Source organism: Rhopalosiphum maidis, chromosome 4, assembly GCF_003676215.2.
Source record: "Rhopalosiphum maidis isolate BTI-1 chromosome 4, ASM367621v3, whole genome shotgun sequence".
NCBI classification, from domain to species: Eukaryota; Metazoa; Arthropoda; class Insecta; order Hemiptera; family Aphididae; genus Rhopalosiphum; species Rhopalosiphum maidis.
Window position 1 is genome coordinate 33005825 of NC_040880.1, and position 144179 is coordinate 33150003.

General features: G+C 29.7%; 12 protein-coding genes and 1 pseudogene across 16 annotated transcripts; 8 read left to right on the plus strand and 5 right to left on the minus strand.

Moving 5' to 3' along the window:
• The first annotated feature begins 7753 nt into the window (after positions 1–7753).
• On the plus strand, positions 7754–20470 carry LOC113555286. Its single transcript, XM_028188679.1, has 12 exons — positions 7754–8184; positions 11681–11881; positions 11944–12102; positions 12332–12451; positions 12537–12744; positions 12829–12976; positions 16228–16360; positions 18623–18823; positions 18919–19077; positions 19612–19731; positions 19867–20074; positions 20199–20470. The coding sequence occupies exons 1-12, from the start codon at positions 8073–8075 to the stop codon at positions 20350–20352; spliced, it is 1923 nt and encodes a 640-aa protein (XP_028044480.1). The 5' UTR covers positions 7754–8072; the 3' UTR covers positions 20353–20470.
• A 3657-nt stretch (positions 20471–24127) lies between these two features.
• On the plus strand, positions 24128–28858 carry LOC113550682 (retinol dehydrogenase 12-like). Of its 2 annotated transcripts, XM_026952679.1 has the most exons (7): positions 24128–24198; positions 24280–24428; positions 27108–27308; positions 27690–27848; positions 27916–28035; positions 28367–28574; positions 28641–28858. In XM_026952679.1, exons 2-7 carry the CDS (start codon positions 24317–24319, stop codon positions 28792–28794), a joined length of 954 nt encoding a protein of 317 aa, XP_026808480.1. In that variant the 5' UTR covers positions 24128–24198; positions 24280–24316; the 3' UTR covers positions 28795–28858. The 2 variants fall into 2 exon arrangements, with proteins under 2 accessions (XP_026808480.1, XP_026808478.1); XM_026952677.1 differs by having other exon boundaries at positions 24175–24428.
• A 478-nt stretch (positions 28859–29336) lies between these two features.
• Positions 29337–30119, plus strand: LOC113550683 (V-type proton ATPase subunit E-like). The gene is made up of 3 exons (XM_026952680.1): positions 29337–29511; positions 29576–29744; positions 29811–30119. The coding sequence occupies exons 1-3, from the start codon at positions 29345–29347 to the stop codon at positions 30117–30119; spliced, it is 645 nt and encodes a 214-aa protein (XP_026808481.1). The 5' UTR covers positions 29337–29344.
• LOC113550681 (palmitoyltransferase ZDHHC15-like) lies at positions 30120–35953 on the minus strand. 3 transcript variants are annotated; one of them, XM_026952674.1, is made up of 9 exons: positions 35430–35953; positions 35196–35317; positions 34987–35110; positions 34657–34910; positions 33351–33480; positions 32370–32496; positions 30494–30588; positions 30362–30407; positions 30120–30292 (listed from the first exon to the last, which is right to left on the minus strand). In XM_026952674.1, the coding sequence occupies exons 1-9, from the start codon at positions 35557–35559 to the stop codon at positions 30229–30231; spliced, it is 1092 nt and encodes a 363-aa protein (XP_026808475.1). In that variant the 5' UTR covers positions 35560–35953; the 3' UTR covers positions 30120–30228. The 3 variants fall into 3 exon arrangements, with proteins under 3 accessions (XP_026808475.1, XP_026808476.1, XP_026808477.1); XM_026952675.1 differs by having other exon boundaries at positions 34657–34895; positions 35430–35949; XM_026952676.1 differs by lacking the exons at positions 30120–30292; positions 30362–30407; positions 30494–30588 and adding an exon at positions 30813–31229 and having other exon boundaries at positions 35430–35946.
• A 4120-nt stretch (positions 35954–40073) lies between these two features.
• Positions 40074–42157, minus strand: LOC113548231 (cleavage stimulation factor subunit 1). Its single transcript, XM_026949005.1, has 9 exons — positions 41955–42157; positions 41687–41886; positions 41462–41616; positions 41176–41406; positions 40956–41116; positions 40732–40882; positions 40557–40650; positions 40369–40500; positions 40074–40301 (listed from the first exon to the last, which is right to left on the minus strand). Exons 1-9 carry the CDS (start codon positions 42029–42031, stop codon positions 40186–40188), a joined length of 1317 nt encoding a protein of 438 aa, XP_026804806.1. The 5' UTR covers positions 42032–42157; the 3' UTR covers positions 40074–40185.
• Positions 42158–46407: 4250 nt separating this feature from the next.
• LOC113560923 (inhibitor of growth protein 1-like) lies at positions 46408–47565 on the minus strand. The gene has a single exon (XM_026967050.1). It carries the CDS (start codon positions 47453–47455, stop codon positions 46469–46471), a length of 987 nt encoding a protein of 328 aa, XP_026822851.1. The 5' UTR covers positions 47456–47565; the 3' UTR covers positions 46408–46468.
• A 664-nt stretch (positions 47566–48229) lies between these two features.
• LOC113548732 lies at positions 48230–48526 on the plus strand. The gene has a single exon (XM_026949772.1). It carries the CDS (start codon positions 48269–48271, stop codon positions 48494–48496), a length of 228 nt encoding a protein of 75 aa, XP_026805573.1. The 5' UTR covers positions 48230–48268; the 3' UTR covers positions 48497–48526.
• Positions 48519–49250, plus strand: LOC113548731 (protein YIPF3-like). The gene has a single exon (XM_026949771.1). It carries the CDS (start codon positions 48552–48554, stop codon positions 49173–49175), a length of 624 nt encoding a protein of 207 aa, XP_026805572.1. The 5' UTR covers positions 48519–48551; the 3' UTR covers positions 49176–49250.
• Positions 49251–49886: 636 nt separating this feature from the next.
• Positions 49887–57145, minus strand: LOC113548730. The gene is made up of 13 exons (XM_026949770.1): positions 56985–57145; positions 55709–55778; positions 55260–55548; positions 55083–55134; positions 54790–54969; positions 54480–54647; positions 53481–53651; positions 52901–53160; positions 52455–52658; positions 52222–52350; positions 51819–52127; positions 50177–50306; positions 49887–50103 (listed from the first exon to the last, which is right to left on the minus strand). The coding sequence occupies exons 1-13, from the start codon at positions 57034–57036 to the stop codon at positions 49952–49954; spliced, it is 2166 nt and encodes a 721-aa protein (XP_026805571.1). The 5' UTR covers positions 57037–57145; the 3' UTR covers positions 49887–49951.
• Positions 57146–58095: 950 nt separating this feature from the next.
• Positions 58096–61144, plus strand: LOC113554569 (tRNA pseudouridine(38/39) synthase). 2 transcript variants are annotated; one of them, XM_026958471.1, is made up of 8 exons: positions 58096–58267; positions 58353–58450; positions 59104–59305; positions 59444–59638; positions 59720–60024; positions 60087–60230; positions 60384–60517; positions 61022–61144. In XM_026958471.1, the coding sequence occupies exons 1-8, from the start codon at positions 58205–58207 to the stop codon at positions 61090–61092; spliced, it is 1212 nt and encodes a 403-aa protein (XP_026814272.1). In that variant the 5' UTR covers positions 58096–58204; the 3' UTR covers positions 61093–61144. The 2 variants fall into 2 exon arrangements, with proteins under 2 accessions (XP_026814272.1, XP_026814280.1); XM_026958479.1 differs by having other exon boundaries at positions 58153–58267; positions 58338–58450.
• LOC113554562 (lethal(2)neighbour of Tid protein-like) lies at positions 61100–62624 on the minus strand. Its single transcript, XM_026958463.1, has one exon. The coding sequence runs from the start codon at positions 62413–62415 to the stop codon at positions 61138–61140; it is 1278 nt and encodes a 425-aa protein (XP_026814264.1). The 5' UTR covers positions 62416–62624; the 3' UTR covers positions 61100–61137.
• A 2087-nt stretch (positions 62625–64711) lies between these two features.
• On the plus strand, positions 64712–70738 carry LOC113548666 (fatty acyl-CoA reductase wat-like). Its single transcript, XM_026949665.1, has 8 exons — positions 64712–64900; positions 66354–66602; positions 67626–67753; positions 68225–68334; positions 69482–69671; positions 69798–70058; positions 70257–70514; positions 70589–70738. Exons 1-8 carry the CDS (start codon positions 64712–64714, stop codon positions 70674–70676), a joined length of 1473 nt encoding a protein of 490 aa, XP_026805466.1. The 3' UTR covers positions 70677–70738.
• A 58169-nt stretch (positions 70739–128907) lies between these two features.
• On the plus strand, positions 128908–131847 carry LOC113548817 (annotated as a pseudogene).
• The last annotated feature ends 12332 nt before the right edge of the window (positions 131848–144179 follow it).

Genomic DNA, 144179 nt, shown 5'->3' on the forward strand with positions numbered 1-144179 from the left:
TTGTAAACATTCGTATACGCATATAATAGTGTTTATACTGTTGTACCTGCAGCACACTCGACATTATAATATATATTTGAACTCTATACGGACGGCCAGAAGGTATTTTCGTTTTTCAAACAAGTTAAATCTTCATTTTTGCATAGCCACCAGTGTTATTTTTTCAATAACAACAGTGAACAATACAATACCGACTCCATAAGACATATTTTAAAGAAAAATTTAAAAGGTTCGGCTGATCCAATGTAAAAAGTATTCCATCGATATAGTACCTACATTCGTATATCATATAGTATTCCATGATTTATATAGTAATATATATATATATATATTTATAGCGCGATAAAACGGCTTATTACTATTGCGAAGGTAATATCAAGACGTAATTTTTATTAAAAGTGTTCTTCGTCGGTCCCATTAAACTACGAGTCTCCCGAAACTTACGACGCAATACTATGAAATTGTATATTTTTTGAATTCCGACACGTTCTTACGATGATTTATTGCATACATAAATGACACCAAGATATCCCTAAGGCCTAAATCGATTAACGTATAGTAGATGACGCAACCTTGAAGTCGAATCCCTTCTGTATAATAGCGGGTTAAAACTCGCACTGTAACCATTATTCGAAACCAAAAAATGTTGATGTATTTTATTATTCAAAATTCAAAATTCAAACCAGTAGTCTTTTAGTCATTAATATTATGTTTATATTAGGTTTAATAATCCTTAAAAATGGCTTTAAAAAAATATAAAGTACATAAGCTGTTATATCGGATCTAATATTTATTATACATGGACCTCATTTTTATAAATTATAGATATTGATAGAGTATTATAAATTAGAAACATTTTCAATTCACCGAATATCCTACATATTTTCTAACCCATTATTTTAGGACATAGTAGTGGCGTCCTCAGGGGGGGGGATGGGGCAGTCACTTCTCCCATGGGCTTATTTCCTTCAATTTTCCGTAATTTATATCACTACCTATTAATTTGTGTGTTCATATATACATATACATATTATATGTTATGTATAAAGTTCGTCCACTCTATAAAAGGATATAGAAACTCCACTGGAACATAGACCTATTATTCTTAGTGTATAAAGTTAAAAAATCAAAAACTACTCGTTCAAGTTTTAATCATGACGTATCAACGATTTCAGAAAAATTATCTACTAAATAATAAATTGTAGAAAAGTGGGTTGTAATTTTAAAAACATAAATGTATATATCCATAGGACACTTCTTAAATCTAAAAGACTAAAAAAAGTCTCAAAAATTTGAAAATACGGTCAGTAAGTATATTTAAAAATTCCAAAAATCAGATTTTGAATAATTGACTTATTAAAGAAAAAATGGGGGTGAGCATGTGTGATGAATCACTCTGTATACTTATCAATAATCATTAAAATCACGTATGCGCTCATACAATTTATCCTTTGTAATTTGTATAAACTATAAATACATTCACGATTCACATGACTATAATTAAGTCTTTAAGTGAGATAATAAACAATCAATAACTAGGTGTTCAAGGCTGAAATTTGAATTAATAATATTATTTTATAATTTGTTACCTATGAATATAATGTCATGATAATGTTATGATATGTTATTAAATTAAATAAAACTCTATAAAAATGATATACCTAATATAATTTATATAAATATCTAGTTTTATTCCATTTTATTTTTGAAAAAAAAAAAGGCTTAGTTATTTAAAAGTGGCGCAAATTACAATTTTTGAAGGTACGAAATGACGCAGATTACCAGCATAATGCCCTTTTATTTAGTTTTATGTGGCGCAAACTACAACCTTAAGAAGTGACGCAAATTACATACGCTCATCTTTTGAGTAAGCAGTAGTGATAAAATAAAATGATTACTTTGTAAACTGCCATAGATAATATTCTCAAAAAACAACGAAGTATATTACGGTGTATTATATTCGATTATTATTTAATATTTCGGATTGTTTAGTCCTTTGATAAAATAACATGCGTATTTTAATTAAATGTCTTAGCAATAAAAATGTTCTTAAGCTTAGACCATTTGATATACCTAATTATAATATTTTTGATGTAGGTACTTATATTTTATTATAATTTTGTTTTTATAAGTTACAGCATAACACTAATAAATATATAATATATTTTTGTTATTTTCTTAGTGACCTTAAAAAAACCTTGTACCAAAATTCAAAATTGTGTTACAATCCATAGGCTATATACTCACAGAAGCAGTTGTTGTTCAAATAAATTATTTCCCTATGTCCTTAAACTATATTTTTTATTAATATCATTATTGCAAGGCCATTCAAATTTGACACTATTTTGTTTTTGTGTAAAAGTCAATACCGTGTTATTTAAAATGTATAATTAATCAAATTTTACTCGGTTAAAAAAGAAATCGACATACTCGAACGCTGAATTATTATTATAGTAAATACATTTAAAAAACATAAAATCATACAAGTATGCTAAATGTTAACATTTACTTTTTAGTTTATTTAATATGTAGGTAGTGTTATAACTAGTAAGGCATTAATATAATTAAATTATAACAAATATAAATTCAATATTGATTTCATACCTATTGACATTCAATATCGCATTATATGTTTAAATGTGTTAGTTTATTACCTACCTTTGACTTATCGATTGAGTTGTTTTCAAATATTATATGTTTATTAATGGACTGTATTGTTAAGAATACAGATAATTTAACATAAACGTTGAAATTAGACGTTACATTATTAGGTTCAATTACAACGAAACCGAAGAAAAAAAAACAATAAAAAGCAAATAAACTCAATTATCAGTAAAATGTATAGGTAAAGTAGATGTACGTAATATATATAAAAAAAAAAATACTTTTATTTAATTGTAATCTGCGCAAAAATATAATGTATATAAGTATATCAAATCGATAAATAAGAATAACTAAGTTATAATTATTAAATGCACATTTTAAAATATTATCTTGATAAATGATTTCAAGTGTCGTCGAAATTATAGTAGCATGTCGTCGTGTTAAAAAAGCGGAACAAGATACGGATATTAGGCAGATACATACCAGACGTAAAGGGCAATAACCTCGGATCGTTATGACACTATATAGTTTTGCGGAGGATAGGATTTGACGTTTTCAAATTCATTAAACATTATGCAAAACTGATTTAAAAAAAATAATATGACCCGAAAATCTACTGCCTCTTTCCGTTAGTCTTACTCCGTTTATGATATTTGTGTTATAATTGTATTGTTTTTATATGTACTATACTCATATATACAGTCTTGTATCAATATATCTATAAACTTTGAATACTATTAGTCTAGTTTTCAATGGTTTAAATGCGAGTATTTCATATAAATGAGGCTTTACCGTCTCGCGTTGACTTTTGTTATTATAAATCTGAAAATCTGATTATTAGTTAAAATTAGGACTCCAATTGGGAATATATTTTTTCAGCGAATAAATCTATCGTTAATTCAATTTAAATAGCATACATTTTTAGTTTAAAACATAAATTTTAAATTAAAATACAAAAAATAAATTAATTTACAATAAACTTTTAAACTCTATTTATTTTTTTAATACTCAACATAGATATAATTGAATTTATATATACATGAGGTGTATATCGAAATACAAAGATATTAATTCGGCAATTTATGGCTAACAAGGAAATATCAAAGTAAACTATTGCTGCTATCTATACGTGTTCTACAGTTAACACATATCTTTTATTGGACATTATTATTATTATTACATCACTGTATTTTATATTTGAATACTTATTAACTATTACTACTACGAAGTAAGATAAATATCTTAATTCATGACTAATACAGACATATTTTTATAATATTAATATTATTATTATTATCATAGAAGTATAAAAGTAAAATATCGTAAACCATAGCTAATACAGACTGTTACAGACTATTTTTTTTCTAATGAGAAAAAGGGGCATAGTAACATAAAGTAAATTAATACTGATGTTAAATCTCAAGTATACCACTAATTTATAAAGTCTATAATACGCTCGATTAGTGCCTACGTCATACACGTTATTTGGATCCAAACAAACTAAGATGCGTATTTAAAGTGTATAAAAAATAAATTATTAAGTACATTTTGTATGTTAAAACAGTTTAAAACAGTTTAATGCATTTTTTTCTTTTGAATTTTTCTTTTGTGAATAGATTTAACAGATTTATAGCTGTTTTAAAAGACTATAACTTACGAACTTATTTTATTTTATATACATTTTAAATGTGTATTATGTTTTACTTGAATCCAAAATAAAATTTCTATAAGGATTGTTAACGAATGTGATGTCACACTCATCGCCCGTATTATTTTTTATCTCATGAATAATTTTTGATTTCCTATAGTTTGTGATTCGTTATCATTATCAATGACAAAATTGCCTATACTTAGTGTAAACATATTGAATTATCGAAGGCGCAACTAGTTAAATGTCGAGTTGTTCTCGTGCAGTATACTGCAGTCGTATCAATGAGATATTTACTTATCGCAGAATTATCCAGTCTATATTTTTTATTATCTTTAACATCATATGTCAGTTAATGAGTTATTTTACACATATTAATAAGTCCTCAACTCCTCACTTCCGCTTCATTATGCGTGATCAATGGTCGTACTTCTTCCATACGGAAGACTAAATTTTAAACACTTATGTGATAAGTATAAAATAAAATTTTTTAATCTTCAGATTTGGAATTTATTTGTAGCCTCGGTGGCTCCGTTCATCACTAACAAAAAAAATAATTTACGGCAATAATTGTTTTTAAGGGGTTTTATATAGGCAATTTTAATGAAAAATGTAAAACAGTAATCCGCTGTTGTAAAATGGTGGGTCGAGAAGATTTTGACTTTTAATGCAGCGTACACTTACTTCCTTGTCGCCTACTTATTAACTAGTTGAATTGGTACATATTTTTAGCTATACAGTTGTTTTTATACATGTATGCGATATAACATTTTTCATAAATAATTGATGTCCGCAAAACTATAGTTACTAAATATTATATAAATCGTAATTTGTGTTAGACATTTAACTAGGTAGTCAATAATAGGTAATATATTTAAAATTATACTTAACTTATGTTTTTACAATATCCGTGTGTTAAATTAAATTAATTGTGTACCGACTGTATCGTAAATAATAATAGGTCCTTCATCTCTGTTCTAGTCCAAAAAATAAATTGTACATCTATTTTCTATAGTTTTAAATTTGATCAATTTATTATAATACGCATAGATTAGTATCATTATAGAGTATAGAATATAGATAATGGTCATTAATAATCATAATAAAATCTTATTATGATAAAAGTCACTATGGTTTTGCCAAAATGAGGTTAGTCATAATTCATAATTAGGTTTATCAAGGAAAAAACCGAAATATGACATTTTTCCCAAATATCGCGATTAATTATCGTTTTTACCGGGCAAGCTTTGACCGATTTTGATTTTTTTTTTTAACACATATTATATTATGCAAAAAAAATAATATTTTTACAAAATAATATGTCGAAATGTATTGATATACATATTAAATTGATTAATCGAGAAACTATAAAAAACAGTTAGACCATTACACATTTTTTAAATTTCAAAATATTTCACACTTAGAATTTTGTACTACACATTTTTAATCTCTGATAGTAGGTTAAGTAAGTACATAAATATTGTTACTAAAAAGTAATACTGCTGTATACATAGTTACACCTGTCAACTGAAATTCACTCGAGTATATAATTTCAAAGCCTACTATAATATATAATATGTATTACCTACACTATTTAAATCCATATGTTATTCAAATAGGAACTCTATTTGTTTTTAAGTGAACGACTCTAATCAAGTAAAAACATTTGACCGTAAATACAGATTATACCCTTTAACTTAAAAAAAATAGCCCAATATTTGTATCCAAACTGCAAAAGTGAAACTAATTTTGTTAGATTCGACGACATGTTTTGAAGTATATTTTTAAACTAAATTTTTAGTTCATCTGGAATATTCAGGAATTATTCAAATTTTACCAGGTCATAAAAGAAAATGTTGGAAACTTCTGCAAAATCGTATAAAATACACCACTTCTCGGGTAGGAAATATTATTATTTCAAATTAACGTGCCTGAGACAATCTTCACAAAAATTCCCAAAGATAAACAGCTACACGATGATAGCCTGGTCGATATGACGTTGCATAGGTGGTGATCTGGAAAAGAGGTTTACGAGGGCATATCATATTAAAAATAATATTTTATTCTAAACAGAGCCAAGTAGAAATTTTCACGTTCTTTAGAATATAGTCTACCGATAAAATCATTTTAAACATTTTCAAACTATAGAAAGCAAATATTATTTTAAAGCAGCGATTGTATTGTGTTATAATTATATGCTAAATAATAAATATTACTTTAAATATTAATAATAATTTTAATTGGTTTTTAAGAAAGAATGTAGTTTTTCGGTTGAAATTATTTTATTGGTAAATTTATTGTAGAGCGCACCGAGCTCTAGGTATACGCTAGTGGATATTTATGCGTGATCCCTCATCCCTCCGCCTTTGGATATCTGATATATAGCAGTGTGTTTCGCACGAATTTTACTGTGGACTTCGTTTATTTTATTTTTTTATCACCTGAGCTCCAGGTACGCAAATTACCATTAATCTCCAGTTTCATAGGTACATGTTTATAACGCGCACGTTAATACATATTTCAATTGACTTAATTCTATGTCGAGGTACAGACGGTCAAGCATTAACCTGTATACACAATCCAGACCTTTATACTCGGACAAATGTGGTGACGTGTCGGGTTATTATTTTTTCTCTTTTACACGGTCTTTGCTGTATTCACTTGTATTCGTAGATCGTGTTTAGTGTCTACCTACACGCATACTTTGCCTACTCGTAATACAGTACAAAATACAATAATCAAAATAATATTATAAGCGACACGCGACGAAATGGCCGGGACAATACAATGCACGAGTATAATAATTATAATGACTATATAATAATATGACTAATACACGTATAGTGTATAGGAAATTGGTTCCCAAAATAGGACTCCATCGCCGTCGACGTCGACGTGGCACAACCGTGGCGCCGTGTTGTACAGGTGGGGTGCTTTTTCTTCGCACGATTCACACCGGAAAATCGTCTGTCGAGCGTGTACTACAGCAGTACAATAACATACTACGACTATGCAGAGGGAGGTATGTGGACTTAACTGCACCCGTAGACGTTATTCCGCTACCGTCTTGTGAGCGCGATGCGTATCGACATTATTGTATAGCCAAGGAAATGGTCGGTATACGTATTGTGTACCGACCATAATATTATGGTGTTCAGTTGCTTCGTTGACCGTAAAAAACGTAGGTACTCATGTTCGACCTGTAATTATTATTATATGATATCTCCTGCTGGCGGTGCTGCTGCTGTGATATAATTATGTCATAATCATTATTATTATTTCATTATTACTACAATAACAGTATGATAAATGTGTATATTTTTTAAGAAATCGAAACAATCGCAGATGCACCATGCACGCGGTATAATGATGGCGCAGTAACATGATAAAAAGACGACACACCTATCCGCCGGGCGTGGGGGGGCACCGGATAACCTTGGCGGAGGCGTCGTCGTGTGGACGATACACTTTGATGCACCTGGCCGAACTCGCGCACGCACTCGCGGCGATCGACGGGGCCCGGCCGACGTGAACGCGCGTATCGAACGATCGCCGCGGTTGTCCGCGGTAAGAGTAGTCGCCGGCAGTGTTGCTATAGTCAGGTACCCGACAGGAATAGATCGACGAACTCGGCTTCGTCACACATATCGTGCGGGTTCGATCGTCGCATTAAAAATAATATATAAGACATATTATATTGCCGTGTTTCGCAGCTGCACTGCATTCGGACGCTCGTCGTACACGGTAAATATCGCTATACGTACCATATCATAACAATTTTATTGTAACGTATACACCATCACACTCGCGCCCAGTCGAAATGTTCAGCGGCAAATGCACGAGTGCGGCCAGACTGGACGGCAAGACCGCCATCGTCACCGGTTCGAACACGGGAATCGGCAAAGTCACGGCCAAAGAATTCTACAGAATCGGTATGAATAGTTGTTATTACATGTTGTGCCGATAACAGTCGTTCAGACGCTATCGCGTTATCATTTATAGGTACAGTAGACCGCGACGCCTTCACCGCCACCAGTTGCCCCACCGGCAGTACTCTTTACCGCAATCGTTCTCGGACATTCACATATCTCGCCAATCGCAATTCCAATTACGCCGGGTCTGATGTGTTATTTCACTGTACACAGTGTCATTTACAGCGGCACCCCGCGCGATTACCGGTGATCGCTGCAAATTCGTTACGCGATTGTGTTGCTCCTCCTACCGTTCGTGTACCGTTCTGTTAAATCGACCGCACGCCGAAATGATGTTCCGTGTGGTCCGCGCTCGATTTATCATGATACGATATTGATTTTTCGAGGGTGGGTTTTACAGGGAATATAAAATAATATACGTTATATGACGTAGACACGTCACTAACAACACAAATGTGATATTCGCTACCGAAATAAAATCGCATACGAGCCCTCCTCGGGGACCACCGGACGTTTGGGACTCGCTGCACTGTATTCTCCCCTGTGTGCACGCGCGAGCGACGTCACCACAAGCACATGATTCTCGGACGAGATAACGTTGTGTTGTACGATCGAATATTCTATTTGACGACTTATTCATGCGCGCGGTGTGTAATTAATTTCAAATCTAATGTTACACCATAACGAAACGAATAAACGATAAAAGTCTTCCGACGATTTATTGCTCGTTTAAAACGCACCGTCGAAATTTAATAACACGTTAACGATACTCATTTAAATAATGTATAATAATAAAGGTACATGATACATTAATACATCTTAGGTATTGACATTTACGCTGGAATTCGGAAATTATACGTATTAGTCGTAGGGTATTACGGTATAACAGTGTAATACATCATTCAAAAGCGCATGTCGTACAAATGGACGGAAGAGCATCCTCTTCCCTTCCACTGAAAAAATTATGAATGTACTATTGATCGTAAACCATTACAACTCTTTTAAATTTAAATTCGATTCAAATGCAGTGACAACAGTTTTACAAAACTTAATTGTTATATTATAATATTATTACATTATATAATGTCGGACAGTAATAAAGCCGATATGGTATTTCTGATAAATTCGGTGGATTGTTTATCGCGATGACTGAAATAAGAGAAACAATTATAAAAACTACAATATCCGAGACGAAAATTACATAAATATTCGTTACTTTTATTTCTTATATCAATATTGGTAGACATGGCGATAAATAATAATTGATTTTTAAAGCTATTAATTTTGTTTTTATTTGTTATTGATGAATGTTTATATTAGGTAACTTATAATCGGAATTTCTATTTAACATAATGCTTTTTAATTAATAATATTATTTTTTACATGTATGAACTATATTTACTTAAATTAAGTGTCCCCTACAGTGCACCGACTTTTTTTAAATGGTTGCGGTAGAAACTTTTTCTCTTTACATTGTAAAGAAATAAGAAATGTGTACTATAGATATTAGAGTTAGATGTCAATACTTTATTTTGTATTTGATATAATTCATAATTTATTAAATTCCCCCTCCTCCTAATGAAATACCTTGGATCTGCGTTTGACATAGTTGAACGTTCAAGACTTTTACAACTCAATTCGTACTGAACATAATAACGCATTTTCTAGCCCATCGTTGTATTCGTAAAAATATATCCCACTATAAGTCATATCGCCATTGTCAAAACAGTATTATAAATTATTATAAGACTCTTATAGCAGTTGTATCTATACATTTTAATATGCATATCGTGGTATAAATAAACCACATTAAATATTTATAACGTACAATATCGATTTTTGTCTATATAATATGTACTGACCATATTATCAACCCTAAAAGTTATATAACGTATAATAATATGTTATTAGGTCCAAATCCAACGAAGACGATTAAAATAAAACACAGTGCCATTACATCATACGTATTACACCTATAAGTTTTAATAGGTATTTCATGTCATAAACAAATTAAATTCGTATTACACAGTTTATTGGCATGACTTAAGCCGTAAACTGATGTGCAACTTGTAAAAAGGATCAAAAATATATTTTACATATCTATGCTATAGTGCTATATAATTATTTTGTTTAAAAGTTACAACTGAAACATACGAGATACGAGTACACATATATTTTACAATCGTCCATTGTACAATTTTTTATTCTTTATTGTGCTTTAATAAATTAAATGTTTAATTTTTAAAATATAAATACAAGCCAAACAATTTGTTTAAACAGATAAGTTAATAATTAAAAGTTGAATTCATGGGAGTTTTCAAATGGTATGACTTTTTCAATTTCTGTCAGTGAGAAATAGCAATAAGACGAGTAGATGTGAGTACTGAGTTAAACTTTTGGATATTTCTTAGTTTTCATAAATAATCGACATTGATACATAATAATAATGCAGGTAAGTAAGTATTGAAAATGAATATGTATATATATATATATTACAAAAATTACACAATAGATGATTGTATTATGAAATGTTTACAATTAAATAATTATGTATGTACAATAATATTATATTATAATACCTATAATATTAATATTCCTATAACTTTAGAAATTCAAATATTTTTTTTTTAGTTTTATCTAGAGTCTAGATTCTAGACCAAGGCTTTGTAGAACATAATTAACAAATAATATAACATATTTTTTTATTTATAATATATATTATTCATAAATACATTATAATTGCATTATATAATAACGGATATCCTGGTTCCCGCAATAACCGGGGTGTGCGCGGTGTGTAATGCACATTCAATAGTTCACCGCATCATATTCGATAAGAGAAGCTGCTTGTTATAGCGAAGACGAGCCTAATTTACAATTATTTAGATATACTTATCAGTTAAATATATAAATATACATCACATATGTATGTTTATGTATATGATTAATAAATAATCTATAACAACTAGTTCAGTAAAATGTATAGTAAGTATTATAATATAAATTATAATACAACACAAATCAAAATACCATTTAACTTCCGATGAACTATATAATAACAGTTTATTTTTAATGTTCATGAATTAACTATTGATTTTAATTGTTACATTTTTTTAACGGCAAAATTTTCCCATGATAAAAGGTACTAGGTTAGGTTGGATCAAAATTAAAAAAAAAAATTCACATAAAATAATCAACTATAATTTATAAACTACAATGCACGTAACAGCATTTATATTTTATTATTAAGATATAATATTAAACAGTAGTACTTTACATAGGTACTATAAATTAAACAAGTTCAGCCATACCAATATATAACAATTAAAACAAATAATATCATAATATTATAAATTTACAATCAACCTATATTATATGAAAATATACTATGAGTACTTTATCCGAATGGAAGTCTATCAAAAGGACAATTTACTTTATTCTTTAATAAATATATATTTTTTAATTATTAAATTGATTAATGCAAAATTTATTTCAGGTGCTAAGGTTATTGTGGCGTGCCGGGATGTTAAAAAAGCGGAACAAGCTGTTACGGAGATAGTGGCCGATGTAAAAGGTGATAATCTCGGACAGCTGGTCGTAGAGGAATTGGATTTGGCATCTTTCGCTTCGATTAAACGCTGTGCAAAAAATATTTTGCAAAAAGAAAAAAATATTCATCTCTTAGTGAACAATGCTGGTCAGTGTGTATGTGTGTGAGATTAGATTTATAAGGGCCCAATGTAACATACGATATTGTAGGGGTAATGGCGTGCCCTAAGGGTAAAACCCAAGATGGTTTTGAAACACAATTTGGCGTGAATCACTTGGGACACTTTCTATTCACATCACTACTATTACCAAGAATCCGAAATTCAACGCCGGCTCGCATCGTTAACGTTTCATCAATGGCTCACACAAGTTAGTTTCAACGACTAATAAAAATATTGATATTGATATAGATACTAAGTGATTATTTTAGTATTGAATGCTCATTATAACGAAAAAAAATTTTTGAAAACATACTTTTCGAGATGATGAGTGTTCATTGTTAAATGAAGTACTCTTTAGGTATATATATATATATAATATAACTTATAAATTTGATGCACACATTATCTAAATTATTAATATTTTATTCTTTATGTAGGAGGTGTGATTAATTTTGAGGACATAAATTACGATGCAAATTACTCATCCTTGGTATCTTACAGTCAAAGTAAACTTGCCAATGTGCTATTTTCAAAAGAACTGTCTAAAAGGCTCGAAGGTAAAATACGCACAAATTTGTTTGGTTGATTTCGTGGGCAAACAGTAGACGTAATAATAATAATACTGACACTTATTACATGTAGGTACCGGAGTACATGTGTACAGTCTACACCCCGGCATTGTACAAACCGAATTAGGCAGGACGATCGACCAAGTGTACTTTCCTGGAATGCGATTCCTGGCCCGTTTGTTTCTCTATCCGTGGTTAAAGACCCCAGAACAAGGAGCTCAGACTACTTTACATTGTTCGATAGACGAAAAAGCTGGAGAAGAAAATGGTCTCTACTACAGGTTTGATATTATTATGATGCCCGGATTTGTATGATACTTATCATTGAATTTAAAAATAATACATATTATACTGTTACGTTTTAGCGATTGTAAGGTAAAAGAACCATCAGCTTTAGCCAAAGACCCAGAGTTGGCCAAAAAACTATGGGATAAAAGTATTGAGATGGTGGGCTTAAAGGATTACGACATGTTCAACTGCGAAGACACGTTGCCTGAACCCTTAAAAGACATCTGAACAAATATTTCTAATTTTTAATAATTTATATTTTATTTTTATATAATTATTTTTTATCTATACTTATAATTTTATACATATCCAAGCATAAATTTACATTTTTATAATAAATTAATTTTTTAACTACAAAATTTTTATTAATTTAACTGTTTTTATCATACATCTCAATTTTTAAATTCAGAATTGATTGATTAGTACAATATATTGGTTTTGCAATGATGTGTATGTTTATTTTAATTGTATTGTGTGAGTCATTAGGCATACATTATTGGAGCTGTATTATAAATACTTCAATCTTTAACTTTTAATTAATTTAAAAATTAATTGTAAGCTTTTTATTGTATGAACCTATTCACACATTGTAATTCATAAGTTTGTAGCAATTAATAGCTAGCGATATTTTATAAAATAATATTGTAATGTATAATGTGATTTATTTAGGCAAAAAATAGTTCAACCTACTGTGTCACTATAATAGAAAAATTAATTATTAATAGCAATATTAATATAGAATAGAATAAACAGTTAAAAAATATAAACAATATAAAAAGCATGTTTATGAGCTTGTCAATAATAATAATATAATATAAGTCATAGAAATGTTATATATTGAGTAATCTACTGATCTCGTTCGTTTAATTTCTTCTAACTTATTTATTGGAACATACTATTAACATTTTTTTGTAAATTTCATTTTTCTTAAAAGTTCAAAAAATTGCCTATACTTAACCCCTTTAATTAAACATTAAACTAAGAAATCTATCAGCTCATAAGTTAAGGAAGAGCCTGTATACTAGGTTTTATGTATTATACGGAAATGTATTTAACTATAACTCATTTTTACAAATTCTACAGTACACATCTAATCATCCAAACATCTTTATGGTTTTTGAAAAAAAAATATTATGCAATCAAGTACTTGTACAAGACTTATTAAGATTAAGAAGTACTCTTTCAAATAACCATTGACTTTTATAGAAAAATAAATATTCATTATAAATACAATGGTTAATTAAAAGAACCCTAAATTAATAATTTGAATTTATAAAAAAAATTAAAAAAAGTTTTTACCTGCACCATAATATGAAACGACATAACATAATCAGAAAAAAAACGCATTAAAAAAATAAAACACAATTTTTAAATTTCCTGTATTAACGATGCTACAAAATAGCAACAACAAATCCTAAAAATAAATCACTTATAACTCATGCAGTCATGCCTATATAAAAACGGAAAGACAAATTCTGTTTAGAATGATATCGAACTATAATACTATATATTATAAAATTTTATATTTTTATTTAGTATCTATGCGCCCGTAAAAAACCTGAGCTACAATTCGTATGTACTATAAAAAAATCTTGGTTGTACTTAGCATGAAAGTATGAACTAAACCCAAAAATGGTAGACACAAATATTGTGGAATTCTGATCTCTGAGCACAACCGAGCCATATATTCTATCATAAAACGATCTAAAAGACAAAAATACGTCACGTAATCTTCAATGTATTTTAAGAAATATACATAAGCAATTCAGCAGTTATTAAACAATGAATATATTATGCAACGGAAGTATTTAAGTGTATCAACTATAAATTATAATGTAATGTAAAATAAGTCTTATATTATGTTGTTATAACGTTTTTCTCATAATGGTGTTTTTAAACAACAATAACCAGTATCCGATGTTTATGTATTGTATTATGTTGTGTAAACGATAATTGTACGTACTGACTTATCTATTTTATACATACAACTTATTAATTAAAATCCATTTATAGATGTAGATACACGTCTTCAAATATTATAGTCATTAATTTCGCAAGAAATCAAAATCCATACTTGATTTACACTAAAAATCCTTCTTGCATTATTTATTTGTCGAATGAAAACCACTTCCACTATAAATTGTCACCTCACACGACAGTTGGTACTTGGTAGATATAAATAGATTAGGTTAGGTCATTATCAGTGGACTCGCGGGATAGGAGTTCATAGACATTAGCGTTATACGCTCATTATACGCAAATCATTTCAGCTTTTTGTCTGTTCAGAGTGAAGAGCACAAACTACATGCAATGGTATAGCGTAGATATTGCGTATTAATGTATCGCTATGAAAAACGCCGCGGCGACAACTGTCCAGCGGTGTCCGCGTACACCGCCTGTCGTAAAATTAAATGTTAAATAATAAGGATACCGCGTTCGCGAGGTCGTACACGTGTGACGAAATATTGATAAAAAAATAAATAATAATATTCTGGCAGTAACAACGCGACAGTGCAACTACAGAGCGTATAATAAAAACTCGGGGCGAGGTATGAGAACGAATACATAAAAAGAAAATACCGGTCGTCCGTGCGAAGAACCTAACCGACGAAACTATGCGGCGGCGCGCGCGCACTCGTACGCGCGTTCTGTGAGTGTAATACATTATGATATATTATCATCGCACAATATTAATTCATATTCATATTGGTGTATCGCGTATAACAATAATATGGTTATTAATATTTTACTGTGCGTCAATGACGATTCGGAACGATAACCGACGTGTATCTGCAGCGGCACGGTGTCCACCCGGTTCAGGTCGTGTTGGCATACCTCACAGCGTTATACCTGCAACCCGCTTTCTGCATCGTAGTGATGTCGTACGCAGTAGTAGTAGTTCTAATAAACCGTAACTGAGGCCGCTGACTATATCAGTTTATTAGCCGAGTGGACGGCGTACCTGCTACACGGCTGCGACTACGAACTACTGCTGCTGTTGCTGTCGAGTGTCGAGACCGTTATCCGGGGATACCTGTATAATAGCTAGCCGAGCTATACGTCCTGCATCGACGGTCGTCGTCAACAGTCGTGCGCTCACACACCGCGACGTTATTACTACTATTAGGTAATAATAATAATAATAATATAATATATATTATTAAATCGTATACATGCTTTGTGCGTATATTAAAATAATCGCGTAGAAAACCGCATACTATTGTACACACACACACACACACACACACACACACATATCTTGTACACACTACAGAGTAACATATCGGAATAATGTGATGATTTTATTCTAAAATCGCATTTAAACGACTCATATTTATGATACACTCTGTGCGCACATACACACATACATATTATATATAATTTAGAACGTATATAACTTATAACAATCATAGTCACGCAGTTGCCTGTGTGTAAATGTGTTTGGACGTTTATTAAAATATAATATCTACGTATAGGCACACCGTGACTTGGGCGTAATGTTCAGCAGTAAATGCAAGAGCAAGGCCAGGCTGGACGGCAAGACGGCCATCGTCACCGGTTCGAACACGGGCATCGGCAAAGTAACCGCAGGAGAATTTTATAGACTAGGTGAGCACACTTATAACGTTATATTGACTTATAACTATGGGTACACTTATGTGATGATTATATACATAGCTACATGAAGGTGACCGGCACTCATCGTGGTCACAAATCAGCGTTTCAAATTTTAGGGGGAGGGTAGAACGCTTTCGGTCGGAAACATCCGCATTATCCATATAGTGTGCACATTAGCCGTCGATGGATGATGTAATAACTATCGAAAGAATAACACGTATAAAAAACGTCCATTGATTTTTTACAATCATGCGTATAATAGTATATTAGTATGGTTTTTTTTTTTTTTTTGATATAATAACTAGGGCTAGGTTCATGTTCTGTTGTTAACTTGAATATATAATAAAAATATATCCTCTTGAGATGTGGTCGGGGTCATAAAATTGTTATTTCACTAGAAACAAATGTAAATGTTTGTGAGCTCCAGAGTCCAGGTACCAGGTGTATTATGTTACTCGAAATATTCTGTATCAAATCTATAAACAAAACACCGGGAAAATACGTAAATGCTCTGCTTTAGAGTAGGTGTTGGGTGTACCTCAACATTGAGTAAATCACTGTGACGGATGAGTAATTTTTCGATTAAATGATAAATGATTGTAGGTATTAGACGAAAAACGATTTTGAGCAGTTAATCGCCTTATACGTATGTCAACAAAATTAATCGTGATTTCTACGAATTTCATTAGAATTTTAAATTCAAACCCTTACACAATATTAATGTGATATTATGCTTAACTTTTCATTTAATTAATGTAATGAAAACTTATGAGGAATCTTATACTAAATTTTCAAATGTATTTACTTACAAACTAAAATGTTATTATATATCAGCTTAATAAAAAATAAAATGTCTATAAATAGTTGAAAAAGAATTAAAATATTTATAAAACTGCATTAAGCATTGAAAATGTATTCATAAATATTTTTTGGAAATTTTAAATCCCTATTATTCATTTTTAAGCTACAACAACAAATCAAAGTCAATTTTGTAAAAATGCGTTTTATTTTAAAAAATAATTTTGAATTTTGATCTCCCAAAGTACAAAATAAATCAAATTAACTATACCACCTCTCTTTAATTTCATGATTAGAACAATTTTTTCTAGAAAAAGTATCTTTGCGCAAAAAGAAACATATTAGACTTTCATCATTAAAATTCAATACATTTATTGTTTCCATAAGAATCGAATTATTATACTGTGAAGTTATTAATTTTTTTGTATTATGGTTATATTATTTATATTAACCATAAGAGTAGCTAAAATTACTATAACTGTAATAAACTGGGTAATATAAACATTTATCACTTCATGCCTTCATAGAAGTTTTTTTCCACGACTCATGTCCAAAGTTGTCGAATAATGGAATGTGAACATTATCCGGATAACGGTCGATAAAGCATTTTCCTTCGGCCAAAAAGCTTAACAATTCAGTATAAGAACACTTTTTGAAAAAAAATGTAAAAAAACAAGTTAAAAATACAATTTTTTTTGTACACATTTTAAGTTTAAATTTGGATTAAATTATTAATTTAAACGATTAAACGAAAAATAACAGTTTTAATTATTTTGTTATAGTTCATAAGTATTATTCGCGGAGACTTGAACTTTTACGCTAATACGCTATTATTATGTTATATACATAATATAATAACATGTTTAAATGTTTTCCATCTTCTAATTACATTATTAATAGTTAAATAAACTCCTTTTAATAGCAAATATATATGTCATAAAATTACTTAGTATAGTATAAGCTAACAGAACGTCTTCACTCAGAATTGTAAATAAATAAATTAAATTAATTCAAATTTAATGTACAAATGACAGACTACTATGACTTACTAAATTACAAAGTACACCAATATATACTATAAAATACAACGTTTGCTGATTTTTAATATTCAATAATGTATACTTAAAGCCGTTAAAGGTACAATTTGCAACCAAAAAATATGCTGTACATATTAAACGATTTAATTTTTTCTCTTATAAAAAAATGTTGACCGGAAAAATTACTTATGATAGAAAAATCATATAATTTGTTAATATATATTAATACATTAAACGTATACACAAAGGACAAAAGAATTACATGAATAGGTAAAAATGTAGATACTTACTACCATAATATTAAAATGAAAAGTTGTATATAATATGACAATAATTTAAAATAAAATAATTATAATTATATAAAGTTTAATTTATAAGTAAATATTATATTATAAAATATCTAAAATGATGGTTTCAGGTGCAAAGGTCATATTGGCGTGCCGGGACGTTAAAAAAGCGGAACAGGCCGTGACGGAAATTGTAGCTGAAGTACAGGGCGACGGTCTCGGGCAATTGATCATAGAGGAATTGGATTTGGCATCATTCGCTTCAATTAAACGCTGTACTAAAAGTATTTTACAAAAAGAAAAACAAATTCACCTGCTAGTGAACAATGCCGGTCAGTTCGATGCACGATACGTGTTTGAGAGTTTAATACTTTTATATATAAGTTGTAGGACTTACGATGAAATGTAACTTAAACGAATATTATAGGCGTCATGACGTGCCCTAAGGGTAAAACCGAAGATGGTTTCGAACTTCAGTTTGGCATTAATCATTTGGGACACTTACTATTCACATTGCTTCTGTTACCAAGAATCCGAAGTTCAGCACCAGCTCGCATTGTAATCGTGTCGTCTCTGGCACATATATGTAAGTACAGTTGAAGTAGATAAAATATCGCATAATAATCTTAAAAAATTCATAGGATATGACTTACGATAATTTTAAAGGCAGAGGTGTCAAATGTCAATGTGTCTATCTTTATATTGTTTCAATTCAGTTAAAATTTAAAAAAATCAAACAAATTCACATAACCACACTCTTATCAATGTTTTAAACATTTATTTTTCTTTTTAACATACTTATATATTGCTTATTGCTGTGCAATGAAAAATAATACTTATATAAAACATGCAAACGATGGCAATAAACAAACTTATGAATAGTTCAACGAAAAATCAAAAATTATATTCAGCTTAAATAAATGTCGCTTTAAAAAATAACATATTTTTGTATCTCAGATGTGACGGGTTAGCATCCATTATCTCCGAGAATATCTTCCAAAGTAGAATACAATTTTAAATTCATAACAAAATAATTGCAATATCTCATATATAAAATAATAATATATTCGTAAAAACGTGCAAAAAATTTCTCTAAAAAAACTAATTTTTTTTTTTCTAGTCGGTTCAATTAATTTCAAGGACATCAACCACGACTCAAATTATTCACCCGCTATTGCTTACAGCCAAAGTAAACTGGCTAACGTGTTGTTTTCGAAAGAACTATCGCGAAAACTTGAAGGTAATTATATATTAAACTTATGAAATCTCTTACCACGTATTATTATGTCCTACTACAGTGGTTGAGTGATTGCTATATAGCATATACGAATACAATATAATACGTGATGTGACGATGGTAAATAAATTTATTCAGGGACCGGAGTTCATGTGTACAGCTTGCATCCCGGTATTGTACGCACCGAATTAACCAGAACACTCGACCAAGTATACTTTCCGGGTATGTGGTTCTTGGGTCGTATCTTCCTTTATCCGTGGGTCAAGAATCCGAAGCAAGGAGCTCAGACCACTTTATACTGTTCGATAGACGAAAAATCTGGAGCAGAGACCGGACTGTATTACAGGTATTTGATAGAAGTTATTACTTATTACTTATTACTAAGTGCTGAATTTTAATGGCATTTAAATCTCTGTATTTATATAATGGACATTTATGAATATATACTACCTAATCTGTGTGTTTTGTAGCGATTGTAAGGTAAAAGAACCGTCAGCGTCAGCCAGAGACCCGGAGTTAGCGAAGAAACTTTGGGAAACTAGTATAGAAATGGTCGGCTTAAAGGATTATGACATGTTCAACTGCAGTGGAGACACGCTCCCCGAACCTTTAAAAGACGTTTGAACGGAAAATTTTGCTCGTTTTTTATTAATAATATAAATGGTTTTGTTTTATTTTTTTTTAAACATAACTTTTAATCTATTTTTATTTTTATAATAAAGGAATTTTTTTTTATCGAACATATTATAATTATATTTTATATTACTTCAATAACAGATGGAGTTATGTTTGTAAACAAGTTCATAATATATAGCTTACAACAGAGGTCATCAATTAATTTTTATTGAAATCTGGAAAATTAAAAATGACTAAAAAATATTCTTGTCAAAACTTTATAATAAATTAATTACACAATCTAATTGACATATTTTGACGATCCTAGTGCTTTCGACTAGTTTTCGACTGTTGGTTTACAATACAGTTGTCAGTTATCCTTATTTGTTTTGACAGATTCTTCAAGTGGCTTTCCCTGCCACCGCAATCGTTTATTTTGAAAACAAAATAATTTTAACATGTATGCCTTGAAGCACATATCTGGCCTTCGGCCCATAGATAATATAATTATTTTACAATAAACAAATAATTAATCATCGTCGTCGTCTTCTTCGTTTATTCTTTTAAGTAGTTATCTATTTAATTATTGGTATCTGTATGAATATTAAACATAAATACGTTCATCACGCTAACCGGCCTAGCGGCCTAATATAATTAATTTATTACTTGTATATATTTCTTACAAAAATATGGTTTACTGAAATTAATAATTATTGTAAAAGTATTAAAATAACCTATTCGATGCGTTGACCCCGCTCGTCCAGTTCGATTTTTTGTTCTCTCAGTGGTTACTGGTTACTCAAAACCACAGTGCCGCAACTACTAAGATTTATAATAATTATACTAGTTGACAACTAGTAAATAAATAAAGTACTGTTCGAACGTAACTAACTAAACATTTTTTTAGTAAGTGGGTCTAACACCAGCATTTTTCCGCATAACATGAAATATAGATCGGCGCCACTGCTAGTTGTATCACTCAGCCTGTCAGCCCTCGGAGATAACTAAAACCGAAATGGACAATCCTTCTACGGCGGATAGTACTAAGTAACTTATCTATAACCTAGTCCTTTGCAAATAGAAATAAACGAAAATAGTATGTGGTTATGGTTTTAATATTATTAATATCGGATAAACCATTCTAAACTCTGTTGCTGTTTCAATTTACTATCCAAACCTTCCTTGAATCGTTAATTTTAATTGAGTATTGTTTTAGTAAATAAACACTTTGTCACTTAGATAATATAATTTAGCTTTTATTTAATTTAACATTGATAAAGAATAGCTTTATTAGCCTGAATAACAAAACATAATACAATACAGAAAATTATAATTATCATTTTAACTCACGAAATGTCTTTATAGGTACGCCCAAAATGAATTGTAAATAACAGTTTTGTACTAGAATTTAGACTCTCTTAGTACGATGAGGAACATGTGAGTTCACATTAATGAATAATGATACATAAATATCAAATCCTCGGAGAGACGAGTTTCATTGAACCAAAAGTGAGACTATCAAATATTATACGTACCTATAAAAATACTTGTTTGGTTGAGATGTAGTCGTATTACACAACATTATACGAACGATTTGATTAGACCTTTCTAGTGGGAGTTGGGATCATGGCTTTTTCAATTTTAAAAACAATTTAAGCTGCTCCCATGCGAATAATGATAATAAAATTAACAAATTTAAATTATCTACTACAGACGCGGCTGTCTTGAATAATAACCAGCGAGACTGGATAGAGCGATGAAATAAAAAAATGTTGGATTGTCGTTAATATTTGGCTCACCTTCTGAGCTATAGTGACCGTTGATCGTCAATTGCCCTCAAGTTTCTTTTATACTGACAGCGACCTCTTTTAAAGGACAAATTTGAAAAATAAAAGTTTGTATCTCCACCCTTCGCGGGATAATTCTTGAATAGAAAGAAAAATCTCAATCATTTAAAAATATGATAATTTAAAATTTAAAAAAGATAGATTTTGAATAACTGCATTTTTGTAAAAAAAAAAAAGGATAAGCATACTTAGAAAATCATTCTATACATTGGATTCGATATTTAAATAAAATATATAGATATCTATAATTTTTCAATTACATTTTTTTTTTGCTCAGATGGTATAATTTTTTAAATTAACTTTTTTTTTATATAAGTTTTTAAAGTAGTCGACAGGCTATACTCTGGCTGTCCTGTACACACGCTTATATGTTGGCATAAATGAACGAATTATTTTTATTAAAATTCTTCTATTTATACATAATCTTTAATTGTGGAATGGTAGCAATACGTGTGATTGCAGACATTTCGGTCACTTTTTGAAATTCGAAATAACACAGCAATAGTACAGTATAATCACATTTATTAATAGTATCGTTTCTAATTCGCCAACCAAGAGCTATCACAAACAACAAAATTATATGTTTCCAGTCGGGTTAATAAAACCTATAGGTAGTGGACAGCGGTACGGCGTAAAAAACACGCATCTGAGTGCTATTAAACTTTATTAATCTACCAATCTACAGCTAATTTTTGACTTAAAAGTGTATATAAAATGTTATTTTTTGATATTAAATCAGTTCATTCAGATATTAAGAGGATATACCTAAAAATTGTTTAAACCATTTACCGTGAAAAAGGACTTGGAAAAAATCGAATAAATAAAAAGTTCGACACAGACTATATTTTCCTTTATTACTTAATAGCTACTTCGAGTGATTCTCATTCACTCACGATTTTTCAACATTATAATCTCGTGATAATCACGCTTAATAACCCATAGGACGTACATATACCCGGTTTTTCAGGGGTATAATATAGGCAATTTTAATGAATATAGATAACTATAAAATCTTATGGGTTGCGTGGACAATCACTAAACATTTAATGAATAAATAGTGAGCTAATGGCTCCTCAAACATGATTCAGTAGCCGATGAATGGATCATTAAATTCTATTGGGCTATTAAATTAATCAATTCTTCGTGCAACCCGGCATAAATTTATTGAAATACTAGTTCAAAGTAACTTACAATTTATTATACATTAGTTTAATGTCAGTACCATTGTTAGTTGTTGCGTGATTATTAAATGATAATTAAACTATTTATGGGTGTGTAATGGCCGTTCTCTTAAAGCTAACCACACAAAATTGGTACTTCCGGACGCAAATTCACATTATTGTTCGTTTTTAAGACGGATCACGGATACATCCACGGGTGTGACATAGTGTTGTATGCATAGAGTATAGACCTTATATTAGAAATTTAGAAGGTCTATGCCGTCTATGGTCGTATGTAATCAAACGTCGTTCATGATGCGACCCACAGAGTTTTTATTAAACAATTAATTCCTCTAAATGGCATTATCTATATCCGTAAGACCGTAACTATTATACTCTCTTGTCGGCGTATCGTCAAGCGTGGTGGCTTAAAGTTCATGTATTTTTCTTCATTTAGGACAAAAAAAAACAACAACATTTTTGTTTAAAAATATGTTGCGACTAAATATATTTATAAAACTATAAAAACTGTTTTACATAATATAATATTTTAATTTAGTTGTAAAATATTTTGATATGTACTCTTTTTAGTATTGGTTGTACCTACAGAGTACAGGTAGGTCCTGGGTATATACTATAATAATGTATTGTGTTATTTAATAATGTATTATATTTGATTAAATATAAGCGATGACAGATGTGACATATTGCTATTATCATTACATTTATCTGCTTTATTATTATTACTACTATTGAGTCAGCTGTTGACTATTTCGACGAAGGGCACGCGTAAACGCGTAGTTTAATATAGTTATGCAGTGTTCTTACAGATGTTTACGCACCTACACGTGCGTGTATAATAATTATAATATATTTACGATTTAACTGTTCATAATATTGTTATTATCTAATTCTATTTTCTATACTAGATAGTTTATTGTCAGTCGCGGGGTTCACGACATAAAAATGTTTAGCGGCAAATGTACCAGCTCAGTCAGGCTGGACGGCAAGACCACCATCATTACAGGTGCGAACACGGGCATCGGCAAAGTCACAGCCAAGCAGTTTTACACACTCGGTGAGTTTTTTTATAATTTATTCTTACCTATAACTTATAAGATAACAATATTATACTAGTACCCATATATTATGAAAAGGTAGTGCAGCTTAGATACATGTCGTAGGTTAGGCTTAGGTTTAAAGCTGGCAAAAATTTTCATAGAGCCATGCAAATTGTGGTGGAACGCGAATACTTCAATTATACCATTACCATTAGATATTGGTCATACTTTCAGAATACCTTTTTAAATGTTTAACAGTTACTGAATCGTCGTGTACTATAACTTAATGCTCACCGGGTTAGATAAGGTAAAAACTAAAAAGTACATAAGAGCGTATAGCGAGTAGATGCAATTAACAAAATTAGTTGAGTTTCACTAGCGAGTTAAAAACAAACAACAGCAATTTTACAATTTTAAATTTTAAAATCTTATTTGTATAAATGATTTACTTTAACTAGTTTAACCTTTAACCTATAACAATTTCAAATTATTCATTCTACTTGCAAATGCATGTACTCTGCTACACCTTTAACCTGTGATCTTAAAACACTACCCTTAACTCTTAGTTATTAGTTTTGAATCAAAACGTTTAGACGCATTTCATAAGCTTCTAAAATATAACTTAGAATATTGTATTTACATCAGTTCAACCGGTCAACGACCCGATTCGTGTAGTAGGTATAGGAATTTCCCAAGGTAAATTAACTACTCAGATTCTACTCTAAAATACCTATAACAAGACAGATCCAAAGCGATAATATTGAGGAAGATGGCTTTACTTGAATGTACACGTGACACATACATTATACCTTATATATTTTACCTTTTGGAACCCGTAAAAATGTTTCAATTTTAATTTAGAACATGATCCCTGGAAACAAATTGGATCTAATCAATATTTCGTGAGGTCAAAAGAAAAAAATACCCCGTACTATTTAAAATAACCAGGAAAACAAAAAAGTAAGAGAAAACCAAAATATTTATGATTTTTTTTTTTATTAAAAATTAATTATTTTATACTTGAATTTTTTACCATATATTTATATTATAATTTTCTTGAAATAATATTATTTTCAACATACTTTATGCAGTTACCTATACTCTATAGACATTTGAAATTTTTTATCGTTTTTCAATTTATGTACTTCATTTTTGTTATAGACTATAAACTATATTAATACAACTCGTAAAACATAAATCAGGAATATTTTCTTGTACAATGGTTTATTATTGGATTCAAATTGAAGTTCTAACATACCCATCACAGTTACTTACTAAACGATAAAGTACACGCTTAACACTTATGTACAGCAAAGCGATTTCCACCATTTTTTTTTATTACAACATTAATTATTATTTTAACAGAAAACTGTAAAAAATGAAATGCTATAGTCCGATTGCGTTTCTTCTAGTTGAATTGACTATTGAACACACATTTAGGTGCATATAAAACATTTAATATTTACGAAATATAGATAATACGTGTTAATGTATATTGTACGCTACATTCTAAAATCTGCCATCCACGGGTAATACCCCCATCACTGTAATATTTTCCAAATATCAACGATGTCCAAAATTTAAAATTTATATCTATAAATCTATAAAATATTCAATATCGATAACCGTTGGTAACATCAACCCCTTTAACGAGCTTTATCATTTTTTACCTAAACAATGTCGAAATCATTTATATTTAGCCGGAGAAGGGCCGGATTATTCGAGAGGTACGTATTTAAATCGGTTAACTAACATTTTACTTTAAATTTTATTAAATAAATCGAGTAGCATATTGTATATTAGTAATAATCTAAAATTGTATAACATTAAATAAAAGCATTTAGGTAGGTATGAAATAGAAGAAACAAAATATTTTATATTAAATGGTATCCGAATTAAGTCCCATACTCAACATCGTAATTTTAATTCATTTTTACTGTGATTGTTTTATGAAATTAATTTCTGGGTTTATTTTTGTTTATATTATATTAAATTAAAATATACAAAAAAAACCAAGTCCTAGATAAATGTGACTAATAGTTATAATAAATGATTAACAACATTTACATTGATATTAAATATTATAAATAGATCAATTACAAATATGTCTATAAGTAATATAATATTTTGAGTAAAAGTATTAACATTTTTACTAGAAACTTATACTTAATTTGTATTTGTGTGTTAATTACAATAATTCAAAATTGTATGTTCTAACCAATTTTTTATAAGGCCATATTATAAATTATAATATTTAAGTAATAATTTATTGTAATTGTGAAACAATACAGTCATACCCTGCGAAACAATCCGAGACTTAATTTGGAACTACGCCGTACAGAACAAATAGAACAATAATATAGCCATATATAGATACCTAATAATAAACATAAACAGCTATAACGCGAACAAATCGAACAATAGTATAATAAATTATAATATACATTATAAATAATTAAAATACATATTTTTTCATAAAAGCATTAAGTACCTAGACACTGTATGATCAACAAATCTTAATAACAAATAATACAATACAATCAGATATAGTTGATAATCGCGTAGGTAAGTTTAAGTCTTATTAAAATCTGATAACACATTTTTTTTTCATCGCGAATGTCGAATGATTTGAATGTAATTAGTACAAGTTTCGAATGAATTACCTATTATATCTATCACTATATACAAAATTGCAGGTGCAAAGGTCATATTGGCATGCCGGAACGTCGGAAAAGCAGAACAGGCCGTATCGGATATCATGGCTGAAGTAAAAGGCGACGGCCTAGGACAACTGGTTGTGGAGGAATTGGATTTAGCGTCTTTCGTGTCGATCAAACGTTGCGCAAAAAGAATTTTACAAAATGAAAAACAAATTCACGTGCTGGTGAATAACGCCGGTCAGTACCTAGTACACGCCTATTCAAATCTGCTTCTTGTGCAATTACGGGGCCTCAATGCAAGCTTAGGTTAAGGGATTAGCCATGTAGTCGTTCATATACACTTGCTCCTATCAGTATAAACATTGTTAATAGTTTTCATAATTTCATTATTATTTATTTTTATTTATTGTATTTACATATGCCAATAATGAAACCTAAATTATCCTAATTATGACGATTTTTATTTAAAATTACCTTTTTAAAGAGGGATACGTAGTGGAATTAGCCAATTGTACAGCTCTTCTCTATAGCGTATAAGTGTAGTTAGAGTACCTACTTAGCCTAACAAGTAATAAGTAATACTTAGTTACCTATACAGATATTATTTTTCTATTGCAGGCGTAATGACTTGTCCTAAAGGGAAAACCCAAGACGGTTTCGAAACTCAATTTGGCGTAAATCACTTGGGACACTTTCTATTCACGTCTCTCCTTTTGCCAAGAATCCGAAACTCGACACCCAGCCGCATCATTAACGTGTCGTCAATGGCGCATGCGAGTCAGTTTCAAAAATCGAGTTCGTCTCGTCTATAAAAAAAAAACGTTCAGCATTTTTTTATTTTAAGGAGGTTCGATCAATTTTGAAGACATCAACTCCGATAAAAATTACTCGGCTATTGCGGCTTACAGTCAAAGTAAACTAGCTAATGTGCTTTTCTCGAAAGAACTAGCGCGTAGACTTGAAGGTACGTACAACACTACAACGTATACATCATAGTACATATATATACATTCGTAGAATCTAACACGTTTAAGTCACTGATAAAGTGACAACAATAATAAAGATTACAAAATACACATATAAAATGTCGATTCTTTTAAAATCATTTCTCGGTAATTATATGCGTTCATAAAATATAATTTTTATATAGAGCATGAAAAAATTACAATTTTTTTTTCAAAATGCATTAATGCTTCAAATTTATGTATGTAAAAAAATAATTTAAAAAACATTAATTTACCGTTAAAAAGGCTGTATGCAATTATTATCATGTACCTTTAACATATGTTATTAAGGGACCGGAGTTCACGTATATAGTCTACATCCAGGAATCGTGAACACCGAATTGGCCAGAACAGTAGATCAAGTGTACTTCCCAGGTATGTGGTTGTTGGGTCGAGTTATTCTCTTTCCATGGGTAAAGACTCCAGAACAAGGAGCTCAGACCACTTTGCACTGTTCAATAGACGAAAAAGCCGGGGAGGAAACTGGACTTTATTACAGGTATGTTGTTTCTAGAACTAATGTATTTTTTTTAAATATTTATTTCTACAAAACTGTGTGTTTTAGCGATTGCAAGGTAAAAGAACCATCGGCATCAGCGAAAGACCCGGAGCTAGCGAAAAAACTTTGGGTAAAAAGCATGGAAATGGTCGGCTTAAATAATTACGACATGTTCAACTGCAGCGGAAACACGCTCCCCGAACCATTGAAAAATGTTTGAATCGTGAACGCTAACGTGTATTTTTTAAATTGTTATTTTTTTAATATAATATTTTTTATTTCTATTGCCGTGGTTTTACATTAGTATAATTATTGTATAACAACTGAGTGTTGACTGACGAAAGTATTTATCGCAGTTTTAGTAGTCAAAAATAATTTAATATCGATATAAAACGAATTTTTGTTAATAATTATTACTGTTTTATAATATTAAAACATGAACGAGTTACAAAAAAACCAACAAGTGAGCCCCAAAACTGTTTTTATCTGGTGACGACTTTTGTGTTCATGCTATAGTAACAGTCGTTTTAGAAATATCTAAAAATAATTTTTTTTAATGAGGTTGTTTATTTTTTACTTGTATGTCTGTCTAACATATTTGTGTGGCGAAAAAATAATGCATAGGTATACCCACTGTTAAATGTTTTGATTTATCTCTTGACTCGTGAGACATAATTGCCTGAGATGAACTAGTTACAAATGCCTACTGCCGCGATTGTGGGTCATGCACATATGGCATAACTTATTTAATATTATTTTAGTTGGATAAGATGGTCAAGTTCATGGAGTTTGAAGCAAATGAAATTGAACAAAATATTGACACTCAATCAGAAGATGAATATAATAATAAAAAAAACGAAATTATACTCAAAGGAAAAATGGAGATTAATCAATTATACAACAAAAAGACAAAACTTATGAAAAGAACAACAGCGACGTAAGTATTAAAAAGTGTAAAGGTATTTTTGGGAATAAAAAATTCTTTTTGGTCTGCATCATAGAATGATAACCACGTTAATGACTAATGCCAAGTTAGAAATATTGAATATTAGAGATAAATTCATTAAATGTGTGTTAGCCGACGTAAACAAAGAACTGTTAAAATTGCGTGACCGTAAATCTTATTATACGGAAATTCTCAAAAAGTTAATACTTCAAGCAATGTATCAAGTAGTACTGTTATAACGGTAAATCATTTAACAACAAATGAACAGTTTTACTTCTGTATATTTCAAGGTTTTAGAGCAAAAAATAAGCTTAATTCTGATATCAGATGATGTAGAATGCGTGAACTCAATGATTCCTGAATTGAAACAAATATATTTGGCCAACACAGGAACAAACGTTGAAATAAACATTGATAATAGTATCAAATTACCAGCTAAAGAAATAGGAGGCGTAATGGTCACTGCAAAAGGTCGAAGGCTACTTGTTGAAAATACGCTAGTAGTGAGATTGCTCTATCTCACCCAACAAGCTATACCAATAATATGTACTGGACTGTTTGGACCAAATCCCACTAGAACTTACTTAAGAGATAAATAATTACAAAATAAGAACTTAATTTATTATTCAATATTTATAATTAAAAGTAGGATATGATATCACAGAAATAAGATTTTTTAAGGTCTAACTTATGTTAGTGCAAGTCATACTAAATTTGAATAAGATCTTGATATTTAGGGGCGTTTGAATCTGTTGAGTTCATGTTATCATCACTGAAACATTGATAAAATTTAATAAAAGTCAAATTATAATAATTCCAATTAATTTTGAATCTAATTCACCTTATTAAGAATGATGTAAACAACGACGTATCATAATGTTCAAAATCTAGAAAAAAAAATATTGTGTTCGATAGTCAATGAGAGACTCTTATAAATCTAATGAAATTCAATCAACTATAATATATTATATACCAATTGATGTTTTCTGGTCGTTCACATCTGAGAATAACAGACTTTGAGCTTCAGGTACAGTTTTATTGATTGGAAATGACACACCCTCACCAAGGCTGTAGGAGAATCATTAGTATTAATACATGCAGTTAGATGACATACAAAGATTGAATTACCATGTTAATAAACTGTGGACAATTTTAATACTATCAAAAATATTAAATATCAATAATACTAATATTTATGGTTTAAACAAAAGATTTTACCTAATTATTATAATAAAATAAAAACAACGCTCTTTTAGTATATTTTGTTAGATAAAAAAAACTCATGATATTATTTTATACTGTGTTATTTGTACAGGTTCAAAATTATTTAGAGTAAACAAACATTACCAAAAATATACAAAATGTCAAAAATATAAAATTGCTCACCTTATTAAACAAATTAAAATATAATATATCTTAATAGATTAACATCAATATAATTAAAAGTAATAATATATCTATATGAATATTGCATTTTTTATGTAATAAGATTAAATAAACAATAAGAGAGAACACAACACAATACTGATTTGAGCCTTATGTGCACATGTTTTTTTTTATATTGTGCATAGAATAAGTACTAATCGTGTTTTGGTAAAAAAAAAATTATCTAAACGGTAAATGGTGTCCTGGATTTGTTTGATGATTGCCTAACACTATCATTAGACTTCAGGTCGCTCGCCAATGGATAAATTACACCATCCCCCAAACTAAAACAGAAAAATTAAAATCAGGCAATGCATTACGAATATCAAGATGTATTCCCGGGAATATATTTATAGTACTCATATGGAAAGTTGGTAAGATAACGTTAAGAACGGCTGTTAAAATACAATTTTACAACAACCAAAATGATTGATTTATAATATAGCAAATAATTTAAAATACACATTTAAAAATAAATAAATATATAGACTGATCAAAATATAGCCTTTCTATACGTTTTCAAAACCATTTCATAATAGTTAAATGCACTTTACCAACTCATAAAAACATAGTTTAATACTATAAATAATATTATGCCTTAGAACAATTAAATAAGTTGTAATTACCAAAAAAACCATTGTTACAGTAGATTTATAGCGAAAAATTAAAATAGAATTCAGAGAAATAATTAGACTCCTAAGGAATATTTTATAATTAACTTCTTATGCATTCTGCCAATTTAGCAATGTCATGTTAGTTATAAGTATACGGATTTAATAAATGTACTAAAACTATAATCTATTTAACATATATGGATGCACATATTATTAACAATTATTATAACCATAAAAAAACATGTTTCATTTTTCACTTAAATGGATGATTCAAATTGTATTAGTACCTGATATACACTAAATAATTAATTAATATTGTGTAACTTAAAATTTCTTAAATTTTACATAAAAATTTAATTTTCAAAACCAACAAATTTTTACAATTACAATTTCCTAAATTTATTCTGTTATTTATATATATTTTATCATGTACGATGTACCTATAACAATAACCATCAATATTTTGAAATAAACTTATTAATCACAAATCATTTTTCTTAAACTTGTGAACAATTCTATTAAACTATAGTAAAAATCAACAATAATTATAGTTGGAATTACTAAATAATAACCTCTATAAGCATGATAAATAAAATATATTAAAAAATAAATAATATGTTTGTTAGCTCAACTTTAAATTTTAATTATACTGCAATTATAATTAAAATTGTATCATTAAGAAATTTTAGAATGTGATGAATATGTTGTAAATGAAATAAATGAGAATAATATTTATTTGTTTATCAATGACTAACACGTTTCCATAATTGGTAAGTGCATTTAAAATTTGAATACCCTTTTTTTACTCACCGAGTGTCTATAGGAAAAGGCCACAAAAGAATTTCTTTACCAAACACTTCTTGTATATTTCTACAGCATCCCAAGTTGAATCCATTTTTATCACTACCTTCCAAAAATTTAGGAGGACGGAAAGACTCTAAAAAAATAAAAATAAAAATGAATACTTGACATATTTAATACATATAGAATTAATAAAACATATTTAATGTAATAGTCAAATTGGAGAAGCTGGAACTATGAACAGGGTCAATTGTATAATTAAAATATGAATTAAATAAAATCTTGAAACATATTCGGTATATAACCAAATATTTATTATGTTAAAAATAAATCAAATTTATAAATAATTATTTATTAATAATAATAATGTTAAGCCTAATACAGCTATTTCATTTTTTTGTCTTATAAAAATTATGTATATTGTATACAATAAATTTCTGTAAAATAATTTCCAGATTTTAAAAACGATCACTTAAAATTTAATAAAACAATAGTGAGCTAAAGGTCCCTTAAATATGATTTAAAGACTTGTAATAGGTTTATTAAATTTTTATGAACCACTGTTCACTAAATTAATATATTTTTAATGTAACTTAGCATAAGAACACTTTAGTAGTTAACATAATGGTAAAAAATTACTAATAAAAAAAAAAAAAAATAAATACAATTTATTCTACTTTAACCATAGCAATAAACAACAGAATATTCATAAGTGATTATTATTTATTTTTATTAAGCTTTGACAACTCGGACCATTAGGTGTGAGATTTTATATTTATTACTTATGGAATATGGTAAGTTAGGTTTTTAGAACACATATTTCCATATTTGGGACATGGCTTCGTTGCTAAGAACTCAGGTGGTCACTCATCCAAGAGCTAGCAATATCAGTTAGTATTTGACCACAATACTATTTATACACTTTGGTTAAACACCAAGTCCCAAAAAATGATTAATATTTATTATAAGACTGTAATATTATTTTAATACCTAATGTTGTTCTGTTTTTTGAAACCAGGTAGATATGATACGCAAGCAATGAGAATAAGCTTAATGAAAACATTGAAGCAATAAAAAACAAGAATATTATATGAATTTTATATGATCCTTCTTGAATTCTCTGAAAGCAAAGACAATAATTATTATTATTAATTTACAATCATAAAGATTAAAAATACATTCTTAAATTTATTCATATAACTGCATTATACGAGGTGATTCTTTTATAATCATATTAAAATTCATTATAATCAATTCTTTTATATCATTATTTCAAAAAGTATTCATGTTTTTGAAAATATTTTTTTACATAGTTTCAAGTTGTTAAAAAATTATATTTTTAAATATTTTTTATCCTTATAATTTTTTAAGTTTTTTACTTTTTTGAATGACAACAGAGTTTCAATTTTATATTCCAAAGCAGAATGATTTTTTGAGTATTTTGATACATAAAAATTGAATTTAGGGTGAGTAGTTTATGAGTTATACATATTTAAAGTTTAGACAAGCGGAATAGTGGACAAATATTTTACGGGGTAACAGTTATAACTTATATAAACTACTCGCCCTAAATTCGATTTTTATGTATCAAAAAAACGTTGATTTTTTAACAACTTGAAACAATGTAAAAAATATTATCAAAAAAATGAATACTTTTTGAAATAATGAGTGGTTCATGATAAAAGAATCACCCTGTATTTAATATGAATAATAATAAACACATAAATATATGTACAATAAAAAAAATCTTTAACACTATCAAAAGTTATTTATTGTTACTCAAGCAACATTAACATTTAAAACAGCCTGTACACTCATCAGTTTTATGATGTCATTAAGCTATTTATCAAATTAATATTTTGATGAATACTCATTTTTTTAACTTAAAACATTTTTCATTATTTTGACTACATCAATTAACAATTAAACTTAAAATTTAAGTATTGAATAATATCGCTATTTAAAGTTAAATAATAAATAATTTATAAAAAAAAATGTAAATTTCTTGATTGGTAAAATAAAAAAAAAATATTAAAGAAACTAAGATCAATATTTATTTAATGATTAATAACATTTTACTGAATACTTAATAGTTTTTTTTTTATCATTGTTAGATAATTTAAATATATTATTCATTATTTTTGTAACCAAGTGTCAATTTTACTTTCAATAAATTATAATAATAAATTTTTAATATAATTTAAGTATTTTATTTTCTAATAAAGCTGAATGGTATTAGTTCATAAATAATAATCAATAATTTTAAGACTAATATAATAAAGTATTAAAATATTACCATATCTGTAGTAATATCCCAGAATTTGATAACATATTCAACTGTTGTAGCTGCCACATAAATGCACATTAAAAGACCATAGGCCAAAAATAATATAAAATACTTGTAGTTAGAATATGAGACGCAATTATTCACCCACGGACAATGGTGATCCATCTTTAACACACATTTACGACACACGCTGCAATGGTGTGATCTGTCTGGCTTGACTATTTTACATTTATCACAGAACCGAATATCTGAAAAAAAATGTTCTACAATCCTTAAGTTATACATAGTCTACAATAAAATGAATGGGCAAATTGACAAGATAAAAATCAATTGTATTACCATTGGTATTTGTGAAAGTCATGATAGGCAAATTCTCAGCAAAATCGCGTAAAATAGCGCTTTGCCTACTCAAGTCTATAGGATTTTTATTGAACTCTTCAAATACTTCATCTGGCAGTCTGAACTATAATAAAATAAATACCGTGCATTAGTAAACCAATGAAACGATCACTATTAAATATTAATAATAATAAATCATCTGTCAATACATTTGGTGGTGCGCCACTCGGCTCTGTGAAAATCGTTTTGAAGTACGACCATAGGAACAACACTAGTATGATGTGGTACACCAAAAGATATGGTACTGACAGTTCGACAGATGTGACCCGACCTGTAGACAAGAAGGATAGAGAATAGACATTATAATAGATTATTTATGGCACTAAATTGTGTGTATGCATTATTATTATTAATGTAACTTCTGTCCAGACGACAAGACTTACTGAGGCACAGATGACAGACGTACGCATAATACGACCATGCGAGTATACACAAAATGAATATCACCGGGATGCTCTTGACTGTGTGGACGCAAACGGAGCAACAAAATCTTTTCGATGACGGTGCCTCCATTGTTGATTACGGTGGATCGTAAGCACCATTTATTTACGATTTCAGCGGCGCGAGCACGGGGCGATCGCTAAACTATTCTATACTATCAGCTATCGACCAGCATTATTCGACAATGACGGTACGTGACTACAGATTGTTATATATTATATCAAACGACTATAACAATCGCATTGCCTCAAATCAACGCAATAGTAATCAGTCGATAGGCACAAGGCGCACGCCGTAAGCTGAGTGCGAATGGTGTGACTAAATAAATTAGAAAAATGTAATAAAACGAAAACACGTAAGTAACAAGAGGGTGTCAAGTTTTATAAGTACTCAGTACTCGAACGGGGACAGCGAGCGTTTAGTGCAATATAGTGCGTTTATTGTTTATTATCTTTTATGTGGGTGACCAAATGTGTGAGGCAGTCTGGGCAGACGGGCAGCGACCAGTAAGCTGTGTTTGCGAGCTGCAAGACATGTAGCGATTGTGTTATCTTAAATGCGTAAAACCAGTGTTACCAAAATTCGTTGTTCTATGATGCGATAGCCCACAAATTGCTACGCGAGATCGCCAATTTCTGTTTGACCGATTTAAATTCACCACCAAATTAATTTCATATTGAATTAAGCCGCCGTATGAGTGTTGTCTTATTCTGTGGTATGAGACTATGCCGATTATGGCCATTATTATATAAATGTTTAATTTCAATACGGAGTACAGACTCGTTTTGATCGATTATTAACAAATTACAAATTTGTTTTAGTCTAGTTGTGAAAATGTAAGCCTAAAGCCTTACTAATTAGCAATTTAATCCCCACATAAAATTTTACTAAATTATAATAATTGTATTTTTGCGCTTAAACCCAGGCACTGCTTACTAATAATTACCCTAAATTATTAATGTCTTATATTATTCATTACCTAGTTATTCGGAAAGTAGGCTGAACCCCGGTACCTACTTAATAATATTGTCACGCATTCGCACTTATACTATAAAAAAATAGATACCTACACAGAATAAATTAAATGGATATTAAATGTGGATAGATATCACCTGTACGGCACAGATAATACGACTATATAATATGTATTATATTTTGGTACATAGCTGTTTAATGTATTTTACAACAATAGGTATACAGTGAATTCCGCTGTGGGCACGTCGGGACCAGCCCTGTTTACTCACATTAAGCGGTTGTCCATAAAAACCGAAATTGATTAAAAAAAAAAATTATGATATCAAATAAAAGTCAACGAAATCTCTCTGTATGAATTTTTATTTTTTTCCGATTAAAATGTACTTATTGTAAAAAAAAAACACCAGAATGATGGGAAAAATATTTAAGTGAAACTACCCCTAAAAGTTGATCAAGGGACAATTTAGACACAAAATTAGTTTATAATACATTTCAATAAATATTATACTTAAAAATCTATACTTATTTATAAAATATTCCGGACAAAAAGTACTACAAAATAGTATTTTTTTTACATAAGATCGGTAGTATCATTAGTATCGAATTGTTATTGTTGTAAGTGGGGGTAGATTTTTTATTTTAAACAACAATAATATTTTCAGTCGTTTATTTTTCATCTGAAGTCATATTCACCGTTGCTCACATTAGGCGGAATCCACTGTATTTGTACAGCTTAATGAATACACATATAATGATTTGCTGATAAAGCGAGACTGCCGAGAGCCTAGAGGTATACGTCCTGGAGTAACTATAAATTGTAATATCAATATTAACACGCGTGGTTTTTTTGGAACTAGGTAAATTGGGTCCATGATAACTTTTGTCCATCTTGAAAGCGGTAAGTTGAGTCCCGGATATAAAAAGGTAGTAGGTAAATTGGGTCCCAGCAAACCATTTGATGCAACAAGGTCTAAAATATTAAAAACTTAAAACTTTAATATAATTCTGTTACAATACGTCATATTGCATATTATAATGGTACACCGTCCGGACATTGATTAATTCTAGTAATATAATTATTAATTAATCTTTTAGAATTTTTGAAATTTGTATCATTTAATTTTTTTCACAGGACACATTTTTTTGATTATTTATAGTTTATACCATTATTATTTATTTAAAACATGTTATTATAAAAACCACATATACTTTAATTTATATATTTTTTCCGGGACTCAACTTACCAAGATAAGGTCATTTGGGACCCAATATACCAATTCCGGTTTTTTTTATAAAAGACAAATACAATAGACACGTCCTACCTTCACTTATGTGGTATGGCGCTATGCCATATCTATATTATACATATAATAAATAATATATGACTATTATTTGACCACACTTTATCTACACTTAAAATTTAAACAAGTATGTATAAAGTTGCGTTTTCGATAGGTAGGTACTCAGTGTTCGGAACGTGTACGCATTCATAAATCGTTCATTTAATTTTTAAAATTTTTTTTATGAATTGATAACCTGCAGTAAATATAGAAACTTATAAACATATACGACTTAACTCAAAAATAAAAATACAATTTAGACTAGAGCATATACATTATACAATTTATAAAGTATCTGAGTTATATTTTTAATATCTGACATGTTATTTGAGTTGTAATCAAAAAAATATCATAGGAATAATGGGAAAACACATATTTTATACATATATTTATTAAATGATAAATAAATATCATATTATTGTAAATTTTTTTATAAAAATGTTACTAATAAAAATCGAAAAAAACACTTTAAAAATGTTTAAAAATCGTAATATTCATAAATGTCTCAAAAAGAGCTAAAATGTCCTGAATAATGTTAAATTGTATCATGTCCAAAAATATTAACAATTAAACAATTTAATAAAAAACTTATTTTGTATAAAAATATCTTGTATCCACTAAAATGTATTTTTTTGGCTTGGCTTGGCTTGGTTAAGTACTGGTTTACTTTTAACTCTTCTCCTCCTATATTACCTACTAACTAGATCCTGTTTTTGACCCAAAACCACTCTCAAATTTGAATATTGAAGTATTTTTACTAGGTTCTCCAAAAGGTGACAGACATATAAAAACTAAAAAAGAACATTACTGTAAAATCAATACATTTGTTGTTTTGCTTAGAATCTGAATTCAAGAAAAAAAAACCAATATTGTATATAGCGATACCACGTAGCAACGAAAGTTTACAACCTGCGATGTGAAATAAGGCTTCGATATGTATTATATTTATTTTTATTTATTTTATTATTTTTGTATATTTATGTACACCTTAATTTGTTTTTCTTAATGTTTATATCAAATTACGGAGTGATCTTTCATAAATTATTTTTATTTTTAAGATCAATAGATAGCTAAAGCTATAAAAATATTTTATGAATTTATAAATTCCAATTCAAAGAACAAAACTATTTGTTAGTTTAAACAAAAATTAAAGTTTTTGCTCTTTGAATAATTTTTTTTGATAGATAGATATCATATTATAATACAAATATGTATTATCATTGAAAATAAATACTTATATACTTAAATATTTATAATCAATGGTATTATACATTATTATTATAATAAATGTATAAGTATGTAAATATCTGACCTATAATAATATATGCAATTACCATTAATTAAGAATATTATTATTATTAAGGAATATATGTGGGGCTTAGTCACTTAAGATTTAACATAATTTACATAATAATTATATACAATATTTAAATTATTAGGTAAATTATGAGCATTTTTAAATATAAATATTTTACATACTCACAAAGTCACAACTCACTTAAAAATTAAAATACTGTAAAATGCCTACGAGAGAACACAGACAATCTTCTTATCTTTGAGTTTGATTATAGACCTATTTAAAATTATTTCATTCTAATATTGATAATCACACAAAATTGGTCCTACTAATCGAACATTTGCCATGTTTTATATTTGTAAGATGAAGACAACACATGTGGGTGTGACTTCTTCTTAATATATGTTGTATAGACACAACATTAAACTGACATTGTTTAATAGTAGAAAGACCATACTTTGTTAGTTTATTTAATAAAATAGTTATTTAGTGACAAAAAAATGAATATATTCATTATTGCTGTGTTCATATTTAAATATTACAGTTAATTGATCTATTATCAAATTAAAACTCAAGGGAATGAAAATTAACTATGTTTTATCATGGGGATTTTATGATATTTTATTTCTAAGCAAGTTATAAGTATGTAAAATATTAAAATTTAAAAATTCATACAACTCAACTAAAAATTAAAATATTATAAAAAATCTATGAGAAAGCATAGAAAATGTTCTTACTTTTAAATTTAATATTAGGTCAATTCAATCTATAATTAGGGTTTATTACACAAAATTGATGCAACACATATGGTTGTAATGTTCTCTGACAATTAATTTTACTAAAAAATTAAGTTTGTTTTAATAATAATTAATAAATAATACCATTTTTTAAATTAATGATTACATTGAAAAGTTCAATAAACCATATAATTTGAAATTTAAGGAATATTATTTAATTAAAAATTTTCATCTCAATTAGTAAAATAGTTATATATTCCATATCATTCGTTATTTTTACCAATGTACATTAAGTTTATTCAAAATTATATAAATAAATAGTTTTTAAATAAAAACAAAAATATTCAATTTATGCTCCAATCAAGTGTTTTCTATACCAAAATCGTGCTCTAAAATCATCTGAACAAGTCAAAAACGCTGCTGAATTTGGTGAATGCACTATTGAACGAATAGGCCCATTATGACCTATAATATAATATACAATAAAATCATTATAATAAAATAAATGCATTTTAAGAAATGAATTAGGTACCTAGTGATAAAAGTTGTTGCCGTGAAGCATTTCGTGCATTCCATGCACACAAAGATGTAGTGGCTTCATCTGGAAACATGACATACTCTTCAGTATGATTAAACAATGCTTGTGTACGGTGTTCTTGTTTGCCTATTCAAAAACATAGATTATTTATACAATTTTAAACAAAATAAGTATTAATTTACCAGTGGTTCCAGCTCCAGTATATGCAATCAGACATCTGCTAGTGGACAATTCCCAAAGTTTTACTAAAGAATCTTTACCTGATGATAAGATGTACTACAAATGAGATAAAAAAAATTATTTAATATAATATTTATAAAAAATTATATAAATTAAACTAAAAACGTTGTCACCCACCTTTCCATTTCTTGAAAATGTCACAGAACATACTTGACTACCATCGTGTGCTTTTTCGAATGTGTTAACACATTTATTAGATACAGCGTCCCACAGCTTAATTGATCCATCTCGACTAGAAGACACAAAGTATCTGGCACTTGGTTCATACCTAATACATCATAATAAATAATAATACATTTACAAATAATTGAATAGGCATTATAAGATAATTTTTTGTATACTTTATTGATGTAACAGGGCCAGTATGTTGATGGCTAGGAAGTGAACAAACATAACATTGAACTGTATTTATATCATAAAGCCTTATGATAGGGCTGTTGGTGCCCATTACTATGAAGTCTCCAATGGGATGAAAACTTATACATGTTATAGGTTCAACATCCTGTAATGTAATTGTGTGTAGTTAAAAATTGTAAAATATAAAATTTGATTACGCCATACGTTTATTGTCTTAAAGGCTTTCTTCACAGATGTTTTAGAATAATCAAAAAGTTTAACATGACAATCTCGAGAGCCTGAAGCCAAAATTGGCTTATTTGGGTGGAACTCCAAGCACGTCACTTCTTCTAAATGATCATATAAGGTTCGAATTACTGGATGTCCCTGTCCTTCTTGGTTATCAGTACTACCAATATCATGTGCTTTAGCCAGCATTCTTTCAACATCTAAAATCTATAAATATTATTTTAATACATTATTCAATATAATGAATGTAAATTATAATTACTTTGATAGATGCATCACTGCTTCCTGTAGCGATTAACTGTCCGTCAGGACTGAAAGCACCAGCCCTACAGGCGCCTTTATGGGATGTTACATATACAGTTTCATAAAGTGACGGTTCAGGAGCAGTACAACTAACATTAGTCTCAAATTCCAAATCTAATAAGATTTAAGTAAAGAAATAAATACACAAATTGATGTTTTATATAAATAATGAAGTATAGTATACCAATGCCCGGTCCAATTAACATTTGTTGAATTGGATTTAAGTTTAATGCTTGTTCAGATTCTTTTTGTCTATCAGTTTCGTGTTGTAAACCTTTTGTCACTACACTCATGAGTCGATCTGATGGAGAACAAGGTGGATCAACGTTGACCTGGGCAGCTAAGCTGGATGCAATTGTGGAATGGCCATCATAAAATAGTTGACTAAACAAATCATAATTAGTATAAATCTAAATACTATGGATTAATATTAAATAGGATTTATATTTTACCTTATTATGAGTCTGTATAAATGATCTCTATTCTTAATGCACATTTCAGGTTTCGCATTATTTACTTCACTCCTCATCTTAAATACTAATTTGCACTCAATCTCATACAAAAATAATTAATAGGGATAGGGAAGTAACTCAAAAAATTAAATTATTATTTAAGTTTTTTTTAAATCATACTATGATGTAATATATTTTATACTGTAGAAATTTAGCGACATAAATCTAATATTAATATATTATGTTATTATTTACCTATATTTTTTATTTAATTATATTCAATGTAGGAACGGATAAAGTTTGAAATATGATAACACTATCAGTTTTGTACACGGACATCAAAAACTGAAAACACGAGTAAAAATTTAAAACACGTCAGTAACTTCATTCATTCGTCAAAGGACCTACACGACCTACACGCTGCTATAGAATAAACGAAATATTGAAATTGATGACACTGCTCAGTGCTTACTAGTCAGTAGTCAGTTCAGTTAGTCAATACAGGGTACAGTGTACACGGTTTCACGTGGTGTTGTTACACGTTACCTGTATTTTTACTTATATATTATTCTATGAAGAATTAGATTTTATTTATTTTTTTTTAATTAAGAACTTCTTATTAATGCTTAAAAACAAGCTGTACATTTATTCTCTTTTTTATGAGTACATTCTTACAGGAATAATATTCGCAGCCTTATTGAATGATTCGATTTTTTTTTTCTTTAAGGCGCTTTGAACTGATTTTTAAAATTTATATTTCTAAACCAACATTACGATTTTAAAGATCAATTTTTACAAGTTTTTATTTTTAACGAGCATAGCAGTGCTCCTTAATTATATTTAATTTCTGGAAATATTACATATATTATATAAATTATGTAGGTACCTACTAGATGTAAGTTACAACTTATAAGTTATAACTTTTTAATGCTCAAACAAATACCAATTGAGGTTAAAGCAAATCACTCTAGCATTTTGAAATTAATATTAAAATTATACATTATTTCTCACTAAAATATGTAGACTAATTGTTTGGCAAAATGTTTTAAAAATTTTTATTTTCTATTTTATAGCAAAATAGTTAAAACAATAATGTTAAGTACCTACTTGTGTATTTGTGTAGTATACTACGTGTACCTATCGTAAAATGCCATCTGCCAAAAAACCTATTCTATGTGATTCTACCCGCTAATTTAATACAATTTATTAAATTAATAAACTCTATAAAATTTGTATTTCTGACGATCATCATTGTCAAGTATTCTAAAATTATATATTATTGCAATACATTATAGTCATCATACTATGTTGTTTTCAGTGGCGGCTTTAAGGGGGTCCAGGTCTCCCCAAAATCCAAAAAAAATACAAGTGAATTTTTATTTTATTAACTTGTCTACTATTTTGTTTTAATAACTAATGTGGGTTATATGTAGCACTGATTTTTAAGCATATGAATAAATTTATCTTGAAATATTGAAAAAAAAAATATGATATTTATAACCCCCTCAAAATCGAACCCTCGAGCTGCCCCTCATTGTTTTTACGTCATCGACATAGACTTAATAGTAAAATTACTATAAAAAAAAAATAGTTATATCGACTACTGATATTAATGTAGGTATTATAGCTAGTATATTGACATATTGTATATTTATATTACCTACTTACATTAGTAGGTATTTAGTACTGAGTGTTGTTTTTGTTTACTTTTACCATTTACTATACGTGTTGATATACTTAGTTTAGTAGGTATACTCTATTTTTCATTTTTCTTGCTTTATTTTCGTTCCAATTGTTTATTTGTTTTCAGTTATTCTCCTAACTTTTATACAAATAAATACATTTCAGGTTTTTAGTCTTTATTTGATATATGTAGTAGCATTAGCATAAACTAGCTTCGTAAAGAGTAATTAAATTATTTTTGTGTTAATGAACGAAATACGCCACACGTGTAATACTTTTCAATTATAATATAGGTAGTAATTACAATTTTTTTTTATATATATATAATATAATACAATTAAAAAAAAAATGAGCACTTAGTTCTTTTATAAGTAAATAACTCCAGTTAATAAATACATATACAATACTACATTGATTTCGGTGTAAACCAAATTGGTACCTATATAAATAATACACTACGCCTAGCATGTGTAATAATTGCATAACTTAACACGTTAAGAGGACGTCTCACCCGCATAATGCGTTGTCTCCGTCTTACACACGTAAGAAATAGTAAATTTCCGTTAACCAGTTTCAATAGTGTATAGTGATATTAGTGTGCTTTTAGTTTTAATATTAGAGTGAATTGACCTATTATCAAACGTTTAGGTAAAAACATTAACTGTGGTCTCTCGTTGGTATTTTACGATATTTTAATTTTCAAATGAATTATGAGCATTTTCAAATATTTAATGATTTCATACTCATAACTTACATAAAAATTAAAATATCGTAAAAGGCCAACGAGAAAACAGCTAAATTTTTTACCTAAAAGTACACTATTGAAACTAGTGAACAAAAATTTACTATGTCGTATTTGTGTAAGACGGTGACAACACATGCGGGTGAGACGTCCCCTTAAGGGTTAATAACTAGTCACAGGTAGGTACTTTCCAATAAGACACTGAAATAAATGTATACGATTTAAGGATTATGACAGCTGATAGGTATGTCATTTTTTCTGTTTTTCCATTTTATATTACATCAGTCACCAATACTGTTTTCAAGTTGAGCCACTGAGATATACTAGGTGGAGTCTAGGCCACTAAAACCTTTTTTTTTTTAATTTAAATTTACGTCCAAGATTTTAAATAATTTTTTTTTCTTATAAAATGTACTAGAATTTATATATTATATGGTTACATAATCATTTTTGTTTATTCCAACTATAAGGATGCAAAATTAATTGTTTGTATAATAAATTTCTATTTTACTTTTACTTTTACATGTTTTTTTCATGATATGTATAAACATAGTATTGAAAAAATTCCCACTATCGAAATTGTATTGTTAAGTCCAATTAGTTTGGATGAATGAGTACCTACTGTACTTACTTTATAATTATAAAGTTTTTAATATTATAATATATATAATGGTTATAAAAAAATAACCTGTTGTAATTTTATAAATAAACAAAAATTACAATCTTAGTTTTTATTTATAAAAAATTATTTTTTTATATTTATATTTTCATAACTCAATAGTTTTTTTTCATTTAACATAAAATGTCAAGTGCAACAACATTTAATTCTATAAACTTAAATATACTACTTAAATATTTAAATAAATAAAAATTATTCTTACAATATTAAATGATATTACTATTTTTATACAAATTCAGAAATTAATCTTAATACATTTTACATTTATAATTAATGTATGGCGATCAGTTAAATATTGTCTTATTATTATGTTTCTATAAAATTGTCAACAAATGTTAAAAAAAAAAATAAACAAACTATACAGTTTTCATTTAGAACTAGTACTATTCATTGTCGTACCAGTTTTTTCGTGTCGACTTTTGTATTTGGCAATCTCACGACAAACTTTTCTGACGATTGACGGAGAATAACCTAAGTCTAATAATTCTAACATTGCACTGTAAACAAAACCATTAGAAAACATTAAGACATAGATAATTGCCATTTGATGAATATTATATAGTAACATATTTGAAGGGAAGACAGGATCCAGTGTTCCTTATCACATTTAAATTGTAGGATTAATAATAGTGGATAATAAATAAATGCTTAGCTACAACCAAAATATGAAGATAAACATGCATTTTGCAGAACATCCTCCATAAGTCAAAAATAATATAGCAAATACAACTAATAAATCAGTACCAACCTTGCAACATTAGGTGACATTTTGACACCAACCGATTGGGCCAGCTCAACAAAATCCAATATGGAACTGCACTCTGTTCTAATAAGAAGAAGTTAAAAAGGAGGGAGTTAAAAATTAGACAATTTGTATTAATGACAACAATAAAAGGTAGTAGCAATGAGTAATAAAAAAAAAATATTTTTATATAATATAATAACAAAACATTTGAGGCATTTATAACATGTAATTTTAATAGAAAATAAAATTGATATACATTTTATATACTTAATTTATTTAGTTAAATAGTTCAAATTGTATTATAATAGTCCAGGTTATATCATAATAAAATAAAAATATTATAATATTTATAAAATACAAAAAGTATCATAGTAGTATATAGTATAGAATTAATAAAGATGATATTATATGTTATCAAATAATATAAAATTATCTACCTAGGTCTAAATTGAAATTTGCATGCATTCAATGTTTAAATAATAATTAGTTAAAATAGTAAAATCCATAATTTTACTTTTAACTCATCTAATAATATATACATAAACTTTAATTTAGCTTGAATGAATAAATTGTAAAATAAAAATTAGAAAATATATTGTTTAATTAGATATCAGTAAACATCAAGTTAAATTAAGTAAATTTTTGTTTATGTTAAAAACAAAATCTTAAGCTTTATCTTCTTTTTCTTTATTGTATCGTTCAAGTTCCTTGAGAAACTGTGCTTTAGGCTTCATAATATTTGGACGATCTCCACGACACTTAGGACAAAACCATTTGCCTTTTGGTTTTGTTGATAATGAAACACATGAAAAATGAAACCATTCTATTGGACATAAATCATTATCACAACATATCATTTCTCCGTATGAAATCTGATCACAAAGACAATAGGTTGGTTCATCTGGATCAACAGCTATCTCATCATCATCATCCAATGACGGTGAATTATCCTTTTGTTGTTTCTTGTATTTTCCCTTCTTTTTGGTTTTTGTTTCTGTTTTTTGAGCTACTTTCTTCAACGTTACTTGAGATTGTACTTGCGCTGTTGCTGTGGCTCTCGGTAAAGGTGTGTTGGAATGTTGTAAGACTGATAATGCCACTACATCATCAGAAATTTCTTTGTAATCTGGCTCATCGGCTCTGTTACGTCGCGGCCGTTTTGCAAGTTTTGCATCATTATTAGATTCATTACTATCGTTATCAGTGTTGCGTTTTTTCAGTTCTTTAGAAACAGTACTAGTACTAGTGCTAGGTAAACATCGTTCTTTGGAACAATTACCACTCTCTAGTTTTTCTTTGATGCTAGGCTTGGGAGCATCAGGTTCTTTAGTAGAAGTCAAATATTTCCTACCATTTTCTAATCGTCTGACTTTATCATCCACTAAATCAGATATATGTTGAACTGTTTGCACCTTTTTATCCCCTATATTTAAACCAGTTACTAATAACTTTGTCAATTTTTCAGAATTTAATGTAGACATAGAACCATCAAAATTGTCTGTTAGTTCTTTGATCTTTGACAACATTTCTTGGTACTCCAAGTCACATTCACGCATCTGCGTTACATGCCGCTGTACGTCTAAAGGCAAGTTTTGTGTGCAGTCAATATAATCATTGTAATATTCCAAAGCTCTATTCGTTCGATTCGTCATTTTATCGAAAAATATTCAACCCAAGCACAGATTTTACACAATATATTCACTATCTGGATAGTTTTATAAAAAAACAGAAAATAATGATTTAAATCAAACTTACTTCTCAAGAACCATAATGTCGAACAGTTAGTCGTATCTTCGTAAACTGTGAATAAATTCAAACGCAGACATGTACTGCGACTTAATAATGGCAATAATAATGTTTGACAGATTATTTTTAACGGTCACCTAATAATTAACCATTACACGCGGGTGGGACTGTAGTCACTGACAAATAAATACTAACTATTAAGTAGTTACAAAACACTAAACAATGACATATTATGTTAACTACAGTCTACAAGTCACAACGGTCACAACAATTAGTACAACATGGCTGGCTATTGGTTTTTACCTTATGATATCAAAAAAACAAAAATACAATACATAATAGGCATGATGTAGAGAAGTTATCTTCGTGATTACAAGCAGTAGGTTGCTGCCGAATCGCTGATAGTTTGCTGGTGATCAGCAGCTGCTGTGGTCCCGTAACGAGTTATCTTTTGCTGTTGGTACTCTGTAATTGTGTCGTAGTAATGATGGTCAGCTGGAGTGTGTATAAGCACATAATACTGAACAAGCGAATAGAAGCGACACTCAATAATATAACTATATCATGAAAAAGGTTGGCAACGCTGGCTCGACATATGAGATTAGAGTCGAAAATCCGACGTTCTTATTTTTCTCTATTGCCGTCAATTGTGAAATTAAAAATGTTTTTAAAGTTATTAGTTAAGTTTCAAATTCAAACATTTTAGTACTTATTCATGAATGAAAATGGTGTTTAGAATTCTTCAATATTTCATGAACCACCAGAAATTGGTTGATAAATTAGCGGAATCTAATTTTATGAGAAGTATTGCACGATTCGTTGTTCATAAGGCAATTCGTGCGAAATCATTGACAGAAGATATGAAGTCTGAACAATTAGAAAAAACTCTGAAAAATATCGCCGAAAAACTAAAGGACACGAAGAATAAGCTTGACGGTAAACAGTGAATACGTTCATTGTAGACTATTGAATTCCTACTTACCTATTATATTTAGTTGTACAATGAAAGACCATTCGATAATATTTTTGGGGTCAGAGCCTTCGAAAGAAAAGGATTTCGTAACGCGCGCCCTATCTTATTTCACAATGCCCGCAGATGATCTGCCGAAAAGGATATTGCTATCATTTACACCACCGTTACGCTCTAGATTTGTGTATGTGGACTTCTTAGGACCGTGTTTGGCGTTCATACTGTTGGCTACAATACTCGGCTATGGACATGCATACAAAACACCATCCGCCATTTATCACAGATCGCCCACCGAAGTCTTGGCCATATATTGTCTATCGATGCCAGCAATTTGTTATGTATTAACCCGTTTAGGGAAGTCTAGTATATCTTTTTTGCAAATATTGTCATTATTAGGGTACGGTCTTTATGGTTATGTATTTACGCTTGTTATTAGTTTTATATCAGATGAAACGAATAATGTAATATTTTATTTGTCCTTGATATTGTTTACCGGCACTAGTGTTTTTAGAACATGTCTTATTATATTGCTAACTATTAAATTACCTGCCATCAGACTGTTAGTTTGCAGTATCATTGCTATTTTACAAACACTGTTTGTTGTGTTTTTGTATTTTACATTTGTTCATTCAAGCTTTGCGTTTCGCAAACACTAGATATCTCAAGCTGTACATAGCTAATTGTTAATTAGGTCTAAATATTGAATAAATTAATGTGCACATTTAAAGTCATTTTATTTTGTTTTTTATCATAAATATAAGAAATAATATTGTTATAAATACAATTAATCTCCCAAGTATTAAAAATGTTTTCATTACATTATTAACAGTATCAAAATAATTCTTCAATGTTGTAACACCATAAACACAAATTATCTTTTGCATTTTCTTTGATATACATAAGTAAAAGTAATCATCATGCATAGACTTTGAAAATATTGTGATTTGAGATACATGTTTGTTAGTTATAATAACACAATTGTGAGATCTGTAATTTTAATTTAAATGTTAAAAATGTATTGCTTCTAAAAAAAAAAATTGTTTTATAATATGATATAAATTATTAGTAGAACGGAAACTTAGGTACACACAATATATGCTTACTAAGGTTTATATTTTTATATTAAGTAATTAAGTTCCTTAGTTTATATGTAACAAGATAAATTTGTTTTCAAATTAAATGTAAAGGAAAAAGGCTATATAACAATAAATCTTTCCAGAAGTGAGTCAGAATTAAAATGATGGTACCTACCAACTACCTATATTAAATACAATTTTTTTTAAACTTATTAAGTATACACATAGTATAAAATAGCTGTTACAAAAGCAAACTAGTGTCAATACTTGTTAATATATTATGGATTTTATTTCAGAATGGTTAGTGTCCCTGGTACTATACTAAATAATAGATTAATAGTAGATTTAATTTATATTTACATATTACAATCAATTCGATGTAAACCCAGCTGATTAGACTTTAACCATACAATGTCTAAATCTTCATTCATAAGTTCATCAATGAAAATACAGTTTAATTCAACAACATCATTTTCAATTGTCATTGATACTTCATTATACGATAAATCTGATTAAAATATTATTTTACAATAGAAATATGTAATGTATTATAATGAAACATACGAATTCTATAAATATACCTGATAAGTTCCGTGACAAGGCAATGTATTCGTTTTTGGAACTAATTATAAAGTCACTAGGATTTAAAATATCATCATTCACTTTTAAATATCCAATGATTCCTTGGAGTTGTGTCGAATTTTGATTTTCCTAAATAAATGTCAAATTACAGAAACATAAATTATTAACATAGTAATATATAATTAACTAACTGATATATTTTAGGTATAAGGTACAATTATTATGCAAGGTGTTTTTGGATATGCTATCAACTCTGAACTTCGCTGAAAAATTTGGCATCTCAGCCAAGAATTCGTAATATTGTATTATTGTATATTATACATATCTACAGAATGTAACAGGACTATTTGACAAATAAAGTAACATTTGTAATGGAAGTTTGTCATATAGTCTTCTTACACCTTGTATATAAGCAGTTAGAATTTATTATAAATAACTAGTACTAAATAAAAAATAACTATTAACTACAACTAAACTTTTATCATTGATCTATATTCTATTTATAATCAATCCTAGTAAACATAGCACGTATACCTAATCTACGCGTATAATAAGGATAACTTTGGTGTAAGTTTATTGTATATACGTAGTTATTATTCGTATAATAATGGTATAATATACGTTGAAATAGGTGGATTTTACGTTGACGATAAGTATACATTTATTCGTACATTTTTCGTTAAAAAACTACGTTTTTTCTACGTGGATTGTGGAAGATACGTCGATTATTAATTAGTCAAAATTACGTCGATGTTTACTGTTTAGGTAAGAATACATAAATTTTACGTTCACACATTCACAGTTCATATTATTCTATATTCATATTTGCATATTTTTCGTTACCTATACAACTACGACACAGTTTATTTAACTTGACGTATATTACTTGTAAGTATGTTGATTATTAATTTGTCAAAATTAAGTTGTTAAATTGACGTAATTAGATAAGTTGATATGACGATGTTATGAATATACATATAATGAAATACAAATATTCTATGATTATGGTAAGTAAACTCATTATTTAATACTTATATATTGTATAAGTCTACGAATTCGGATCGGACCACACTGCGTTACATTTTTGCTGAATGCGCTTGAAAAACCGTTTGTCGTTTATGTCTGTGTACCTAATTATATTATATTACGATATTACAATGTAATATTATATTTATGATTGTAAATTGCAATTTACAAAAATAATAATAATGTAATAATAATATAATATAACATTCTGCAGAATCATGATATAATTTATGTGATCATAATTATCATAATTCATAACTATCAATTAGGTATATCAATTCATCAGAATCACATATTACTCTATTCCTATAATCATGGGCGTAAGTAGGAAATATTTTCGGAGGAGATTTTTTGTCTAAATCTTTATTAATATTATAAAATTATGAATAATTTATTTGTATGTATTAAATAATACAATTGTTTTATTTAATTTTGGGGGTGTTTGAACACCCCCTCCCCCTTACCTACGTCCATGCCTATAGTTAAGTACTAGGTAAATATTAGTTTGTATTTTTAACTTTTATGAAAATATTGGACTAGGTTTATCTTCTCCCCACAAAAATTGTTCCGCTTTTTTACTTGTTTCTATTATATTTAATTTTAATTTTTACTGACCTGAAAGTTACCAATATACAAATGATTTTCGCACAGTTCAATAAGCACGTCGTCGGGCATTATCAATGAACGCTTTATGTCATTTACACTCAAACACCAACTATTATCATGATGTTCGATTTCCAGGTGAATCCATGACGAATCAATATATTCAAATTTTATTGAAACTTCGTTAAAGTATTCATCTAATTTTATCTTAAGTTTGAATACGTCGTTATTAATTTCTACTGACATGTAGTCCGTCGTATTGCTTCGAATTGAAATCAAATTTCCGTGGGCTAAAATTTCAAACCTCAAGTACAATTCCAGCTGAAATATAATACGAAACAATATTATATACAATATGCTAAACAGCTAAACACTTGATGTCTGATGACAGAACATTTTATTTTTATTTGCAAACCTTCCAATTATTACTCGGTTGCGGGCAAGGGATCTTAATTGTATTTAATAAATCTGAATACGATTGCTCTTCTGATAGTTCGAAGACTGTGTTAAAAGTCGTATAAGGTAAATACATGGTATCTGAAAACTAAATTTGGAGACGTATTACGTTTAAGTATACTCAACGTGGCCAATGTCCAGGACATATAGAGCCTATAGAGAAATGTGTTTAAAGGTGATAAATTTATGTACTTTGTCGTTTATGGTTAATGCATAAGGAATAAAGTTAACATCAAACTTTTTTATATGACCTTCGAAATCTTCTCCGATAATCGTCACTTGATCCAGATTCACAGTAAAAATCATACATTTTATAAATTTTGAAGTTTGGTGGTTATTTAATTGTAGTGCTACTCTATTTTCGGTGATTGAAAAGGAAACTTCATTCCATCCAAACTATAGGTAAAAATAACACTTAAACGATTTAATTCATTTATCACGTACCATATTTATTATATCTTATATTATAAATAATGATAATTATAAAAGCAGTATGACAGATGAATGGTCGATAGAGATTTACTCTAAAGCATGTGAACATGGACAATTATAATTTAACAGTTAACACATACGTTATTATAATTTAGCAGATTCGCATTCTTCATATAATAGAATTATATTAGTTTAATTTTTCTCACGTTTACTGTAGAAGGGCTTTGTAATGTTATATTGCATCCGTCTAAGTTGACCGTTAAAATTAAATGAAAATCGATTAAATTCAGTTGAATGCTATTGCAATAACCATCACAATCATCGTTGTCAAACCGTCGAAGTATGGTACCGGACATGTCGAAAGGATAAAAGTGTACAACGACGTGTAGCAGAGTCATACTTATTTCCATAGCAGCGTATTTAATGTAAGACTGTTTATCAAATGTGGCCACCATAATTGGGGGTCCTATCATTTAAAATGTATAACTTTATATAAGTATAGCTATAGAAGTTATAGACTATATGTATAATTGTATATGTACTATATGTATAATTGTATATGTACTATATGTATAATGATTAATAATTATTAATCATTATAAATAACACGAAACATATTAAAAAATCAATTATTTTACCTATATATAATATATATATAATGAGTATATCATATTATATACGATATACCGTATTATATTATATATACTACAGCCTGCAGTTTTTTATCATAGCGTTTATGATAGTACTATAAATTATTACCTTATAATTATTAATTATGTTTCATACCTTTGCAGGGTTCGATGTAACATTTATTGGTTTGTACAGTTTCTCCCACGCAATGTCGTCCAGAGTCTTCTGGTTCTGGTCGGCTACAACTCCGTAATCTATACCGAATTCCTCCATCGCATGTAGCCGAGCAGGGGCTCCATTTTTGCCATTCAGACCAGCCTCCATCGACTGTTACGATGGACGTGTTGAAGCAAAATAATACGTTAATATTAATTATGTAATAGTAATACATTTTTTGTTTCTATATCAGCATGGGCTGGAATTTATAAGTTTAATAAATAATAAGTTCGGTTAGCTGTTTCCGAACTAATTGCTACGGAAAAAATTGGTTAAATAGCCAATAAGTTTATAGTAGGTACCACTGTAGTATCTAGTATCTATATAAAATATTAAGTATACTTTTCTGAAGTTAAAATCGTATTCTGAATTGTAAATCCAATATGGTACGTTTCATAATATATACGTCTATACTATGTATATATATTACATATTATGATTTATGAATAATAAATATCTATAGGTAGATTATATTTATTACATCTTTTATTTTAGCTATAAAAGTAAAACATTGGCATTGATTTTATAACCGGAACACCGATTGAATAAGTTGTAAATACAATTATTTTTTTCGTCTAAAGCCAGATTCATTATGATACCTATTTATTATTATATTTCAAATTTTATCTCATAAGTTGAAATTTAATCGAATATCAACGACATTTTTGGAAAAATATATGTCACATGATAATGTAAGCTAAATCAAAACATTCAGAACCCAACTGAACATTGAATTAAACTTAAACTAAAATGAATTCTAAATGACCAAAAATCTTATAGATATATTTCGAATTATTGGTTCTTGCAACACTGCAGCAGAATATTTTCGAAACGTAAGGTTTCATTCGTTTTAGCTGCAAGTCTAAATCAAAATTATTAGATACCTATACTATATTATATGCCCTATCTTTAAACGTATATGTATATGTTACATGTTACCTCCAGGTGCATAGCATTGGCCGATTTCTGTATGCGGTCCTGAACACGACACGTAGAAACTATTCTTATTGTCGTTAGAGGACCGACAAAAACGTTTCCGAATGATTATGCCATTGCCTTTCTGAACGCTACATTCTGACCATTTCATCCACTTACACCAAGTTCCATCTATTGGATAAAATTTAATATTAAATATAAGCAGATTATTTAAAGCCGTAGAGAAATATCTTGGAAAACATATTTTTATTGTTACATTATTTTATTTCTTAAAATGTATTATATTTAAAGTTAGGGTGAGTTATTTTCGTACTCGTTTTAGCTGTACACGATTTCCCAAAACAATTTTTAAATTCTATATAGTTTCCGGAACAGTTAAGAGACGTTCTTGAAGGACTAGGATGATCACAACATCGTAATCGGTATTGTATTCCAGAACCACACGTCGCGGTACACTTCGACCAAGAACTCCATTTACTCCAGCCTCCCTTGACTTAACGACACAGTAAAAATAATAATAATAATAATATGTTAAATAAGCACTTATCAATGGTATAGACGGATAGTAATAATTATTATGTTTCTGACATTCATTTAATCGCTTACCGGGACAGCCCAAGTTGTATATAACACATAACAATGCGTTCCATAATCGATCCTACAAAAAATAACTTAAAATAAAACAATATTATCGATTTATTACCATAGTTGGTATATTATTAAGGAGTTTTAACTTTCTTATTGTCGGCTTGTGATGATTTAAAAATTAAATTTTAAACTAACAGTGTTACTCATAAACGCGTTTTTCAAGGCGTAATAATTACAATAGCCCGAGAAACACGCATTCAAAACAATCTGATTTGTGTTTATCGCTCTTTGCAGAATGTAATTTAACTCTCGTGTTCTGAGTTCATTTCCTTCAATGGCTTTAGTGTAATTGTTTATTGTACATCCTAAAACGTGGCAAGTTTTCCACTCGTGATTAAACTCGCAAAGAACATCGTTTGACGTAGTACTGCGGTATCGAGACATATAGCCTGTTTCACCACACGAGCCCTTGCAATCGGTCCATCTGAAATAATAAGAATAATAATAAAAGGTAAAATTTAAGAAGTCAATAAAAATGATTGGTAGATATCTGAATAGTCATCATAGTGAAAAAATATAATTCCATAGATACTTTGGTAAATTACGTGTAGCTTTGTATAATTATATACATTGTCTGTATTTACTTGTTCCAATTAGGGTCTGAATTTGTCAAGTTGTATTTTGTGTATTCCTTAGCTTGAACATTTGGTTTTCCTAAATTATATTATACAGAAACATAATGTATTGTAATTTATAAATTTATGTATAACATATATTGTGTATTTTCTTATTGATCTTATTTATATGATCCTACCCCTAAGCCTTGTTGCCTTACAAGTTGATTTACACAAAACAAAATTAAATTCTATCTTTATATACTTATAAATTATAATAAATACCTAAATAATCAATAAAAAAATCATCCATATTTGTGATTTTTTTTCAAAATCTAATCCTTTTTATATATTGTCAATTGTTATATAATAAATGCTTGGGAATAGTTTCAAGTTTCTGTAAAAGAGAGCAAACGTCAAGACATAAAAATTCCGAGTGTGTCTTAGGAGTTAAGGTAAAAAAATTAACTAAATTTTTTATTTCATCATATGATTTGATCCCATTATCAATTATATAGATATTTATATACATTATAGTATTATGCTGTGGCGCCTAACTCATGTCATGTGAAGCGATCGCTTCACTTCTTAAATGGATAGGTGGGTATAGGAGCTAATTTTGGTAATTTGCGCCACATAAAACTAAATAAAAGGAATTTTATAATCTGCATTTAATGTATATTAAATAAGTTAAATTTTGGTTAATAATAAAATATATGGAAATTAGTAATATTACGTATAATTATTGTTTAATAAATCTATATATATAAGAATCTAACATGATTTTGGAGACGAAGGAAACCGGTTTTGAACGTCTCTGATCTTATCGCTTCCTCTCATAATAATATAATGATTATTATATATATATTTGTTTGTTTATTTATTATTATTGTTATTAATTATTTATTTGTTTGCACTTGTATTTTTATATTATTCATTGAACAAATAATTTAATGTTACAATGTTTTCTACCTTAACTCTATTCTATAATAAAAAGAATAAAGTTTAACACTCCAGTGTTCGAATTCAAAATTTAGGATGAATAATTTTCAGAAATTAGCAATAATAATAGTCAAATGTTTTAAATTAAACTATAAAAAATAATTTCTTCCAGAGGAAGTTCGGGCAGCTAGTTATTAAATAAAACTTAAAATTATTATTATAATATTGGATATAGTAGTATAATAATACTATTAATACTGTATGTCTGTATAAAATGATTTTGTTTTATTATTTATTGCGGCAGTCGGCAGACTTTATCTTTAATAATTAATATTATAATAATAATTATTATGCTCTCACTTACTATTTATAACGTATGCAATCATTAGTATGACACAAATCGAAGTCCAAAACATTATTTTTGGTGATGTAAAAATTTCTTAAATATGTATTGCATTTTTTACTGTCAGGTCAACAAAATTAAAATAATACAACACGGATCATATAGATCTATGGCTGCGGAAAACATCAAATCACAATAATCAATATTATTATTATTTTTTTTTTCGCTTGAATGATAAGTTGGTAATCATATAAAATAATTATGTTATATCCTACGTTTTTGGTAATAATTAATTAGTATTATTTTAATATTTATATAGCAATATTATATTATGTAGTTATGTGTATATAATTTTATATTATACTTTCAATTTATTAGTAGAACTTTTCTAATATTATATTGTTTTTTTAATAATATAATTATTAAATTAAAATTATTTTATTGATAAGTGTGTGACTTTGGGAGACACTGAGCTTTTAAAATTTGAATAAATGTTATTAAGATTAACAATTCAATGATTGAATAAATAAATAATAATAAAATATTTATTGTAAATTCGTTAGTTAAAACCTGAATCTGAAAAATGACGAGTTAAAAAGAATGTAATATACTGCAATAGGTACTAGTTAGTAGTGAATATATCATTAGAAATATTATTGTGAGAAAAATTAAAAAAGTGTTTATGAAATAAATGTTACTGCGAAACGTTACATTAAAACAGTAACTGCAGTATCAAAAGTATTCGAATTTGAAATTATCTTTTAATATTTTTTAATGATCAATTATATGCTATAATCATTCAAACAATTTATGTTGTTTATTTTAATATTTTTATTTTTTGGTTAAGACTGAGAAAAAATGTATTAATTACTTAGGAAAATGTCAATAGATAATGGATACTAACAAAAAATAGGAAATATATAGCTGATTTCTAAATAGAACCCCTTATAAGAAATTCATAAGCAACTACTTAAACAGAATTCCGATATCACCTTATCAATAAATGATAAGTAAAACATGCATTTACAGAAGTTATCTACTACCACTGAGATAATCATTAATCAGTAATTCAAAAAATGAAAACATAAAATTAGTTTTAAATGTTTTAATAACATAGCTAATAATTAAAATACTTATTTTTATTTTTACTATTACATTATTTTTAAATTGTTATTAGAGTTAGTCAGATTTTTAATCTTATCAAATCTTTTAAAATTAAAATATCAGAAAAGTTATGTAAAATGTCACTTGAGGTAGATTCCCATAATTATAATCCTGAAAATCTTAGTCACCTAACTAAAGAGGTAATTTACTTTAACAATACATTTTTCGGTACTTAGTATTTACATCTTTTAGTCTAACAATTAAAACTAGTAATTTTAATTGCAGGAACTCATTAGTATAATTTTAAACCTCAAAGAGCAGAATGTTAAGCGCAAGAAGCTGACTAGAAAAATGAAACCTAAAAGAACTATTGATTTCTCAAAGTAATGAAATATTTTATACACATTATTTTATTTTAAGAAACTTACCGTTTCATGAATAAAAACATTTTTTCAAACGTATAATAATACTAATTTTTATTGTATTTAATTACTTAAGACAAACATAGTACAATATTCTATGGTACAAAGGAGATAAACTTAAATTATATAATCACATGTTTATATTGGAATTAGTTATGTACAATTAATCAAATTATTTTATTTATTATAAAAATTAATAATATACATTTTTTCTATAGAATTTTAACCAGTAGTGTTTTGAAGGTAGGTAGGTATTTTAGAAGTTTATAGGTTTAGATATTAAAATGTGTTAAAAATGCTGTGAGTAAGAAGATCATTTAGTGTATTTAAATTATAAATTCATTTTTAATCAGTTACAAGAAAATTTAAGAGCTACAATTAATATTTCTACACAGTTAGAAAAAAAATATTCATATATTTAATGTAATTTTTGATTTAATAAAAAATAGCTTAAAAATATTTTAATTATTATAATTTAAAGAAGAATATTAATGTAGGTATTTTTAAGAAATATTGTTACTTACATACAATAACAATTAAAGGTTTTAATATGATATAATTTGTATTCTTATTAAATATTAATTATCTAATTCATTTGTATTTATTGTTTATAGGTATCATAAAAGGCATGTGGTCTTTAAATTATTATACTTAGGGTGGGACTATCATGGATTTGCTACTCAAGAAGATTCTGAAAAGACTATTGAACATGAATTATTTCGTGCACTCACCACATGTTGTTTAATAGAAAGTCGTCAAACCTCAAATTACCATCGTTGTGGAAGAACTGATAAAGGTGTTAGTTCTTTTAGCCAGGTAAAATATACATGCGTAATATCTAAATTAAATTTACATTAGATATACCAATAAATTAAATAAGTAGTATAAATTATTAAGTACTATTGTTCTATTATAGGATTTCTTTACTTATAACATAACCATTTTATTTTACAGGCGATTTCTTTGACTGTAAGAAGTAGTGGTGATGATAGTAACGAATTACCCTATTGTAAAATGCTCAATAGATTATTACCGAAAGATATAAGGATAGTTGCCTGGAGTCCAGTTAAAGAAGATTTCAGTGCCCGGTTTGATTGTGGGTCTAGAACATATAAATATTGGTTTCCACGAGGTGATCTTGATGTGGATGTTTGTACTTTTGTTGATAAATTTGTTCATTTTGATATTTTAGTAGTAAAAAAACTAATGATTTTTTAAAATTTTATTTAGTTGATGAATCAAGCTCTACAGCATGTAGTTGGAACACATGATTTTCGTAACCTTTGTAAAATGGATGTTGCAAATGGTGTTGTACAATTTTATAGAAGGATTACAAGGGCTGATATTAAAATATGTTCTGAAAATAATCAATTTTTGACAAATAGAGGTTATGACATGTGTGAACTGACCATTGTAGGTAAAGCATTTCTTTGGCACCAAATTCGATGTATAATATCAGTACTCATATTAGTTGGGTGTGGTAAAGAAAATGAAAATATATTTAAAGACTTATTGAACATTGAGAATTGTCCAAGGTATTTAGTTTGAGCAATTCTTTTTTTTAAAATACACAATGTTAATTTTTAGATTTTTTCAGGAAACCTCAGTATTGTTTAGCCAGTGACTTACCATTAAATTTATTTGATTGCCAATTTGAAAATGTCAATTGGATTATTGAAGATGAGTCTATTTCGGAAGTCATTACTAGTCTACAATGTTCATGGGCCACACATATGATCAAGTATTATTTTTTTTAATTTATCATCTCTTAAACGTTATCTATGTTAATTCTTAATTAAATCATTTTTGGTTCATGATAGCTATAATTAATACAATAAATACTAAATAGTAAATTTATTTTGAAATCAAATTTGTTTATTAAAATAACTTACAGAGCTACAATGTTGGGAGAAATGTTAAAAAACACTGAAACCTTAGCAGAAAACAAAGTTAACAATCAAAGCAATTGGTTAATACAAGGTGTCAAATCTAAAATTTATCAACCACTCCTGAAGAGACCGGCTAGTGGTAATAAACTAATATATTATATTATATTATATAATATTAATAAGATGTTAAAAAATAACATTCACTTCCGCGATCTAATCCAAAAACTATATTTAAATACTAATTCAATAAATTAAATATATTTTTCCTCAATATTTTGCTCTTAACATTATCAGTCAATTTTTATTAAGTACACTCAGTCATTGGTTGTGTACAGGAACTGTTTTATTTTATTAAAATCTTGATTATGGTTTATAACTAATATAAACAAATAAACGTATATTGAGTAGTAATTGTTTAAATTAATTTTAAAGTTACTATAACATTTAAGTGCTTTATGTATGATAGTAAAAATGAAAGAATATAATAATATATAATTAATAATTATTAATTATATGATATGTTTGGTGTGAAATGAATTAAAAATGTGTGTTATTATAAAAATGTATCTAGATTAATATACATTTATTTTATTGATAACATAACTACTAAATATAAATGAAAATATTTTTTTTTCTTTTTCAGCGAGTTTAGAAAATCGGATTCAATACTACACAAAAAAAGGGAAGCTTAAATTAGAATGCAAAGAAAAATAAAATTTTTGGTTTACATTTGTAATATTACAATATAATATAATTTCACTACCTATTTTTTTTTATAGATCCATATCTATATCTGTACCTATGTAATCCATACAGAATAATACAATGGCAAACATGTAGTAGAGCACTGCTAAATGCTGTTGCAGGAAATGTATTCCAACATATTTCTATGAGGCCTAGTACAATTAGCCTAAACTTATTTCCATAAGGTGTTGACCATAACAAAAATGGCAACGTATGGTAGTACCATACGTAAAATTGATAGTGTAATGAGCGGCTGAACATTATCCCGATAAAATTGGCTGAAAACATGGGTAACAAAAATAAATTTGCGCTGATATCCATGTTGATGTTGATTTTCTTTTTCTTCAGCTGAGGTTTTAAGTCGTGTTCGATTTGTTTCATTTTGGCATAGGAGTTCAAATATTTTATCCAAGTTGCGGTGAAACACAACAAAACTGTGAGGTGTATGGCCAGTAATAGTGTGTGAAAATATCCACTCACAAAAATGTTAGGTGGGACAAATTTCCAATTCACTGACCATTTATACATAAAGACTCTAGATAAGTCGAATGCACCCTGTATATAGTTTATAGGATTATTGATTAAAAACGGTAAGCCCAACAGTAACTGTACTAAAGCGCAATATGTTATGTGTTTAATTGTTCCTTGGATACCAAATTTTGTGATATACGCTATTAATAGTACTGGGGAATAGAGCAGGATGTTCATTTTGATGGAAACGGCCAAACTGTAGACTATGCTACCAATCGCCCATTTATTCTTTAGAAACATGTAAATGGACAGGTAGAGCAGTATTACGGCAATTGGATCATTGAACAGTCGCAACACATATATAGAATGGATACGATATGAAGAAAAGCATTGTAACAACATAACAAACGGTGGCACTTTTTTACTGCGTTCATGTATTTTGAACACCAAGTATATGTTAATCAAATACAGTAACATAAATATATATTGGCCAACTCTGATGTTCTTACCAAACGCGGTCAAGTAATACAGCACGGAGAACACATACACAAACCCGGCTGGATACACCAAAGGTCCGGTGTCTCCTTTCAGTTTTCCATAATCAAATGTACCATTTACCACGACGCCTTCTACTTCTTGCATGTACGCCTTCCAGTCGATTTCTGTGTACTTGACATTTTGTATGATATACAAGTTTAGCACAAGTTCGATGGCAATCACAATCCATTTGATCGACGACGTGTATGAAGGATCGAATAAGTAAGACTTTATGTTTTCTAGCGACCCGTGAGTTTTTACAGTTTTTATACATTTTTTCCACATATTAATAATACAATTATTAATTTTAAATTGATATTCGTATAAAATACACTAATATTGCAATAAATGAAATTATGAAATTAGAATAATACAAATAAGTAATAATTATTATATTAAGATCATGATGTTACCGCACACATATAAATCGTTATCATAGAGTATATAGTATAGACTGAGTAGATGGCAAAAGCTGCAGCAACAAAGTTAGCGTAAGTGAAACATGTTCTCACGTGTCAACTAAAATATGGCTGATAAGCCTTATCATTGTTGTTGATATCGTACCCGGCTTTGCGCCTTGGATCATATTATTTTAAAAATATATTAAATACCATTTACACCTGACATCTATATAGTATAATGTTGGGTACTCTTGTAATATATTGATTAAAAAGCAGAAAAAAGACACATTAACATAATTATCATCTATACGTGTTTCATGCGTTGTCATGTGTTTTCTATTTTTAGCATACCTACGTTTTCGAATGGAATAATATAGTGATTGTGAGCTCATGGCCGTATTTAGAATTTTTACGCCCCTGGGCATATAATTTACATTTACTAGGTTGTTCTATTTGAGGTTGCCAAATCAAAAGCTCAAATGCAGGATTAAAAAAATGCGCATATAACAGTGCTTATATATTTATGCAGTTGATTGTTCACATCCAAATGTTTTTCAGCCATTGTGCTTTGTGCATACTTTGTATATTGTACCACAGACTATATATGTTAGGTACTATTTTCATATAGTCTGTGATTGTACTGTTGTATAAATGACTGCTGTTTTTTTCAATTTTTGTGGAAGTAGAATAAAATAATGTAATTACATTTTACAACATTACTGTTTATAAATTATAATGTAATCTGCGTTTGGTCAAATCCTAAATTTTATATTAGGCAGTAAAAACTAAAATGCCGTAAATGGTTATGGTGCAATTATAAATAATTAGGTACTGATTAAATTACCAATAGGCAATAGTACATACAATGCGTACAATATGCGTTATAACTTATATGTATATGAATATAAATATAATTATGGTCAAATATTATAATATTAATTAATCTGTTAGTCTGAAGTTAATATTATTTTAAAAATGAATAATAAATAAATCCATACATTTTACAATTAGAAAGATAAAATAAAATAAAAATCTACGATTAAATTAAATTATATCATATATATTGATATCCACGCTTGAGTCGACGTATTAAATTAATAAATGAATGATTTGTCATACATTTATTTTAATTTTAATTTTAATATTTATGTACTTATATAAATATAGCAACATAAGCACAATTTGAGGGGGCTTGAAAGAGCTAAGCCCCCTCTAAATCAATCATAGCCCCCCAAAATGGTTTGTATATATCCCTTTCCATCTTTATATATCTTAGGGAGCATACACATAGTACATATATACAAATTAAGATAGCCCCCAAATTTAAAACTCAAATTGTGCCTATGTAGTAGCAATAAACGAACTATTAATTTTTTGCTTTATTTTTACTTTTACTTACCTATGCCTGTATCATAAATGATAAAACTTATACGGAATGTCGGATCTAAGACGTTTAATTCCCGGAGTCAATAAAAATGCAACGCCTTTGTGTAATAGTTATAGCTACTAGGTGTAAATAAAAAACAAAATGTTTAGAAAAAAAAAATATAAATATAATATTTATACTCACATTTTTTTTTCATTTATATTTGTTTATTTTTATATTAAAAATATTTTTATTGAAATCATTGTTTTCATATATTATTTTAGGTATATATATATATATATATATAGTGTATAATATTTCAATATTATAATTAAATATCATTAAAAAAATATAAAAACTTATAGGTTATTCAGTTATATACTTATATATAGGTATACGGTACACACTAAGTTGTTTAGGTTGAAATATCTATTTATAATTTATATATTAGGTGTCTAGGTATATTAATGTAGTATTATATTATTGTAGTCATCGATTAGTATTTAGTAGGTATTGGCGTATAGCTGATCTATTGATGGGCTTATTGTTACGCACTTCTCATTAAATACTGCCTCATTTGATTTATTGTTATTAAACTAACCCATTATAATAATATAGGCCTTGAAAATTCGTTCATAACTATTATACCTATAGCTAAGTATACATAATATTTTAAAAGCGATTATCTATTAATTAAATCTTATAGATTGTTTATTTGGTGGTAATAAATTCTAATGCAGACAAAGTTTGTTTTCATTCGTATATCTTTAAGCACTACAAAATCTGTCTTTGGTGTTTTATTCAAAAATTAATAATGGAAGCCTGTATACCTGAAACATTTAGAAGTGGGACAGTCTTAGTGACCGGAAGTACGGGGTTTCTCGGGAAGATCCTCGTTGAAAAAATACTCAGATCTTGTCCTATAAAAAAAATTGCGATCTTAGTGAGAAATAAAAAAGGAATTGATGCTAATCAGAGGGTGGCAGATATCTATAAACAAGCTGTAAGTAATTTTTTTTTTTTTAATTTTAGACCATAATTTACATTTTTAGTAACGTAGTTAAATACCATTAATTAATTTTTGATATACATCATATTACCTATCGGCTATTTGTATATATTTTTCAGTTGACAGTTGTTTTATATACTACCTATATCAGAATCATAGAGTAAATACCTATTGAAGTACCAATAGTTTGTAGATAATTAGATTTTTGTTGAAAATATATTTATTGGTATTATAGACTTCATAGAAATTAAAGCATGTATATATAATATATGTTTTAATAAACCTTCACCATAAACAAATGAATACAGACAACAATACTTAGTATACCTTAATATCCTCAAAAAATAGAACAGATGAATAATAGAAAAAAATTGAGTTTTTAATTTTTGATACATTTTTAAATGGATTGATTGATGTCCCTAATCCCTATTATTGAAGGGTCTAAGTTTCGTGTATATCTACAAGAGCCACAAGATTAATTTCAAATTAAGTGAATAAATTACCTAATACAGAAATCGATGTCTCTTCCATCTTACATTAAATAAAAACAAAATTCAGAATGTATCATAATAATAACATATTATTATTCATTAGTTTAACTTTAGTTACTATATTACCTTGTTATTTTATTATTATGTTAAATTATATTCTTATTATTTTTTAATTTTTAATTTTTTATTATTCTCTCTATTTACCATCTATAAAAATGTCTAATTTTGACTTTACAATTTATATCATATTATGTGATATTTTATTATTAAAAAGGCGTCTGGTCATTGATTTATACAAATGAATAAATACATAAATTAATAAAATAATATATTTTATGTATCTACTCAATTGTTATTATAATGAATCTAATACTTACGATATGTTTTTAATCAAAAAAGAGCCGATAAGTATCTGTATAAATTTATACAAAAAGTAAAAATTAATCTGTGCATGTTTAACATTTTTAAATCTTGTAAAATATAATCTATAGTTAATTTAGTTTCTTAAAGTTTTATTTGTTAATACATGTATTACTATTATATATTATGTTAAAATTAAATGTATCTACCGTGTAGGAAATCTAAATAATAACAAAAATTATAGTTTACAACATGAATATAGTTAAATCTTATATTTTTAATAAAGGCACTTATGACAGCTGCAATTATTTAAAAGATCATTAGTGAATAATTGTCATAATTTATTATCATATTATATACATATATATTCATTAATATATTATTAATTATCAGTTAAATATTGTGCAATGGCTAATCATTTCTTTATTCAAGTATTAATTTTCTAAATTTAGAGCTATCAACTATAATTGCTAATTTAATTTAATGTAGTAGTATTAAAAATTATTATAATGTACAATTATTTTAATTATATGTAGTATATTATACAGTGTGTATATTTTATTATGAGTTCATAATTGAAATATTCTTTTTTTAAGGTATTTGATCGACTTAGAAGTGAAAAACCAGATTTTATGGACTTTATCAAAATCATTGAGGGTAATCTAGAAGATTCATCAATGGGTTTGGTGACAGCTAATCGCGATTGGGTAGTTGAAAATGTTAACTTTGTTTTTCATTGTGCGGCTACAATTAAATTTAACGAAACTCTCGAATCGGCATCAAAAATAAACATACTAGGGACTGAAAAACTTCTGTCTTTAGCAACGCAAATGAAGAACCTTAAGGTAATGTAATAGTAAATATTGATGAGTTGTCTATTGATATTAATTCAAACATTAAATTATGTTGTAATTGAATTTTTTTTTTATTATTAATTAGATTATTTTATAGATAATAGCATGAATATTTATTTCAAGTCTTAAAAACTGAAGAAATATCAAAGTTTTATAAATCTTAATTTTACGTTATGAAATATTTTTTTAATTTTAAAAGCATATCTCATGTTTTATGATTTTTTTTTTATTATGGATATTAAATAATGTTAGCTCACATTTAGTGAATTTTAACATTTTTAATATAACACATATAAAACTTCGTAAATTAAAAATTAAGAAGCAACAACATAGAATTTCGAAATTTAAAATTCTAGGTCTTAATATTTCGGAATGTAGAACATTGGATTATAACAAATTTCTAAGTAAATTTTATACCCTAGATTTGTATGTGCTGAGTTTTACGTTTCAGAATTTTATTTTCTGGAGTATTTTAATTTTTGGATTTTTATCATTCTGTACAATTTTGGCTTACCAACTTAATGCGAGGGACAAACGGCCAAATGGGTGTAAACTTGACCGCCGTCGAAGAGAACTGATACTTGCGATATATTGAGTATTGATAATTGATTGTATATTACATGTATGAACGTGATAGTATGTTAAACAAATTAATATTTTGTATAATTTTAAATTAATTTACTGTAGTTTTAGATGTAAAAACACACTAATCCAATAATAAAAGTATATTTAAGTTTTTGTTTTTTAAGCATATATTTTGTATTTTTAGTGATAACATTGATTATAAATACTAGTAAATACTAGTGATACATAACTGCATATTTTGTTTATTTTCAAAGCATTAAAACCGTAACCCATAAGCCATATTATGTTCAGATTCAGAAAAAAATGTTACGTTTCTAATTTGTTTACTATATACTCTATAATAATTATTAATTAATAATGGTGTACTATATTCGTGTATTAAATGTGAGCGTATAATCTTAATAATATTTATGAAATATAATTTTATAGGGGTTTGTGCATGTGTCGACCGCTTATTCACATTGTCCCAGGGGTGAAATCAAAGAAAAATACTATCCTGTTCCAATTACGACCAAGGTGCTAAAAAATATGTTTAGTCTCAATAATTCTACACCAAGGTAAACATTTCTCATACAAATAAAGTTAATATTTACAAATAATTATAGTTTTTTTTCTCGGATAACGTTTTTTGTAAGAGAAAAACTACACTAAAAATTTAGTTTATAATACATTTGCTTTATTGTATTTCAAATTATAATAAAAATATTTTTGAAGTTATTAGTATAGGTATAGCAGTATTGACATACTTTTTGTAGTATGAATTTAAAAACATTCAAATGTATTAAAAATGCTTAGCCTTACTGACGGTGGTTTACCTATTATTATGTTTTTAAAATTCAAAAATCATTTTTCATACATTTTTTTGTGAAATTTACTTTTTTATGAAAGAAATAAAGACCATACAGAATATAATGATATTTGTTTATTTATTAAAAATGTATGTGAAAAGTGTATCTATCTAATCTATTTTTCTATATGTGCTAACAAAGAACTTATTTAAAATATTAACTTATATATGTGATTTTTAGAATTTTAGAAGATTGGCCCAATACATATTGTTTTACAAAAGCAATTGCAGAAAATTTGGTGTTAATAAATGGTATTCATTTACCAATTTCAGTATTTCGTCCATCAATTAGTAAGTTCATTATATTTATTTTATTCGTTTAGTTTAAAATCATATACTTAAAACAAGAAATAGGCTGAATTTGTTACACTATACATTTTCACCTTTGTATGGGGGACGGGAATGTATTATAGTCTTATATACTTTGTATTGGTTTTATTTAACATCCTTATAAATTATTTTATACATATTATTTAATTTTTTAATTGGACATAGTAATGATTTTCTATATTGAAATATTTAGAGTCTTAATGATGTTATTTCATCTCTTATACAAAAATGTATGATTCAACATATCTGTTGAGGAGTTAGTGGCAGTAAAACATTAATAAATTTCTTGATTATTATGATAGTATTATGTGTATAATAAATATATATATCCAATGCTCAAATTGGGAAAAATTAAGTAGAGGAGCTCAATCCAATGATTTAAAAACTGCGTTCCAAGTGCACAATTACTTAACACAGACCCACGGGAGCCGCCGCTTTCAACACGCCCCCTTACCAATCTACTCATATTTTGAATACTTTGTTTTTAGCTACACAGATAATTAAATTCCAATCATAATATATTTTGATAGAAATACCTACGTCCTATATGTTACAGTAGAAAATAAAAAAATAATAATAATGAACATACATAATTTATTCAATATACTAAATAGATAACAAAATTAATAATTAAATCGTTTTTTATATTTAAAAACCGTAAAATTCGTTATATAATTGACGTAAGTTGAAATAATTAATTTAATAACAATTATTTTGGACATAAGTTTGTGTCGTCCCTCCGTTTCAGTAAAAACATATAGTTAGGGTATAGGCACGCAAAAATAAAATAGTACAGGAGCTCGTCTTCTTCCTGCACCCTCCCCCATTTCGAGTACTGTATATATCGTTATAGAGATACAAAATATTATAATACAAATAGTGTATATTAAGTTAATTTCTTTATTTTTTTAGGAAGGTAATTTTTAGAATTTATTAAAACGATTTTTCTTTAAAAAAAATAAAAAAAATAATTAAACTTCTTATGAATGAAATACAATAAAATAAAGTGCTAAAATAAAGAAAATATTAAAAATTAAATTACACTCAATACGTGTTTGTGTTTAACTATTTAAATTCTACATTATTATATGTTCATAATTTTTTTTAGTCGGATGTACAAAATCGGAACCTGATCCCGGTTGGCTGGAAAACATGAACGGACCGTCTGCCATAGTTGCCGGTGTTATGACTGGATTCTTGAGGACCATTCCGATTGTCAAAAATAAAGTTACGGACATAGTACCAGCGGATTACACCGTAAATGCATTAATTAGTGTCATGTGGGACACTGTGAATAGGTATATATTATTGCAATGCGTATTCGCTGTATTCAAATGCGCATAATCATACGGTCGTGTGTAAAAGTATAAATTCGTAACGCCATTGTAAAATGTTTGATACTGGTGATAATTTTCAAATTTTAGATATCAAAACACAAATCTGATAAATCAGGAACCAAAAATATATAATTACGTTTCTAGTGTCGAAAGTCCCTTGTTATGGGGCAGATTTATAAAAGAAATGAATGGTCATTATCATGAAGCTCCACCTTTACAGTCAATATGGTATATGTTTTGTATTTTTTATTCCAATTTATGGATTGTAAAAATTTTGAGATTCCTATTCCACCGGATACCAGCTACGTTGATTGATTTTTTGCTAATCGCATGCGGTAAAAGTCCTAAGTAAGTGTTGTTTAAGTTTTCACTTATCTGTACGTATTATTATTGTGACATGTATTGTTTTTTAAATGTATAAGTATTATAAAAGGAAATCTAATATAGAAATTACAACTTTAAAAGAAATCGGAATATGAGCTTAATTAAAAAAAAATAATTTAACAATTATTAGTAATTTAAACGTATTTTTATGTTTATTTATAGAATGTTGAAAATGTATGTAAAAACGGAATGCATGATAGATTTACTTTATGAGTTTACTACGAGACAGTGGAAATTCGACAATAGTAACACCAGAGAACTGTGGTCATTATTAAGTCAAGACGACCGTAACACATTTTGGTACAGCTTGGAAGAATTTGATTGGGCGTCCTATGTAAAAATTTATTTCTATGGTATCAGAAAACACGTGTTACATGAAAAATTGAGTAACGTGGCTAGAGCTACGGTAAAAAATCGAAAGTACGATATTTTGCTTGAATTCAATTTTTCTTCAATAATGATATATTTATTCGTTTTTTATGTATTGTTTTTAGATTATTTTGGTTGCATCAGTTATGTATTTATGTATTTATTTACGTTACTTTTCAAGTATGTTGGACGTTTGTATCGTATTTCTATTGATTGACAAAATGTATTGGTACAGAATATTTCAGTGGTTATAATAAGTTGTCAATTGTAATTAATAAATTAATATATGTATCACTGATTTAATATTGTTTTTATAAAATAAAATTAATTATGTTTATGTACTAGTTATTGAGTATAATATTAATATATTCCATATGTCTAAAAGATATTTAATTTTTCGATCCATATGGACTATATGGCTATACGTATGATTGATAATAATACCTAATTTAATTAAATACATTTTTTATAATAACGTCTAATAGACCAGGAACAATTGACGAAATTTGAAAAAAAGATATTTCTGAATAAGAAAATAAGAAAAAAGTTTAATATTATGTATGTGTATATCACAAAATGTGGCCTTTTAATTAAGTATATATTATTAAAAAGTAAAGCGTATTTCCATCACATAATGTATAAAAACTTCTATTATCATTGTTTGAGTTGTTTTTTTTTATAAAAATTGTTTTAAATATTTGTTTTTACTTTTTCAGTTAGTTTTTATTTTATATGTCAAAATAAGGGGAAATATATAGTGTTTTTATGCCATTAATTTTCGATAATATTCTCCGTATATGGCGTTGGCATTATAAATTAATTACAAATTTATCTAAATTTACCAACAAAAAAAACGTCATTAGTCATTATATTCACATGATCATTATTGTAAGAAGTAAGACATTACACATATAATAACCGAAAAATATTATATTATTATATAAAACATGTCATTATAAATGGTTTCTACTACCAAATTTTTTATGATCTAATGATAGTTTAATAAAATGATTATATGTTGTCGACACGTTTTAGAAGACAACTTGGCTCATAAGAGTTTTCAATTCGAATAATATGATTTGAACTAAAATTCTTAATTACATCGTATCATTGGAGTACAATAATTGTACAAATATTTCTTAACGACTTATAATATACATGCGTGTATAGTGTATATTCAAATAAATAACGAAAATATGAAAACGTTTGATATATCGGATATTTCTATTTGTGATTATTATTGGTCGCAATCCGATAAAATAAAACATGTAGGGTAGGTACTTGCGACATACCGTGTGCGCCGCCCGTACGGTCCGAGGCCAGTGAATGAGCATATAATTAAAATAATATAAGCAGATTTATGTATCATGATGTAGTGATGTATGCAGAAATATCAGCTTTTATTATTGTAAATATTAAGTATAATAACAAGAGATATTGAGTACCTATTTACGAAATCATGAAGGTACTACATCTCAATATTATAATAGTGTAATCGATCGATGGCTTTTGATCTCAAATACAATACTTCAATATCATTACTAAGAAAATTAAATATTATAAATTTTCAATATTTAAATGTATTGAATTTTATTTATTGAAATTTAAAACCTCATCGTACAATTTCGTATTACGCGCAATAGTACGAAATTTTAATTTTGTACAATTTGTGCGATAACGGAAACCATAACTGAAATACTATCATCAATATTTTTGGCTTTTAATTTTGAATAAAAACGCGTCGAAGTAAAATTTAAACTATTGGATGTAGTCTACGGTTTTCGTAGAAATTTCCTATAGGTATAGCGGTACAGAACTTTATAAAAGTCATGGTTTGTAATTTGAAGTTCAAATAATAGGGTTGTGCAATATCGTGCGATAGTAATAAATAACGATATAATAATGTTATGTTAGTGTTTAACTTAAATCGTGATGAGCCACAACGTACTATACACCAAGTTTCCGGCTTTCATATAAGTGCAAAACGATATCAATCATAATCAGGAATAACTTAGACGTCGGTAGGTTAGCACTCACGACACGCTGTAAAATCGTCAACACATACTCCAACAACAAATTATGTATGTTAATTTTTTTCCGGGTGAAATCAGATTAGGTATATACAGCTAGTTATAATAAATTGATTATAAAGTCGATAAAGCAATGCGATAGGTTTTGATGAGCAATTATTATGGTTAGTTAAAGCAGGATACGCATCATGAAAATATTGAATGTAGGTACCTATCTATTCTGTTGTAAAATTACGTTACATATATATTATATACGTTTTATATTATTATATATTACATATTAATAAACGGACGAAAAACGTAATAATATACTACTATACTAAACCGGATTATTTTGAAATTTCAATTTTTATGGCTAAGTGTTGAAAATTTAATACAAGGTTCTTCATTTGCAAATTAAAAAAATGTCAAAAATACATATTTTATATTTTAGTATATTTAAGTATAATTTTTCCGAATTTTAGATTTCGGAATAAATAGTGATAAATGTATTATTTTTTTGACTTTACAATTATTTATTTATGTTTTAATGATTTTCATCAATTTTTGGAACAGTAAAAATGATTTGATTTTCATCTTCAATATCTGTTCTGATAGGAAAGTAAATTCGTGTAAAACTATTTTGAGAGTAAAAAAAAAAAAATTCACCGCAAGTTTCAAAAGCGCTGAAGAAACAAAAAATAAATTAAGGAGAAACCTGACTTTAAAAACGAATAACCATAAATACTTAAAACTTTCACTAAATGTTTAAATTACTATTTTATATACATCATATACATTTCAAAATATTTTGACTCTTTTTGAATTTTTTTTTTATAATTTTCGATAAAAATATTATAAATGTAGATTAAAAAGCTTTAAAATTTGTATTTAATATACGATATATATTTTTTGCTATAAACAAATTCTAATTTAAATCTATGGTAATCCAGTTGAAATAATTTGTTTTACTATACTTAAGTGGTACTGCAATTATACTTACTGGTTACTTATATAATAGTTAATTTTAGGACTAACTATAAATGAATTTAAAGTCATATAATTATAATGTACCAATAGAATAATTTATATGCACAGGCTGTACAGTATAGCCATACCTAATTCAACAGTAAAGAAATTTAATCAAATATTAAGAGTACTTTACTATTATATTAGTAAAGTAATTAATTTTATACATAGCTTATCTATGGTGCTTTCTTAATTCTAAATGTATCTGGGTGCTAGTAATATCAAAATAAATAAATAAATTTATTATTAAATTCTAATTTGATACATCCATTTTAGTGCCTAACTCTACACTGGTAAGGTACATACTACATAATACACTTGAGACATATACAGTACATGAGTGATTTATATATTCCCTGGTTTTGGTCTTCAATGTTAGCTATTTTAATTTCTAAGACAAGAAATATGTTATTTTAACCGTATAAAATTAGTTTGTTATAATTTTTGTTTGTAATATTTTGTTGTGTTATTTTATTCGGAGGTCAGTTGCGGTCAAATCGTGGGCTTTTTTTTGGTTTTTTTCCAAATATTTATAGTAATTATATTTTATATATAAGTAAAATAATATATGAAATGTATAACATTTTGTTCTAATTTTAGTTTCTGAGGAATGCTATATCGATTTTGCAAAGACTGTATTTTCCATCATCTTTGGGGACAGTAAAAATGGTATGATTTTTAGTGATGTGGATGGTTTTTGGTAGAAAATCCCCAGAATTTTTTTTTTAATTGATAAAACCTTATATCTAAGTTTTGAAAACTAAATACAAGATTTCTCATAAGTATTTTATACTAGAGGTTCCTATTACACGTACAATAAATAGTAATAAGTATAAATAGTACCTATAATACTGAACCATCAAATTTAAAAAATATATAAGTACAGGCAATTATTTTTTATAAAAATTTTAAGTTATTATTTGAACGAAATTAATTATTTAATAATACATAACAATGTTAATTAGTTTTTTATAATTTAAAAACATTATTCATGGAAATTAAAAATTTTTACGAATTTTTCTAAAGCAAATGATATTTTTGATTCATTTTAAGATACTATTTATTTATACTATGAAATCTATTTTTACTGTTTTACGGTATTTTTATAGAAAAATTTTATTTAATTTTGAATTTTATGTAAATTGATTCAAAATGGTATAAATATATATTATTATAATAAATAAATAAGTACTAATAATATAATAAATATACTTATATTGTTATTACTTAGTTAGTAGGCCTAATAGACTTCCGCTCAAAATCGTTTTTTGTGTTCAATTATTTATTATAATTTAATTTAAATTTAACAAACTCATATAATAGTGATCTACTTGACACCTAATGTACAGCAGAGTGCTACCCATTTGCCAACCTTTTTTTCTTCTAAAAACATAAATAATCAACTATTTTAAATTTTCACAGTATATATCTACATGACTACCTATTTGTTTTTATACACCGTATAGTTGTGTATAGTTTATTATTATCTAGATGTATACTCAAATGCAGGAACTAGGATATTATTATTATTTAGTTATTCATACAAAATATTCAATAATTATCTAGATTTGTCTCAATAGCTTGGCTACCATAGTTGTCCATCGTGAGGTTATAAAATATATAACCGCAAATAAAATACTGGACGAACTAGCGAAAAAAAAAATAAATATAAAAATAGGTTTAATAACATCTTAAAAAATATTGTTCTTCATACATTTATAAAAGTTCGTATTTACTATTATTTAAAAATAAATTTTAGGTATAACTATAAATTATTTCTTAATGATAAATAGTGCCTGTTAAAAAATCAGCTACATCTCTTCTCTCTTCCTATAACAAAATGTTTTGACCGCACTGTCAAAGATTATAAAATATGCCTAATATATATACATTTTGCATAATTCGTAGTTATTTTAAATGAATTTGTTTGCGTTCCCTTGATTGCGGTCGTTGCGGTAGAATTTTGTTCCGGAGGTGTATACAATAATATGTTAATACGAATGTATGCGTTATTACAAAAAAGAATTGAATTACCCATAGGGAATCCCGTCCAGACTCACTGCTCCCGCCTCTCTAAAATTTAAATTGCAATTGCAGATATTCTGTAGCGCCATCGTATAATAAAAGCATAATTGTACCGTCTGAAGAATATTCGAGTTAGTGTTTGGCAAACTATGATTAAATAACTACACACGCAAATCGATTTCTTTCCCGAGTGCACAGATAATCTAGGCGTTTCATATAGTCTTCTTGGACCCACAATTTATTATTTATTGTGTGTAAAGAAAATACTGCTAGCCAATGGAGTCGAGTGTAGCGGGATCGTTCGAAAATGGGGTAGTTTTGATCACTGGAAGTACGGGGTTTTTGGGGAAAATGCTCACAGAAAAATTATTGAGATGTTGTCCGGTAAATAGAATTGCAATTTTAGTTAGAAGCAAGAAAGGATTTAGCGCCAGTTAACGGGTCGCGGACATATACAAACAATCTGTAAGTATAATGTACTGTAATATTTTATTTATTCAAACGTTGTTGAAAACATAATTTACGTTTATAGGGAAACTTTACTAGCTAATGACTAATCGTTAAATTGATATATAAATATATAAAATTTCGTGTCTAAACGATCGAAGCGATATGAGTGTCAAACATGGTTTATGTAACATTGTTTATATATTTTATGATTACTACATTTTATGTATTATTATTTCTCTTTTAGAATAGGTATAAATAATTATTATAGGCATTTATTATTGTATTGATACGATGACTTGTATAACGACAATAATAAATATAATTTTATTTTATAATAATTGAAGACGTACGACTGATGACTATACAAGCGCTAAACTTGGTCCATTTATTATTTTGTTAATGTTACATTTATATGTATAAAAAAAATAACTTTTATTATCTTAATAGATAATTATTTGTCTAATATAAGATATAATATATCATAAACACTATATTGTAATATCATAATGATTAAAAAGTACGATAACACATATTATTAGCGTTATGGTTAAATTATAATATTACATACATTTGACTACCTACCTGTTAAAAAATATTTAATTATTTCTCAGCTATTTGACCGACTTCGTAGTGAAAAACCAGATTTTATAGAGTCAATCGGAATCATCGATGGACATTTAGAAGAATCGTCGATGGGTTTATCATCGTCGGACCGAGAGTGGCTGATAGAGAATGTGACCGTCAGACCTTCCTGGATTTATTTTTCGACTCTGAAACTTAACACGCATTGTCGGACGGGTCCTTAAAACGGTTTACGCGCAAAAAAACACCAAATAGTCGATATTTTTTTTTTATTCTACGGCCGCCCACGGCCCCTGTTCATTTATTGACGTTTTTCACCTAAAAATCTAATTTTACGTATTTTTAAGGCGGAAGCGTACACGCGATGACTCTAAAAACGTGGAAACCTATTCAAGGGACCGTCGGACCATCCTCCCATATCAGAAAAATTCCGAATATCCAAATTTAAACCACCTAAGTACGGTAAGAACCAGTTTTTTGAAAAAAATTGTTGGCAAGTTTTCGTGGTGAAGGATTTTATTTTCGACTCTGAAACTTAACACGCATCGTCAGACGGGTTGCTGAAACGGACTGCGCACGAAAAAACTGAAAATAGTATTGATTTTTTTTTTTATACTTCGGCCGCCCACGGCCCTGTCGTATTCTTTGACGTTTATCACCAAAAAAACTAAATATACGTATTTTTAAGATGGAAGCGTACTGGCGATGACTTTAAAAACGTATTTGCGATGAAACGAATTGCGCGCGAAAATATCTTTTGGTGATACATCTCAGTGCTAAACGCTTCAGTACGTTTTTAATATTTTTATCATTGTTGTCCGGCCTTTTCGCCGGTTGTTCGATCGCAGCAAGCAACTTCTCTACAGTTTGTTGTTACTTTTTACGCGCAATGCGACGTTTCGTGTCCATCAAGCAGTCGGTCGCATTGCTCCGTAACGATTAATTGTCGAGCTGTCGTAAATCAGTAACGATTGCCTTAACTGGTGTAATGGTGTCATCGAGGCAGCATCGCTGTCCACTCCGGTACCACTGACCACCTTGTCTCCGCTGCCGCCGTGCCACGCAATTGTAAAAGTCGGGTGTCGTTCGAATGTCCGCAATGCACAGGGGGTCTAACGCGTCTATATCGGAGCGTGCGACACCCGTGAACTCGTCACACTACGGGGTGCCGGAGAACTGGTGATTTGTCGCTAAACTCCGTAGTGCCACCTCTTTTTCATACTCCCGATCCTGAATCGCCACATGCGAAGGATTCACCGGAGAAACACAAATTTATGTACGTCGTCGGTTCGTCAACAGCGACATATATCTTTGTGTAATTCCACGCTGTTTACGTTAACGCTGCAATATACCATCTTTTACACTTCGGATGTCGGCTGTTGCTATATCAGTCACCGTATCAGTATACGTATAACTGATTATATTATACAAAATATTTATTGAATGAATATTGAAGAAAATTGATAGTATAAAAACTGAATATATTATAACGATAATTAAATAGTATAATAATAATAATAATAATAATTGTTAAAATAAATATATCGTGTTATTAAGTTGATTATAACCTGTATTTAAATTTAAAAGTAAAAAATGAACTATATTAAACTTATTATATATTATGTTGTTTATGTTACTATTTATTAGTAACATATTAATATATGTGAACTTTTATTTGCAAAAGAAAAGATGAATAAATAATTCCATTGATTATAAATACTAGTATTTTTTTTGACTGATTTTAAAATTTTGGCGGATCACTTATACCAAGTCCACGGAACACCGGTTAAGAACAACTAGATGTTTATATTGTCTATACGTACGGTTTCGATACACCGCCATCCTGCAGTGTTACGTGACGTCACGTGAGTTGCAATTTTTTTTTTCTAAGTATTTATAGTTGTGTAATGCTTATATAAAAATCAAGTGGATGCCGTTACCAGCCAATTACCCACTAACAATTTGATTGTGATTGCTGCTGACCAATGTCTTCTACCGTGGTTCTGATACTCTATACTATATGGCACCAGGTCGTTAAAGTGTATTTGTCTTGCGTCGTTGGACGTTTTCGAGTGTCCAGATATGCTAACATCCGTATTCCTAGATTTATCATTTAGTTGAAAGTTCACACGTAGTATGTAGAAAAAACAAATTCATACCTATTTAATACTTATAGTTTTTTAGTAGTTAGTATTATTTATTTTTATTGTATATTGGCTTTAGACATAATTTAAAACGTAAAATATATTTAATCATGTTTAATTTTATAATTTATAAAAAAAAGAATATTTTTCTGGCTAAATAATGTTTGTTATTAATTTTCTTTTAATATATATAAGAAACTAATTAACTACATTATTATTATTTTTTTATTTTGCTCAAAAAAAATTGTTCAAACATTTTTAGTTTTTATTTTATTATTAGTAAAGTACAAAGTTATTCTAACGTTAGCAATCGACAATATCGAATGGAAATTTCTAAAATTTCTAATATATGTAACAAAAAACATCTTCAATTAGCGTCATTTTAATTTAGCGTTTCGTCAGCGACGTAAATGGAAAACCAATATGTTAGTTGTACAAAAGAAGAAGAAGTTTGCGCAGTCATTTCATTTTTTAATTTTCAAATTAAAATTATTTTAATTATTTTCTTTCCTCATAAATAAAATCATTGCCATACTAACTATTATTTTTTATACTTTTTAATTTTCTATTATAAAATGTATGTTACTAGTATATATTATTTAATAAAATTTTAAGATACTGTGTTATGACATAATATTATATAGAACTGCACTGCTATTTAAACCCGAGTGTAGTTCGATCTTTACCTTTGTTTTTTTAAAGGGTGCAGTTCAACCATTAACTTTATTAAACGAAGTGCAATCTGGCCCAGCTCAAGTGCTTAAAAACACCTATCAAACTTGAGTTTTGCCGCACCTTACATGTAAATACTTCATAAAATCTATAATACAAAAATTTTAAATGCCGTCCTATGCGTGGGCCTACCCTTTGAGTGTTGCTTGAGTGCAATCGAACTAAAATGAGTGCAAATCGACCTTACCCATAATAATATAATATTGATATAAGATAATCACTAAAGTAACCTTTTAAGTATATTATCATATTATTGTAAATTGTTATGTTTTGAATAATTTTCATTATTCATTATCAATACATCGTATAACGACTCTTATTATTATTTTGATTTTACTTTCGGAATTGTAATATTACCTGGTGACATAATCTATTACGCCACGGCTCGTCACACCGAGTTGCTCCTCACACAAATCTATTGTATCGATATTTATAGATAAAATTAAAATAAATTAAATATAATGTTATTATATTATTATTATTATTATTTGTATTTTGTTTTTAATTATATACGAATTATAAATTTTAAAATGTTAAGACACGTACACGTATCATTTATCACATGTCTTATAAGCACCTGGTACCAAACTCTGTGTAGAAAAACTGTGTGAACCGTCATTGATTTCGACCACGATGTGACCTATAATTCAGTTATACGGTGGATGTGAACAATGAACATACGCTGTCGCGGAAGGAACAGGCTCCAGACGGTAATCGGTGTAAATCGACGAGACAGTCCATAGAGCCAATAGTCAATAAAAGATTTCCGAACTGGACAGCGGAGTGTAGAACAGCGCAATCGTAGTCGCCGCAGTTCCAATTACCGGCTTTATTCCGGATGGTCTGTTATTTCCGGCGCGAATGCTTGATTTCCGCTCTGAAGCCGGCTGGTCGACTACGGAGAAGCGGATAGATCTTTACCCGTTGAGCGTGGACGACGACGGATCGCGACGCAGCCGTTACCAGGAGAACAGTGAAGATGCTTCCTCAGCAGTGGTCGTTGCAGTAGTTGTCGTAGTGTTCCAACACTTTGAGCTCGAGATGAGTTTGTTCATGAATACATGCGGCGGTTTCCGTTGAAACTCACATTGTATCTATGTCATCCGTCCACGTGATCACCGCCGTCTGTCCTCGATCGACATAGTTGTCACTCGTCAATAGTCGATGCGACAGTAAACGATAGAGCCCATCGCTGTCACCACTCGTCGTCCCTGACCAATACGGGGAGCGTTTACCTAGACTAGACAACGACAATTTTGTGTATTACAGACTATAGTACATAATAATTGTAGAATATAATAATCATAATAATTTTAATTATACTGTAATGAAAATATTTTACGTAGCATGTATTTTAGATTTTTTTATGATTATTTAAGTACCCTGTAAGATTTATGTAATTTTTAATATAATCAATATTTAACCTACAGTGCTGAAATCGAATTGGGCACTGTATACAACGCCCGGATAATTATTTCAACTTTGCCTTTGAAAATCGAGTGAAGTGCAAAAAGTCCGAATTCTTACTTTGCCCGTAACATAAATACGTAAATAATTTCACCCAAGAAGGGGGATTCTTGATTTTTTTCATTGGTTTCAAATTGTTTTCGGGTGTATTCTTACATGTAGTGTTCTCTTCGGTAGTTAGAACTACTAACTATTGAATCTAGAATTTCGAACATTTTCCATGCGACGGTTATTGCGATGTTTGTATTATTAGCCAGCAGATACCTACGTTTATCATCCTAATTCGCCAGTAGATATAATTTTTTTAAAGGACGACTTCGATTTGTACTGTACTTTTAATTTTTTTTTTTTTTAATTATAATATTTCACTAATTTCGATTGAACTATACGTATATTGAAACAGTTTAAATCACATTAGTAGGTACCTAAATTATATTATTGACATACATACACCTACCTACTCACCAAACATACACTAGAACTCACTAATCTTGCTCAGGGACCTCTTCAACTTTTTTGAGTTACTATATTATAATTCTACTTAATCACACAGGTAAGTAATAGCAAAATACCAAGTATTTCGATTACCCACAAGTACTCGGTCTATTATTGTTGTGACAATGTGACATTTATATTTTATGATTAGAACACATAATATTAAAACAAAAAAAAACAGATTGTTGATTCAATTGACAATATTATAATATGTTATAACTTAATAAACGCTCGAACAACTGTTAACCAACAACAGTGTGCTTGTGCAAGTCTCGTGATCCTGCATTCCTGCGGATGCCACCGGCGGGTTACTGATTTTTCCTTCGGAGACAACAACGGGTCGAGACGCACACACATGTCTCCAGCTATCGCGATACACCGGCAATTATTCGTCGGTGGGGACGGTCCGTCGGGTCGAGGCGACGCTCTCCTGCACACAGTGTACGTCGGTCAATTGCCGATCGCTACGAAAATTGCCAGTGACTCGGCGAAAGACGCGGTGGGCTCGCACACCACGACGCTGTGTTGCGTGTCCAACACGACTGCCGGCAGATCGGTAAATCTCACTTCGTCGTCGTCGGGCTGTACGTCCTGCAAGTGGTGGCCGTTGACGATCACCGAACCTCGCGCGTTCGTTTCGAACCTAACCTTCGATCGTGCATCGCATTGAATCCGGGCAACCAATCTTGTTCGACACTGTCGTCGGTGTGCTTCTACATTGTAATGCTGACATCAGACCCTAAATAAAAATAACCATATTTATTTTAATATCAAATTACATATTAAGGTTGTTTTGTGTTTTTTCGACAATAAGTATCGAGATAAGGCAAACGTTATAAATTAAATACTTTTGATGATTGTATTGATATTATGATTTAATTAAATCTAAGTAACGAGGCTAGGTACTTATGACTAATATATTAACGATTTAAAAATCATATAAATTGTATTCGCCGTCATCTCTAAGTTTTATAAAATTTGTTTAGAATGTCGTGCCATGTTTATACTTTATTCTGCATATTAATTCTAATAATAATGTTTTATTATGCGATCGTTCTTTCGATATTATACAACACTAAGTTTATAAAATGTATTATTCTCATGGCATGTATTTTGGTAGTATCAAGACATTGCTTATCTCGCTATTACATTGAGTCGTTTGATTTGCCATTCTTTACATACGGTACTCTCCGATTATTTTAACTTATTAAATACATATACAACACATAATGACTAACGAAAATTAGATATAAATGAAACTACGAATAATCTATGGCATAAAACAGTGTACACGGACGGGATAAGATAAAAAAGAATAAAAAGTATACGGCACTAGTCACCTCGAAATATAATATTACTTTGAGTTTTGGCCGGTCGGAGGTAGAAGAATATCGTGAGCCTTTTTTTTTATTACTGTGCGTAACGATAGTAACGGACGGCAAACAGATGCGGTGTGCGATGTTATTGTGCGCGATGACAGTGGTGAATAATATGCGATTAAAGTGCTGCGGAATAGGTGATCACCGGTGACATAACTCGGAAGTCGATATCCGATGACAGAAAATATGAGGCAGCAAGTACAGCATCGCACAGGTTCTGATAATGGATAATAATTATCGCCTCGTCGGTTATGTCAACGGTTAAAGATATGTCTTTAATATATGTCTATAACATTATGTCTGCATCCGGTCGCTGTCGATGTCCGCGCATCAACATCGTACCCGGAAATTCTTGATCGACACAGCCGAAAGTTATTTTCCAACCAAATCACCTCGCACAGTCTCTGCCAATTAATATGACACTATTAATCGTTTACCGCTGTCTGCTGTCTGACTCGCCAGTACTACTGTCCGCTGTCTTATTCACAATTGCCGCTAGCCTCACTGCCACGATATGTTATATAATTGGTTGCTTTTGGTGATTAACGATCTGCATGTGTACATAAATTATTATTATTTTCGTTAGTGTTGCGTGTACTGGTTATAATATTTCATTATAATATAATATCTATACACAGTAGAATCCGATTAATTGGGACACATTGGGCATATTAACCGAATAACTAACCAACCGATACATGTCAGGACTTTGCTAATCTTTCCCTATTATTATTGTCCCTTTTATGTGGTACCCCAAATACGTGGATTCTACAGTTTATATATATATATATATATATATAGATAATTTGAATAGGACAACGAATCTGTATTTAATGTAACTGTGTTGATAATGCATGTGTCATGTAACTACGACAAAATATAATATTAAAATCAGGGTCACCGAGATAACGTGTTTTCATTTGTCTGTGTTTAGTCCACCAACTATTTTTTTTATGTATTTTAATAAATGGCAATGTTTGTGTGTAAGAAATCAATTTAAAATAATAAGTATTAATATTTATAATAATTATCATATTATATCATAAGAATTATATTAAAATCACAAGCATGTAATATTAGTAATTAAAGTCTCATTTACTTAAATAATAGAATAATTGACATTTAATTTATTCTGTGGCTTTTTTTCTGTGCAGTGTTAATTTGTATTAATTATAATAATAATTAAGCTCGTCAAGTTTCTTCTGATTCACTTCATGTTAGGTTTAAGGTTAAATTAGTGACGGCACGGAAAACTTTTCTAAACCGAGTTTAGTATTAGCTCGTATGGGTCATATATAAGTAATAAATGATATGTAGGTGTGAAAAAGCACAAATTGAATGCGCGTTTTTGCCGTTTACGGTATTCTTTCGTTTTTTAACACCCACTAAAATATACGTCGATATTATGACCTGCAGTGTCCATATCCCTTGAACTAAATTTATGCATACATTTTAATTCGGAAAAGAGTGATGATTTCATGGGCACATTTGGCTATACCCTTGTCACGCCACTGGCTATATACCTATTAATTAATTTATAGTACTTTGGTGTTTAGTAATTAGTATTATTTCTAATTATCGTATGTTGGCTATAGACATAAGATAAAACGTTATGTATTTATTCATATTTATATTATAATTTATGATAAATGCTTATAAAATAATACGCTAACTAAATAATATTGTTATTTGTTTTCTTCTACATACCTATTAAATTGTTTATTTTTTATTATTGTTAATAATATACTTTACATCAGTTTTGATTATAATTATTATTGTACTTAATTTAATTGAGTTTTAAAACCGTTCTGTAAAATGTTTAAAAATATTTAAAACCGTAATTTTAGAATCGTTCATTGAATATGTTGTAGTTTTTTTCACGTAGATTTGTCAATGCTCATCACAAAAAGTTTTAAATTATTTTGTAAAATCTGAAGTTTATTATAAAACAAATATTTCGATGAACTCATTTTTAAATGAAAAAAAAAGATATATTTTTGTTCCTAATACTTATAAGTTATAACACTTAATCAATATTTGAACTTAGCATTGTATGTAAAAGCAAAAATTATCTACTCATAAAAAATATGTGGTATTGAAAAACTGTTTATAAAATACCCTTAATTATGAAATAGGTAATTCATTATACAATGATAACTAGATGAAAATTAATACATAATCAGTCAAATACAATAATTAAATTTTCATCACTTATTACAAAAATATGTGCTAAATTGTATATCTTTCTCATGTAGTCATATAAACGTATGAATTATAATGTTTAAACGTATGGATTAATTGAATTAATCAATTAATTAAATATTGTAGTTCAATACGTTTTTATGTTTACTTAAGTTTCTACAATTGTCTGACATCTATGACTCTGTTTGAATGTTGTTGTATGTTCTAATATAAATTATTCATCTACAACTTATTATTTTAGTATTAAGAATAGAGAATAGAGATCCTAACCTAACTAGGAACTAGAGCCAATTTTCTACTTAAAAATATTAAAATTGAATATTTTAATGTTATTATAATAATATTATAAATTATAACTATAATATTATATTATTATATTCCACAAATAAACAATAGAGAGATGACTATGTTACCGGAAAAAATTGTTTTTATTAAGTTAATCTAAACACTGTGCTATATTTTAATATATAAGTATTTTATAAATATGTATAGATGTGTAGTATTTATTTTAAATAACTCTTGTTTTTTTCAATTAATAAATATTTATAACTTTTTATTCCTATTTATTATTTGAAAAAAAAAATCTATATTTAATTATATTTAAACATTTTAAACTATACCTATATGTTTAAACCATATTTAATATAATTATTATAATCATATTGTTATTATTCTTTTTACCTATTATATAATATCTTATTATCGATAATCATTATTTATATATTGTTATTTTTATTATTATTATAATTTTAATCATATGACATACTATTGTTATTATATTTTTTTTAATTAATTTATTATTTGCATACCTATTATTTTATTATTAAAATTTTGTATCGTTATCGGCGATTGTAGTTTGTGGTTCCGTCACAGAACACGGGACCGCCGGAGTTAATCACCGATAACACGAGTATAAAAGACCATACGACCCACCACAGGTCAACAGTCTTTCACCTGATATTGCTACAGCAAGACCCACCCGGGCAGACTTGTGCATTGAAGGTGAAAGACATCCATAAAAATCTATCGGAGAGTATTAGTATCAATCAATAGTGCATAGTTAGAGTATTCCTGCATTGTACTGATTGATACCTTCAGCGTAGTCAAAGTGGAAATAGTCGGAGTATTCTGGCATTGCACCGACGGTCATACTGTTCAGTAGGCTAATATCACCCATCGTGCGGTACTTTTTATTCCATCTCGTCATGTTTTATTTTAGAAGTATACATACATATAATATTTTAGCTATGTAAAACTTTCTTTCTCCTATAATTTACTCCAGTAATAAACTAACTACTTTTCTTTTTTTTCTCTCGTACAAATATTATTGAAATATTTCAACACTTAATCTCTGCTACTTGGTAATCCGGTTGATTTACGAATATGGAAATTCAACAAAAGTACGTAACCACGAACCAATATACGAGAGTTTTATTTCTAACATTATTCGATTATGAACAATATTTTTTGGTAGTCCATTCTAGAACTGTACTAAGGTATTCGAGTTACAATTGAAAATAAATACATAACATATAAATCAATAACAATTATTATTGGTAAATCAGTGATGTGCTATTCAGAAGTACCTAATTATTGAAATTATTGCAAAAAAACTTAATCGTCCGAAAATTAGCGAATTGTTCGAGAGGAAAATACACTAGTAGGTATACTTCCATCAAAAATACCTGTCACCTACAAAGGCTTATTTCAAGATTCGTGCCCAGGGGCACTAAAGAATTTTCTTCCGCTATTGCACACATGTTTCTCAAGTCTAACATATTTTTACGCTCTTAAAAATACATAAAATTATTTTTTTTTTCAAACCGCCAACAGGTGTCCATGGTAATGAATGATTAATACATAATTTTTATTGTTTAGTAATTATCTATAGCTAAAAACACCTACATTTAAATCTAAAATGACCAAACAAATATATATATAATAGTAATACATTATGACGTGTATCACATTACTCGTTTAGTACGGCGCATTGTACAGACAATTTGATTACATTTATGCGTAGAGCAACATATTAATGATAATATAAAACCTATTTATAATGTCTAATAGACATTTTATTGTATCTTATAAAAGACATATAGTTCATTGTAGATGAAAAAAAAACATTTCAAAAAATGTGTATGAATTTGTTTTTTATATATACTACGTGTGAACTTACAACTGAATGATAAATCAGGCCTGCGCAACACACACACACATATATATTTATATACATTACCCGTTTTTGAAGCTTTTATTTCTAGGTTTCTTTATTGAACTAAATTATAATTTATCATTATTAGTAGCTACATAGTTTACTTTATTGTGTATTTGTTTAATTATTTGAATGCATTCATATGATATTAGCAAAACACCAAGAATTTTATTTTATTATTATAAGGCGTATGCTGTACCCAATTATTATTATATATCTGAAAAATGACTATTATAAATTATAATTTAATTTATATTATCTAAAATATTTATACATTAATTTGTGAGTAATAATTATTTATTTTAGCTGTACTATTAAAAACTAAAAATTAGAAAATCAATCTACCTATCAATCTGTTGTAATTTTAATAGTTCAGCTCCAATAGCTGTCTATCTAATCTAAATATTTACAGTAAAATATTATTATATCATAGGGCATGGGCAGTTATAATTATAAATGATTTATATAGTATATTGTATATCTTTTATTATATAATAATATTAAGTTCAATTCTAGAATTAGACAAGTGTTGAATTCAAATATTATTAACCGTAGGATGGGTATTATATTTTATGTAACTGGATTACTTTGTTTTTAAATAACAATTTTTTTTCTATAAATTATATTTTACTTACACAAATGCTTGCGATGTATGCATTGAAATATGTTAACTATTTATAAATAAACTAAAATTTGATTCTTAAAATTATAATAAAATATTTGTTAAGTGTTTCAATTATTTTGTAAAAAATACCAAGGTTTAAATAATGATTATTTTTATACTTTATTTTAATTTTACATTTTTATATTTTACAATTTGTTTTATCATTAAAGAAAATTTAACAAATTGACAATAACAATTAAATGGCAACATTGCATACACAACCGTACGTAATCGTGTTGACGACATAAAAGAGAATGCACAATTATGCTTTACGCGGTCTTACGTACGAATAGGCAGCGTTGTCGCTGCTGTCGATAAGAAGGTTCACGCAAGAGAGCGAGACGACCAGCGGCCGATACTCGTCCGTACCGACTTGTCTTCCCGTCCCACCATGTGTGTTTGAGACGTGGTGCCGGTGTCGTGTCGTTGTTGCTTGTGGTACCGTAATAGTGGCTGTAAAGGCGTAGACCGGTCACTGCAAACCGGAACAGGATCCAGACGGTTATCGCTATACATCAACAAGACAGGTCATTGAAAAAATAGCTAATAATATGTGTCCGAAATGGTCAGCGGCGTGTAGAACAGTGCAAACGTAGTCGCTGCAGTTCCAATCGCCATCAGTGTTCCGGATGGTCTGTTATTTCTGGCACTCTAAAGCCGGTTGTTTGATTACGGAGTATCTGTTTCTCCGTAATCATTACCCGTTGAGAGTAAACGATGATGGAAAGCAACGTAGCGGTTACCAGGAGAACAGTGAAGATGCTTCCTCAGCGGTGGTCGTGGCGATAGTTGTCGTAGTGATCCAACACTTTGAGCTCGAGATGAGTTTGTTCATGAATACATGTGGCGGTTTCCGTTGAAACTCACATTGACTCTAAAAACTTGCAAACTGTACAAGGGACCGTCGGACCTTCCTCCTATATCAGAAAATAACAGTAAAAACCACTTTTTTGAAATATAATTTTTTGTAAGTTTTCGAGGTGAAGGATTTATTTTTCGACTCTGAAACTTTACACGCATTGTCAGACGGGTCCCTAAAACGGTTTACGCGCAAAAAAACACCAAATTGTCGATATTTTTTTTTTATTCTACGGCCGCCCACGGCCCCTGTTCATTTATTGACGTTTTTCACCTAAAATTCTAATTTTACGTATTTTTAAGGCGGAAGCGTACACGCGATGACTCTAAAAACTTGGAAACCGTACAAGGGACCGTCGGACCTTCCTCCTATATCAGAAAATTGCCGAAAATCCAAATTTAAACCACCTAAGTACGGTAAAAACCACTTTTTTGAAAAATAATTTTTTGTAAGTTTTCGAGGTGAAGGATTTATTTTTCGACTCTGAAACTTTACACGCATTGTCAGACGGATCCCTAAAATGGTTTACAACTAAAAAAACACCAAATTGTCGATATTTTTTTTTTATTCTACGGCCGCCCACGGCCCCTGTTCATTTATTGACGTTTTTCACCTAAAATTCTAATTTTACGTATTTTTAAGGCGGAAGCGTACACGCGATGACTCTAAAAACTTGGAAACCGTACAAGGGACCGTCGGACCTTCCTCCTATATCAGAAAATTGCCGAAAATCCAAATTTAAACCACCTAAGTACGGTAAAAACCACTTTTTTGAAAAATAATGTTTTGTAAGTTTTCGTGGTGAAGGATTTATTTTTCGACTCTGAAACTTTACACGCATTGTCAGACGGGTCCCTAAAACGGTTTACGCGCAAAAAAACACCAAATTGTCGATATTTTTTTTTTATTCTACGGCCGCCCACGGCCCCTGTTCATTTATTGACGTTTTTCACCTAAAATTCTAATTTTACGTATTTTTAAGGCGGAAGCGTACACGCGATGACTCTAAAAACTTGGAAACCGTACAAGGGACCGTCGGACCTTCCTCCTATATCAGAAAATTGCCGAAAATCCAAATTTAAACCACCTAAGTACGGTAAAAACCACTTTTTTGAAAAATAATTTTTTGTAAGTTTTCGAGGTGAAGGATTTATTTTTCGACTCTGAAACTTTACACGCATTGTCAGACGGATCCCTAAAATGGTTTACAACTAAAAAAACACCAAATTGTCGATATTTTTTTTTTATTCTACGGCCGCCCACGGCCCCTGTTCATTTATTGACGTTTTTCACCTAAAATTCTAATTTTACGTATTTTTAAGGCGGAAGCGTACACGCGATGACTCTAAAAACTTGGAAACCGTACAAGGGACCGTCGGACCTTCCTCCTATATCAGAAAATTGCCGAAAATCCAAATTTAAACCACCTAAGTACGGTAAAAACCACTTTTTTGAAAAATAATGTTTTGTAAGTTTTCGTGGTGAAGGATTTATTTTTCGACTCTGAAACTTTACACGCATTGTCAGACGGGTCCCTAAAACGGTTTACGCGCAAAAAAACACCAAATTGTCGATATTTTTTTTTTATTCTACGGCCGCCCACGGCCCCTGTTCATTTATTGACGTTTTTCACCTAAAATTCTAATTTTACGTATTTTTAAGGCGGAAGCGTACACGCGATGACTCTAAAAACTTGGAAACCGTACAAGGGACCGTCGGACCTTCCTCCTATATCAGAAAATTGCCGAAAATCCAAATTTAAACCACCTAAGTACGGTAAAAACCACTTTTTTGAAAAATAATGTTTTGTAAGTTTTCGTGGTGATGGATTTATTTTTCGACTCTGAAACTTTACACGCATTGTCAGACGGGTCCCTAAAACGGTTTACGCGCAAAAAAACACCAAATTGTCGATATTTTTTTTTTATTCTACGGCCGCCCACGGCCCCTGTTCATTTATTGACGTTTTTCACCTAAAATTCTAATTTTACGTATTTTTAAGGCGGAAGCGTACACGCGATGACTCTAAAAACTTGGAAACCGTACAAGGGACCGTCGGACCTTCCTCCTATATCAGAAAATTGCCGAAAATCCAAATTTAAACCACCTAAGTACGGTAAAAACCACTTTTTTGAAAAATAATGCTTTGTAAGTTTTCGTGGTGATGGATTTATTTTTCGACTCTGAAACTTTACACGCATTGTCAGACGGGTCCCTAAAACGGTTTACGCGCAAAAAAACACCAAATTGTCGATATTTTTTTTTTATTCTACGGCCGCCCACGGCCCCTGTTCATTTATTGACGTTTTTCACCTAAAATTCTAATTTTACGTATTTTTAAGGCGGAAGCGTACACGCGATGACTCTAAAAACTTGGAAACCGTACAAGGGACCGTCGGACCTTCCTCCTATATCAGAAAATTGCCGAAAATCCAAATTTAAACCACCTAAGTACGGTAAAAACCACTTTTTTGAAAAATAATGTTTTGTAAGTTTTCGTGGTGAAGGATTTATTTTTCGACTCTGAAACTTTACACGCATTGTCAGACGGGTCCCTAAAACGGTTTACGCGCAAAAAAACACCAAATTGTCGATATTTTTTTTTTATTCTACGGCCGCCCACGGCCCCTGTTCATTTATTGACGTTTTTCACCTAAAATTCTAATTTTACGTATTTTTAAGGCGGAAGCGTACACGCGATGACTCTAAAAACTTGGAAACCGTACAAGGGACCGTCGGACCTTCCTCCTATATCAGAAAATTGCCGAAAATCCAAATTTAAACCACCTAAGTACGGTAAAAACCACTTTTTTGAAAAATAATGTTTTGTAAGTTTTCGTGGTGAAGGATTTATTTTTCGACTCTGAAACTTTACACGCATTGTCAGACGGGTCCCTAAAACGGTTTACAACTAAAAAAACACCAAATTGTTGATATTTTTTTTTTATTCTACGGCCGCCCACGGCCCCTGTTCATTTATTGACGTTTTTCACCTAAAATTCTAATTTTACGTATTTTTAAGGCGGAAGCGTACACGCGATGACTCTAAAAACTTGGAAACCGTACAAGGGACCGTCGGACCTTCCTCCTATATCAGAAAATTGCCGAAAATCCAAATTTAAACCACCTAAGTACGGTAAAAACCACTTTTTTGAAAAATAATGTTTTGTAAGTTTTCGTGGTGAAGGATTTATTTTTCGACTCTGAAACTTTACACGCATTGTCAGACGGGTCCCTAAAACGGTTTACGCGCAAAAAAACACCAAATTGTCGATATTTTTTTTTATTCTACGGCCGCCCACGGCCCCTGTTCATTTATTGACGTTTTTCACCTAAAATTCTAATTTTACGTATTTTATAAGGCGGAAGCGTACACGCGATGACTCTAAAAACTTGGAAACCGTACAAGGGACCGTCGGACCTTCCTCCTATATCAGAAAATTGCCGAAAATCCAAATTTAAACCACCTAAGTACGGTAAAAACCACTTTTTTAAAAAATAATGTTTTGTAAGTTTTCGTGGTGAAGGATTTATTTTTCGACTCTGAAACTTTACACGCATTGTCAGACGGGTCCCTAAAACGGTTTACGCGCAAAAAAACACCAAATTGTCGATATTTTTTTTTTATTCTACGGCCGCCCACGGCCCCTGTTCATTTATTGACGTTTTTCACCTAAAATTCTAATTTTACGTATTTTTAAGGCGGAAGCGTACACGCGATGACTCTAAAAACTTGGAAACCTGAACAAGGACCGTCGGAGGTGCGTGCGTTGAGACGGCGACGAAATTAGGTAAGGAGGGAATACGTGACGGAGCATGGATGGTGCGCGGCGGTATGTTACCTGACCTCGTTTTCCGACCACTCGTGGACAGTCGGGTGTCGCGAGTTCAGTCGTCGATGCGGTCGATCACTACGACGGAGGTGGCGGAGAGATTTAGGCACGAGGTGAGTGACGACATATTGTTTTGAGCCAGGAACACGGACGTTAGCGGTGCTTGAACCGTGGAAACTGTGCGTTTCACTGGGCCCGCGGCACGTTACTCAGGCTGCCACCTTGGATGACAGACGTGGCCGACTAAGGGACACGTCAGTGGCGAGGGGGAGAGCATATAATTTTTTTTTGTCATCGCGAGGCGAACGGGAGTTTGCCGGGTCGCGTCCAACTGGTTACCGCCGATTACGCAGGCCAAATCGTCTTCACTCGCCCTGTGCCGTTTTAGTCTCTGTCGTTCCCACTGCCGAAGCTGTCGGGCCTCGACTCGCCGTCTACTGGTCGTCATGTCGTGTGGCCGAGCGAAACGATTTCGTGACACTCGTCTGTTCGTGGGCTGTTTGGAAAACGTTGCGGAGGCATTGCTTTTTCGAACCGAATCGCCATCTCGTATCTTCCCCCTTCGCCTAGTTTCGTGTGTTTCCACCGATGTATTTGTTTTTTTGCTTTTCTTTTTTACTAGCATTGTTTTCTGCTTATGATTGTTCAAAATATCGTTTGTTTTTCATTTATATACATTGTTTTATTTATAAAAACGTATTTTACCTACTTACGTTAGCCCATATGGCAAGATTTTTTTCTAAAGATAATTATTTGTATTCTACATTTACACCGTTTTTTATAATCAAATTATAATGTTGTTAGCCTTTTAGGTAACCTAAATAGGTTTGATGATAATTGATTTATTTTTTTTATTTTTATAACAGTAATCTTTCGTTATCCGCTGAGTTTACGTTCCAGCAAACTTGCGTGTATAAGAAAACCGCAGATAACCAGACCATAAATCAACGTAATAAGGGAGGTTAGGTTTATTTTTTTTTAATTTTAAAAATCAATTATTAATCAATTAATAATTGTTTAATTCATACAATTAAAACATTTATAGTGGTGGGTTAAATTTCGTCAAGTGATTCTTTGATGTTGACAAGACATTCAGCGATATTATAATTTTTTCATCCTTGTGTGACAGTGAGTAGTAATTAGTAAGTACGTATAATATGTATGTGTTATACCTATAGCGGTATAACAATTATCTAGAATTGTAAAAAATACATTTCTGCAGTGTTCATTTAATAACGCTGAAACGTTATCGCAATCGCAAGGTTAGGTCATACGCAATAATATGTTATTGTGGACCCAACCGCGGATAAAGAAAACGCGGAAAACGAGGGATATTACTGTAATTATATTATATACTTTGATTTGTTATTAAAATACGAATCAATTGAAAATCATACTTACACAATGAATTACTGTTTTATTTTTTTATTTCTGAGTTAATAAATCTATTATTGAAAATTAACGACTTATAATATAGTCTACAAGAAAAATATGCAACCACCAATTAGATATAGGTACTAAAGAGTATAGCAGCAGTAGAATAGGATGGATGGGCAGTAATTTGCAAAATTTTATATGGTTTAAGAATCCGTCTCCCCGAAATGTAAGTGTACAATGGCACTTGCATATGACATTGAACTAAATTGGTATTAAGCCTTTATAATACCAAAGGTTTATAAATACATTATATTCAACTTCAATCAATATAAAATATATTGTTTTTCGTTAATTCGTTAGCGAAATATAGCTTTTTAAAATTGGGCTGTTTTCGGTTTTTGTAATACTTAATATGACATATTAATACAATTATGTCTATGAATATTTTTTTATCATTTTTAATTTTCTTTACAGATAATTTATTAGTAGTCACAGTTTTCCTTGGAAAAATATAATTGGCCAGCCTCGATTAATTTACACTTCTTTTTAAATTAACTAGATTATATCTGTGATATATCACAATGTACTAACTATATCTTTAATCGCGTGTGTAAATAAATTATTTTCATTTGTCATGTTGTATAGCAGGTAATTTTAAACTATAATATTGTAATTAGTGATAGGCGTATCATACAATATCTTGTCTAATCAAATTTAAAATATAAAAAAAGGTATAACATCATAAAATAGTGAACAATTTGTATAACTATACAATATAATATACACACCCCTGTAAAGCTAGAGTCTGTGTCGTCAACATTGATGTTAAAGATGTATTCTGCCAGCTAAGACGGTAAAGTAAAGACGGTACACAATTCACTCAAACTGGTCCATTCGAAATAAAAATAAATATATATCATTTGTATGATAAAAATACTATTATAGAACGAAACGAAAATGTGTGACCGTAACTTGTTAATACTTATCTATTTTTTAGTAATATTATTGGAGATTTTTATAATATAATGGCATAATTTAATGAAATACCTCGCGAATTGGCAAATTTGTATATCATGTATGAACAAGTTAAATAAAAGCAGTGAATTACGTGATCTCTGGGGATATTAGAAGTCAAATGAAAAGGTTTGAATACAAATATTTATTTTCCTATTTTAAATAAAAGTGACTAACCCTGAATGCATTGGGTTACGAAAATCTATACGATATATATTTTAAATAAACATACTTAGGTATTATTATTAATAACTGTTGGATCTTGGATACACTTTTAATATTTTAATTTGGTGCGGCGACAAGTCCTACGTAGTAACGTTTGCAACCCTGTTGATGTACAGCAGACTACACTCCATGTAAACTTTGTCCTTCCGGAGGGACCGTGGGAGGGGGCTAGCCGATGACCGCTGATGCCCATCGCCGCCGCCGCCGCCGCCGCCCCGTCTCTTATCTTTTACCGTTCGTCTAGCGTAGCAGTCCCTTTTTCTTGGTTCGTCGTCGTAAAACCGTTGCGTCATCACCGTATTCCGCCCTTGATTTACGCGCATCCGAGCCTCACGCTCATCGTCGTGCCGCACAAGTCCCGTGTCTACGATCTATTGTTTTTGGGCTTTTGCGTCAAACAAAAAGCCTTTTTCGCTTCGTGCCATCGCCCGTCCGAATTCTCGCAGTGCGACCAAAGCCGTTCGCGACCAAACGCTTTTCGTTTGTCCAACGAAGCGCGAACACGATCGATTGTTGTTTTCGTTCTATTATACAGTTTAACTTCGGAATCTAATCAATCGCATTCAACTGTTTTAATCTTGTTTCCGCGATACAAGGTTTTTGCTGTATAAAACTCCCGTACGTATACGCGGTCGTTGACCCGTGTTGGACAACCGACGTTCGGTGTATTGTCGCCGTCTGGTCGGTCCCTGCTCGCTGTTCCAGAGATGTGCCGGGACAACGGAAACAACAGCCACCGTCATCACCAACGCCTGCCATCAGTGCCATCAGTTGTGATCAGGTCGTACATAAATGTTTTTGTTTGTCATTTGTTTTTATTATAATTATTCTGTTTCGTCACCTTTCTTATGCCGTAATATTTAAATGAGCAGTGCTCGTACGTGAGTCCACGCGATTTCAATGGATCACACTAACTTAGAATACATGCAATTATAGATTATAAGAAGAATGATGACTGTTTATGTGTTACAATATTTGCATATTACATTGTGTATCTATTACTGTACTATGTCTGTGTAGTATTACTTTGCAAATAAATATAAACCTTGTTTTCACTAGAATATTTACTAAAAAAACACAAAGCAGATTAAATTAAAAGTTTATTTAGGCATAAGGCATAACAATATTAAATCGTATGTTGTATATAGTCAAAATAAAATATGATGTTGTTGTTTGTTTATTTAGCAAAATATATAAATTTCGAAAAATTACTGACGATTTTAAATTTCTTAACCTAAAATGTAATGACGTAGATGATTATGTGATTTTAAACGTCTACGCGTGTATACCCGATTCGAATAATAATTATGAAAGAATATAATTGTGAAGGAAAGCATTCTATCTGCATTTTATATTTACCTATACGAATATATACATAACCTACGGTAATATGATTACGACCATAAAATCGTCGAACATAACAGGATATGTCTCTGCACGACCCGACTGTGTGTATAATTTGAAATTCATTATAAAACCTTACTGTTTTTAACATATGTTTTATTATTTAATAAAATTATTTAATATTCCATTATAATAATTGTGCGATGTTGTACATAGCAGTTTAGAAATTATCACTTTAATCTTTTCGTTAATATATAACGAATATTAATATAGTTGATTATTTAAAATTAATAAGCTAATATAAACACTTCAAAATCGTAGTAGTTTTATTTATAAACTCATTGATGAACTATTATATATTAAATTAAATATAGATCAATCACCGCTTAACGTTGCAATACATAATATGTTGAATGTAAGGGAATTAATCATTACTATTTTATCGTTTCATAGTTTAACTGTTGAATTTTTAATAATACTTTATATAATATCTAACAAAATTTATTTATTAAACTTTTTGTAAAAACCATTAACGTTTGATTTAATTACTGGATAGGTTCACTCCCCGTGTACATATTATATCATTGTTGTATTTTCATCCATCTTGTGTATGTATATCATTTGTTTATTATGCCTTGAAGTATACATTTTAAATATTTATTTTAATAATCATAATAATAATGATAATAAATAGTCTATCTTTTAGTAGATATTTAAAAACACATAAATGTTATGGATAAATCCATTTAAAAAAATGCTTTAGTAGGTACCGGTATTATGTTTGTATGCACGTTTTTATTTTACTTTTATGTTCAAACAATTTCATGTTATGCCCAATATTACACTTAATCCATTTTAAGTTTAATACTTACATCATATTCTAATCTAATTATTTACTTTATAAAACCTGTAAAACAGTAAATAGTATAAACAAATCACGTGCAAAATTAATTTTACACCGTACTTATTGTTCACGATAATAATAATATAATAATATTATAGCTTGGATATAAGATATTATTTCAATTTTAAATTTAAAAATCTTTTCTTATAGAAAAATCTAAGACCCTTAAAACGTTTTTATATTTTATTAATATGCTAAATTTTAATCATAAAATAATGAATTCATTGTAAATGTTCATAATTATTAATAACTTTATATACCTGCAGACGTACAATTTTATTATTAATCTACTCCAGACAAATTTTTTTGGAAAGAGTTATGTCCAGTCACTCAAAATTATAATATGAGCATAAGCATAAAAGTCAAAAGAGGTTAATTATTATTATTATTTATTTATTTATTTTTTTTTTTTTTTTATTAAGTTATAAAACTTAATAATCTTATTCATATTTTCTCTATATTACTAAATAAAAGTTCAAAAATCTACAATTTAAATTTAGTTCAATTAAAAATATTATTAAATAGATACTGTAATTATTTAAAAAATAATATTCATAGATAATTGATATTCAATCGTTTAAGAATATTAAGCAGGCAAAAGTAAAAACTATTAATATTACACACGAATACAGGATTAGCAAAATAATAACAATGTTCAACATTTTAGCATACATTAAAAATTAGAAATAGATGTAACGTTTTCTAAAGAGATTAGTCCAGCTATTTATCCCAATATAAATTAATATATAGTTAAATATACCTTCCAAACGTTGGCATACGACAATCAAACAAGCTTTATAAGTATTGAAAAAAAAAATCTATCATAAACATAACAAAAATTAGTTAGTGTTGATTGAGTTACGAGTGTATTGGTAAGCTTAAAATCATATATCGTTTTGGTGCGTAAATTGCGTAGCCGCCCAACAATTCACCATTCATCTTTGTATGTAATTTGCAATATTTGCATTACCATCACATATATACTGGTGGTCTGTGCATCGACCTCGTGTGTTATCGTCGGACAGGTCGACTGCGACATTGAGAAAATGCTGCAATAAGTCAGTGGCGTCATTTAAATTTTTTTTATTACGCATGGCGTATAAACCAGGTCACTTTAAGCGCAAATTACTATCAATTTTTCAAGCTAATCAATTTATGAAGTGGGCCTAATTACTACAATATGGGATTTTAAATAAGTAAATGAATCCCCAGCACGGTACAAATGACGCCACTGCAACAGTAAGGTTATTATGTGGGTATAAGTCAACTACGTACTTTATTCAGCCACCCAAAGACTTTGGTGGCATGGTGGTTAGCTGTAAAAGCGCCGCGGTTACAGACGCCGCCCGACTAGAGTACCAAATATTACAGTGATAGGGGCACGTTACGACGGCGTCGAAAATTGTTCACAGGCTGGTGGTCAATGGCAATCCCAATCAAATTACAAGCCGATGAGGCCACAGCCACAGTCAGGATATATATATTTATATTGATATCGTTGAGTACCGACACTGCAGCACTCAAAAGCCTGCTGACCTTTGGTTATGAGTTTCCATAATCCCATATCACATGATATTTGATTTATTTCTATTTTTATTTTTACAATATATTTTGGTGAAACGTTTCTTATGTCCTACACCGACATGGTATTTTTGAACGATCGCAAAATACCTTTTTATCCTTAAATAGCTTCTTTATCGGTCGTTGTATTATTTTTATGCGTCTCCGATTGCGTGAGGCCGTTCGTCAGCCTCCGCTCACGTTGTAAATGCCGTACACCACGTGGCCGTTTTTATATTGGTGTGCGTCCGAGTGTGTCACCACTTCGCGACAACCAACTCGGTGTTTTAACAAGCGTTTACGCTTCAGTACATTTTTAATATTTTTATCATTGTTGTCTTTTTCGCCGGATGTTCCATCGCCGCACGCCAACTTCTCAACCGCTTGAGCTGTTGTAATTCAGTAACGATTGCTATAACTGCTGTGTTGATGTCATCGAGACAGCATCGCTGTCCACTCCGGTACCCATGGCCACCGTGTCGCCTTCGCCGACGGGCCATGTGATTGTAAAAGACCTGTGTCGTTTGGCTGTCCGCCATGCAGAGCGGGTCTAACGCGTGTATATACGAACGTGCGACACTCTATTGAACTCGTCACACGACGGGGTACCGGAGAACGTACGCTGGTGATCTGTCGCCAAACTCTGTAGTGCCTCCTCCTTTTCGTACTCCCGAACCTGCATCGCTACAGTCACCGTGTGCGGAGGTTTCACCTGAGTACCACAATTTTACGTACGTCGCTCGTCCTCGATTCGTCAATAGCGGCACTGTATGTTTGTGTAATTCCATGCTGTTTACGTTAACGCTGCCAAGACGGTAATGTTTTACACTTCGGAAGACGGCCGATGCTATATCAGTCATCATATATACGTAATATATATATTATACAAAGTAGTTGTTGAATGAATATTGAAGAAAATTGGTAGTATAAAAATTTAAAAATGATAATAAAATTTTATAATAATTATATTAATTGTTAAAAAAAATATGTCGTGTACATAATTATTTTAACGAGTACATACTATTACATACTATTATATTAATATTTATTTGATTATTTTAGCTTTAAATACAAGTGTTATTAGCTATAGATAGTTACTAAACAATATCAATTATTTATTAATTATTCATTACCATGGACACATGTTGGCGGTTTGAAAAAAAACTAATTTTATGTATTTTTAAGAGAGTAAAAATGTGTTAGACTTGAGGAACATGTTGGTAATAGCAGTAGAAAATTCTTTAGTGCCCCTGGGAAACTTGAAAAAAGCGCTTTTTACCAATTAAAAAAATTGACAAATGTCCGTAATGTACGCGTTAATAACAATAATTAATGAAGCACTGATGTCCCAGTTAGGAATTTTCATAATTTCATTATTAAATTCACACATTGTGTACTAATGTGTATAAATAAAAAACATTTAAAAATGCATGTATAATGACAAAATTGTCGTTTTGATAATAAAATAAAAATACTACTTTTGTAGGCTCAATTCTCAATACCGTTACTATGCCTCTGGCTATATACCTATTTAATACTTATAGTGCTTTAATAGTCAGTATTATTTATTTATTTGTTTGTTCGCTAAAGATATAATTGTAAACTATATTTATTCATGTTTTATATTATAATTTATAATTTAAAACATAAATATAAATATAGAAGTAAAATAATATTTTGCTGGCTAAATTACCCACACAACAGTAATCAATCAATACGATTTTATAAATATTTAAAATCGATTGCAATTCAAATATTTAAAATAAAATATGTGTACATCATTGAATAAATATATATATTTTTTAATTGTAATCGAAATATTTAATACTGATTAATAAACATTTAAATATATATATATTTTTTTCACTAATTCAAAAATGTTTAACTTCAAGTAAAAATATATTTAAATAATTAATATTAAATATTAAAAAGGTTGGCAAGTGATATGGGTCACCACTCTGCAGTGTGACTACAGTCTATACTATACTATATTAGATATGCATCTAGAGGTGTCACTAAAAAGTTACAATGGGGATCAATGTGAGCAATTGGTATCAAATTATATATTATTATTTTGTTAAATGTATGCTCTTATAATTACCCCATAAGTTGCCGCTCTCCACGTTTAGAACCTCTGTTTCCGCCTTTAATTATCACTATAATGGACTTTTTAAATTTGAATTAAATTATATGATATAAAACCAATCATCGTATATGAGTACAGGAAAAAAAATCTAACCAAAGACGGAGTCTATGGTTTATCAACCTATTATTATTATATAATAGGTGTAGGTATTATTAAAATAATTTAATTTACTGTTTTAGACATTATTATATATGTATGTAACATACATAGTACCTATCTAAAAATATAAATACATATATTATATAGTAGGTTGGAATAATTTTTGACATAATATTGCAATTTAAAATGACATTGTATGCATAATAATATACGAGTAAGTACTTGTAAAGTTTCAAGTACCTACCCGTACTAATTTTTAAATTACTACAAAATAAACAGTGGATACTTTATTATTTTATTTGTATAAATTTTTTCTATAATGCTATATATACCTAGTATAATCGTATATTTTGGTAATAACAGGTAAATGGTTGATGTAATTGTAATAGCTAATAGCCTAATAGGTATACACTATACATTATTTCTTTACATAGGTAAATATATTATATAATAATAATAATTAACATGTATAAATGTATTTTATTATGTTTATAATTTGTTATGATATTATATTATATACTTCCGCCTCGAAGAATGTGTTATTGGTCTAAACATCTGAACTGAGTATGTGTATAGACTAGCTGTACTACTGTAGACTCTACAGTCGCTATAGACTCAATCAAGGACTACATATTATAAAAATATTAGGAACGACTAACATTTTTTTAAAGTTTAACAGATTTAAATGGTTTAATCATAATTCATAACAGAAGATTGATCAACAAGTAAAAAATTTGTCTATCTATATTATCATTAACTGTAAAAGTGGGTAAATAGGTAATTTTGAAGTTTGCTCCTTGAGTTTTAACAACTCAAACAGCCACAGTTGCAGACTACACTAAGTAGGTCGTGCATAGTTAATAACAAAAACAGTACATCCGTAAATATGTAATTAATAATAATTATCATATTATTAGTATTGTATCATAATTCATGAATATATCTTGTAAGTTAAAAAATAATTATGAATAAAATTCTATTGAGTCTTAAGCGACCCATACACGATATAATTAATCATACGACATATTATACAACTTTGTTTAATAGTTTGATACGATTATCGTAACGTGTATGATATTGTATTGTTGAACAATGTGTGTACTACTTCATGAGATGAAGTTTAAACTTGTGTAAAATCTATCGTATGACAAGTTCGCCATACGACAAATCGTAACATGCGTATTAAACATTAATAAAATATATAAAAATAAAACAATGAAATATTTATTAATCACCAACATTTTTCAAAATATATTTATTGTACTTAAAATATAATCTTAGTAGTAAGTATAATCTTCGATTATTGTTCTTATTTATAACTTCTAAAGGTTTTTCAGGACTCTTTTTAACTTTAAAAATTGTAAATTAACAACGGTTCCTATCTTTCAAAACACAGACCCAAAATAGTTTTATGGCCTCGTGATGCACTTCAAAAATTTCGCGTACACAATACATCTGTCACCACCAAGAAGTTTGCAAATACACAATAAAAATGAAGTCAATATGAAAAAAACGATTACTATAGATTATGATACAAATCAACCTTACCCATAATATTGATGTAAGATAATCACTAACCTAAACTTTTAAATATATTATCATAATATTGTAAATTGTTATTATCATTAAGTTTTGAATATTTTTCATTATTCATTATCATTACATCGTATCACGACTACTTATTAATATTTTGTTTTTACTGTCGGAATTGTTTGTATTCTCGATACAATTCTTATTTCAGTATATTATTTATAATATTTTCTGTACTCCATATTCTCCTTCCATTCCGTGTCTCATAAAAACTATATGAATAACAGTCCACTATCACCGCACAGCTAGTGTTCAAGACGAGCAGTAACCACTATAGTCACAATCGATCGGCCGTGAGCGGACAATATAATATGGTGACATAAACTATTACGTCATCGACCAACCACGGCTCATCACACCGGGTTGCCTCTCACACAAATCTATTTTAGCGATATTTATAGATAAAATTAAAATAAATTAAATATAATGTTATTATTATTATTATTATTGTTTGTATTTTGTTTTTAATTAATTATAATGTGTACGAATAATAAATTTAAAAATGTTAAGACACGTACACGCAACATTTATCACATGTCTTATAAGCACCTGGTTCCAAACTCGGTGTAGAAACACTGTCCGAACCGTTACTGATTTCAACCACGATGTGACCTATAATTCAGTTGTATACGGTGGATGTAAATATACACTTCCGCGGGAGGAACATGATCCATCGGTATACATCGACGAGACAGGTCATCGAGTCAATAATATATGTTCGAACTGGACAACGGAACGTAGAACAGCAGAATCGTAATCGCTACAGTTCCAATCGCCGGCTGTATTCCGGATGGTCTGGTATTTCCGGCGTGAATGTATTTGGTTTCCGCTCTGAAGCCGGCTGGTCGACTACGGAGAATCTGATAGATCTTTACCGGTTGAGCGTGGACGACAACGGATCGCGACGCAGTCGTTACGATGAGAACAAAGAAGATGTTTCCTCGGCAATCGTCGTGGCTGCAGTTGTCGCAGTGCTCGAACTCGTTGAGCTCGAAATGAGTTTGTTCGTGAATATTTGTGACAGTTCCCGTTGAAGCTCAAATTTTATATATGTCATCTATCCACGTGATCTGTCCTCGATCGACATAGTCGTCACTCGTCAGTAGACGATGCGACAGTGAACTGTCAAGCCCATCGCCGTCACCACCCGTCGTCACTGTCCAATACGGGGAGCGTTTGCCTAGACTAGACAACGGCAATTTCGTGTGTTATAATAGTACATTATGTCTGTAGAATATAATAATCATAATAGTTTTAATTAAACTGTCGTGAAAATATTCTATATAGCGTCTATTTTAGATTTTTTTAATATTATTAAAGTACACTGTAAGATTTTTTACATATTTTTAATATATTCAATACTTAACCTACAGTGCTCAAATCGAATTGGGCACTGTATACCCGGACAATGTTAACTTACTCCAACTTTGCCCTTGAAATTCGGGCATTGTGCACTTCTAACACACGCAGCAACACAAGCGTACAGCGGAGCGTTTGATCCGTTCCCACGTAGAAGCGAAATGCCTTCTACGGGTACTCGCCAAAACACGCACCTCCTTACCCAACTCCTCTATCACCACCGTACGGTCCACGTCATCACTTACTACGACGTCTTGAACCAGTGGCAGTTGAACAATTTCTTTGTTGACCAACTACACTGTGTCACTATCCGGTGTATTTATAACGACTTCTTCTGGCTGACTCGTGCCATTTTGTAAGACTTCTACAATAATATCTTCGGACGACGTCTGTGTGTCAAATCGACCTCTGTTGTTCTCCACGCGTAGTCGCACCATTTTTTGAATAACATTTATAACACATGCCAAAGCCGTCATTAATTAAGTCGAATTTTATAAAACGAAGTACCGTGTAAAGAGCCATTTTGTGTATAATTTTAATATGTGTGTTTATGGAGAGAAACAAATGATGTAAAACGTCTAGGACTATTGAAATGCAAATGAAACTCGTCGCCGAGAATTTTGAATATTACGACGGTTATTGAGTTGTTTGTATTGCTAGCCAGCAAGTACCTATGTTTATCAATCTAATCGGCCAGTATATAGAAATAATGTTTTAAAACGACGATAATAATTTTTGTACTGTACTTTTAGGTGTTTTATTTTGTAATTATAATATTTCATTGCTTTCGATTGAACATGTAAATATTTTAAATAACATTAATAATACCTAAATTAACTTAACAAACTTAAACTTAGGTAGTTATGTATTGTCAGTGAGTTTAATATATTATTCGCGTTCGTACGTCGGTTATTCTCAAGGACTGTACAATAATATTTTATTATTAATATCATTATTTTATATCATCTGTGAGCTAAAACCTATTATTAAAAGGTCGGAAACATGGTTATTGCTGTATTTTTCTATGCAGATGTTTATTTAGATTTAAGGCCTAAATTATTGAGTTTTTTAATATGTGCTAATAACTAGTGTAGTAGAAATAGAATGTAATTTTTGATTGTACAAACATATTTTAGGTACTAAAAGATTTAATTTTAATGAACATAATTTGAAAATATATTTAATTATTAATTTTAATCCAAAAAAGTAATACACTCATCAATTTTTTTTTTTTTGAGTTAATTTAATTATAATTAAGAATTTAAAGTTTTTTTTATATGACTTATATTTTTATTTTATTAAATCCGGTATTTTCTTAAAACATATATCATCCCCATCGAAAATTCCTGGGCACCCCAATGTAACGTAGATGATTTTGTGATTATTTTTTTTTTTATCCTTTAATTTAAAAATGCATAGGTATAATATAATGCAACCATCAAATATAATATAATTATTCAAATTTTTTTTTTTTTTACTTATATGTTAAAAAATTGCATGTTATATCTTATATTAACTTAATACACACCTATACACCACTTAGTACATTTTTAGTATAAAACTTACCTCATCTAATCCAATTACTTACTTTATCTCTCTTTATTATTGACACCTGTAAAACAGTGGATTAAACAAATCACGTGCAAAATGAATTATAAAACTTATTTATTGATAAAAATAATGAAAACATCATAGCTACTACTTGGTCATTTCATTACCTCAAAGAGACCAACCATCCGACTTAATTATATTAACGACCATTATATATTATTAATTGTTTACACTTAAGTCAATTTAGTTAGCTTTAACAAAGTATTATTAATTATTCTTAAACAATAATTATGCGTTATTATATTGAAATAAGCCAATATGGTGTAATATATTACAAATATATATTTATTGTGTAATTGTAAGTCTTATTGTTGAACATGAAAAATTATTTCATGTGCAGAAAGAATTCATTATTCTCGATATCATAAATGTATTACACATTACACACATATAATACACGTAACAAAATACAGATCTCTTGAGTTTCGACTCTTGACTATATTCTTGACATCATTCTCAACATTTATAATTGAGATTGTTATAATAAAATTATAAGTAACGTACTCACAAGTCAAACACGTTTATCAAGAATTTTATTAATAGGTATTTACTATTTATTTCATATACGTTTATAGTTTTATACGAACTACATTATTGCAATTATAATAACAAAAATATACGTTACTATATAATGTTATGAATTATTATAAGTTAACTAGAATTGTGGTTTTTTCTTTTTTAAAACTAATTTATGTAAATGTTACGGTTTTGTTAAGTTCGCATTGTAAATATTGTCTTCTAATTTGATCGTGATAATATCGAATCGTAGAAACACAACAACTGATTTCAATAGCACACATAAATATAGTATATAACAATTGTTTAAAATAATTATTACGGTTTATAGATATTGATTTTACCTGACGGGATAATTCATACGTTGACCACAGTCTTTGGCAAGGCGTAATGTTTGACACCATTTGAGGTAGGTTTATCAAACAAATTCAGTAACGGTTTAAAAATAAGATAACTTAATAAGAATAACCGCGTATAAACTATAAGCTTAACTTATAGTCATAATGGTAAGTATAATTTATTAATTCAATACTAAGCGGATAAGTAGTTATTAATTTATTAAATATATATATAATAATGTATTTATCTACTATTTAGTTATATGCATGAAAGGTTGATCGTATATTAGTACGTATATTTTGATTTTTTTCAGTGTTTGTAAACAGAATTTTAATTGGTTATATATTTTGGAAAAAAATTTTGAGCATAAGAACAGGAATAAAACTATTATTTTTTTTCAAATTTTATTTTAGAAAATATTCTGCTCCAGAAGTTTTGAGTATAAAATAAAAATGATAATAATAATGTTTTTATTCAAAACAGTAAAAACTTATAAGAAAATGTTAATAAAATAATAAAAGCATAATTTTTGTTGATAAAATATGTGTTTATCTTTAAAATAGATTACCCATGTAGATCTCAATTAACAAATATTCATTATACACATACCTATAATTTAGGAGTAGAATGGCTGTTTAATTATTTCAATTAATCGATTAGTGTAATAAAACTGTTTCAACAACTGAATAACGAAAAACCCTACTGTTAGTACTATTTAGTATGTATAAAACGCAGAATACTAATTGCAGACCAAGTGAAATATCATAAATGTATAATGGTCGTAATTGGTGTAAAAATTTAAATTAAAATTAAAGTCTAATAAATACTCTAGATAACAATATTCTTACCTATAAGATTAATACAAGTTATTGGGTTAAATCAATCTGATTTAATAAATTGACTATTTGAACAAGTTCGATGGTTGTTATGTAATCGCTAATACAAAAAACATCACAACGGCTCTGCACATTGCATGTATATAAAGGTGAAGACGTCTAGACGAGTATAATATTTATCTAAGTTCGTTTTGCGTTTGCGGGAGGCGACGAAACAACAACCTGTGCTATACCAACAATCGGAGACGTACGCACACAATATACGTATCGGTGTAAGTGACAGTAGTAGTTATAGTATCAGTGTATGTGGTGACTGAGATATAGCACCAAGCGGCATCATCCGAAGTGTAAATTATAGTATTTTTTGATAACGGCGTAAGCTACGTACAGTTGTACAGTTGTACAAAGACGCAATATGTCGCTGTCGACGATACAGTATTTGACGAACCGACGACGTACGTAAAATTGTGGTTCTCAGTCGAAGACGTCGCATAGGACCACTGTAGCCATGCGGGGTCGGGGGTACGAAAATCAGGAGGCACTGCGGAGTTTGGCGATAAATCACCAACGCACGTTCTCCGGCACCACGTCGTGTAACGGGTTCACGAGTGTCGATTATGGACGCGTTTACAATCGTGTGGACCGACGTCGAGTAGGACCGAAGTGGATGACGATACTGCCGCAACGACACTAATAGCGGTTATGGCTATTGTTACCGATTTACGGCGATAGCTCGACAATTTATCGTTACGGAAAAATGCGACCGACTGCTTATGATGGTCACGAAACGTCATAAACAACGGTGTAGTAAGAGCGAGACTGCATTGCGTGTACATAGGTAACGACAAACGGTACAGAAGTTGGCGTGCGGCAGTGGTACAACCAGCGAAGAAGCCGGACAATAATGATAAAAATACTAAAGCGTTTAATACCGAGTAGGTGTCATGAAGTGGTGGTACATTCGGACGCACGTCATAATAATGTATAAAAACGGGCCGGTATACGACGTATACTGCTGACAAATGGCCGAACGCAATCGGACACGCATATAATAGGGCGACCGATAAAAAAACCGATCGAAATCGCAAATGGTATGAAGTAAAAAAATATAAATAAATCAAATATCGTGCGATATGGGATTACGGGTACTCACAACCAATGGTCAACATGTTTTTGAGTGTTGCAGTGATGACGTCTAGTTCCGGTGGCATGACGGTACTGAACGAGATCCATGTATATTATATATATATATATATATCCTAACCGTGGCAGTGACGACGATATATATATATTTATTATATATCAAAATATCGCAGTGACATAAAATTACATCACTGAAGTCGTGTCACGGACTAAACGATTGAACCGATCCGAGTTAGCACTGTTATGACGCGTTTTTTAGGCGTGAGGCGTCGTCCGGAAAAAGTGCATATTACATGGCAGTATTGACAACGAAAGTGATGTGTCACCGATAAAAAGGCGGCCTACGCACAACAGATCGGTATAATATAGGCGATGATGGAAAAGCAATGGAAACACCAAAACGAGTGGTACTTCGTCGGGCGGCTATGCATTTATATAAACATATATATATATATTCAATGATTGTAGCATATACCTGTTACATTTTATACAAGTACTTATATATGCATATATTAATTTAATAATTTAACATTCTAATTTCTTATATTATATTATAAAATAATATATTATTTACTATAACTTATAACTCACCGGTCCATAAGGGTTTGTAGTAACTTTACCTGTACGAGTTACTTTCGAACACTTTCAACGAATATTTGATTTATTTATTCTTAAAATGGTTTAATCATTACCATATTAAATAATTTAAAATTTAGCTTATTGTAGTTTGGTTTTGGTTCATAGTATACTCGTATTTCAGAGTGCAAATTTTATGCTCTACTGTGTCATCTTATCATGTAAAATATATTTTCCGGTTTATCCATACTGTACAAAGCGTCCGCGGTATGCAACTCTAACAATGTATAGTAAAACGTGTTAGTTTACCGTTTTATTATTATGACCACCTATTAGTGGCTGCTGTCTGCAATAATGCAAATAACAATAAAATTGTAATTTCCTAAAATATGGTTTACATGTGACACGATAGTTATTTTTTAAATACCTATTAAACATTTAACGATTTAAATCTTTAAACAAATCATTATTATATAATATTTTTATTCAAAAGACCTTCGACTCGAAATATCCGTTCAGCTAACGTTAAATCAGCTGCAGATAATATGGTTAGATACTTCGATTAGACATTATATATATATATATATCATCATTATTGTGTTGCTTTATGTATAATTATTAAATTTATTAAAATTATCTGTACAATCTACCGGACAAGCCGAGTAATGTTATACACAAAATGTATTATTATTATACAGTAGATTCTTATTATATCGAACGTCAATATTTTTCGTTATCTCGAACTAAGTTAAAAACTCCTTAAAACTTCATTAACACTTAAAAGCAATAACATTTTGCTCTCGATAACTCGAAATAAAATTTATCGTTTTTCGTTTTTATTAACGGTTTTTTTGCGCGTAAAATGTATCTATCACTCATCTAACGACACGAGTAAAGTTTCGGAGTTCAAAAACAAATCATTCGCTGCGAAAACTTGCATAAATTAGAGTTTTATTTCAAAAAAGTGGTTTTTAGTGGACTTGATTGTTAAATTTTAGGAAATTCGTGATTTTATTGATATAATAATAATGTCCGACGAACCTTTATGCACGCTACTATGGTTTTAGCGGCGGAGTACGATTGCGCACGTTTTATCTTTCAGCCTTTTAGGTATACGATTGCGCGCGATGCCAGAATAACAAAGCGCATGAGTTTGACTATTCAAAGGCGTAAGATTGAAAGTGAAATTGGGTGCGGTGTTGCCAAATTTTTTACTAAACAAAAATTAAGTTATATCATATTTATTTTTAATATTTAAATACAGATTCAAATACATTTATGCAGAAACTAAGAACGATAAAATATTAAAAAAATGTTATTAATGATAAATATACTTGGATGTCAGTGGATGCAGTAAAATTATTCCATGCTTCTCAATTCTCCCTTCTTTATAAATTGGATCTTCAATAATTAATACTATTGTAAATTCTTTATTGATTTATTTGTAAAAATTGTTTAAAGCTTTAGTTGAGATTATTTGTCTTTTGTATTTACTATCTGACTTATTATTGAAATCCAAATCGTACTTTCCATCACTGCAATTATTAATTAAGTAATTGAAATTCATACAATTAATCACATTATACATAATTAAAGTTATTATATATAAATTTAAACAAAATAAATTGCTTTACACGTAAAGCTCAGAAGCATTAACGTCCATTTCAATTTTAATTTTTCCCATATATGTTTAAATGTTTAAATTAAGCGCAAACGTGCTTTGCTGTTAAGAATATTTGGTGCTAACCCACCTTCATTACCAACAAATATAACATCCAATCCATATTTACTATTTAGCCTTGATAACATTTTTAAGATTTTGGTATCGCTCTTTAGTACCTATATCTGGTTGTTTATTTTACTCAGCTTTCCCGGTGTATTCTTACAAGTAGTAATCTTCTCGATGTTTCTCAATACTGATTGTTGAACCTAGTTTGCTGCATTATCTTTGAAATATCTCTTGCAATAAGCTTTGAAAATTTTCTAACAATTTTAAAATTCGTTAATTTCTAATAATTGATTTATATACTCAAAAATAAAAAATATAACAGTATATGTCACATTTATTTATATATATATATATATATATATGTTTCTATTTACGACACAACGACCAATCTAACCAACAAAACTATAATAAAATTAATCATACAACGAATTAAATCAATACTAATCCGTCATGCACACTTATTGGCTGTATCGAAGTGGAGTTAAGAAAATTATTATAAAATCTAGTCAAATCTCACATAAGTAGTTAGAATATAATTTAAGTATGATGAAAACTCGACTGCAGTGTAGAAAAATGTTACCGATGGCAAAAAGAGAGCGAGAAAATGTTGCGTTATTGAGAGACGTACAGCAATGAATGTACAGATGCAGATCCACGACCACCATCATCGAGATAAATCAAATATATTTAATATAATCAAAGCAGCCAAAACGGTACTTGAGTGAGTTTAAATAACATTATTATATATACTGATATATATGCTATTTTTGTATGAGCCATAAAAATTATAATCATAACAAAATTATTTTTTAGTTCCAAATTTGTAAAAATGATTATTTTTATTCTTTAATATATAGTTCTTGTTGGCAATGATTATTCATAAATATAAATCTGTGTATTAGCATATTATGAAATAAAAAAAAAAATTACTCACATTTTACTTTCATAACAAATATATAATAAATCATAAAACAAATAACTATTATATTATAGTGGACTATGTAGTGGATAATTAATATGAATGATATAAATCATTAACTAAATTAATAACTTTAAGTTCTTCAAATAAGAGACAGTAATAATAACGTAAAATTATGTTTAACAGCGGTATTTAAAGGATTAATCAGTAAGTACAAAACAAAACCACGTATCGAGGAGCAATTTAGTAAGCCAGTATTACTAATAAAAGTAATTTACGTACATCTGTTTAGGTATCAACAGCACACTGGTGTCTATATTCCAAATTAGTATATTGCGTTCTAAACTTTATTTTACACATACCCTCCACACATCGATCATTTGGGTGTGCCTACACATTTTGTAAAAGTGTTGGAATATATTAAATTATTTTGCTGATATTAATACTATAATAAATACATATTTATTAATATTTTAACTATTTGAAATTTATAAAAATAAGTTAAATCATACACAGGTTATTTTGTTATCATTGTATAATCAATGACCTATTTTAGAATTTAGAGTATTTTATAAATAGTTTTACACTACGACATACACTTTTATTATGACCTATGTCTAGGTACATAGGTGATATGGGAAAATAGTGTACCAGGAATGTATTTCATTACTCTTAAGCCAAAGTAAAAATTTAACTAATTTTTAGTAATCTAAAATCAGTGTTTTTTTTTTTATCAAATAATATTATGCATCTTTTGTAATTGGACCGATGTATGTTCTTGATGTTCTTATACAATATTTTGGTAACTATTAGTACATATTATTAAACTAATAAGTATTTAAAATTACAATAGCTTGGCAATAAATTTATACGTATTACCGCCGCAAACGACTGAAAACAGATAATACACTTAATTCAAATGCAACGTTTGCCACGTACATGGAATTTAGAGTAAATAAATCAAACCCCTTGATACTACTAAAATACATATCATGAGAATAATATATTTTATAAGCTTAGTGTTGTATACTATCGAAATAAAGATCGCCCAATAAAAAATTATTATTAGAATATAATATGCAGAATAAAGTATAAACATGGCACGACATTCTAAACAAATTGTCTAAAACTGAAATATGACAGCGAATACAATTAATATGATTTTTAAATCGTTAATATATTAATCATGAGTACCTAGCCTCGTTACTTAGATTTAGTTAAATCATAATATCAATACAACATTAAAAGTATTTAATTTATAATGTTTGCCTTATCTTATTGAATACATATACAAAACATAATGACTAACAAAAAAATTAGATATAAATGAAACTACGAATAATCTATGGCATAACACAGTGAACACGGACGGGACAAGGTTAAAAAGAATAAAAAGTATACGGCACTAGTCGCCTCGAAATATAATATTCCCTTAAGTCTTGGCCGGTCGGAGGTGGAAGAATATCATGAGCCTTTTTTTTTTATTAATGTGCGTAACGATAGTAACGGACGGCAAGCAGATGCGGTGTGCGATGTTATTGTGCGCGAAGACATTGGTGATTAACATGCAATTAAAGTGCAGCGGAATCGGCGATCACCGGCGACATAACTCGGAAGTCGATATCCGATGACAGAAAATACGAGGCAGCTAGTCCAGCATCGCACAGGTTCTGGCAATGGGTTATAATTATCGCCTCGTCGGTTATGTCCCCCGTAAAAGATATGTCTTTAATATATGTCTATAATATTATGTCTGCATCCGGTCACCGTCGATGTCCGCGCATCAACATCGTAACCGGATATTCTTAATCGGCACAGCTGAAAGTTATATTCCAACCAAATCACCCCGCATAGTCTCTGCCAATTAATATGACACTATCAAAGTCGAACGCGCCTCTACTATTAATCGGTTACCGCTGTCCGCTGTCTGACTCGCCAGTACTACTGTCCGCTGTCTTATTCACAATTGCCGCTATCCTCACTGCCACGATATGTTATATAATTGGTTGCTTTCGGTGATTAACGATCTGCATGTGTACATAAATTATTATTAATTTTGTTAGTGTTGCGTGTACTGGTTATAATATTGCATTATAATATAATATCTATACACAGTAGAATCTGCTTAATTGGGACACATTGGGCATATCAACCGAATAACTAACAAACCGATACATGTCAGGACTATGCTAATCTTTCCCTATTATTATTGTCCCTTTTATGTGGTGTCCCAAAATAAGTGGATTCTACAGTATATATAGATAATTTGAATACGACAACGAATCTGTATTTAATGTAACTGTGTTGATAATGCATGTTTCATGTGACTACGACAAAATATAATATTAAAATCAGGGTCACCGAGATAACGTGTTTTCATTTGTCTGTGTTTAGTCCACCAACTATTTTTTTATGTATTTTAATAAATGGCGATGTTTGTTTGTAAGAAATCAATTTAAAATAATAAGTATTAATATTTATATTAAATAAAATATTATATGATGAGAATTATATTAAAATCACAAGCCTGTAATATTAGTAATTAAAGTCTCATTTACTTAAATAATAGAATAATTGACATTTAATTTATTCTGTGGCTTTTTTTCTGTGCAGTGTTAATTTGTATTAATTTTAATGATATTAAAACTCGTCATGTTTCTTCTGAATCACTTCATGTTAGGTATAAGGTTAAATTAGTGACGGCACTGAAAACTTTTCTAAACCGAGTTTGGTATTAGCTCGTAAGGGTCATATATAAGTAATAAATGATACGTAGGTGTGAAAAAGCACAAATTGAATGCGCGTTTATGCCGTTTACGTTATTCTTTCGTTTCTAACCACCCGCTAAAATATACGTCGATATTATGACCTACAGTGTCCATATCCCTTGAGCTAAATTTATGCATACATTTTAATTCGGAAAAGAGTGATGATTTCATAGGCACACTTGGCTATACCCTTATCACGCCACTGGCTATAAAACGTAATGTATTTATTCATATTTATATTATTATTTATGATAAATGCTTATAAAATAATACGTTAACTAAATAATATTGTTATTTGTTTTCTTTAAATAAATATAATGAACTAATAAACTACTTACCTATTAAACTGTTTATTTTTTATTATTGTTAATAATATACTTTACATCAGTTTTGATTATAATTATTATTGTACTTAATTTAATTGTAGTTGTAGTTTTTTTCACGTAGATTTGTCAATGCTCTTCACAAAAAGTTTTAAATTATTTTGTTAAAATCTAAAGTTTATTATCAAACAATTATTTCGATAAATTGATTCTTAAATGAAACAAAAGATATATGTTTGTTCCTAATACTTTGAAGTTATAACATTTAATCAATATTTGAACTTAACATTGTATGTAAAAGCAAAAACTATTTACTCATAAAAAATATGTAGTATTAAAAACTGTTTATAAAATACCCTTAATTCTGAAATAGGTAATTCATTATACAATGATAACTAGATGAAAATTAATACATAATCAGTCAAATACAATAATTAAATTTTCATCACTTATTACAAAAATATGTGCTAAATTGTATATCTTTCTCATGTAGTCATATAAACGTATGAATTATAATGTAGAAACTTTTAAATAATTTAATTAAATATTGTGGTTCAATACGTTATCATGTTTATTTAAGTTTTTGCAATTGTCCGACATCGATGACGCTGTTTGAATGTTGTTGTATGTCCTAATATATATTATTCATCTACAAGTAATTATTTTAGTAAAAAAAATAGAGAATAGAGATTAGATATCCCAACCTAATTAGGCACTAGAGCCAATTTTCTACTTAAAAATATTAAAATTGAATATTTTAATGTTATTAAAATAATATTATAAATTATAAGTATAATAATATATTATTATATTTAACAAATAAACAATAGAGAGATGACTATGTTATTGGGAAAAATTGTTTTTATTAAGTTTATGTAAACAACGTGCTATATTTTAATATATAAGTATTTTATAAATATGTATAAATGGGTAGTATTTGTTTTAAGTAACTCTTGTTTTTTTCAATTAAAAGATATTTATAACTTTTTATTCGTATTCAATATTTAAAAAAAAAAAGTCTAAATTTGTTTATATTTAAACATTTTAAACTATACCTATGTGGTTAAACTATATTTAATATACTTATTATAATCTTATTGTTATTATTCTTTTTACCTATTATATAATATCTTGTTATTGATAATCATTATTTATATATTGTTATTTTTATAATTATTATAATTTTAATTGCATGACATACTATTGTTATTATATTTTTTTTTAATTAATGTATTATTAACCTATTATTATATCATTAAATTGTGCTTCACGGTTCCGTCAGAGAACACGGGATCGCCGATAACCCGAGTATAAAAGGCCGTACGAACCACCACAGGTAAACAGTTTTTCACCTGATCTTGCTACAGCAAGACCCACCCAGGCAGACTTGCACATTTAACGTGAAAGACATCCCTAAAAACCTATCGGACAGTATTAGTATCAGTCAATAGTGTATAGTTAGAGTATTCCGGAGTTGTACTGTTTGATATCTCCGGCGCAGTCAATGGGGCAATAATTGTATCTATTGCTTGTCGCCGACGACAGCGAATGCACGTGTAAATTACAGTGGACAGGACTTTGTAGTCTTCGGAAAGCCACCACACAGGTCCTAATACTGTGTAACCATCGTTCTGTTGGCTGTCGATAATACTGTCTGTATCCGCTCGACGTCGATCTCGCACACCTGCACCGGTTCATGTGTGAATTAAATAACGGAATTATGAAAATTTCTAATTGGGTCATCAGCGTTTCATTAATTATTGTTATTAACTACGAACATTTGTCAATTTTTGTAATTGGTCATAAGTGCTTTTTTCAAGGTTCATCACCAGGGGCACTAAAGAATTTTCTCCCGCTATTACTAACATGATTCTCAAGTGTAACACATTCTTACGCTATTAAAAATACATAAATTTAGTTTTTTTTCAAACCGCCAACAGGTATCCATGGTAATGAATGATTAATACATAATTTATATAGTTTAGTAAGTATCTATAGCTAATAACACCTATATTGAAATATAAAATGACCAAATAAATATATATAATAGTAATACATGATGACGTGTATCACATTAATCGTCTAGTACGGCGCAGTGTACAGACAATTTGATTACATTTATGCGTAGAGCAACATATTAATAATAATATAATACCTAATATAATGTCAAATAGACATTTTATTGTATCTTCAAAAAGACATGTTTTACATTTTAAATGAAAAAAAAAAACATTTCAAAAAATGTGTTTGAATTTGTTTTTTTATACATTCTATGTGAGAACTTACATCTGAATGATAAATCTAGGAATACGGATGTCAGCATCTCTGGATCCACGAAAACGTTCAACGACGCAGGACACATAGTCTTTTTTTTTTGCAAATAAAAGTTTACCTATGTTAGTTCTTAGTAAGTTACTGATAAGAAATAACATAAACAACATGATATTTAATAAGTTTAATATAGTTTTTTAATATTAAATTTAAATACGGGTTATAATTAACTTAGGAACAAGACATATTTTTTTTACAAATTAATATTCTTTTTATTATATAATTAAATTATCATTTTAATATATTAAGATAAAGTTCGTTGTTAAAGATTTATTTTTCGACTCTGAAACATTACACGCATTTTCGGACGGGTCCCTAAAACTGTTTACGTGCAAAAAAACACCCAAATTGTCGATATTTTTTTTTTATTCTACGGCCCCCCACGATTTCTGTTCATTTATTGACGTTTTTCACCAAAAATACTATATATACGTATTTTACAAATGGAAGCTTAGAGCCGATGACTCTAAAAACGTGGAAACCTGTTCCTAGGGACCGTCGGAAATTCCTCCCATATCAGAGAAAGGCCGAAATTCCAAATTTAAACCACCTAAGTACGGTAAAAACCACTTTTTTGAAAAATAATATTTTGTAAGTTTTCGTGGTGAAGGATTTATTTTTCGACTCTGAAACTTTACACGCATTGTCAGACGGGTCCCTAAAACGGTTTACGCGCAAAAAAACACCAAATTGTCGATATTTTTTTTTTATTCTACGGCCGCCCACGGCCCCTGTTCATTTATTGACGTTTTTCACCTAAAAATCTAATTTTACGTATTTTTAAGGCGGAAGCGTACACGCGATGACTCTAAAAACTTGGAAACTGTACAAGGCACCGTCGGACCTTCCTCCTATATCAGAAAAATGCGAAATTCCAAATTGTAACCACATGAGTACGGTAAAATTCTTTTTTTTGAAAAATAATGGTTTGCGTATTTTTGTGGTAAAGGATTAATTTTTTCATTTCTGAAACTTTACTCCTGTCGTCAGATGGGTAGTTGAAACGGATTGCCCGCAAAGAAACAGAAAATAGTCTTGATTTTTTTTTCATACTACGGCCGCCCACGGCCCTTGAGTATTTTTTGACGTTTTTAAATAAAATTACTAAATATTCGTATTAATAAGATGGAAGCGTACAGGCGTTGACTCTAAAAACGTGGAAACCTGTACAAGAGACTTCAGACCTTCCTCCCACATTTCAATGTCTAATCGAAGTGTTTTAACATACTTTCTGCACTATCACTTGACACTTGGTGTAGTATACCGTTAATCCGAAACTTTGTAATTTATAGCTGAATGGATATTTTTTGCTATATTTTTTTTGAGAAATAATGTTAGAACTTTTAGGTATTGAATAAATAAATTATATTAATGTACATAACTACAAATTAGTTAGTGTTGATTGAGTATTGTTACACCTTAATATCGTTTTTGTACGTAAAATATGTAGTCGCTCAGTAATTCACCATTCATCTTGGTATATTATTTGCATTGCTCGTATTGCCATCACATATATAATACTGGTAATTTGTTTATCGACCCGGTCTGTTTTCGTTGAACAGTTCGTCTGCGACATTGAGAAAATGCTGCAATAATTCAGTGGCGTTATTTAAATTTTTACTACGTATGGTGTTTAAAGTAGGCCATTTTAAGTGCAAATTACTATTAATTTGGGTTTACACTTATTACAACAATATTGGATTTCAAATACCCTGCGCATACAAATGACGCCACTGCAATAAGTAAGTTTATTATACCGTTTTAAGTTAACTACGCACTTTATTCGGCCACCCAAAGACATTGGCAACATGATGGAGAAATCGCGGTTTAGATGCCGTCTGCTAAAGTACCAAATATTACAGTGATAGTGGTATGTTAGGATGACAGAGAACATTTTTACAGGTCAGCGTTGCGGTGGTTAACGGCACTTCCAATCAAATTACCGGTCGGTGAGGCAACAGCCACAGTCAGAATGTATATAATACATGTATATCGTTCAGTACCGTCGTGCCACCACAACAACACACATAAATATGTTAACCATTAGTCGTGTGTTTCCGTAATCCCATATTTCACATGATATTTGATTTATTTCTATTTTTTACTTTTACAATATTTCTAGGTGAGACATTTCGGTTTTAAACGCTTTATATACAAATCAACTGGATGTCGTTACCAGCCAATTACCCATTAACAATTTGATTGTGATTGCTGCTGACCAATTTCTCCTACCGTGGTTCTGATACTCTATACTATATGGCACCAGGTCGTTAACGTGTATTTGTCTTGCGTCGTTGAACATTTTCGTGGGTCCAGATATGCTGACATCCGTATTCCAAGATTTATCATTCAGTTGTAAGTTCACACGTAGTATGTAGAAAAAACAAATTCATACACATTTCAAAATGTATAATGAAAGAAAATGTGTTTTTGAAGATACACTAAAATGTTGATTAGACATTATAATAGGTATTTTAATATTATCAATTGTATGATGCTTTGTGAATTTTGACAATAGAATAAAAATACTATTTTCGTAGGTTCATTTCACAATACCATTACTACGCCTTTAGCTATATACCTATTTAATACTTATAGATCTTTAGTAGTAAAATGTTTAATAAGTGTGCATATCAGGCCCAGCTCAAGTGCTTAAACACACCTATCAAACTTGAGTTTTGCCGCACCTTACATGTAAATAATTCACAAAATCTAAAATACAAAAATTTTAAATGCCGTCTTATGCGTGGGCCTACCCTTTGAGTGTTGATTGAGTGCAATCGAACTAAAATGAGTGCAAATCGACCTTACCCATAATAATATAATATTGCTATACGATAATCACTAAAGTAACCTTTTAAGTATATTATCATATTATTGTAAATTGTTATGTTTTGAATAATTTTCATTATTCATTATCAATACATCGTATAACGACTGTTATTATTATTTTTATTTTACTGTCGGAATCGTAATATTAACTGGTGACATAATCTATTGCGCCACGTCTCGTCACACCGAGTTGCACATCACACAAATCTGTTTTATCGATATTTATACATAAAAATAAAATAAATTAAATATAATGTTATTATATTATTATTTGTATTATAGCTATTATTTGTATTTTGTTTTTAATTAAATGTGTACGAATAATAAATTTAAAAATGTTAAGACACGTACACGTATTATTTATCACATATATTATAATAAGCAGCTGGTACCAAACTCTGTGTAGAAAAAATATCCGAACCGTCACTAATTTCAACCACGGTGTGACCTATAATTCAGTTAGACGGTATTCAGTATACATGGACGATGAATACCAATAAACCTATATTGGTCATCCAGCCAATAGTCAATAATGTATTTCCGAACTGGACAGCGGAGCGTAGAACAGTGCAATCGTAGTCGCCGCAATTCCAATCGCTGGCTGTATTCCGGATGGTCTGGTATTTCCGGCGAAAATGCTTGGTTTCCGCTCTGAAGCCAGCTGGACGACCACGGAGAGGCGAAATGATCTTTACCTGTTAAGCGTGTACGACGACAGACCGCGACGCAGCCGTTACTACGAGAACAGTGAACTATGCTTCCTCGGCAGTGGTGTTATTGTCGCGGTACTCGAACTCGTTGAGCTCTAGATGAGTTTGTTCGTGAACATTTGCGACAGTTTCCGTTGAAGCTCACGTTGTATCTATGTCATCCACCCACGTGATCACCTCTACCTGTCCTCGATCGACATAGTCGTCACTCGTCCATAGACGATGCGACAGTAAACGTTCGAGCCCATCGCTGTCACCACCCGTCGCCCATGACCAATACGGAAAACGTGTGCCTAGACTAGACAACAGTAATTCCGTGTATTATGGACTATAGTAAATAATAATTTTAGAATAAAATAACTGCAATAATTTTAATTAAACTTTCATGAAAATATTTTATGTAGCGTCTAATTAAGTATTTTTTATGATTATTTAAATACCCTGTAAGATTTTTTACATATTTTTAATATTCAATATAAAATCTATAGTGCTCAAATCGAAAATTAGCACTGTATATAATACTCGGACAATGTTAACTTGTACCAACTTTGACCTTGAAAATCAGGCATTATCCATTTCTTACTCTGCTGGACACATAAATACGTAAATAATTACGCATGTTGAGTATAATTTTGAAGGTATGCCTACCTAAATATTTTTATTTAAACATTAACCGTGATTTATTTTTTGAATCAGTTATCACAGTTAAAAAAAAATAAAAATAGAAGTTACTAAAATTACTATATAAAATATTGTATGATATACATAATTTTACAATAATAATATTGGAATTGTACAAGAAAAAGTGTGCACTTCCTGGGTTCAAGTGGGCAAAGTAAATTAAATACAGAACGCGCTGCACACATTTATATCGAATACCATTTATACATAACAATAACATTAGAAAACTATACTTGGATATATTTTTCGTATGAGACACTCGTAACCGATAATAATATGAACCGATCCATAATCTTAACAATAATATAAACCCATAATACTAAATTACGCGAACACTATTGCTTGAGTATACTAGGTGTACCTTCAGTACATGTACCACCAACTGGTGTAAATGTAAAAAATCTGGTTAACGTTGCAACTCAAAATACCTCAATAGTGATGTATGTATAATAATAAATTAAGTAAAATAATGCTATATCTATGTGCTTAACATTATTTCTTTGTAATAATAAACTATAATGATTGTATTTTGATACTAAAAAATATTTATTTTAATCATGTCGAACCATTTTGAGATAATTATATTAACCTTTTCAGTTTTATGAACCTAACTGGATATCTAATAGATTTAAAAACTAATATTTGAAGCGTCTATTTAATAATTTTTTTAATTTATTTACCCTGTAAGATTTTGACATGTATATGTCTTATGGCTGGGGGTCATTCTGTTAATTTGTGCGACACCGAGAATGTTACCATGACGTCATTAGCGTTTAATATGATGTGTATGCCTGTTGTGTGTGTGTGTGTGTGTGCATCGACCGGTAGAAACCGGTTCCCGGAAATAGGCGATTATACGAACGTTATCGGAATTGCGGTGTATTGTGATCTATTAGTAACATTAGGTATAGCCCGTTACATATATATATATATAAATTTCTCCGCTATATATAAAATCACTACTGCTATACCGTATTTCTTTTTTCGTTCATCAGTTGTGCGCCCGCCGTAGTTTAATACGGAATAATCGTGTGTGTATTGAGTATTTATACTATGGCTCCGAAACGTAAAGCCGAGTTAATGCGAGAATCTCGTAAACGTAAGCGCGATGATGAATTACGTGATAGCGATGAGTTTTTTCGGTTTATTCGCGATACGCCATTTAGTTCAAAGACTACTGATTCTGAAATCAATAAATAATTGCGGTTTTGAAACTCGTTTATTTTTTACACATGTTAAAAAATTTACCTACAGTTTATCCTTGTCTCCTCGTATCTAATACCAAATTGTCATTGACATTCTTATGTCAACTATATTCAGAAGAAACAAGACATATACATGTACCGATGTATCTGCATGTAGTGTAGATACTCTAAACTTTTTTTATTTAATTTTTTAATATAATAAATGTTTAACCTACAGTGCACAAATTTAACTGTGCACAGTATACAATGCCTGGATAATGTTAACTTATTCCAACTTACGATCAGGTGAATAGCATCCAATCTATATTAAATATTTTTAGCCTTGATAACATTTTTAAGTTTCTGGTATCACCCTTTAGTACCTATATCTAGTTGCTTATTTTTCTCAGTGTTCCCGATGTATTCTGACAAGTAGTTATCTTCTAGATGGTCCTAACTACTAATTTATGAACCTAGTTTGTTGCATATTCTTTTAAATATTTCTAGAAATAAGCTTTGAAAATTTTTTAATGATTTTATAAGTCATAATTTTTTAATAATTGATTTATATACTCATAAATAAATAATAAAACAATAATTCATTGTGTAAATATGATATAAAATGTACAAATATTTCAATAACTAATTAAGGTATATTTAATTGATAAAAATAAAAAAAATAAAATTTTCCGTAAGAGCTATCAATAATGTAACACATTTTAATAAAAAAAAATGTGAATGTATAATACAAAAATTATTTGCGGAAAAAATTTGCATATGGACTGTCAGTTGGTATAATAATATATTTTATAAATGAAGAAAAAATTAAAATTTGAACAAGAATAACAAAAAAGGAAAAAATACATCAGCAGAACGACATGAAGCTAGACGAGGGGGAGGATACAAGATGGCGATTCGGAGCCAAAATACAATGTGTTACAGTCCACTGGATGGAAATTACGCGGGCGGCTACAGTTCGCCTAACGATGGAGAGGAGAGTTATGCTCTCACATCGCCACTGGCGTGTCTCGTAGTCGACCGTGTCTGTCTTCCGTATTACCCCGCTCCCCACTTTACCTGTTTTCGTCGCCAACGTCCTGCCGACATCTTCGGTGATGGGGGAAGAGTAATGACTGCGGACACCGTTTCAACACGCGTATCAGCACAAACGTAATGCGGAGCGTTTAATCCACATCCACGTAGATGCAAAACGCCTCCTACGGGGTAACGGGTTAACGCTTATTTTTGTCACCGACGCACGTGGATTAGGCGAACCTGCCAGGACACTCACCTCCTCGCCCAACTCCTCTATCACCACCGGACAGTCCACGTCATCGCTTACTACGGCGTCTTGAACGAGTGGCAGATGAACATTTTCTGTGTCGACCAACTCCACGGTCTCGATATTCGGTGTTTTAATAACTTCGTCTGGCTAAATTAGCCGATTTGAAATATTTCTACGATTATATTTTCTGACGACGTGTACGTGTGCGCGTCAGATGTACCGCCGTTGTTCTCCATGCAAACCATTGTTTGAATAACGTCAAAAGCACGTAACATATAAATAGATATATCGTCTTCGTTAATAATTAAGTCAAATTTAATGGAGCACAGTGCTGTGTAAATAGCCATTACGTGTTTCATATCGATAATATGTGAAATTGCGTGGAGAAAAAATATAGTAATGATGTTTAACGTATAGGACTGATGAAATGCAAATGAACTCGAAATATATTTCGTCTATCATCGGCGGCCGGAATTTTGATAATTTCACAGACGACGGGTATTACGATGATTTCGATTTGTACTGTACTTTTAGATGTGTTATTCTTTAATAATAATAATGTTTCATTTCTTTAGATTGAACTATACATGTAAACATTTTAAATAACACTAAAAATATTTAAATTAACTTAACAAACTTAAATTTAGGTAGTTCTGAAAAATCAGTTTAACATAGTATAGGGGTTTGAACGCCGGATATTCCCAATCATAAATATATAATATATCATTATATCATCTGTGAGTTATTTCCGATCCGATTGATTGGCAACGAAAATATAACACCATGACAATGTGAATGTTTTGATGTTGTTTGTTTATTTATCAAACTATATTGATTTCGAAAATTACCTACAATTTTGAATTTTTTATCCTAATATATATACATAACGTGGATAATTTTGTGATTATGTATTTTATTTTTTATTTTTTCATTTAAAAATGCATATAATATTTAATACAACCGTCGAGTATGCTATAATAATTCAAGTTTATTTACTTACATGTTGCATGCAACAATTGCATGTTTTATGTTATATTACACTTAATACATTTTAAGTTTAAAACATACCTTGCATAATCTAATTATTTACTTTATCTCTTTTAATTATTGACACCTGTAATACAGTATAATAAACAATCGCGTGCATACATATAACTTATTAATTGGTCACGATAATTCAATTATAATAAACCAACTTGGATATTATTTTAATTTTAAATTTAAAAATATTTTCTTATAGCTTCACTCAAAACTTGAGGTCCTCAACGTTTTAATATTTTATGCTAAATTGTAATCATAAAATAATAAATTCATTACAAATGTGCATAATAATTATATAGGTACTTGCTGACGTATGTACAATATTGTTATTAATCTTTTCTAGATAGGCTATTTTTTAAAAAGAGTTAATTGTTTAAGAATATTATACTGGCAAAAGTAAAAACTATTAATATTACACAGCACGAATAAACGATTCATCAATTATAACTATGTTCGATATTTAAACATTTAAAATGAAAAAAAAATATATATTGTAACTTTTTCTAATTTTTCAAATACTGGCTTACGACTATCAAATAAGCTACGTGTAAATTTTAGTAAGGTCACAACAATTCATTTACAAGCCGTCGTTTAATCGCTATTCAACATTGCGATTTCACAGTTATAAGTTTATGTTATCACGTCAATGATTGTTGTAAGAAGTATAGAAAAATGATCACTAATTTCAACAATTTATAAGACAGCATCATAATATGGACTAGTGTTGGTATCTTATTACATTAAATAATTTATTACTATAAAAGTATTTTTATTATTTATTAATATACGTAATAAGCATTATGCGTAAGTATAATTATCGTAGATCTTATTCCAGGAAGTGAAAAATCAGGAACCGACTTGGCCAGTAGTGTAATACATCACCAACTTAAATAAGAACCAATTTTACTTACCTTAATTAAAATACCTTTTTTAAACGGATAGGATGAGCTACTAATTTAGCCAAAAGGGAATAAATTCAGCTACAGAACTATAATTTGTGATTTCTGTTTAATCGTGTCCTCTATCAAAAAAAAAAAAAAAAATGAAAACATCATACCTAGTAGTTGGTCATTTCATTACCGCAAAGAGATCCGACAGTCTACCTAACCTAACCTAATCGGATATAGACATAACCGACGGGGCATTTGTTATCCTGTATCGGAACTGGTGCGGTGGTTGACTTTCTGTATTTTCAAATCAATGATAGTAACTATCTATGACGAATAATGCATTTAAAGGCAAAATGATCAAATAATTTAAATATAATAGTAAAATACACTATGTGTATCGCATTACTCGGCTTGTTGGGTGCATTATACAGACAATTTTATTAAATTTATGCGTAGAACAACACATTAAAGATAATGATATAATATTACAACGTCCAATCGAAGTGTTTTTACTTACTATCTGCACTTTAAATTGACACTGTGGTGTAGTATACCGTTAGTTGAGAACATAATAATATGTAGCTGAATGGATATTTTAAGTCAATAGTCTTTTGATTAAGAATGTTAGGTCTTATAAGTACTAATTATGTTCTTTTTGTTAGAAGATTATTATCATTTTAAAGTTTTATACGTATTGATAAAACAAATGATACTCGTAATATACATATCTAAAAATTAGTTTGTGTTGACTGAGTGACGAGTGCATTGGTACACTTAAAATCATATATCGTTTTGGTTCGTAAAATGTGTAGTCGCACTACAATTAAACTTTCATTTTAGTATGTCAGTATCATAGCCATCACATACAAACTGGTCGTCTGTGCACCGACGTTATCGTCGAACAGGATGACTGCAACATGGAGACAGTACTGCAATAATGCAGTGGCGTCATTTAAATTTTTTTTTACTTCGCATGGCGTACTAGCAGGCCACTTTTAGTGCAATCATTTGGGTGGGTCTAATTACTATAATATTGGATTTTAAACGGTACAAATGAAGCCACTGCAATAAGTAAGCATATTATGTCGGTATAAGTCAACTGCACACTTTATTGGGCCACCCAAAGACTTTGGTGGCATGGTGGTAAATTGCAAAAGCACCGCGGTTAAAGACGCCGCACGACTACAATACCGAAAATATTACAGTGAAAGTGGCACTTTACGACGGCTGCGAAAATTGTTCACATGTCAGCTTTGCGGTGGTCAACGGCAATACCAGTTAAATTACAGTCCGGTAAGGACACAGCCACAGTCAGGATACATATAATTATATAATATATTATATATATGATATGGATATCGTTCAGTACCGTCGTGCCACCGCAATTAGACATCGTCACTACAACACACAAAAACCTGCTAACCATTAGTCGTGCGTTTCCGTAATCTCATATTTCACATGATATTTGATTTATTTCAATTTTATTTATTTTTACAATATATCTTGGTGAGACGTCTCCTACGCCGAAACTTTGTATTTTTGTACGATCGCAAAATACCTTTTGTGATTTGGATCGGCTTATTAGTTTTATGCGTACCTGATTGCGTTCGGCCGTTCGTAAGCCTCCGCTGGCGTCGCAACGCCTAAACGTCGTACATCACTGGGCCGTTATTATATTGACGTGCGTCCGAGTGGACCACCACGTCACCGCCATCTACTCGATGCTAAACGCTTCAGTACGCCTTTAATATTTTTATCATTGTTGTCCGACCTTTTCGACGGTTGTTCGAGGTTTCGTCACCATCGAGCAGTCGGTCGCATTGCTGTAACGATTAATTGTTGAGCTGTCGTAATTCAGTAACGATAGCCATAGCTGCTGTAATGGTGTCATCGAGGCAGCATAACTGTCTACTCCGGTACCGCTGACCACCGTGTCTCCGCCGCCGCCGCCGTGCCACGCGATTGTAAAAGTCGGGTGTCGTTCGGCTGTCCGCAATGCAGAGGGGATCTAACGCGTCAATATCGGAGCGTGCGACACCCTTGAACTCGTCACACGACGGGGTGCCGGAAAACGTACGCTGGTGATTTGTCCCCAAACTCCGTAGTGCCTCCTCTTTTTCATACTCCCAATCCTGAATCGCCACATGCGAAGGATTCACCGGAGTACCACAATTGTATGTACATCGTCGGTTCGTCAACAGCGACATATATCTTTGTGTAATTCCACGCTGTTTACGTTAACGCGGCAAAATACCATCTTCTACACTTCGGATGTCGGCCGTTGCTACATCAGTCACCATATCTTTGAATCAGTATACGTATAACTATATCATACAATATAGTTATTAAATGAATATTGAAGAAAATTGATAGTATAAAAACTGAATATATTATAACGTAAGTAAATTGTATAATAATAATAAAATTAATTGTTAAAATAAATATATCGTGTTCCTACGTTGATTATAACTTGTATTCAAATTTAAAAGTAAAAAATGAACTATATTTAACTTATCATATATCATGTTGTTTATGTTACTACTTATTAGTAACATATTACCATACGTAAATTTTTATTTGCAAAAAAAAAGGTTGAATGAATAATTCCATTGATTATAAATACTAGTATTTTTTCTGACTGATATTAAAATTTTGGTGGATCACTTATACCAAGTCCACGGAACACCGGTTAAGAACCATTGCTTATAGTGTATATACGTACGGTTTCGATACACCGCCATCCTACAGTGTTACGTGACGTCACGTGAGTAGCAATTTTTTTTTTTAACTATTTATAATTGTGTAATGCTTATATACAAATCAACTGGATGCCGTTACCAGCCAATTACCCACTAACAATTTTATTGTTATATTTTTTATTAGTCACTTTATTTTTTTGGTAATACAGTAATTATTATTTTTTTTTTTCAAAAACGAAATCAAGAAAGATTCTACTGAACTAATTGTTCATGGATAGGCGATGAGCTATATATTAGATGTTGGATCATACAACATCTGAACAGCATCATGGCTCATTACAAGTATTGAAAGTCCATAAAAAATAAAAAATATTTGAACCACTTTTTTATGAGTGGATTATTTTTGCTTTTGCATACAATGCTAAGTTCAAATATTGATTGAATGTTATAACTTATAAGTGTTAGGAACAAACAATGTCTTTTTTTTCATTTAAAAATAAATACATCAAAATATTTGTTTTATAATAAACTTAAGATTTCACAAAATAATTAAAACTTTTTGTGAAGAGCATTGACAAATACAAATCTACTTGAAAATAAACTACAACATATTCAATGAACGATTCTAAAATTACGGTTTTAAATATTTGTAAGCATTTTACAGAACGGTTTTAAAACTCATTTAAATTAAGTACAATAATAATTTTAATTAATACTGATGTATAGTATATTATTAACAATAATAAGAAATAAACAGTTTAATAGATATATAGTTTATAAGTTCATTATATTTATTTAAAGAAAACAAATAACAATATTATTTAGTTAGCGTATTATTTTATAAGCATTTATCATAAATTATAATATAAATATGAATAAATAGTTTACGTATTATATTATGTCCATATCAAACATACAATAATTAGAAATAATACTAATCACTAAACACTAAAGTACAATATGAGTATTAAATAGGTATATAGCCAGTGGCGTGGCAAGGGTAGATATAGCCAAATGTGCCTATGAAATCATCACTCAGCTCCGAATTTATATATGAATGAATTTAAGTTAATAATAATAAAAAAGTAAGTTAATTGCTCATTGGGATGTATTCATAAAATTTATAAACGTGGACATAACCGACGAAGCGATAATTATTATGCATTACCAGAACCTGTGCGGTAGTGAACTTTCTACCTCGTATTTACGTAATAGGATATCGACGTCCGAGTTATATTGCCAGTGATCGCCGAATCCGCAGCACTTTAATCGAATATTAATCACCACTGTCATCGCGCACAAGTAAATTATAGGATGCTATACCAATTTATACCAGTGTAAAAAGTTTAGCATACAGGAAATATATGAAGTTAATGCCAACATTACCTAAAAAGCTGTCTGAATTAGATATTGAAGGTGATTGGCTATCAACGAATGATGGAAAAGATTTTATTTTAGGTATTTATTCTAAATTATTTAAACGATTTAATTATAAATACTATTACTAATAATAATATTATTACCTACAGGATGTGATGGTACGGATAATAAAATCGTTATATTTGGTACCGAAGGATTTTTTCGACGTCTTTGTTCTGGTAATACAGTTTTTATGGATGGCACATTTAAGTCAACACAAAAATGTTTACACAAATTGTATACTTTACACTGCTTTGTTATAGGAATGATGATACACTAGTAATTATACTAGTAATTATAATATAATTTTATAATTTAGTAAAATACTAAGTATTAAATGTTAAAATATATTTTTTTTGGGCTTACGCATTATTGCCCAATAAAGGTACATCGACATATTTGAAAATGTTTGAAATAATAAAAGAAGCGGCACTGAGAAATAGATTAAGGTTCAATCCTACTTGTTTCCAAATAGATTTTGAAATTGGAATGATTGTCTCCATTCGGCAGTGCTTTGGTTCTGATATACCCATAAAAAAATGTCTATTTCACTTTGATCGATCTATTTGGCGTAAAGTTCAAAGTCTTACGATTATACATTTGCCGGTAATATTAAAAAAGTTGTTGGTCGTCTTCGTTCGTTAGCCTTAGTTCCTATTAAACAAATTGAGTCAGAAAGTAAATATAACTTTTTACGTAATTGGTTATAACTTAGCAAAACTTAATTTTTTTATCATTTTTTTTTAGGTAAGCTAAAATTATTAAATTATTTTACCGAAACATACTTGGATCCAGATATTTGTCTATTTAATAGCAATATGAGTAGTCATTTTAATACAGATGGAGCAAGGACCATAAACCACCTTGAAATATGGCATGCAGCTCTTAATAAAGCTGTTGATAGACAAAAGCCAAATATTTTAATTTTAATCAAAGAGCTAAAAAACTAACAAACAAACTTCGAGCTTGACCTCATAGCACAAAAAAACTGCAATCTACCACAAAAGATTAAAACTAAATATAGACAATAAGAAAAAAGGTTATCATTTTCAAAAGATAGGTAATGCGTTTACGATATATAATAATACATTTTTTTGTAACATTTTAAATTATAATTTTAGGTTACAAAATGGTACGATTTGTATTTTAGAACACTTAAATGCAATAATGTTTCATTTTCATTTATAAAACAGAAGCTTATAATGTTAATTTATAGTTTTAATATTTGACTTGAACAATATTCGTGATTTATACAAACAATTTAAAACAATAAAAAATGATATAGTTTAATTAGTAAGTATAATTCATCATAATATAGTGTGTCGGTATATCGGGTGTCGGTAAATTGATTTGTTGACCAATCGGTACGTGAATCGGACTCAATGTATTAGAGAGTTAAGCAACGTCTTGATACTACGATATTTTATAAACTTAGTATTGTATAATATCGAAATAAAGATCGCCCAATAAAAAATTATTATTAGAATTAATATCCAGAATAAAGGATAATCATGGTACGACATTCTAAACAAATTTTCTAAACTTTAAATATGACAGCGAATACAATTAATATGATTTTTAAATCATTAATATATTAATCATGAGTACCTAGTCTCATAACATAGATTTAGTTAAATCATAATATCAATACAACATTAAAAGTATTTAATTTATAATGTTTGCCTTATCACGATACTTATTGTCGAAAAATGACGGCAAGGTAGTATAGTTACATAAGTAGGAACTTAATATGTTATTAGATATTAATATAAATATAATTTTGTTTTATTTAGACTCTGATAGTCTGATATCAGCATTACAATGTATTGGTACACTGACGGCGGTGTAGAATTGCACTGCTTTTTAAACCCGATTGTAGTTCGATCTTTACCTTTTTTTTAAATTAGTGCAGTTCAGCCATTACCTTTATTTACCTAAGTGCAATCAGGTCCGGCTCAAGTGTTTAAACACACCTATCAAACTTGAGTTTTGCCGCACCTTACATGTAAATACTTCAAAAATCTATAATACAAACATTTTAAATTCCGCCCCTTTGTATGGGCCTATGTCACCTACGCCTTGAATCTTGCATTAGAGCAAACGAACTAAAATGAGTGCAAATCGACCTTACCCTTAATATTGATAAAAAATAATTACTTACCTAACCGGTTAAGTATATTATCATATTATTGTAAATTGTTATTGTCATTTAGTTTTGAATATTTTTTATAATTCATTAATCATTATCAATACAACGTATCACGACTACTTATTATTATTTTATTTTTAGTGTCGGAATTGTTTATCAATTCCGATATTCTCAATACATATTTTTTTATTATAGTTTACTGTTTATAATATTTTCTATTCCCTTCCATTCCGTGTCTCATAAAAACTAACGCTATGCACTATCACCGCACAGCTAGTGCCAGTAATGTTCCAAGACGTGCAGTAAACACTATCCACAAACGATCGACTGTCAGCGGGCAATATTACCTGGTGACATAAACTATTACCGCATCGACCCACTACAGCTCGTCACACCGATTTGCTACTCACACAAATCTATTGTATCGATATTTATAGATAAAATTAAAATAAATTAAATATTATGTTATTATATTATTATTATTTGTATTTTGTTTTTAATTATATATGAATTATAAATTTTAAAATGTTAAGACACGTACACGTATCATTTATCACATGTCTTATAAGCACCGGGTACCAAACTCTGTGTAGCAAAACTGTGTGAACCGTCATTGATTTCGAGAACGATGTGACCTATAATTCAGTTATACGTTGGATGTGAAAAATGAACATACGCTGTCGCGGGAGGAACAGGCTCAAGACGGTAATCGGTGTACATCGACGAGACAGCCCATAGAGCCAATAGTCAATAATAGATTTCTGAACTGGACAGCGTAGTGTAGAACAGTGCAAACGTAGTCGCCGCAGTTCCAATCGCCGGCTTTATTCCGGATGGTCTGTTATTTCCGGCGCGAATGCTTGATTTCCGCTCTGAAGCCGGCTGGTCGACTACGGAGAAGCGGATAGATCTTTACCCGTTGAGCGTGGACGACGACGGAAAGCGACGTAGCCGTTGCCAGGAGAACAGTGAAGATGCTTCCTCAGCAGTGGTTGTTGCAGTAGTTGTCGTAGTGTTCCAACTCTTTGAGCTCGAGATGAATTTGTTCATGAATACTTGCCATGGTTTTCGTTGAAGCTCACATTGTATCTATGTCATCCACCCACATGATCACCGCCGTCTGTCCTCGATCGACATAGTTGTCACTCGTCAATAGTCGATGCGACAGTAAACAATAGAGCCCATCGTCGTCACCACCCGCCGTCCATGACCAATACGGGGAGCGTTTACCTAGACTAGACAACGACAATTTTGTGTATTACAGACTATAATACCTAATAATTGTAGAATATGATATTCATAATATTTTTAATTATACTGTAATGAAAATATTTTACGTAGCATGTATTTTAGATTTTTTTATGATTATTTAAGTACCCTGTAAGATTTATATAATTTTTATTATAATCAATATTTAACCTATAGTGCTGAAATCGAATTGGGCACTGTATACAACGCCCGGACAATTATTTCAACTTTGCCTTTGAAAATCGGGTGAAGTGCAAAAAGTCCGAATTCTTATTTTGCCCGTAACATAAAAACGTAAATAATTTCACCCGACAAGGGGAATTCTTGATTTTTCTGACCAAATTCCTGTCCATCAGTCCCATAAACTGCTGCTGCAGCGCTACACTTTTTAACACCTTTATCTGGTTGTATATTTTTTTCATTGGTTTCAAATTGTTTTCAGGTGTATTCTTACAAGTAGTGTTCTTTTTGATAGTTTGAGCTACTAACTATTGAACCTATTTTGCAGTCACTTTTTTTAAATATCTCTTGCAAAAGCTCGAAAAATTTGTTCTTTGTTGACCAACTCCACAGTTTCAATCTCCGGTGTTTCCATAATGACGTCTTCTGGTTGGCTCATGACAATTTGTAAGACTTCTACAGTTGTAATATTTTTGAACAACGTGTGATGTACGTCGGATCTACTACGGCTGTTGTTCTGCATGCATACTCGCATCATGCTTTGAATAATGATTAAAACACTTACCAATTGAGTAGATCAATATGGATGATGCTAATGCCGTTATTAATAAAGTCGAATATTATAAGACAGCTACTTTAATATTAATATGTGGCTTAATGTGGAGAAAAGGTAGTAATCATGTTAAACGTCTAGGACTGTTGAAATGAAAATAAACTCGAAATAAATTTTATCCGTCATAGGCACCGAGAATTTCGGACATTTTCCATGCGCAATTATTGCGATGTTTGTATTATTAGCCAACAGATACCTACGTTTATCATCCTAATCGGCCAGTAGATATAATTTTTTTAAAGGACGACTTCGATTTGTACTGTACTTTTAATTTTTTTTTTTTAATTATAATATTTCACTAATTTCGATTGAACTATACGTATACTGAAACATTTTAAATCACATTAGTATGTACCGAAATTATATTATTGACATACATACACCTTCCTACTCATCAAACATACACTAGAACTCACTTATCTTGCTCAGGGACCTCTTCAACTTTTTTGAGTTACTATATTATAATTCTACTTAATCACACAGGTAAGTAATAGCACAATACCAAGTATTTCGATTACCCACAAGTACACGGTCTATTATTGTTGTGACAATGTGACATTTATATTATATGATTAGAACACATAATATTAAAACAAAAAAAACAGATTGTTGATTCAATTGACAATATTATAATATGTTATAACTTAATAAAAGGTCGAACAACTGTCAACCAACAACAGTGTTCTTGTGCAGGTCTCGTGATCCTGCATTCCTGCGGATGCCACGGGCGGGTTATTGATGGCTTTTGACACGTTGTACTGATTTTTCCTTCGGAGACAACAACGGGTCGAGACGCACACACATGTCACCAGCTATCGGGATACACCGGCAATTATTCGTCGGTGGGGACGGTACGTCGGGTCGAGGCGACGCTCTCCTGTACAAGGAGTACGTCGGTCAATTGCCGATCGCTACGAAAATTGCCCGTGACTCAGCGAAAGACGCGGTGGGCTCGCACACTACGACGCTGTGTTGCGTGTCCCACACGACTGCCGGCAGATCGGTAAATCTCACTTCGTTGTCGTCGGGTTGTACGTCCTGCAAGTGGTGGCCGTTGACGATCACCGAACCTCGCGCGTTCGTTTCGAACCTAACCTTCGATCGTGCACTGCATTGAATCCGGGCAACCAATCTTGTTCGACACTGTCGTCGGTGTGCTTCTACTTTGTAATGCTGACATCAGACACTAAATAAAACAAAACTATATTTATTTTTATATCGAATTATATGAAAGTTTTTTTTGTGTTTTTTCGACAATAAGTATCGAGATAATGCATACGTTATAAATTAAATAATTTTGATAATTGTATTGATATTATGATCTAATTAAATCTAAATAACGATGCGAGGTACTTATGACTAATATAATAACGATTTCATCTTTAAGTTTTAGAAAATTTGTTTAGAATGTCGTTCCATGTTTATACTTTATTCTGAATATGAATTCTAATAACAATGTTTTATTATGTGATTGTTCTTTCGATATTAGACAACACTAAGTTTATAAAATATATCCTCATGACTTATGTATTTTGTTAGTATCCGGAGTTCAGACATAGCTTATATCGCTATTACATTGAGTCGTTTGATTTGCCATTCTTTACTTACGGTACTCTCCGATTGTTTTAACTTATTAAATACATTTATAACACATAATGACTAACGAAAATTATAAATAAATGAAACTACGAATAGTCTATGGCACAACACAGTGTACACGGACGGGACAAGTTTATAAAGAATAAAAAGTATACGGCTCTAGTCACCTCGAAATATAATATTACTTTGAGTTTTGACCGGTAGGAGGTAGAAGAATATCGTGAACCTTTTTTTTTTATTACTGTGCGTAACCATAGTGACGGACGGCAAACAGATGCGGTGTGCGATGTTATTGTGCGCGATGACAGTGGTGATTAATATGCAATTAAAGTGCTGCGGAATAGGCGATCACCGGTGACATAACTCGGAAGTCGATATCCGATGACAGAAAATACGAGGCAGCAAGTACAGCATCGCACAGTTTCTGATAATGGATAATAATTATCGCCTCGTCGGTTATGCCAACGGTTAAAGATATGTCTTTAATATATGTCTATAATATTATGTCTGCATCCGGTCGCTGTCGATGTGTGTGCATCAACATCGTATCTGGAAATTCTTGATCGGCACAGCCAAAAGTTATATTCCAATCAAATCACCTCGCACAGTCTCTGCCAATTAATATGACACTATTTATCGTTTACCGTTGTCCGCTGTCTGACTCTCCAGTACTACTGTCCGCTGTCTTATTCACAATTGCCGCTAGCCTCACTGCCACGATATGTTATATAATTGGTTACTTTCGGTGATTAGGGATCTGCATGTGTACATAAATTATTATTATTTTCGTTAGTGTTGCGTGTACTGGTTAGTTAATTGGGACACATTGGGCATATTAACCGAATAACTAACAAACCGATACATGTTTGGACTATGCTAATCATTCTCTATTATTATTGTGTATATTATATATATGTGGTGTCCCAAAATAAATGGATTCTACACTATATATATATAGATAATTTGAATACGACAAAGAATCTGTATTTAAAGTTACTGTTGTGATAATGCATGTATCATGTAACTACGACAAAATATAATATTTAAATCAGGGTCACCAAGATAACGTGTTTTCATTTGTCTGTGTTTAGTCCACCAACTATTTTTTTATGTATTTTAATAAATGGCAATGTTTGTGTGTAAGAAATCAATTTAAAATAATAAGTATTAATATTTATAATAATTAACATATTATATCATGAGAATTATATGAAAACCACAAGCCTGTAATATTAGTAATTAGAGTCTCATGTACTTAAATATTGGAATTAATGACAATTAATTTATTCTGTGGCTTTATTTCTGTGGAGTGTTACTTCGTATTAATTTTAATAATATTAAAGTTCGTCAAGTTTCTTCTGAATCACTTCATGTTAGGTATAAGGTTAAATTAGTGACGGTACTGTAAACTTTTCTAAACCGAGTTTGGTATTAGCTCGTAAGGGTCATATATAAGTAATAAATGATACGTAGGTGTGAAAAAGCACAAATTGAATGAGCGTTTATGCCGTTTACGGTATTCTTTCGTTTTTTACCACCCTTGCCACGCCTCTGACTATATACCTATTAATTAATCTATAGTACTTTGGTGTTTAGTAATTAGTATTATTTCTAATTATCGTATGTTGGTTATAGACATGACATAAAACGTAATGTATTTATTCATATTTATATTATAATTTATGAGAAATGATTATAAAATAATACGCTAACTAAATAATATTGTTATTTGTTTTCTTTAAATAAATATAATGAACTTATAAACTACATACCTATTAAACTGTTTATTTTTTATTATTGTTAATAATATACTTTACATCAGTTTTGATTATAATTATTATTGTACTTAATTTAATTGAGTTTTAAACCGTTCTGTAAAATTTTTAAAAAAAAATAAAACCGTAATTTTAGAATCGTTCATTGAATATGTTGTAGTTTTTTTCACGTAGATTTGTCAATGCTCATCACAAAAAGTTTTAAATTATTTTGTAAAATCTGAAGTTTATTATAAAAACAAATATTTCAATGAACTCATTTTTAAATGAAAAAAAAAAATATATTTTTGTTCCTAATACTTATAAGTTATAACACTTAATCAATATTTGAACTTAGCATTGTATGTAAAAGCAAAAATTATCTACTCATAAAAAATATGTGATATTGAAAAACTGTTTATAAAATACCCTTAATTCTGAAATAGGTAACTCATTATACAATGATAACTAGATGAAAATTAATACATAATCAGTCAAATACAATAATTAAATTTTCATCACTTATTACAAAAATATGTGCTAAATTGTATATCTTTCTCATGTAGTCATATAAACGTATGAATTATAATGTTTAAACGTATGGATTAATTGAATTAATCAATTAATTAAATATTGTAGTTCAATACGTTTTTATGTTTACTTAAGTTTCTGCGATTGTCAGACATCTATGACTCTGTTTGAATATTGTTGTATGTTCTAATATAAATTATTCATCTACAACTTATTATTTTAGTATTAGAATAGAGAATAGAGATCCTAACCTAACTAGGAACTAGAGCCAATTTTCTACTTAAAAATATTAAAATTGAATATTTTAATGTTATTATAATAATATTATAAATTATAACTATCGGAAATAATTGTTTTTATTAAGTTTGTGTAAACACCGTGCTATATTTTAATATATAAGTATTTTATAAATATGTATAGATGTGTAGTATTTGTTTTAAGTAACTCTTGTTTTTTTCAATTAATAAATATTTATAACTTTTTTTTCCCATTTAATATTTGAAAAAAAAAATCTATATTTATATTATATTTAAACATTTTAAACTATACCTATATGTTTAAACCATATTTAATATAATTATTATAATCATATTGTTATTATTCTTTTTACCTATTATATAATATCTTATTATCGATAATCATTATGTATATATTGTTATTTTTATTATTATTATAATTTTAATCATATGACATACTATTGTTATTATATTTTTTTTAATTAATTTATTATTTGCATACCTATTATTATATTATTAAAATTTTGTATCGTTATCGGCGATTGTAGTTTGTGGTTCCGTCACAGAACACGGGACCGCCGGAGTTAATCACCAATAACACGAGTATAAAAGACCATACGACCCACCACAGGTCAACAGTCATTCACCTGATCTTGCTACAGCAAGACCCACCCGGGCAGACATGCGCATTGAAGGTGAAAGACATCCATAAAAACCTATCGGACAGTATTAGTATCAATCAATAGTGCATAGTTAGAGTATTCCTGCATTGTACTGATTGATACCTCCAGTGTAGTCAATGTGGAAATAGTCGGAGTATTCAGGCATTGCACCGACGGTCATACCGTTCGGTAGGCTAATGTCCCCCATCGTGCGGTACTTTTTATTCCATCTCGTCATGTTTTATTTTAGAAGTATACATACATATAATATTTTAGCTATGTAAAACTTTCTTTCTCCTATAATTTACTCCAGTAATAAACTAACTACTTTTCTTTATTTTTCTCTTGTACAAATATTATTGAAATATTTCAACACTTAATCTCTGCTACTTGGTAATCCGGTTGATTTACGAATATGGGAATTCAACAAAAGTACGTAACCACGAACCAATATACGGGAGTTTTATTTCTAACATTATTCGATTATGAACAATATTTTTTGGTAGTCCATTCTAGAACTGTACTAAGGTATTCGAGTTACAATTGAAAAAAAATACATAACATATAAATCAATAAAAATTATTATTGATTAATCAGTGATGTGCTATTCGGAAGTACCTAATTATTGAAATTATTGCAAAAAAACTTAATCGTCCGAAAATTAGCGAATTGTTCGAGAGGGAAATACACAAGTAGGTATACTTCCATCAAAAATACCTGTCACCTACAAAGGCTTATTTCAAGATTCGTGCCCAGGGGCACTAAAGAATTTTCTTCCGCTATCGCACATATGTTTTTCAAGTCTAACATGTTTTTACGCTCTTAAAAATACATAAAATTATTTTTTTTTCAAACCGCCAACAGGAGTCCATGGTAATGAATGATTAATACATAATTTTTATTGTTTAGTAAGTATCGTATAACTAAAAACACCTACATTTAAATCTAAAATGACCAAACAAATATATATATAATAGTAATACATTATGACGTGTATCACATTACTCGTTTAGTACGGCGCATTGTACAGACAATTTGATTACATTTATGCGTAGAGCAACATATTAATGATAATATAAAACCTATTTATAATGTCTAATAGACATTTTATTGTATCTTATAAAAGACATATAGTTCATTGTAGATGAAAAAAAAACATTTCAAAAAATGTGTATGAATTTGTTTTTTATATATACTACGTGTGAACTTACAACTGAATGATAAATCAGGCCTGCGCAACACACACACACATATATATATTTATATACATTACCCGTTTTTGAAGCTTTATTTCTAGGTTTCTTTATTGAACTAAATTATAATTTATCATTATTAGTAGCTACATAGTTTAATTTATTGTGTATTTGTTTAATTATTTGAATGCATTCATATGATATTAGCAAAACACCAAGAATTTTATTTTATTATTATAAGGCGTATGCTGTACCCAATTATTATTATATATCTGTAAAATGACTATTATAAATTATAATATAATTTATATTATCTAAAATATTTATACATTAATTTGTGAGTAATAATTATTTATTTTAGCTGTACTATTAAAAACTAAAAATAAGAAAATCAATCTACCTATCAATCTGTTGTAATTTTAATATTCAGCTCCAATAGCTGTCTATCTAATCTAAATATTTACAGTAAAATATTATTATATCATAGGGCATGGACAGTTATAATTATAAATGATTTATATAGTATATTGTATATCATTTATTATATAATAATATTAAGTACAATTCTAGAATTAGACAAGTGTTGAATTCAAATATTATTAACCGTAGGATGGGTATTATATTTTATGTAACTGGACTACTTTGTTTTTAAATAACAATTTTTTTCTATAAATTATATTTTACTTACACAAATGCTTGCGATATATGCATTGAAATATGTTAACTATTTATAAATAAACTAAAATTTGATTCTTAAAATTATAATAAAATATTTGTTAAGTGTTTCAAGTATTTTGCTACATATACCAAGGTTTAAATAATGATTATTTTTATACTTTATTTTATTTTTACATTTTTATATTTTACAATTTGTTTTATCATTAAAGAAAATTTAACGAATTGACAATAACAATTAAATGGCAACATTGCATACACAACCGTACGTAATCGTGTTGACGACATAAAAGAGAATGCACAATTATGCTTTACGCGGTCTTACGTACGAATAGGCAGCGTTGTCGCTGCTGTCGATAAGAAGGTTCACGCAAGAAAGCGAGACGACCAGCGGCCGATACTCGTCCGTACCGACTTGTCTTCCGGTCCCACCATGTGCGTTTGAGACGTGGTGCCGGTGTCGTGTCGTTGTTGCCTGTGGTACCGTAATGGTGGCTGTAAAGGCGTAGACCGGTCACTGCAAACCGGAACAGGATCCAGACGGTTATCGTTATAATATGACGAGACAGGTCATTGAAAAAATAGCTAATAATATATGTCCGAAATGGACAGCGGACGTGTAGAACAACGCAATCGTAGTCGCTGCAGTTCCAATAGCCAACAGTGTTCCGGATGGTCTGTTAGTTCTGGCGCTCTGAAGCCGGCTGGTCGATTACGGAGAAGCAGATAGATCATTACCTGTTGAGCGTAAACGATGATGGAACGCGACAAAGCTGTTACCAAGAAAACAGTGAACATGTTTCCTCGGCAGTGGTCGTGGTTGTAGTTGTCGTAGTATTCGAACTCAATAAACTCGAGATGAGTTAGTTCATGAATATTAGCGACGGTTTCCGTTGAAGCTCACATTGTATCTATGTCATCCGCCCACTTGATCGACGCCGTCTGTCCTCGATCGACATAGTTGTCACTCGTGAATATTCGATGCGACAGTAAACGATAGAGCCCATCGTCGTCATCACCCGCCGTCCAAGACAAATACGGGGAGCGTATGCCTGGACTAGACAACGATAATTTTGTGTATTACAGACTATAGTACATGATAATTGTAGAAAATAATAATCATAATAGTTTTAATTCAACTGTCATGATAATATTTTATATAGCGTCTATTTTAAATTTTATATGATTATTTAAGTACCCAGTAAGATTTTTTTTACATATTTTTAATATATTCAACATTATCAAAACCTAAGTACGGTAAAAATAATATTTTGTAAGTTTTCGTGGTGAAGGATTCGTATTTCGACTCTGAAACTTTACACACATTGTCAGACGGGTCCCTAAAACGGTTTACGCGCAAAAAAACGCCAAATAGTCGATATTTTTTTTTATATTACGGCCCCCCACGATTTCTGTTCATTTATTGACGTTTTTCACCAAAAAATCTAAATTTACGTATTTTTCAGACGGAAGCGTACACGCGATGACTCTAAAAACTTGAAACCTGTACAACAGACCGTCGGACCTTCCTCCTATATCAGAAAATTCCCGAAAATCCAAATTTAAACCACCTAAGTACGGTAAAAACCACTTTTTTGAAAAATAATGCTTTGCATGTTTTCGTGGTGAAGGATTTATTTTTCGACTCTAAAACTTTATACGCATTGTCAGACAGGTCCCTAAAACAGTTTACGCACAAAAAACGTCAAATAGTCGATATTTTTTTTTATATTACGGCCCCCCACTATTTCTGTTCATTTATTGACGTTTTTCACCAAAAAATCTAAATTTACGTATTTTTCAGACGGAAGCGAACACGCGATGACTCTAAAAACTTGACACCTGTACAACGGACCGTCGGACCTTCCTCCATATCAGAAAATTTCCGAAAATCCAAATTTAAACCACCTAAGTACGGTAAAAACCACTTTTTTGAAAAATAATGCTTTGCAATGTTTTCGTGGTGAAGGATTTATTTTTCGACTCTAAAACTTTATACGCATTGTCAGACAGGTCCCTAAAACAGTTTACGCACAAAAAAACGTCAAATAGTCGATATTTTTTTTTTATATTACGGCCCCCCACTATTTCTGTTCATTTATTGACGTTTTTCACCAAAAAATCTAAATTTACGTATTTTTCAGACGGAAGCGAACACGCGATGACTCTAAAAACTTGACACCTGTACAACGGACCGTCGGACCTTCCTCCCATATCAGAAAATTTCCGAAAATCCAAATTTAAACCACCTAAGTACGGTAAAAACCACTTTTTTGAAAAATAATGCTTTGCAAGTTTTCGTGGTGAAGGATTTATTTTTCGACTCTAATACTTTATACGCATTGTCAGACAGGTCCCTAAAACAGGTTCACGCGCAAAAAAAACACGAAATAGTCGATATTTTTTTTTATATTACGGCCCCCCACTATTTCTGTTCATTTATTGACGTTTTTCACCAAAAAATCTAAATTTACGTATTTTTCAGACGGAAGCGAACACGCGATGACTCTAAAAACTTGACACCTGTACAACGGACCGTCGGACCTTCCTCCCATATCAGAAAATTTCCGAAAATCCAAATTTAAACCACCTAAGTACGGTAAAAACCACTTTTTTGAAAAATAATGCTTTGCAAGTTTTCGTGGTGAAGGATTTATTTTTCGACTCTAATACTTTATACGCATTGTCAGACAGGTCCCTAAAACAGTTCACGCACAAAAAAACGCCAAATAGTCGATATTTTTTTTTTATATTACGGCCCCCCACGATTTCTTTTCATTTATTGACGTTTTTCACCAAAAAATCTAAATTTACGTATTTTTCAGACGGAAGCGTACACGCGATGACTCTAAAAACTTGAAACCTGTACAACAGACCGTCGGACCTTCCTCCTATATCAGAAAATTCCCGAAAATCCAAATTTAAACCACCTAAGTACGGTAAAAACCACTTTTTGAAAAATAATGCTTTGCATGTTTTCGTGGTGAAGGATTTATTTTTCGACTCTAAAACTTTATACGCATTGTCAGACAGGTCCCTAAAACAGTTTACGCACAAAAAAACGTCAAATAGTCGATATTTTTTTTTATATTACGGCCCCCCACGATTTCTGTTCATTTATTGACGTTTTTCACCAAAAAATCTAAATTTACGTATTTTTCAGACGGAAGCGAACACGCGATGACTCTAAAAACTTGACACCTGTACAACGGACCGTCGGACCTTCCTCCCATATCAGAAAATTTCCGAAAATCCAAATTTAAACCACCTAAGTACGGTAAAAACCACTTTTTGAAAAATAATGCTTTGCAAGTTTTCGTGGTGAAGGATTTATTTTTCGA

Coding starts and splice junctions, on each gene's coding strand:
- LOC113555286 (XM_028188679.1), top strand. CDS start 8,073: ATGTTCAGCGGCAAATGCACGAGTGCGGCCAGACTGGACGGCAAGACC. Junction 12,452..12,536: donor ACTGTCTAAAAGGCTCGAAG/GTAAAATACGCA, acceptor TATTACATGTAG/GTACCGGAGTACATGTGTAC. Junction 12,745..12,828: donor GAAAATGGTCTCTACTACAG/GTTTGATATTAT, acceptor GTTACGTTTTAG/CGATTGTAAGGTAAAAGAAC.
- LOC113550682 (XM_026952679.1), top strand. CDS start 24,317: ATGTTTAGCGGCAAATGTACCAGCTCAGTCAGGCTGGACGGCAAGACC. Junction 27,849..27,915: donor GTCGTCAATGGCGCATGCGA/GTCAGTTTCAAA, acceptor TTTTATTTTAAG/GAGGTTCGATCAATTTTGAA. Junction 28,036..28,366: donor ACTAGCGCGTAGACTTGAAG/GTACGTACAACA, acceptor TATGTTATTAAG/GGACCGGAGTTCACGTATAT.
- LOC113550683 (XM_026952680.1), top strand. CDS start 29,345: ATGGTCAAGTTCATGGAGTTTGAAGCAAATGAAATTGAACAAAATATT. Junction 29,512..29,575: donor ATGAAAAGAACAACAGCGAC/GTAAGTATTAAA, acceptor TCTGCATCATAG/AATGATAACCACGTTAATGA. Junction 29,745..29,810: donor TACTTCAAGCAATGTATCAA/GTAGTACTGTTA, acceptor GTATATTTCAAG/GTTTTAGAGCAAAAAATAAG.
- LOC113550681 (XM_026952674.1), bottom strand. CDS start 35,559: ATGGAGGCACCGTCATCGAAAAGATTTTGTTGCTCCGTTTGCGTCCAC. Junction 34,911..34,986: donor GACTTTCACAAATACCAATG/GTAATACAATTG, acceptor TAAGGATTGTAG/AACATTTTTTTTCAGATATT. Junction 32,497..33,350: donor AAAAAACAGAACAACATTAG/GTATTAAAATAA, acceptor TTATTTTTTTAG/AGTCTTTCCGTCCTCCTAAA.
- LOC113548231 (XM_026949005.1), bottom strand. CDS start 42,031: ATGAGGAGTGAAGTAAATAATGCGAAACCTGAAATGTGCATTAAGAAT. Junction 41,407..41,461: donor GCAGTGATGCATCTATCAAA/GTAATTATAATT, acceptor TAATATTTATAG/ATTTTAGATGTTGAAAGAAT. Junction 41,117..41,175: donor AAGCCTTTAAGACAATAAAC/GTATGGCGTAAT, acceptor ATTACATTACAG/GATGTTGAACCTATAACATG.
- LOC113560923 (XM_026967050.1), bottom strand. CDS start 47,455: ATGACGAATCGAACGAATAGAGCTTTGGAATATTACAATGATTATATT.
- LOC113548732 (XM_026949772.1), top strand. CDS start 48,269: ATGAAAATGGTGTTTAGAATTCTTCAATATTTCATGAACCACCAGAAA.
- LOC113548731 (XM_026949771.1), top strand. CDS start 48,552: ATGAAAGACCATTCGATAATATTTTTGGGGTCAGAGCCTTCGAAAGAA.
- LOC113548730 (XM_026949770.1), bottom strand. CDS start 57,036: ATGTTTTGGACTTCGATTTGTGTCATACTAATGATTGCATACGTTATA. Junction 55,135..55,259: donor ACGCGTTTATGAGTAACACT/GTTAGTTTAAAA, acceptor TATTTTTTGTAG/GATCGATTATGGAACGCATT. Junction 54,970..55,082: donor ATACAACTTGGGCTGTCCCG/GTAAGCGATTAA, acceptor TGTGTCGTTAAG/TCAAGGGAGGCTGGAGTAAA.
- LOC113554569 (XM_026958471.1), top strand. CDS start 58,205: ATGTCACTTGAGGTAGATTCCCATAATTATAATCCTGAAAATCTTAGT. Junction 58,451..59,103: donor AGAACTATTGATTTCTCAAA/GTAATGAAATAT, acceptor TATTGTTTATAG/GTATCATAAAAGGCATGTGG. Junction 60,025..60,086: donor AACATTGAGAATTGTCCAAG/GTATTTAGTTTG, acceptor AGATTTTTTCAG/GAAACCTCAGTATTGTTTAG.
- LOC113554562 (XM_026958463.1), bottom strand. CDS start 62,415: ATGTGGAAAAAATGTATAAAAACTGTAAAAACTCACGGGTCGCTAGAA.
- LOC113548666 (XM_026949665.1), top strand. CDS start 64,712: ATGGAAGCCTGTATACCTGAAACATTTAGAAGTGGGACAGTCTTAGTG. Junction 64,901..66,353: donor CAGATATCTATAAACAAGCT/GTAAGTAATTTT, acceptor TCTTTTTTTAAG/GTATTTGATCGACTTAGAAG. Junction 67,754..68,224: donor CTCAATAATTCTACACCAAG/GTAAACATTTCT, acceptor TGTGATTTTTAG/AATTTTAGAAGATTGGCCCA.